Genomic DNA, 144,179 nt, shown 5'->3' with positions numbered 1-144,179 from the left:
TTTTATAGAAGGGGATTCATTTAAAAAAAAAAAAAATGGCCTGGGCAGACTACAAATCCACTTAAAACAAATGAAAATTAATAGATGTGCGTGTGCGTATATACATACATATGCCTATATATTCTCTGGAAGAATTTTAATTATACCAAAGTATAGGTAATATTGAAAGACTGTGTAGAAAAGCTAATATAGACAATTTTAGCTCTCTTTAAGTCTGTTAACCATTGTCTGGATATAAATTCATGGTAATACTTGCTCTGTTTGATAAATTTTATTTAATTGTGGAAATCTACTGATTCTTGCTGCTGTCTACCCCCCTCCATTTTGCAAATCAGTGTGATTTTAATTTTAATCATATAATTTAATAATTTTCATTCTCCTTTTCAGTTGGTTTTCCCTTTTTTTGCATATTTTTTTCTTCATTCATATTATAGTTTTTACAAAGAGGGGCTAAAAGTCTGTATGAATTATTTTAGAAGAGCTTATTGAAACTTAAATGATTGAGTGTTAGTTCCCCAAGGTCACATGAGAGGCAGTGCATATATTTATATATATATATATAGACATTGATAAAACAGATTTTAGAAGTTACTTTAGAATATTTTAGATCATCTGACTTTTTTTTTTTTTTTTGTTTCAAGTTTTTATTTAAATTCCAGTTAGTTAACATACAGTGTAATATTGGTTTCAGGACTAGAATTTAGTGATTCATCACTTACATATAATACCTAGTGCTTATCACAAGTGCCCTCCTTAATCCCCATTACCTACTTAGCCCATCTCCCTCAACTACCTCCCCTCCAGTACCCCTGAGTTTGTTCTCTATAGTTAAGACTTTGTTTTATGGTTTGCCTTTTTTCCCTATGTTCGTTTCATTTTTTAAATTCCAGATAATAAGTGAAATCATATGGTATTTGTCTTTCTCTGACTGACTTATTTCATTTAGCATAATACTCTCTAGCTCCATCCACATTATTGAACCTGGCAAAATTTCATTCTTTTGTAGGGCTGAGTAATATTCCATTGTGTATACATACCACTTCCTCTTTATCCATTCATCAGTCAATGGACACTTGGGCTCTTTCCATAATTTGGCTATGGTTGATAATGCTGCTATAAACATCAGGGTGCATATATCCCTTCAAATCAGTATTTTTGTATCCTTTGGGTAAATACCTAGTAGTACAATTGCTGGGCAGTAGGTAGTTAGTTCTATTTTTAACCTTTTGAGGAACTTCCATACTCTTTTCCAGAGTGGCTGTGACAGTTTGCATTCCCACCACCAGTGCAACAGGGTTCCCCTTTCTCCACATCCTCAGCAATATCTGTTGTTTCCTGTGTTGTTGATTTTAGCCATTCTCATAGGTGTGAGGTGATACCTCATTGTAGTTTTGATGTGTATTTCCCTGATGTTGTGATGTTGAGCATCTTTTCATGTGTCCATTAGCCATCTGTATGTCTTCTTTGGAAAGATGTCTATCCATGTCTTCTGCCCATATCTTAACTGGATTATTTGTTTTGGAGGGAGGGGGGTTAAGTTTTTTACTTTTTTAAAAATTTTAAGTGATATGAAATATCTAGGTATGGAAATTATTCAATTTTTTAAATAATATCATGTGAAGATGACAACAGCATGGCAATTTAAAATCCCTTCTTCAATTCTGTCTAAATCATACATAGGCACACACAGAAACACGAATACACTATCAGCGACAATAAAAAAATAAGTTATGATTATAAGGAATTAAATCTGATTTTGAACAGATATCAAATAAACTCTAAACCAAAAGCAATATTAAAATAAATATTATCAAAAATGTAAGCCAGTGTAGCACTACGTAACTATGCTTCCTATGGTAATTACTTTTCATGGTAGTACACATGAGTTTTTTCATTTACAAAATAAAAAAAAAATTATTTTAGCATACCTTATGTATTTACTCATTCCTAATACTGAATTGATTTCCCTGGATATTTAAAAAGAGTCTACTTAAAATCATTTTAATTATTATCTTAGGTAAATTGACCTTCTACCTCTGTTCCTCAATTTCAATCATGGCTAGCTGAGCTCAACTGGCTGTGGGACATTTAGCGTAACATCAGACATTAAATAAGATATTTTTAAGACACTGATGTGGCACAACTGACTGTCCCTTTGTATTAACATGCTCTGATTTCAAGTTTGTTATTTTAATATATATATATGGTAAACAAGAGATGATTTCAATTAATTCAGTGGTGTCTTAAGGAGGGTTGCCTGGTGTTTATTCTATAAAGAGAGGGATAGAGAGAGAGAAAAAGAGAGAATAGCTGAAGAAAGCCTGAAATATATAGAACACTTTCAGATTATAGAAGTCCTTAATTAAAGTTATACACAATCTGATTTAAAACACTTGCTGGTAGAGTAACTGAAGTAACAAGCTTCCTAATTTTTCTTGTAGCATATGAAATTTGGATACAGATCCCTTGTTTCTTCCTTTTTCTATAGTAGCATCACAAGCAACAGGCAAAATATTCCTTAACCACTCAAAGGAGATTTCTATTATATAACATCAAGTTGGAATTTTATGCAAGGTAAAATTAAATTAAATTTTACAGTATTAAGAGCACTCTAAAACTATAAAGAAACATAATATGTCATGCCCAAAGGCCTTCTGAAATAAAAGTGGACATAAAGACTGCATTAAAAAGACAAATCCTTTGAACATCATATCAGAAAGTAGGGTAGTCTATTCCTCTAGGTCCTCAAGGCTAAAATTTAAACATGACTGCTAGTGTTAAATGGCTCTAGCAATTATGACCAAGAACTACAAAGATACTAGACACTGACGAAAAAAAAAAAAAAATATTGCTCTCCCTCCCAAGGCAACTAGCAAATTGTATGTAAAATTATTTTTAAGAGATCACTGCCTAAGTTAATTTAGTATCTAATACATGTCAGGGATTGTGACAAACACAGGAGAGACAGAGATGAACAAGGCAATCAAAGAATTTTAAAAGAACCAGAAAGAGAGACAAATTAATTATGTGATGACAGGAAGCCTTTTGGAATATATAGATATATAGATGATGGAGGGCCCTAAACTGGTTTGCAAACGAGGTATGAAGAAATAGTGAATGAAGGCAAAGATTCTTTTCAGAAAAAAACAATAGCTCTTTTCAAGAAATGAAATATAATAAATATGATTGAAGTAAACAGAAAAGGGAAAAGTTATACAAAAAGGAGTTTCAGAATGACGTGGTCAGATCATATAGTGCTTAGGAAAGTTTGGTGGTTTTTTTCTTTATTCTAATGGTATTGACAAATCATTGAAGTATGTTTCAGCAGAGCATGATAACAAGATTTATCTCTAATGTAGGGCTCACTGTGGTTTGGGATTGAGATAAAAGTGGATGACCAAAGACCAGCTAGCATGTGCTTATTTTATAGTAATACAGGGAATTAATAAGGGTATCTTGGGAGTATCAAAAACACAAGAGGTAGAATTGGCAGGATTAGCAATTTGAATTGATTGTATTTAAATGACTACACAGAGGGAGGTTTTAAAGATGACTTACAGGTTTCTGACAAAAATAACTGAAGGTAATTACTGAGGTGGGATAAGATCATGAAATGATAAAATCTCACTTTCCGCTTACTTTTATTCACAACAAAATTATTATAGATTCTTCCCAACCAATAAGCATGAGACTAGCCCAACTATAAACATATTATCCAAGAACTAATAAAAGTCTTCGCTTTTTTCTGTAGTTAAAATTGTAAGATAGTCTCATGATTTTAAAATAGAAATCTTGGGGCGCCTGGGTGGCTCAGTCGTTAAGCGTCTGCCTTCGGCTCAGGTCATGATCCCAGGGTCCTGGGATCGAGTCCCACATCAGGCTCCTTGCTCATCAGGGAGACTGCTTCTCCCTCTGCCACTCCCCCTGCTTGTGTTCCCCCTCTCGCTGTGTCTCTCTCTCTCTGTCAAATAAATAAATAAAATCTTTTAAAAAAAATAAAAAATAAAATAAAATAGAAATCTTTTGGGTAAATTGTATATTAAGAAAGAGAGAAAAAAGAATTTCAAGATTTTCATTTTAAAAGATTTGGTTAGTTATTAACATACAAAAAGAATATAACAAGTGCTATTAAGAATTGTTTTGTAAATTTCTATTTTTACACATCCTACTAACAGCCAAGTGAAAATGTTGAGTCTGAAGTGTGATATATGTTCTGGAGCCTGCAGAACAGATTTAATTACGTCTTCTTCTAAGTGGTTTCCAAAAGCATGGATGTAGATGGTAAAACCCATAAGGAGAATGTAGTGTGAGAACAAAAGAGAAAGATGCAATTACCCTTAAAAAAAAAAAAAAAAAACACCACCAAACTGAAGAAGTGAGCAAATTAAGAGGAGCTCCAAGGAGAAAAGCCCTAGTTTGAAAGAGAAAATGAGTTAATGATATCTTCAAATACAGAGAAGAATTCCAGAAAGCAACACAGACAACTGTGTCATTGTGGTAGACTGTCTGCAAAAATGTCTGCAATTATTCCCTTTCCTATATCTGCAATCTTTTTCAAGATAATTTTTTCAACTCTTCCCAGTAAAAGTGGATTATTTTCCCCACTCCTTGAATCTGGACTAGGTCTGTGACTCGCTCTAATAAGAATGAAGGGAAAACACTACCATGCAGTTTTGTGTTCAAAGTACAGTTTTGTGCCTCAAGAGGTCTTATGTCCTTTAATCCTTCTCTTCTACCTTCACAATGTGAACAATCAAGTGAACAAAACCCTTCGAATGTCAGAGAGCCTAGACCCTGGACCACAAATTCATGTAAATGTATGTTTGAGTTGACTGTAGACAGAAAAAAAAAATGCCCAATTAACATAAAAAACTTGTGACAAATAGTAACTGTTCTACAATCTGGTTAATGATACAGTCATGTATTTCAATGAGCTTGAGTAAGATGGTAAGATGAGAAATAAAATTGACCACTTAAATCACAATGTTTATCATTTTTCTGTAATGGTAGTATAAACAGAAGTCAGACTACTAGTTTGGAAAGAAACGGAGGTTGGGAAAATGAATGTAGGGTAGAACCAGGGCTCCTAGAACATTCTTTAGATAATGAACTTCAATCAGTGGAGATTTGGAGAGGATTTCCCAATCTGCAGTGACTCTAGACTTGCCCTACTGATGAATGGCAGATGCTGGGATGGATGTGACAAACATGGTTTTATTTGGCTGAAGGATGAAAATGTAACCTTCTAACATAAAATGAAAAGTTATTCAGAGAATGGATTCAAAAGAAAGAATTTAGTTTAAAGGAAGGAAGGGAAGTGGATGTCTTGGATATCGATACAGTTAATAAATGAAAAAATAAACAGAATAAATAGGTCCTACTGTACATCAGCTAAATACTCGTGAAAATATTCTGAATCTGGTAACCACATAATTCTCTTAACTAGAGGAGGAAACTTGGATCAATTGTGTTATCTTTCCAAAGTTTATACAGCTAAGCAAAAATTAGGACCACATCCCATAAATTTGTTTTTACCTACTTCCATTTCCATCTAAGAGCCATGTCACTGATGTTTGTTCTTATAAAATATTTACTGAGGAGCTACAAAACTGAGTTCACAAATGTTTCTTCTCTGAATGTTTTTCATGTGTTAAGAAATATTTTTAAAGTGCATCGCCATATTTGTGACAATTAGGACTGAATAGCATTAATGTAAAGTATACTGAAGTTTATGTGTATTCTCAATAATGATATTCATATCCATGGCAATATAGTTACTGACATTAAATTTCAACTCAATTGGGGCGCCTGGGTGGCTCAGTCCGTTAAGCGGCTGCTTTCGGCTCAGGTCATGATCCTGGGGTCTTGGGATCGAGCCCCACATCCGGCTCCCTGCTCAGCGGAGAGCCTGTTTCTCCCTCTCCATCTGCCTGTCACTCTGCCTACTTGTGCTCTCTCTCTGTCAAATAAATAAATAAAATCTTTAAAAAAAAAAAAATTCAACTCAATTTAAAACTACATTTGATTGACTAGTATTTCAATTCACAAAAACCTGTTTATTAACATTAATTTTTTCAAAACTACACATATTAGAAAAGCCTTCACTTCCTTTTTCTTCATCAGAAATTTCAGCTCTCATTGTCTTGAGAGAACTCCACCACTGCATGAGTCTATCACCCTGAGGAGACATGAGGTGACAGCTGTGATTAGGGAAGAAATGATAGTGATGTTCCCCCTTTATTTGCATTTGACTCAGAAAACCTCAGGAGAGAGAAAAGACAACTCTGCTTCAGCAAAGAGTTCAGACTGACTGAATTGTTAGAATTAGTTTGTTCAACACATCCTCCAGAGACATAAGTTATGTCATGAACCTGATTCATAGAGTAACAAAGAGTACCCACTGTGCACTTCTAATGTGCAAGTTCAATGGTTGTTTATCTTAATAATGAGTCTCTGGTTTGCTAAAAGAGGCATATGTTAGGCAACATGATGTATCATCCACTCCTCAAATGCAACTGTGTAGAGAAAAATGGGTATAGAATTTGCAAATCTTGTCCTAATGTGAAAACAGAATGAAATTGGTTTTCAGTGGAAATATTTTGGGCCAAAGGTAAAGTACAGAATAGCACATAGCAAATACAAATATTAAATGATTACACAAGAAAAAATATTCTAAGAGAAATTAATATGTATATTACAATGTCTTCAATTCTAATCATAAGATTACTTGGCATATAAATCTTATATAGTTATTATACAACATACACATTTATTCTCTCCTATATGAACATTCCCAAAGCAGGTAATACTTCTCAAAATTATTAGCATTTCATAATTGTTTTATTATATTTTAATATATATTAAATATATATAAATATATTATATATAAATATATATAATATATTATATTTTATTATATTAATGTCTGGTATTTTCATTCAATTTTCTTGCTACCATTTAGCAAAATTTTGTCTCAGATTTAATTCCCTCTATCTCACTGATGTATTTAAATAACTAACAATAGATTACAGGCAAATTTTTAAAAAATTTTAGGTATTTTTAGGGATAACCAGTGGATGTTCTGTGAAAATCCCAATGTGCATATTACACACCTCTATCTGAGCAATATATAATGCATAATAGCTCTGAGAATGACTTCATCAAAGAAACCATTTAATTTGCTTAACCAATTTTTTTAATCAAATCATTTAGTCATGAAATACTATACCTCCATTCCCTTCTCCTTCCACAAGTTACCAATTAACATCCCGCTGAAAGATATTTGTCAGAATATTGTGGGAAAATCTAGTTTAAAGAATTATCACTCTTACAAATAATAGCTTCAAATGGGTATAATACTTCTAAATTAAATAAATAGAAAAGGAATTTATAATTACTGAGACTCTGCTATGCTCCAGATGTTGAGATGAGCACATTTTTTGCTATCATAGTTAAAGGAATGGTGCTTTAAAAAATCTGTCTTCGAGATACTGCAAGCAGAAAAGGGTGCTATTCCCACACTTATAACAAGAAAAAAAAATGGAAAAACTGAAAGCAACTTTTATTACACTCATCAGAGAAATGAAGTTGTAAGGCAAACAACTGACCCAAAATATTTTGTGAGGCATTCACCTGCAGGTAAGAAGCAGGACCAGGACATTTACTTATATGGAAAAGACATCATGGAGCGCCGTAAGAGCCAGTAAGAATTGCCAAAGTTCCATTATGGGCTAGTGTAAAAGAGTGAAGCATCTGGGACTATCGAGTGGGAGAGGGAAGTTTCACACTCTGGATGGATTTTCCTACAGGAACTCTACTAGATGATTAATAGGAAAAATGAGAGAGATTTCTGAAAATAATTTATGATACTGGCTGGACGAGAGGAATAGCAGCCGCTGCCAAAATCCTCCCAGAACTACCTCTGTGATTTCCTCTGTAGAACAAATCTAAAGGGGAAAGGATAATAAAATTACACTGAAAAGCTCTAGTAGAAACTCCCTGTATCTAGTAGAGAAAAGAAATTCAATAGATGGATGGATGGATGGATGGATGGATGGATGGATGGATAGATGATAGATAGATGATAGAGAGATAGATAGATAAATGATGGATGGATGGATAGATGATAGATAGATAGATAGATAAATGATAGATGGACGGATGGATGTTCTGTGGGAGAGGAGCAGAATCTCTACTTCTGAGGGAAAACAGGTTCAGCATTCTATCTATAGCAGATACAGAACACTGGGAAGGTCATGCCCCTGAGATTCAGGTTCACAGTGCCAGCCAAAGACTAAGGCTTCATCAAATCAACAGAGAAAATTCTACCCACACCCATCCACCACCACGCTAACAAGCTTCAAAGAAGAGAACAGTGGAACTCCACTGAGAGGACTGCAAAAGACATTCTCTTAGGAAACAGTACAAAGGGAAGACCAGAAGGCAAGTGGGCAGACTCAATGCCAACAGCAATTAGCCTCAGACAAACCCCTGAAAAACTAGCCCATACTGTAAATCCAAGGTATAACTACAGGAATTTGAAGATTCTTAGGCACTGACCCAATCGTCAGAGCTATAACAAACATCACACCCCAAAAACTTCTAATTAGATGAACACAAATCCCCCCACAATAAGCCTTGCAGCATGAAAAGATTTTGTGAATGTGCAGACAGGTGCATAAAAATGTGAAAAAACTGAAATGAAAATAGAAAAAGTAAAACACACACACACACACACACACACACACACACACACACAGAAACACCATTATTTATGTAGTAACTACCAACCTGATTTCAATACGGAGAAAACTATCAGAGAAATCTAGAACATGAAGTATTCTACAAGAAAATCTGACTCTAATTTAGACTCTTCCAAAATGTCTAAGGTATGAGACAGAAAAAATAGTTGGGGAACATTTCTAGATAAACAAATTAAACCATCAATAACAATAAATGAGCCTTGATGATTAGATCCTACTAAAAACACGTATGAGAGAGAGAACGAGAAGGAGGAAAAAGAAAAAGCAACAGCACCATAACTAACATAAAGAGGAAAAAAAAAGTGTTTTTCTTTTGCCTGGCCTTTCTATAGAACTTCAAGGACCATGTTAGTCTCATAGGAGGAAATCAAATAAATAATTGCTGAATGAATAAATGAATGGGTGAATAATATAAAATACAGTTTTCTTCTAGGCTCCTATGCTAAAGAAAACAAATGTATGTTGGATTAGTCTTTCTCTGTTATTAAGAAATGAAAGCACAATTTTCGAATATTCTTTGAAATCCATGCCCACATATCTCAAAATTCCAAAAACAGAATAATTTCAAATGACACAAATATACACTTGATGCGGTTTAAATCAAGTCAGCATTATTAATTTCTAAGTTGCTTTTCCAGTTTTCAGGACAGTTCTGAAGGATGGATAGTTATTAACTAATAATAATATTCAGGATATGTTTATACACACAAAATATATTGAATGTAAATCCACAGAAATTGAACAATTGAACAGTGGTTCAATAAATCCAGATTAGAGCTAAGAAACAACTATTTCCAGTAAAATTTATACACCAAAAAAAAAGAATTTTAGAGATAGTTATATGAATTTATTCTCTGGAAATGTAAACTAGTATTTCAGCAGAATCTGGATAGTTTTAAGTATTGGTTGGAAGCAAGCACAAACCAGAAGTCAAGAGGGAGGAAGGGCAAATTTGACATTCTTGAGTAGGGGATGAAGAAAAATGAGGGAACTCTTAAAGTGAGAAGAAGAAAGGACTGTCAAAAGTACTTGTCGCCCTGGAATATTCCTGTTCAAAGAAAACACCTTCTAACATAATTACATTGCTATGATTGTTACTACTTTCTAGAAAGTTACAAGAATTTTCAAAATGGTTATGTAACTTCACTGAACAGATGAGATAATTTGAAGAAATCTGATTGGACTCTACACGTTACACAGAAATTATACAAAGTTCAGCTTCTTACATATGTTCTTGTACATAAGAAAAAATGCTCCAACATTGTTACTTTTAATTCCTTTCTTCCCTTTTGGCAGAGGCTTTGGTTGTTGTTTTTGTTTTTTGTTTTTGTTTTTTTTTTGCTTTGTTCTTATCTGTGTTCACTGATGGTAGATCTTCATGTAATTAATTAGTTTCATAATCAATAAATGATTTATACAGTGATGTGTCATTCCATACTGTGTGTATAACTGACTGAAGTGTTAGGATGTTGGGATCAAATTTTTTCAATGTACTGAAAAGAAATGGCCTAGAGTATAATTTGTGTTTTCATATTCATTCTGAAAAAAAATATCATTCATTTTGAAATGATATTTTTATTCGTACCAGTATAAACACAGTAAGCATGTTTATTTTACTGGTTTTTGTTTTGTTTTGACCATTTGGAAGCAACTGATTCTGAGTGATCATCTGTGCCAACATCCTCCTAGCACTTAATAAATACATACGCTCTACCTGCAGCTTTTAATGAGGAATGATTCCATTCACAGCACCTACCTCAGAATATCAGTCCAAAGAATTGTGTCTGGCACACCACACTGTTAAATTTTCCTATCATTTATGTGTTTTTTAAGCACTGCTTGTGGCTTTACTGTTCACTATTAAAAGCAAAGCACCCTTAGAATTTCAACTGGCTTCTTCCACTTAAATACCAATTAAAACCTGTTTAATACAACAGTGGAAACACACTCTAATTCATCACTTTGTTTATAACAAAATATCTTGTTTCTAAAAAGTCCTGTTTTCATAAACTAAAATATATTACAGAGTATTACTCAATTCTGTAGAATTATATCTGATTAGGAAAGAAAAAGCAAGGTAGATATTACTTGTGTAACCATGAAAGAAGGAAGCTGGCATTAAGTCCATCCTTTGTCTCAACTAGAATTGTGTGAAGAAGCAGTGAGTCATGAACTTGAGTCTGAAGACATTGGGAAAACCCACTATTATGGGATTCTGTGCTCAATTAGGACGGTAACAGGAAAGGCCTGATAACAGAATTCCATGAAAACACAAAAAATGTGGCAATTACCTATGGAAAGTAATATGGAGAATCCTCAAATATTAAAATAGAACTACCATATGATCCAGCAATAGCACTTCTGGGAAAATATCCAAAGAAAATAAACACTAACTTGAAAAGATATTTGCATCCCCACATTCATACTACATTATTTATAATAGTCAAAATACAGAAACAACCGAGTGTCAAATGATGGATCAATGGATAAAAAGTTGTGGTATATATAAACAATGGAATATCATTTAGCCATTAAAAAAATGAGGAAATCCAACCAGTTCCAACAACATGAATGGATCTTAAAGGCATTTTTCAAGTAAAAAAGTCCGGCAGAGAAAGACATACACTGTATGATTTCACTTAAATGTGGTATCTAAAAAACAAAACAAAACAAAACAAACAAACAAACAAACCTCAGAAAAAGAGGTCAGACTTTGGTTAGCAGAGGCAGGGGTGGGAGGAGAGGGATAAAGTTGGTCAAAAGATACAAACCATATCTATATCTATCTATTTATACACACACACACACACACACACACACACACACACGCCTTCCATATAATAACTGTAAATATTTATGCACCCACCATGGGAGCACCCAAGTACATAAAATAACAACAAACACAAAGAAATTAATAATACAGTAATAGTAAGAAAACTTAACATCTCACTTACATCAATGTACAGATAATCTAAACAGAAAATCAACAAGAAAACAATGGCTTTGAAGGACACACTGGATCAGATGGACTTAACAAATATATTCACAACATTCCATCCTAAAACATGAGAATACACATTCTTTCAAGTGCACATGGAACAGTCTCCAGAATAGATCACATATTACAACAAATTCAAGAAGACCAAAGTCATACAATGACCACAATGCTAACTAGAAGTCAAACACAATACAACATCTGCGAAGGCCACAAATACATGGAGGTGAAACAACATGTTACTAAACAATGAATAGGTCGAGAAGGAAATCAAAGATTAAAAAAAAAAAATACATGGAAACAAATGAAAGTGAAAGTACAATGGTCCAAACATTGGAATGCAGCAAAAGTCGGCCTAACGGGGAATTATAAAGCAATACAGGTCTATCTCAAGAAGCAAGAAAAATCTCAAATATACAACTAACCTTACACCTAAAGGAGCTAGAAAAGGAACAACAAATGAAGCCTAAAGTCAGCAGAAGGAAGAGTAGAAGATTAGAGCAGAAACACATGATACAGAAACTAAAAAAAAAAAACAAAAACAAAAAACAAGAAAAACAGATTAATGAAAACAGGAGCTGGTTCTTTGAAAAAATTAATAAAATTGATAAACCTCTAGCCAGACTTATCAAAGAAAAAGGACCCAAATAAAATCACAAATGAGAAATAACAACCAACACCACAGAAATACAAATAATTATGAGAGAATAGTATAAAAATCTATATGCCTAAAAATTAGACAATCTAGAAAAAAATGCATAAATTCCCAGAAACATATAAATTACCAAAACTTAAAGAGGAGGAAATAGGAAACTTAAACAGATTTATAACCATCAAAGAAAATGAGTCAGTAATCAAAAATTTCTCAACAAACAGAAGTCCAGGACAAGAAGGCTTCCCAGGTGAATTCTACCAAACATTTAAAGAAGAGTTAATACCTATTCTTCTCAGACTATTCCAAAAAATAGAAAGGAAGGAAAACTTCTAAATTCATTCTATAAGGCCAGCATTACAGTGATACCAAAGCCAGGTAAAGACACCACTAAAAAGGACAATATCCTTGATGAACATAGATGCAAAAATTCTCAGTAAAATACTAGCAAGCCAAATCCAACAATACAGTAAAAAAAAAAAAAAAAAAAAAAAAAAAAAAAAATCATTCACTACAATCAAGTGGGATTTATTCCTGGGTTACAAGCGTTGTTCAATATTTGCAAATCAATAGGATACATCATATTAACAAAGGATAAGAACCATACGATCATTTCAATAGATGCAGAAAAAGCATTTGATAAAGTATAACATCCATTCATGATATAAACCCTTAACAAACTAGGTTTAGAGGGAACATACTTCAACATGATAAAGGCCATATATGAAAAAAAAAAAAACACCACTGGTATCATCCTCAATGGGGAAAAACAGAGCTTTTCCTCTACAGTCAGGAATAAGAGAGGGATGTCCACTTTCACCCCTGTTCAACACAGTACTGGAAGTCCTAGCCACAATAATCAGACAACAAAAAGAAATAAAAGTCATCCAAATCGGCAAGGAAGAAGTCAGACCTCCACTATTTGCAGATGACATGATACTATATATAGAAAACAGGGGCACCTGGGTGGCTCAGATGGTTAAGCGTCTGCCTTCAGCTCAGGTCATGATCTCCAGGTCCTCGGATGGAGCCCCATGTCTGGCTCCCAGCTCAGCTGGGAGTCTGCTTGTCCCTCTCCCTCTGCCTCTCCCCCTGCTTGTGCTCTCTCTCTCAAATGAATAAATACAATCTTAGGAAGGAAGGAAGGAAGGAGGGAAGGGAGGGAGGGAGGGAGGGAGGGAGGGAGGGAGGGAGGCTGGCTACAACAAAAAATTACTGGATCTGATAAATTCAGTAAAATCACAGAATACAAAATCAACATACAGAAATCTGTTGTATTTCTATACACTAATAATGAAGCAGGAGAAAGAGAAATCAAGGAATGAATCCCATTTATAACTGCACCAAAAATTAGAAGGTACCTAGGAATAAACCTAACTAAAGAGGTGAAAGATCTATACTCTGAAAACTATAAACTACTGATGAAAGAAATTGAAGAGGACACAAAGACATGGAAAGACATCCCATGCTCATGTTTTAGAAGAACAAATATTGTCAAAATGTCTGTACTACCCAACTTCCACTATTTGCAGATGACATGATACTCTATATAGAAAACAAGAATGACTCCACCAAAAGACTACTAGAACTGATAAATGAATTCAGTAAGGTCACAGTATATAGATTCAATATATGGAAATCAGCTTCATTTCTATACACTAAGAATGAAGTAGCAGAAAGAGAAATAAACAGTCTTATTTACAATTGCACCATAAAATACCTAGGAATAAATTTAACCAAGGAGGTGAAAGGCCTATTCTGGAAACTATAATATGCTGATGAAAGAAACTGAAGATGACGCAAACGGCAAGATATTCTATGCTCATGGATCGTAAGAACAAATAGTGTTAAAATTTCTATACTATCCAAAGCAATCTACACATTTAATGAACTCCCTATCAAAATACCACCAGCATTTTTCACAGAGCTAGAACAAACGATCCAATCTTTTGGAACCGCAAAAGACCCCAAATAGCCAAAGGCAACCTTGAAAAAGAAAAACAAAGCTGGAGGCCTCACAATTCCAATTTCAAGTTATACTACAAAGCTGTAGTAATCAGAACAGTATGGTACTGGCACAAAAACAAACACATAGATCAAAAGAACAGAATAGAGAATGCAGAAATGAACCCACAATTATATGGTCAGTTAATCTTCAACAAAGCAGGAAAGAATATACAATGGGAAAAATGGTGTTGGGCAAACTGGACAGCTACATGCAAAAGAATGAAACTGGACCACTTCCCTACACCATACACAAAAATAATTTCAAAATGGATTAAGGACCTGAAACCATAAAAATCCTGGAAGAGAATAGAGGCAGTAACTTCTTTGATATAGGCTGTAGCCACTTACTAGATATATCTCCTGAGGAAGGGCAACAAAATCAAAAATAAACTATTGGGACTACATCAATTAAAAAAAAAAAAAAAAAACCTCCTGTACAGTGAAACAATCAACAAAACTAAAAAGTAACCTTTGGAATGGGAGAAGATATTTTCAAATGACATATCTGATAAAGGGTTAGTATCCAAAATCTATAAAGAACTTATAAAACTCAACACCCAAAAAGAGAAATAATGTAATTTAAAAAGGGCAGAACACATGAATAGACATTTTTCCAAAGACGACATACGGATAGCTAACAGACACATGAAAAGATGCTTACCATCAGGGAAATGAAAATCAACATTACAACGAAATATCATCTCACACCTGTCAGAATAGCTAAAATCAACAATACAAGAAACAACAGGTGTTGTGAGGATGTGGAGAAAAAGGAACCCTCTTGCACTGTTGGTGGGAATGCAAACTTTCCACAGTGGAAAACAGTATGGAGATTCTGCAAAAGGTTAAAAATAAACCACCTTATGATCCAGTAATCATACTACTGGGTATTTACCCAAAGAATACAGAAACACTAATTCTAAGGGATACATGCAACCCTGTGTTTATAGCAGGCTTATCTACAATAGCCAAATTATGGAAACAGTCCAAGTGTCGATCAATTGATGAATGGATAAAGAAGAGGTTATGTGTGTGTGTTAATGTGCGTGTATATATATATATATATATATATATACACAAACACATATATATACATATACAAACACACACACACACAATGGAATGTTAGCCATAAAAAAGAATGAAATCTTGCCATTTGCAAGGACATGAATGGAGCTGGAGAGTATTCTGCTAAGCAAAATAAGTCAGAGAAAGACAAATACCATATGATTTCACTCATATATGGAATTTAAGAAATGAAACAAATGAGTGGAGCCTGGGTGGCTCAGTTGATTAAGCGTCTGCCTTTGGCTCATGAGGGTCATGATCCCGGGGTCCTGGCGTGGAGCCCTGTGTTGAGCTCCCTGCTCAGTGGGGAGCCTGCTTCTGCCATTCCCTCTCCTCTCCTCCCCCCTGCCCCTGCTTGTGCTCTCTAATAAATGAAATCTTAAAAAAAATGAAACAAATAAGCAAAAAAGAAAAAAGAAGAATATCAAGAGACTTTTTTTTTTTTTTTAAGATTTTTATTTATTTATTTGACAGAGGAGGTGAGAGAGAGGGAATATGAGTACAACCAGGGGGAAAGAAAGAGGCAGACTCTCCACTGAGCAGGTAGCCTGATGCAGGGCTCGATCCCAGGACCCTGGGATCAGGACCTGAACCGAAGGCAGACGCTTAACTGACTGAGTCACCCAGGCGCCCTGAGACTCTTAACTATAGAGAACAAACTGATGGTTACCAGAAGGGAGGTGGGTGGGTGGGATGGGTTAAATAGGTGATGGGAATTAAGGAATGCACTTATTGTGAAGAGCACCTGGTGATGTATGGAAGTGTTGAATCACTATACTGAAACTAATAATAAGTTTCAGTAGTTTCACACCTGAAACTAATATTACATTGTATGTTACCTAAATGGAATTTAAATTAAAAACTTGAAAAAAAAAAGATATAAACTTCCAGTTATAATTACGAGGCATACAGTGTACAACACAAGGACTATACTAACACTGCTGTATAATACACAGGGAAGTTGTTACGAGTAAAATCCTAAGAGTTCTCTTCACAAGGAGAAATTATTTTTTCCTTTTTCTTAATTGTATTTATATAAGATGGTTGTTAGCTGAACCTACTGTGGTACTCATTTCACAATACATGTTAACTAAACCATCACGCTCTATCCCTTAAATTTATATAGTGACATATGTCAATTATTTTTCAATAAAACCGGAAAAATGTGGCAATTAAAAGACAAAATAGAAACCAACCAATTTCAGAAAAATACTATTATCTCTGTCTTTAAAAGGCAAGATGGCTTCAGAACTACAAAAAAATAAAAATTAATGCCTGGCTTTTAATAGGATAACTAAAAAAATTTACTGACAACCTTAGATACTAGCTAACACAGTAGGAAAAACTGAAAAACATATCAAAGTGTAATAAATATATCAACAAGGGTGATATACCTGATATATATGGAGAAGATACAAACAAGTTTTAAATTCTTGGACAATATTTTTTTGTAAGTTTTAAAAGCCTCCAAAACAGTAATGCAAAGCACTTCTAGTTTTTCTGGACTCTTTTTTAAAAACTGCTAAAATTGGTCCACATAAAGGTTAAATTACCTTAAAAAAATCTAAAAGTGATTTTGGAATTCATATGTAAATGAGCATAACTGCTAAACAGCAAAGTCCATCCACGTACTAAGCAAAAACATTTACTCAGCAACTATAACTATTGGACATTTAGAGAAAAAGAGATGTTGCAGATACATATATATATGTAAAATATCTTATATTTATAAGATATATGTATAAATATATCATGATCAATGTAGAGATACAGAGATATAGATAAAATTCTGAATTAACTGGGAAAAATCTTTTAAGCACCGCTCTATCTGGATTTCAACTTAAGCAAATAACACTGGTTGCTGAGATCAGAAAACCGGGGAGAGAAACAGGTTTAGGAAAAGGCTTGAGGGGAATGAATATTATGTTTTAGCCATATTACATTTGATTGCCCTTTAAACATGAAATTGGACAGTCCAATAAGCCACTGGATAAAGAGAGCTCTGAGAAATGTTCAGCTTTGAAGATGTGTATGTGGGACTTAATAGGTAGTTGGAATTGAAAGTTATGAGACTGAACAAAATCTCCTAGGATGTAGAGAACAAGAATACAAAGAAACAAGAAGATGGCAGCCAAGGAATCAGCTTAGGGCTTTTCCATCATTTGCTGGGAAGCAGAGGAAGCACCAGCAAAGGATTTAGAACAAACTAGGGAAGAGACGAGTAATAAGCAAAATAAAACATAAAAAGCTTTTTTTTTTTTTTTTTAAAGGGTTACATTTGTCAAATCCTAAGAAGACTTTTCAGTAATGACAAAATAAGAGAACATCAGATATGGGAGCATGAAGTGGTGTTGACTTGACAGGAAGAGACTGCAGAGTTATGGGTACTGAAGCCGAACTGGAACTATGTGGAGATAGAATGATGAGAAAATGGAGACTGTGGGTATATAAAACTCATTTGAATCACTTGCTTTGAAGGACAGTAGTGGAAAAAAAAAAAAAAAGGCACAATAGCTGGGTAGTATTTTAACATAAATTGAGGATTTCATTTAAGAGATGAAATACTAGAGTAGGTTTTTGTGCTAACGAGAATGTTCGAAGTCCAAAGATGACAAGTTAGGACATAAAAGCAAATGGGAGAATTAATACAAAACTCATTTATTAAATATTCAGAGCCATGTAAAGATAGTGTTATCTTTATAAAATATCACCTAACAGATGGTTATCTCTTGCAACTAAACCAACTTTAACTGCAATACCATAGACTTAGACGATTAGGGTTCAGAAGCAAATTCTGACAATTCAAAGGCACAATGACCTATAACTGAATGGGGAAAGAAAATGATTATCTAACATGGTCAAGATAGGTGACACTCTAGCTATTCCTGGCCAACAGTTTTATCAAAACCTCAGGGAGAATTTGTAATAAACTATACTTTGTACTGTAGTGTGCATTATGTATATGCTACTTAGTAAAGTATGTATAATTAATCCTGAGTATATGTTCAGGGGGGCATCTCTATTATTGCCCTTTCTTCCTAAGTGAATGACAGTAAAGAAATTTTTTCAGGAATTTTTAAGGAAAGATAAATGAATTGGTAGTCACTGTTTTTTTAAGTCATTTATCTGTTGTTCCTATTTTTCCTGGTTCTAGAGTCCAGAGTACATTTATTACCTCATAAAGAGTTTATCTTTGAGTGTGTTAAAATAGGACCACAATGCTTGCTACACATCCCGGTAACTCCCTTTAAAAATACTTGGAACATGCTCCTATTACAATCCAGAAATATGAATATAAAATGTGCCTGGATACTTGAATCTTGATACAGAAATCATTTCAGAGAACTGTCCTAAACTTTGATTCATCAATCCCTTTTGTGTTCTATAGTGTTTATCTTTTGAAACTTCACTTCTTTTTGCCTATTTCTCCTCCACATAGCAACATGAATCCAGACATCTCTCTGATGGCTAATAGGTACTTCCTTAGGGCATTCAAAGGAGCTAATCCTAAAGTGAACAAGCAGGGAAAAAAAAGAAAAGAAAAAGCACAAAAAGTGAAGAGATGTTATTTTTTCTCTTTATTAGATCTTGCTTTCCTGACTCCCCCCCCTTTTTTAATATTTTGGGACAATGCTATGACTTTTCCCATCACCTTCAAATATTAAAAAACTTATTTTTCACTTATTAAATATTCAAGTCCAGTTTAATAAAAATTCAAGCCTTATTGACAACATCAAATGCTGGCAAAGATGTGGAGCAACAGGAACTCTCATCCATTACTGACAGGAATGCAAAATGGTACAGCCACTTTGGAAGACACTCTCACAGTTTCTTAAAAAAACTAAGCATAGTATCACTACATAATCCAGCAATTATGATCCTTGATATCTACCCAAATGAACTGAAATCTTAGTCCACACAAAAACCAGTACCCAGATATTTACAGAAGCTTTATTCATACCCAAGGATTGGAGGCATCCAGGATGTCCTTTGGTAAATGAATGGATAAATAAACTATGGTGCATTCAGACAACAAATTTTACTGAGCACTAAAAGAAAATGAGCTATCAAGCCATGAAAAGACATGAAGAATCTTAAATGCATTTACTAAGTGAAGGAGGACGGTCTGAAAGGTCAACATACTATATGCCTCCAACTCTGACATTCTGAAAAAGGCAAAACTATGGAGACAGTAAAAAGGATTAGTGGTTGCCAGCAGTCAAGGGCAACTGACAGATCACAGGATTATTAGGACAGTGAAACTTTTTGTATGCTACTATAATGATGAATGTATGTCATTATACAGGGGGTGGGAGGGATGGGGTGTCTGGGTGATGGACATTGGGGAGGGTATGTGCTATGGTGAGTGCTGTGAATTGTGTAAGACTGATGAATCACAGACCTGTACCCCTGAAGCAAATACATTATATGTTAATAAAAAAAAAAGGTATGTCATTATACATTGGTCAATTGCCAAGACTGAACCCTCATGTCAACTATTGACTTGGGGGTAATTATGGTATATCAAGGTAAGTTCATCAATTATAACAAATGTGCCACTCTGGTGGGGAATGCTGGCAGTGGGGGAAGCTGTGCATGGGTGGGGACAGGAATATATAGGAATCCTCTGTACTTCCTGCTCAATTTTGCTGTAAACCTAAAACTGTTTTTAAAATAGGTGATATATATGCATATATCATAAAAACTCATGCTTTGTAGGTATTATATACTGGTAACATGAAACATTTTTTATTACAATTTTGAGGTAACTGTAAATTCACATGCAGGTGTGAGCAATGATACAGAAAAATCCCATGTATCCTCCATCCAGTTTCTTCCAAGGATAACATATTATAAAACTACAGGTCAGTATCACAGCCAGGATACTGACATTGTTACAATAAATACACAGAATATTTCCATCATCAAAAATACCCCTCCCAGATTTTTAAACATTTGGAACTTTGTTCTTAGATTAGATGGAGGTTCTTTCCATACTCTTCAAGGATGCCAGTTTCCCTTTTAGAGTTACATCACCTCTTTAGCTGCTGGCAACGACTAATCTGTTCCCTGTTTCTAGAACTTTTTTCATTTCAAGAATGTTATACAGATGGAATCATACAGTATGTAGCCTTTTGAGATGATTTTTTTTTTCACTCAGCCCTTTAGAGCTATCCAAGTTGTTGTGTGCAAGAATCATCTATTTCTTTTTATTGCTGAGTAGTAGTAGAGTATAAATATTCTTTAGTTACTCACCTGTTGAGGGACAACTGAGTCATTTGCAGTTTGGGGCTATTAAGAATAAAGCTGCTATTATTTCTTTAATCAAGTTTTTATTCAATTTAAAGACTTGTGTCTTACAGCTCAACTCTGACCCAGGTCCAGAAACCTGTCGTGCACAGAGTGCCATGGTGAATTTTTACTCACTTTCCAGCTTCATTTCCTCTTCCACTTACTAGCCAGGATTCCTGGGTAGGAGCAATTGGAGAGGAAGTAATAGAGATTTTAGGATATATTCTTATAGATCACATCTTCTTGAAATCTGGTTTTGTATATTCTGTGCTTGGTTTCCCCGATATGGTGGGAACTATTAGAGGTTCTTCAGAAATTCTCTGACTGGGAGTGGACTTGAATTTTATTGACTCCAGATATTCACTCCCCAGGTGTTTGTCTTCAGATACCATACCCTACACAGATCATCAGTGTGAGGGTCACAGTCTCAAGGAATGTTGCCTCATAAGTAGTGGCCTTTCAAGATGATCGCAGGTCAACTAAATTATCAGCTATTTGCTGTGGGACATAGGAAAGAATAGTTTTTCCTTCAGGAAACTGAAAATAAATGTTTACCATGTCTGCATGGTAAACCACTCTTCCCTCTATTAACAAAAGCAGCTGCAACCAATCTGATTTTTTTTTTTTTTTTTTTTGGTGAGAAATGCCACAAAACAACATGTATCCCTAGCTCTATGGACACATGACAGGTTCTTCAAGTGATTTGTTTGGAAGTCGACTAATCATCACTTTGCCCAGTCAGACAGAAGAACTCCTGCCCTGGGAAAACAGAATTCTAAAAACTCCTTCAAAGGAATTCTTAAAGATTTGTTATTTTGCTCCCCTGCTTATCTCACATATAGGATGGTTTGAGTGATAGGCTGGTGTTAGCAGGAATAGATTTGGAAAACCCAATTTAGAAGCCCTAAATAGATCATCTGGAATCTCAATTTGCATGATACAGTGGGTAGAAACAATTATCCTCAGCTTTGAGCCTTCAGGTAAAGGCTTAGAGAGGAAAAGTTCCATTTAACACCAACTCTGTTAACATGCCTGATTTTGCTCCTTCACCATATAAACTAAAAATTATACGTAAATGCCATACTCAGAATAGAGCATCTTAAAGAGAAATTCAACATTTGCTATCTTATATACTAGATCATATACAGCTTGTTCAGTTTTTTTTTTTAATATTTCTCGCTGATTTCCCATTTATATAATTGGTTAGTAAAGTATTATTTTGTTCATGTTTTCCCTTGAGATTATACTCCAAAAATAGTTATTATATACATTTTGTCATACCAAAAATTCTGTGTAAAATACCTGAAACTTATAAATGGATTTGTTAGGAAATTGACTCACTTTGCACATGAAGTAGACGTTAACTATTTATAAATATATTTACATATTGACATGCTTACATTGCCAAAAAATACAGGCGTGCATATGCAAAGTATTCAATTTTATTTTTGAACACTTACATTGTGATAGAGAGTTCATTTTAAAACATGAAAAATTAAGTGACTTACTATCTGCACTTACTGCCTCAAAATCTGAGCATTCTGGTGAAACTAGGATTCACAGTATCACCTGAAATACTGGTATAGGATGTATAAAAATTTAGGAGGAGGTACTGAAATGTCAATAGATGTGTGGAAAATGATGTTAAGTAGTCATTTTTAAAACAGAGCTGGACCAGCCATTTCAAAGGAAGTGCATTGCACCAGACCTATTTTCTAAAACTTCAAACAGGATCAAACTGTCAACATTCCAAGAAGTCAGCAAGAACGAGAAAATTGTTTGAAAAGACTGATAAAAGTAAACTTCTACCTAATGACCACTTCACTTGACCAATCAATAAAGTACAAGTCTAGCCCTGCTTATTAGCACCAATGAACTCTTCTCAAAAACAATTTACCTAATCTTCCCCCTTTTTCATAAAAATGCTAAGTCTAATTCTGTAATCAGGACACTAATAGGTTTCTACCTAAATACATGTACTCCAAAGTGCATTTGTTTGGTCCCAAATAAATGCATGGTCTCTTGAATCAGTTTCTTGTTTTTCGGTTGACATTCCTGCTGTCAGAGGAGACATCAAGTTTTTCCTAATAGAGATTTTCTGAATTTAATGGAATACCAAATGCAGCGCAATACCTTCTTTTCTGAGTTACAGCCATACTATAAATAATTTTTGGTGTATGAGAAAGTAAACAGAACTTGACCACTGTCTCCAGCTATATACATTAATAATTAAGCTGGTTTAAAAAATGAGAAAGGAATTTTTTTAGCCTATTAGTTGTTCTAGAAAAAAAATGCATTTTTGTAAATGTAGACACATTTGTTTAGACCACAAATAACCTCAGATTTAAGACAGAGTGATAGTTCTCTGCATTACCGTGTTATAATGTTACGCTTGTCAAATCACCTGTGTTGAGAGTGATGCGGAAGTAAGAGAGGTCATGGGGATATAATTTTATTGTTATGTTTACGAGAGTTCATCTGTTGAAAAATCAACAATTCTTTTTCTATACTGTGTTTGTTTGTTCTATTCCTGTAAAAATCTTATCTTATACTGACAGACATGTTCCTTCCATTTTTCACTTGATTTGAAAACCTCTTCATCCTGTCTCTCTTTTATAATGGCTGAGTGCTTGAAAACAATGTAAGATTGAAAATCCTGAACTAAGTGTGGAAGTTGCACGAACACTGGGTAAGGCTTTGTCATAGTAAGCAAAAATGCTGACTGACTATATCACTGATTTTTCTATTTAGCAATTTATTTACCATTTGAAACATTAGGCAAATATTTTTAGAGATATTTCTTGAAAATATAGTATGGATATTTATAACTATATCTTACAAAATTTTTTACAACAGCAATATAAATCATTATTATATCTTTTAAAAGCCCTAAGGGCTGCCTGGGTGGCTCAGTTGGTTAAGCAGCTGCCTTTGGCTCCGGTACTGAGCCAGGGTCCGGGGATCAAGCCCCACATCAGGCTCCCTGCTCAGTGGGGAGCCTGCTTCTCCCTCTCCCTTTGCCGCTCCCCCTGCTTGTGTGCACTCTCTCTCTCAAATAAATTAAAACTTAAAAAATAAAATAAAATAAAATCCCTAAGGCATACACACACACAAACACACACATATACATACATACTAAATTGTGACATACTAAATTGTTTAAATGACAAGTAGAAATTTTTGTACAAGTTTAAATAATAAATCCAACCATGGATAAGTTCTCTAAAATGGAAAATTCATCATAAATATTATACAGCTGAAAGGAAGAATATTTGCCACTCCAAATGTGTTTCTTCGGCATGGGGCTTATTTTAAGATGAGTATTTTATAACAAACAACAAACAGGTGAAGCTCTGAAAACTAAATAGAGGCTACCCTTTTGTAAAAGACATTTACTTTTAATAAGGGAAATGTCCATTTGTAAGGGTCTCTCCCCCATGGTACAAGGAAGAGAGGGATGACTTAGTCTCTAGAAACACTCATCAATAAAAAGGCAGAGACAAATCTACATAACAACCTTACTCCTGCGTTGTGTATTGGTTTGATAGGATTTTAAACCCCTTTATGACTTAAGTTATTTCAGTCCACTTGCTATGACAAAAACAAAAAGCTGTTTTGATATAAAAATGAAGCTGCATTAGGATGTCATCATCTGTTCTCACCCATAAGAACTCAATAGATCACCTGTTGAGGGGCCCCCACTGGGGGTTTATCACTAAAATATATGAAGAAGCAACTGTGACAAGGAGATACTTTGACTATAAATACGAAAGTTTGTGAAGACAATCTGAGTGAGTTCAGTCTGGGCAAGGTGACACTTTGCAGATCTAGATAGTTTCCTAAAGATCTTGGGGGCAATTACGTCCTGCCAAGGAAAAGGCCACTCTCTTACTGGCAGTGGAGAAAGCCTTGCAGTTGCCCCACTAAGATCATCCTGCCCATCAACATCTTCTCTACTGTCCCCTAGCAGTGTGCCCCACCAATGGAGGACTTCTAGCTTTGTACTGGCAGCTGGACATCAGCTCTCAGTTGGCTAAGCCATCTCTCCTGAGTACCAACCCCTATAAAGGTACACCTCAACTAATTTGGACTTTATTCCTTTCATCTCCCCTTGCCTGGAAAAACAGTGTGATGAATCTAACATTGACTTGGAATATGTTATATCTTTATTGGCTTATTAAGAGACATCATCCTGTAGGACTCTGGCTTGTGAAATTCTCACAGTGAACCTGTGTTAAATAAATTGCTGGCAAAGACAAACTCAGTCTCTATTAATTTGCCCTCCCAAAACAGAACAATTGGCATAGTTGGCAACCTGGCCCAAAGTAATAATAATTAAAATTGGTTGGTGCTATGGGATATATCATAATCCATGCCAAATTTGAAATACATGCTGATAAATTATACTAAATTTATAATTGACCCAACTTTGACAAAGCCCACTACTAGATTAATAAACTTCAAACTTAATATACTATTTACCATCTATGGCATCCTACTGAAATTATAAATAGCCTATGAATAGACAATATCGATACAGCCATTATAGTCTGGATTCTAACACTGGCCACAATAATTATCTTAATGTTGCTCTACCATATTATAAACCACTTGGAATGTTCTATTAAATGTCTCTATAATAAAACATTTTGAACACTGTTGTGAAAGGCAGGAGGACAATAGCAAATATACCTTGCCCATTAACCCTACCAAAATTATTCAAGCAATGGTTTAGGGGTAGAGTGGATTATATATTAACTTCTGAGGATCCCTGGAGACCTACTGAAGATTCAGTCCTAACAAAACTTAAAATTAAGGAAATTTCAGATGTTGGCCTTATTACCTACCCCAGTTAGTTATATCCTATATTAAAAAGAGTAAATAAGGAAGAAATTCTTGCACTCTTATTAGAAGCATTAAGTAACAAAGATGCTAATAGGCAGAAAGGAAAAGTGCTAGTACAGAAAATAATCTCCAGAGTAGGAAGAAATCCAGATCTATTTGTTCCTAAAGGCACCAATCTACAACCTGAGGATGACAATTATTTTAATCTAACTGGCCCTGGAAACTTTAACTTACTAGAAGGTAGGCCCATGAAAATAGACAATATGGGCCCAATCAGAGTGACTAAAGAGAGCTTATATGAAATAAGAAATGACAAAAATTAGAACGGAATTCTAACAAACTGATATGGACTCAGATACCCAGTGGCTCTCAGATTTATGGCCCAAAGGAGGGCATAACCTGATCTTCACAGGAGGAGAGGTTATAAAACTTGGACCCATTACCACTGATGCTAAATTTAATCAACACCTTAGAGCATTTGGAGAAATGTTAATAAAAAAAAAGATATTTGTTTGACTGGGTACCAGCAACCCAGAGATTCAGATGGCCTGTAAGTATTATCCCTTAAAACATCTCTATGAAAAACAGCAGGAAAAGCTACTAATAATGAAATCAGGACTATTATCTATGATTTATGAGAGGGGACAGACACCTTAAGTGCTTCATAAGGAAGCAACAGAACAAATTCAAAAGGTCAGTCTAAAAGCTGTGCCCCCACAGGATAGAACAGTATTATTTACAGTACTTACAGACACCAGAAACATAGGAGAGTCACTGATTTGATAAGAGCAGCTGAGGATAACATAAAAAACTATAGCTTTAATGCTCATTTATTTGGACAAATAGGCCTATATCTAATGTAAATAGACCCAGTTGAAACACACCACACAGACCAAATCTGTAAAACCCTTTTGACTGCATAAGCAACTTAGACCACTAACCTTTAATCCAAATGATAAAAATAGAAACCCAAATAGAAAGCCCAGAAACTACTTACAGTGGCAGAGAAATAGAAACAACCAATCTGGGCGCCTGGGTGGCTCAGTTGGTTAAGCAACTGCCTTCGGCTCAGGTCATGATCCTGGAGTCCCGGGATCGAGTACCGCATCGGGCTCCCTGCTCAGCAGGGAGTCTGCTTCTCCCTCTGACCCTCCCCCCTCTCATGCTCTCTCTCTCTATCTCATTCTCTCAAATAAATAAATAAAATCTTAAAAAAAAAAAAAAAAAAACAACCAATCTTTTAGAGGAAACAGACCTACGGAAAATAAGCCCACATACACACCCACTAACCCAGTTACTGTAAATACTAACCCTCTTATAAAATTTCAATCCCAATAATAGATAAGCCCCTGATAGGCAAAGAAGAGAAAGCCCCATGAGCCTTCCACTGGGACTCCACAGTCTCTGCCTCTTGGCCCAAGCCAGAAACAGTTGCTCATTTATGTTCCACTGGCCATATCAACAGAAATCCCTTTTGTAATAAAATGACTACATACACTAATGTGTTGTAAGATACAGGGTTCCAAGTAACAATAATATAAACAGTAATTTATATTTATTACTTTACTACTAATTTAGAAAACTTTAATAATAAAAAGGGACTAACCGAAGGATTAGGAAGAAATTAACCCAGAGACATGAAGTACATAGATTCCAAAAAACTGAAAGACCATCAATTCAGACTACATGCCTTCTAGATCCCAACTCAGAAAACATTGTTCGAATGGATGTAGTAAGATGCCACATAACAAATAAGGATGTAACAATTCCTAAAACTAATTTGGCTGTGGCAAAATGGACTGCAATTAAACTGCCTGTCCCATCTAAAATAACAAACATACCCCAATAAAATATGAAGAGAGGACATACTCAAATTAAGGAAGAAACTCAGTAATTTGTAAAGGAACAAATTATTGTGCCTATTCTTTTACCATGTAATAACCCATGTGGCTTTTTAATAGAGTATTGGAATTTAAACACACATTCTCCCAAAATCAAGGAAGCATTCCCATACATAGGCACTATCATTAGCAATATCACCATTTGATATGGAACTTATTATATGGTGATAGACTTACATGACACATTCTTTGCTATTCCAGTTGATGAGGAGACCCAACCCATGACTACATTCACATGGGAAGGTCAAAAATATCCACTTACTAGGTTGCCACAAGGATATTTTAATAGCCCAGTAATAGCTCAAACCTTCAAACACAAGACAGCCAGGCCTTCCAGGAAAACACAGCATACATACAAACTATTATTTCCTATGTTGATGGTATCCTTATTTATGGTGATCACTTGGATGAACAGACTTACGGTTAAAATTAGTTAAGTGAATCCCTTACCCTCAGAGGACAGATAATCAACCCAAGGACCAAGAACCCCACACTACAGTAAAATTTCTAGATATAATTTGGTCCTCTGAAGGTAGAAAAATACCAAATCCAGTCAAAAACCAGATAGATTGCATACCATTCCTCCCACAAAAGCAGCAGCTGATAAAATGATAAAAATGTTTGATATTGGAAATAGTTCATACCACATATGGAGATTATATCAATAACTAGGAAGAAAAGGGAATTTAGGACAGAGACTCAAGAGGCAGCCTTTACTTACTTAAAAGGTGCCATCAGAACTCTTAATACATTGACATCAGCTAATGAGGACTCTAAATATAAACTAGAGTGTTTATACTCAAAAGGGTTTGCAGCATGGTCACTGTGGACTCAAATACCTAAGGACCCCAAATTCTACCCAATTGGGGAAAGAAAGAAAAGAAAGAAAGAAAAAAGTAATTTCCCATGGTCTGAGAACAGATACCAACCAACTGAAAAGCTCACCTGGGCACTCTGTGAGGACCTACAAAATAGAGCCACTAACAAAAAATAAACCAATTATATTTAAGTTCTAATAGCCTATTCTGAAGTGGGTAAAACAGACCCCTGACAGAGGGTAACAACCCTGACCATAAAGTCCTAATATGGAAATGGTATATTTCCTAGTGGGACAGGGATAGATGGTTGACCTGCAAAATGAACTAAGGAATCTCAGCAATGCCAATAGTGAATATGCTAGGATTTCAAAGGGGTGAGTCTTTCCAAGGGGTGAGTTTGAGCAGTTGGGCAACAAGAACCATTCTGGTCCACCTCATACAACCATGTGTGATTTACAGATGGATCAGACTTCATGACACCATCAGAGGGCACTGTCAGGCTATAGTCTTGAGGACTAATGATTGTCTAATCCTGACAGGATCAGGTTCAGGAAAATTAGCACAATATGCTGACCTAAGAGCCAAAAAAAAAAAAAAAAAGAAGAAATGGCAACTGAACAAGCTAAGAAAAATCACAATGAGGTATATCTTTTCTCAGACTCATGAGCATAGATAAGACAATAGCTTTTTGATCAAGAACATGGTAGGAAAATGACTGGAAAATAGGAAAGAAGGAAAATGGGGTAAGGAAATAATGGCAGAAAATAGCATTGGCTGTCATATGCATTTCACCACACATGTCTTTGCATATCAGAAGGACAACTCTGAAGTATCTGGATTTAAAGACGAGGTAGACAAACTCATTAGGAAAACCAAAGGGGCGATGATTCCTAAAATCTAACTTAAACACGATTCATGACTACAGAGGAAACCGATTCGAAACATAACCATAAACAAGAAGGACAATGGAACATAAAACCTGAACAAATATCACCACTCTCCTTGGTGGTATACATCAGGCTTCCATCTCATACAATACCTTATTACCTCAAAAATATGAGAACCCATGCTATAAAACCTCTTGTGGTCATTTGGAACCTACAATAGTAGTCTATCCGTGAAATTTTATATGCAGGACTTTAAAGTCAGATATAGATCCCCAAATTGCGCTCAGTTTTATCCATCTTTGTTTACGCCCAATCTGTAACCTATGCCAAAAACAGACTTACTAAAAGGAAGGAAACTCATATAGTTCCATGCTGGAATGGGAGGTTGTTTAATTGGAAGAGCAATGGTAGCCACTTTTTCTCAATACCAAATTTGTCAAATCACATTAAATTTTTAAAAAATTGAAATCAATTCAATCTTAATTTAACATTCATACAATGGCAGCTTTTTGGGGTACACAGATGGATAAAATTAGCAATATATTACAAAACATGAATAAATTTCATACAGAAGTAAATAGAGCAATGGAAATTCTACCTAAAGCCGTTGGATAAAATGCTAAAATAACAAAATACTAAAAAAAAAAATGACATAAAAATGTTCCTCCAGCATAGCTTATCAATTGTTGCAGTTACAATTGATATTTGGAACAGTCTTAGAATAGCTCTAATCTCAGGGGCAATATTGGCCACCTAAGATAATAGCCCAGTCAGAAGTAAAATAACACACATCCTAATGACTATGATTCTTCGGGTAAATGTGAAATTAGAACATTAGAACTTAAAGGACATGACACTGGGTTACCACACTTTTGTGGTTCCCCAAAATCAAAAGGGAAAATGGAGGCTTCAGGCCACAGGAAGTCCCCTTATGTTGCAAAGAAAACATGTTCTTAAGAATATGATAGTGGTGGGGCACCTGGGTGGCTCAGTAGGTTAAGCATCTGCCTTCAGCTCAGGTCATGATACCAGAGTCCCGGGATCAAGCCCCAGGTCAGGCTCCCTGTTCAGCGGGGTTTCTGTTTCTGCCTCTCCCTCTGCCCTTTCCCCTGTTTGTGCACGCTCTTGCTCTCTCTCTCTCTCTAATAAAATCTTTAAATAAAAAAAAAGAATATGTTAGTGAAATGGAAACAAAATACCACTCTTAGATCTTTGGATATAGCAATGATACAAGCACCAACAACTATGGCCTTGATACCTCCTCAACCAATTATATATATATAATTGGTTATATATATATATACACACACACATATATATGGTATGAGAAATTGGACCATGATAGTATGCTCTAAGCTAAACCTCACTCTAACCTACTGGAGTCCAGGGAAAAATAAGGAACACAATATGACGAGATATATAAAAATAGAACACATAATGTGACAACAGAAGACAGTAAAATATTTCACATTTAGCTTCCTCAAATTAATTTAATAAATGAAAATAATACATTAGAAAACTTAAGTAAAAGAACATCTGGAAGATGAGACTAACAAAGTCAAAATAACTTCGTAGAATCCAAAAGAGAACAAGAAACACGCATTCTCTAAAATAATGACAGTCTTGTATTCTGATGTTATGTCAACTGAAAGTGTGCTTAATAGTGTTATGCAAGCTTGTACCCCCTGGAGCTTTACAAAAATGGCTTTTACATGGAAACACAAATGTCAAAGAAGCTTAACTGAATGGTTTAAAAAGTTTAACTTCCGGTGGTTTGGCGATCAGATATGTATTATAGAAAAGAGTTCTTTGGTATTCTTTTGTTAACATTAGAAATACAGTTCCTTAAATTGGTCATTAAACGCTGCTGTAAAAAAAATATGTGGCAAAAAAAAACAAAAGAAAACAAAAACCTCCTAAAATACAATTGCATTTAAGATTGTAGATGATGTAGAATCACAGGGTAGGCTGACATTTATAAACTTAGATCTGTACAGGGAATTAGGACATTGGGATTAATTAGTGTGTGAATGATTTGAAATCACAAGGTCGATGATTCTGTATTCATTTGATAGTATCTCAAATCCACTTGTTTATGACTTAACTGAAGTTGTTTCAATCCACATGCTTATGACAAAGACAAAAAGCTGTTTTGATATAAAAATGAAACTGCATCAGGATGTCATCATTTCATCTGCTCTCACCCATAAGAACTCAATAGTTCATCTGTTGAGGGGCCCCCACTGGGGGCTTATCACTAAAATATATGAAGAAGCAACTGTGACAAGGAGACACTTTGACTATAAATACGAAAGTTTGTGAAGACAATCTGAGTGAGTTCAGTCTGGGCAAGGTGACACTTTGCAGATCTAGATAGTTTCCTAAAGATCTTGGGGGCAATTACGTCCTGCCAAGGAAAAGGCCACTCTCTTACTGGCAGTGGAGAAAGCCTTGCAGTTGTCCCACTAAGATCATCCTGCCCAACAACATCTTCTCTACTGTCCCCTAGCAGTGTGCCCCACCAATGGAGGACTTCTAGCTTTGTACTGGCAGCTGGACATCAGCTCTCAGTTGGCTAAGCCATCTCTCCTGAGTACCAACCCCTATAAAGGTACACCTCAACTAATTTGGACTTTATTCCTTTCATCTCCCCTTGCCTGGAAAAACAGTGTGATGAATCTAACATTGACTTGGAATATGTTATATCTTTATTGGCTTATTAAGAGACATCATCCTGTAGGACTCTGGCTTGTGAAATTCTCACAGTGAACCTGTGTTAAATTGTTGGCAAAGACCAACTCAGTCTCTATTATCCTGCCCCCCACCCCGGCAAAACAAAATGAAATAGCTTATTTAGCTACTTGTGCTTTTCCTGGTAACCTCCTATAATTGATTCCCCACCCCTAACATTTTTTTGTCTTCAGCCAAAAATGATATTTAAGGAGATGAGTTTGGCCATTTCAGAGAGTTACTCCATTTTCCTAGGTCTCTCCCATGTATGGAGGAGGTAAACTTGTTATTAAACTTGTTTTTCTCCTGTTAATCTGTCTTATGTCAATTTAATTATGAGGCCAACCAAAGAACCTAAAGGAAAGAAGGGAAAAAGTTTCTTCCCCTACACAAAGAGTTTACCTGTCTACATAGTGAACTAATGATGAAAGTAAAATTAATTGAGCTTGGTAACAGATCTTCCAAGAAAAAACTGAAGGCTCTCAAGGTTAGAACAAAGGAAAAGCTTAATAAAAGATAAAGAGGGTTATTACATAATAAGGTCAAAGGGCTCCTAGGTGGTGGAGTCGGTTAAGTCTCCAACTTTTGATTTTGGCTCAGGTCCTGATCTCAGGGTTATGAGATCAAGCCCCACATTGAGTTCCGGGCTCCGCATGGAGCTCTCCACCCCTTTCCCGCTCATGTGCTCATGCTCTTGCTCTCTCTCTCTTAAATAAATAAATCTTAAAAAAAAAAAAAGTCAAATCATCAGAAAGAAGCACTAGAAATGTGCGTGCGCTTACTAAACACAAGCTCAAAGTGTGTTTAACACAATGACTGACAGAAAATAAGGTAAAAAGACAAAACCACAATCCTTGTGAGAAAGTTTAACACATTTCTTTCAATAAAGGATAGATTAAAATATATGTATAGATTTAAGCAACACAATCAACAAGCTTTGTGTACATGTCATTTTTAGAAGACGGCATCAAAAGCAGCAGTATACATGAACTTTTCAAGCACACAGAAAAAACTTTAAAATGAACTCCACAGTAAGACGTATGTTAATGAAGGACAGTCAGAAGAGAGGCAGGCAAGGACAAGGGGCACCGCCATAAGAGGAAACCACCCTTAAAAGGATTTTACACCACCCTGGAAGGAGCCCTCCACCCTTTCCCATGTACAGGGAATTAGGTAGTGAACAACTACCTCATAGGTAGATGAGCCTATGGACAAAACCCTATTGGGTGACAGGAGCAGGGAAGGTTAATCAGATTAAAACAGTCCACCAACATTCTCATAAAAACCCCTAGATTTAGTAACTCCAGTGGCAACCCTCTCGGGTCCCCTCTCTCTTCAGTAGCTCTGCATATTGCCCCATAAATTTTGCTTTACTATCACTCAATAAACTTTGCTTTGTTGCCCACCACTTCTCCTCTGGTCTACCTCTCCATTTTTTGAAGCTGCATGACCAAGAACCTTGGGCACTAAAGGAAAAGAAATCCTGCAAAGATGTTATCTAATAAAGGTATACTTACCACCTGATAAAATATAATAGGACCCTTAATGGTGAAAAATGGAAAGTATTTCAAATAAGAACAAAAATGAAAGATGAGTGTCTGCTTCTCTTGAACATTTTACTGGAACTCTTAGCTAGAAGGCAAGTATAGATGAACAGAATTTGTTACCCCAAATTATGCCTCTTTTGCGTAAGGATTATTTAAGGCTGATTATTTTTAAGAAACATACAGAAGCATTGAAAAACCAAGAAGTTACCCTTTTGTAAGAGAAATTTGCATTTTCTAGGGTAATCTTCATTTGCAGAAGTATCTCCCTCTCTGTAGTGGTCTTGAAGAGGGGGATCATTCTAAATCTGTAGAAACTTATCAATGAAGAAGACAAAATCTGCCTAACAGCCTTATGCTTGTTTACTATGCTTTGTCTGCAAACCTCCTTTAAGGCTCCTCCTACCCAAATGTTTTTTTGTCTTTAGCTGGAGATGGTGTTTAAGGTGATGGCTTGGGCCATTTTAGGGAGTTACTCCATTTTTCCAGTTATCTTCCATGTATACAGGAAGTATACACATTATTAAACTCCAGTTTTGTTTTTCCATCTATTTAAACTTTGTTAAACTGCCATTTTATTACAGGGGGGTCCCAACTGAGAACCTGGAAGGGCAAAGGGACAATTATTGTTCCTCCTTTATACAAGTTATTAAAAGATAAGTACTGAGTGATGTGAAGAACAAAGGCAAAAGGAAAGGAAAAAAAAAAAATTCCTTACACCTTACAGCCCCTTGATGAGTCCTTAAGACAGGCAGGATGACCTTCCTCTAGGAACTCAACTGCCTCAATGTTCATACTTTGCTAACGGCAAGAGGCAATCTTAGCTTAACATTATCCCAACCTCCAGGATCTTAAGTCTCCTTAAACACATAAAAATTCCTCTGGAAACTTCCTTTATCTTTACCAGACACCCCACAAAGATATATGTTAGCAACCATCTTCCAAGCATATGGTCCCCTGATATACATCTGAAGGGTCTCGTGACTGAAGAAAAGGTAATTTACTACTGTTCAGTAAAACCTAACAGCTAGCCCCTCAAGGTCCTGGAAACCTTGCTTCCAAAATTTATCTTAGAGACTTACTCTATCCCTAAACTCCTCCCAACTTGAAAGTATATAATTAGCCACTCATCACAACCCCAGTGCAGCTCTTTCTGCCCATGGGGATCCTGTCCCCATGCTTTAAACAAAACAAAACAGAAGAAACATTTTTTTGCACCAAAGACACATCTAGAATTCTTTCTTGACTGTTTACTCCTAAACTCCAACATTTCCACATAATTAAGAAAAAACAGTTATTTATGCATGGAAATTTTCTACAGTCTACATAAAATCTAATAAAATATGAGTTTTGCTAAGCTAATTATAAAATACATAGAGGGAAATTAATTGTATTTCTATATAGCAACCAAAAAGATTTCAAAATTAGAATTTTAGAAAGACAACATTTATATTATATCAAAAAATAAGGGCCACCAGGGTGGCTCAGTCAGTTAATCATCTGACTCAATCTCAGGGTCATGAGTTCAAGCCCCACCTTGGGCTCCATGCTGGGTGTGGAGCCTGCTTAAAAGATATATAATATACATAATATTTACTATTTAATACTTAATATTATACATGTGTGTATAGTATACATTATATATAATTATTATTTACAACATATATTATTGTGTGTGTGTATATATATACACACACACACACACACAATATAAATGAATCAATTCAACAAAAAATGTTCAGTTCAACAAACATGTTTAAGTCCTGAAAAGAAAAAAAATAAATTGCTTTTAAGGACATTAATAAAAACTTAAAAGAAGAGATGTACAACATTCATGGTTTGGAAGTCTAAAAGTTAAAAATATGTATATTCCCAAAATTGATCAAATATTCTATGTAACTCTATTCAAATCCCCACCAGCTATTTATTCTTTTTTTTGTTTTTGTGTTTAGAAACATGACAGGTCTATCAGAAATTGTATATAAAAATATAAAAGTTCAAGAACAGACCTGACACACTCAAAGACCCAAAAGGGGAGAACTGTCCTATCATATAAAAAGATATAGTCAAAATTGAAGAATTTAACATAGTGTGATATTGTCATAAGTAGAACAAGGAAACAGAATAGAGTGCCCCCAAGCAGCCATGGATATATCAACACCAGATAAATGAGAATTTTTACAGGTTACTGTGCAAAGAGTTTAGATGGCATGACATGTGGTTTCTATAAAAAATATATTGAGCGTTTGGGGTGCCTGGGTGGCTCAGTCATTAAACGTCTGCCTTCAGCTCAGATCATGATCCCAGGGTCCTGGGGAGGGGGAAGGAGGAGGGGAGGGAGAAGGGGGAAGGGGGAGGGAAGGGGGAGGGGAAGGGACAAGAGAGAAAAGGGAAGGGAGAGAAAGGAGGAAAATATAGCTGCCGTTATGTAAAGTGCCTCAGAGATTCACAAAGCGCATGGCTCACCTGGATCCATAATATCTCTGCAGTTGTAGCAATGTCTCCATTGTGACACAGACCCTGACTGTCCTGGTTATAAGGAAAACCATCCATAGGATTCCTGTAGCACAACAATAAGGTTTATCTAAACTCAACTACTGTTTGGAGTCATTAAACTCTATAAAGCAACCATTTCTTGATATATTGATTTGATACTTTCTGCAGGACAGATATTTATAAACATGAGCACAACAGAGTTCCCTCCACCATGAAATATATCCAGTGACCCAAAATAAAATTAAAATTGAAAGGAAGGAAGAAAGGAAAGGAAGGGAAGGGAAACTGATTCTCAATATCCAAAATACCAACTGAAGAACTAAAAACTGTTAAATAGCTTTCTCTCGGATATTCTATGAATTAAAAAAGAAAACACTGTAGAAACTCCTTAAGAGTTCTTACACTACTTATTACAAACATCCAGTGATGATAGAAGTTTGAGAATAGAAGTTCATACTGAATTAGATAGTATAAATGGACAGGCAGCCAGCATTTGGGAAAAAATGGTAAACTCCCAGATTGCCTGCGACCTGTTAAAAAATAAATTAATATATCTAGTGATGAGTTAATATTAACTCTGTTACTTCCTAAATAGTAGTAAAGAACCTACAAATGATTTGTGTCTAGGTTGTTGATTTTTATCTGTTACATGCTCCCTATGTTTAGCCTGCTTATGAAAGACTCTTGAAAATAGTAACATTTAATTAAAATAGGATACACTTTAGGTCTCAATATAGCTGTATCTTTTTAACACATGATCCACTATAGAGAGTATTTTAGAAAGCATTTTTTAAAGTTTTAGGCATATTCCACATTTTAAAAATGATCTCTCTCCAAATGTCTTGAATTCATACTATGTTTGTAGAACTAAACTATCTTAAAGGTCACCTGAGAAATTCACTTGCCTAAAATTCACCAGAAAATACTGCAACCAAAAAGAAAGTACATGATGAAGTAAGACAAATACATTAGAAACATTAGCGTCAAGTCAAATTGCATGGTTTGGTCTTCTTACCAGCACCAAAGGTAAGACTGTCCAAGTTTTCTTCTCAGTTCTCCCAGGCTGGGACAGGAGCGAAAGTGGGAGTATTCCACCTCAAAAGTTATCAACAAACACCAAAAATGGCATCACATACTTCAATTTTCCCTTCCACCAGATAAAAATCTTTTTATCAGTCTCCTGAGTAGTCTGAGTGGTCTACAACTACTCAGTCTTTCGGATATGCACCACTCTACCACATTTAGAGATATTAAGTACTTGTTTGTTTTTACTTTTTTTCAAATTAAAACCAACTATTCCAACAGTATCGGAATTTCTTTAAACCTTGACTTTTCTTAAAATCAAATTCATTATTTTCTAATGGAAAAACATCCTGTGCTATGCTTTTCTTAGTAGCAGCTTTATTAGTTCAAAAATATGCACTTAACATTCAACTTCTGAGAAAAATTCTATAGGGCAATGCATGCATACATTTTCCTAGAGAAATAACATTCTGATGGAAAAGAAATTAAGGTTAAAAAAAATGAAATCTGAAGCAGTACCCTAGAATCCAATAGTTCAAAATAAATAACCTAAAGATTTATCTGACTTCAACACATTCATGCAAGAGAATGTCAGGGAATATCAGATTCAAAGAAGATATATTTCTGTGTATTGGTAGAGGACGATGAGTTTACCTCCAAGACATTAATTTTTTTGTATGAATCTATACATATGTGCCCAACCCAATTTAAAGTTCAACACACACAGCATGCAATTACCTTCTGAGAATCAGATTCCAAGTAACTTGAGTTTCATACCTGCCAGCACCCTTACTTAATACTTTGAGACATATTAGGATTTTACATTTGAAAAGTTCCTCACATAAGTGATTCTGAAGATGCTTTTATTTTGCAGCAAAAAAAAAGAAAATACATAAGCTTCCTATTTAGAACTTTTTAAAAAGTAATTATTGATTTATGACAGAGATTAATGTTTATTTGCAGCTTTGGAATTATCTCTCCAATTAAATTAACTCTGTATGACTAACAATAGTATCAGAAATAAAACTTAACTTGGTACCCTATGTCTACATGTTGTGAATTAAGGGTAATATCTTTCTATAAGTTATAACCCAAAGCATGTTATCTTAGTGAAGTGAAATAATCCATTTCAAAGCTAAGTGATTGATCCTAGTAAGATTTCCCTGAAAGCCAGGGAAAGAGAATGTTAAACACTCCAAAAGCATGTAAACTTCATGAAGATTTTTTTTTATTTTCCTTCTCTTCCTCAGTACCTATAATATTGCCTTAAATATAGTTGGTGTTCAATAAATATTAAATGGTTAATGGGAAATGGATGTTTCAAATATAAATTCATTATTTCCATTACTAGAGCCTGCAGAGGAATTTAGTATCCACATGAAATAAGAGAAGATAACATTTGATATTGCTTCATATTCAGAAATTACCCTTTGGTTATGATTTGGTTCAGAATATGTCTAAGTAGGTATTTGTGGAAAGGCGCTTAACATGAGTAAGGATTAAAATTAACCCATTCAGTATTTAAGAATGGTATAGTCAATTTGTGGATTAAACCATCTAGTATTGTGTGAAACTCAGAGGAGGGCAAGCTGGAAGTAGGAGACACACAGTGACTTCCCTGAATAGTTCAGGCCTTCTGTATATTCCTATATTATCTTATCATCTAACCTGTATTGAATATCCTGAGCATCTCCCAAGTCTGTGACCTTGCACTAGAAGCTCCAGTAGAGAAACACGAAAAAGGAAGCTGGGTAAACTCATATTCACTGGCTTAACCTAGTCTGAGATAAAATATGTGGATGATAATAACAAAAGGCTGAAAAAAAAGTTCTACCTGTAGTGAGAAATCAGGGTCCAAAATAAGTGTAGATCTATACTGAAATATTATTCATCTCAACAATAATCCAAATCAAACTGTTTAAGTTTTAATATGGGATGTTTTCCCAAAATACCCTTGTAATTCATATTTATAAAAAAGAATGCCTTCCTATAAAAGAATCCTATTAATAGTACTTAATTTCTCAAATTTACACATTAGTTTAAATAGTTTATAATGTAAAAAACAGAAGTCTTAATACTATTTGAACAAAAATAGTGAAATGATACATTTTCATCATTTATTATGAATATTAATTTTAAAAATCTGAGTTTAATCACAAATATTGGAAGTTTACTTATCTAAGAATAAATATTAATGGTACCATCAATTTATATACTTGATGTTATCTTTTGGAAAATAACTTAATTCTTTTATAAGATCAATTGCTGATCTCCACATGCCACATTTATCCACTCCTCTGCCCCTTTTTGCATCTGTACTTTTATATGATTAAAATATCCTATTTTCTATACAATTTGTAAAAATCTTAGTTATCCTTTACAAAGCCTAGCTCAGATGCCCTGTATTCAAAATATCAAGTTCTAAAACTTCATTAAAAAATTCTTCACTGCAGCAGTTCCCCCTTCTCTGTACGTGATAGGACTAAAACCCTCTGTGGATGCCTGAAACCATGAAGAGTACTGAACCATATAGTATTTTTTTTTTTTCTACACATACATACCTTTGATACAGTTTAATTTATAAGTTAGGCACAATAAGAAATAAATGATAAAAAATGAAACATTTATAACAATACATTGTAATAAAAGTTATAGGACATTGCTGCTATAAACATTGGGGTGTACGTACCCCTTCAGGTCACTACATTTGTATCTTTGGGGTAAATACCCAGTAGTGCAATTGCTGGGTCATAGGGTAGCTCTATTTTTAACTTTTTGAGGAACCTCCATACTGTTTTCCAGAGTGGCTGCACAAGCTTGCATTCCCACCAACAGTGTAGGAGGGTTCCCCTTTCTCCGCATCCCCGCCAACATGTCGTTTCCTGACTTGTTAATTTTAGCCATTCTGACTGGTGTGAGGTGATATCTCATTGAGGTTTTGATTTGGATTTCCCTGATGCCGAGCAATGTTGAGCACTTTTCCATGTGTCTGTTGGCCATTTGGATGTCTTCTTTGGAAAAATGTCTGTTCATGTCTTCTGCCCATTTCTTGATTGGATCGTTTGTTCTTTGGGTGTTGAGTCTGATAAGTTCTTTACAGATTTTGGATACTAGCCCTTTAACTGATATGTCATTTGCAAATATCTTCTCCCATTCTGTCAGTTGTCTTTTGGTTTTGTTGACTGTTTTCTTTGCTGTGCAAAAGCTTTTTATCTTGATGAAGTCCCAATAGTTCATTTTTGCCCTTGCTTCCCTTGCACTTGGCGATGATTCTAGGAAGAAGTTGCTGCGGCTGAGGTCGAAGAGGTTGCTGCCTGTGTTCTCCTCTAGGATTTTGATGGATTCCTGTCTCACATTTAGGTCTTTCATCCATTTTGAGTCTATTTTTGTGTGTGGTATAAGGAAATGGTCCAGTTTCATTCTTCTGCATGTGGCCGTCCAATTTTCCCAACACCATTTGTTGAAGAGACTGTCTTTTTTTTCAATTGGACATTCTTTTCTGCTTCATTGAAGATTAGTTTGCCATAGAGTTGAGGGTCCATTTCTGGGTTCCCTATTCTGTTCCACTGATCTATGTGTCTGTTTTTGTGCCAGTACCATACTGTCTTGATGATGACAGCTTTGTAATAGAGCTGGAAGTCCGGAATTGTGATGCCACCAGCTTTGCTTTTCTTTTTCAACATTCCTCTGGCTATTCGGGGTCTTTTCTGGTCGTTAAGCGTCATGAGATGATAAAATGTCTACGTGATAAGATGCAGTGAGGGGAATGAAATAGGCATTGTGACATAACTTAGGCTACTACTGACGTGAGGATTCATCAAAAGGAGGACCCATCTGCTTCCAGACCAGGCAGACCAGCAGATCATGGGTAACCAACTGTGGGATGCAAAACTAAGGATAAGTGGGGACTCCTCTACTCTTTTCTGTATGTGCTGTTAATTCTGCTAGCCTGGGCCTAAGTTTCCTGTATGATGGTGGGTTTATTATGTTCCCCCTAAGAGCATTGGGGGAACATAATAATCCATATAACTATGGATTATTATCCATAGTTATATTCTTAGACCCTTTCATTGAGCTCCACATATAGTTGTTTATCTGATTAAGTTTTTAAAATGAAGACAGCCCTTTATCCTCTTGGTAAAATATTGTGTCAGGAGGTCAGCTGAGCTGTGAGAAAATGCTGAGCTATCAGGCATTAGAGTAGCTGATTAAGGCAACAAGGTTAAAATGAAAGAGTTAAGTCTTTAATCACTTACTGAGATGGTATAAGCAGGAGATTCAACTGGAGAAAGCACCAATTCCCTTTGTTTCATTTTCCACCAAGGAATGGCATACTGGTCAAAGGTCAAGTGGATCATGGAAGATGTAAGGTTTGTCCAACTGTTGAAGGATCCCCAAACAGGTATGGCTGTTTTATGGACTATGAGATCAGGGAGAGTGTGACAGAGAAGGGTTCGGTGTGGAAAAGTTCTGGATTAGGAGTAGTGAAAAGTGCCTTCAGATTTTCCCTTCTTTCTCACTGCTCCCAATAAGGAGACCTCTGAAAAAGTCCTCTGCCCAATGCCCCCAGATAAAAAGGCCTAGAAATGAAGGCACCTGGGCTAGGAATGCAAGTATGAGAAGCATGACTGGCCAAGGGGGCAGAGAATTTGGACTACAATTCCCTGTGCAGCAATATCTGATGCAGGGAGCATGGCTATCCCCCATCAGGTCTGCCAGGTAAAGCCTTTATAATTGCCTATGGTCAAACCTGAAAAATTACATATAGGATTTCAACCAGGAGCCAAACTTCTCATACTGTTGTTAGAGGCTTGTGATAATACCCACGGTGACGCCAGGGATTTTCAGCTTTCCAAATGTGTCATGGATTTCAAAAACATATTTTTAAAAAGAATGACAATACTAAGTGCTGATGAGAATATATAGCAATAACAACTTATATACTACTGGCAGGAATACAAATGTTCACCATTTTGGAAAACTTTGACACTATTCATGGTTTAAAGGTTGAAAAAGAGCACACCATATAACAAAGCACTTTCTGGTGTGTCACAGAACTGCATGCACTTGTCCATCAAAAGATAGGCAATCAAGGTTTATGGCAGCATTATCTAGAACAACTCAAAACAAAAAAAATAAACAAAAAAAAGTCCAGATGTTTATAATTCGGGATGCATAAATTGTAGTCATGCAATGGAATATTTTGCAGTAATACAAATTAACGACCCACTATGACACATAAGGTTGTGTTTATAGATTAATCTCAAAATATTGAATCAAGGAAGCAAAACAAAAAACTCATTTTATGTAAGCCCATTCATAAAAAGTTTTTAAAGTTAAAACACTGGTATTTGGTGTTTAGCTTGGGAAAAGGGAGGATAATAATTGAGAGGGGCCATAAAAAGGTCTTGTGGTGCATTTACCTGAGTGGTGATTACACAGATGTGTTCATTATTTGATTATCCATAGAGTTTTAAATTTGTATTCTGCACATTTTTTTCTGCCTATGTTATATAGACTTGAGTGAAAAAATGTTTTAAAGCATATAATAAATTTCATCATGATCCTGATTATTTATTGTCTCCACCACTACAGAAAAAAGACTGAACTATCCAGGCAAGAGACCAACAATTTAAAGGTAATGAAATAGTAAGAGTACTCGGTGAAAATGATATTCTATGAGAAGAAACTTAATAAGTTATATACAACAAAGAATAGCATAAGTAGCTAGAGAAGAGGAAATTTGGAGTGAGATCAGAGATGGCAATCAGATTATTATCATTGTTGGGAATGGGACATATTGATTTAGAGTGAAAAGAAAAAGAAAAAAATCTGTCAAGTGATCATTTACACCTATATAATAATAGCATATGAGGATTTTATATCATACAAGTATCTTCTTTTAAAAATCATTTACTTGGGGCGCCTGGGTGGCTCAGTCGTTAAGCGTCTGCCTTCAGCTCAGGTCATGATCCCAGGGTCCTGGGATCGAGCCCCAAATCAGGATCCCTGCTCAGCGGGAAGTCTGCTTCTCCCTCTCCCGCTCCCCCTGCTTGTGTTCCCTCTCTTGCTGTGTCTCTCTCTGTCAAATACATAAATAAAATCTTTAAAAAAAAAAAATCATTTACTTTCCAGAATTAACAAAAATCACCCAATAAAAATTTTCTTAAAGTATAGTTAGAGGTATTTAAAATATAATTCTAATTATAATTTAGGCATATGTTATTTTTGGTGTGAGAAAAAGTTTTAAATAACCTAGATGAATATTTGCTAAATATTAAAAAATTAAAACATGTTTTTTCTTGAGATAGATGAATTCTAACATAATATTGTACAGTTGCTATTGATGAAATAGTACCTTATGCTTAACCTGCTACTGGTCATGTTGATTTAGGCATAATGTGATAGATAAGAAGAGACCAGAAACTAAAATTTATATACTCTTTGCCATGGTTTCTTGCAGATACTTCTCACAAATCCCGAAAGCAGAAAGACACTTTCACTGCAAAGACTAAAAGCATATTCTATCTTCTATTACGGAAATGTGGGCTCCACTACAATGTAGGGTGACTGTCACTTGAGAAAGAAACAGAAAGTTGCTCGTGAAAGAACAACCTAATGGCAGGTTAACTGATGGGCAAAAGTTTTCCAAGATAGAGATGCTTTGACTCTAAAGGCCTTGTCCTGGTCCTTACCTGACTCAGTCACTACAAGTATATAAAGTGTAATTTCTTCAACAACTACATTTCAACAGAGGGACTGACCTCGGGAATCATTCAAGTAAGGGATCATAAAATAGCAATGAAAGGATCAAAAACCTTCAGCTGTTTCTGGAATGTCTCATCCCACATCTCCTCATTAGCCATAAGGCCAATAAGGAAAGGCTATTAAATGGTGCAATATGGCTCTTCTCCCATGGATGAACTAGTAATCAAGCTGAAGTTTGGAGGTTCATAATGTGTTGGGGAAGAGGTATGGGAATAGTTATTTGTCACACATTTGTCATGGAAGAGTTATTCCTTTAAGAACCATTTAGTTTATAATTGCAACCACATTCAGCTAAATTCCTTCAGAGCAATCACTGATCACTGGAACTAAGTCAGCACTCCTGGAATAGCATTAACTCTTTGGTCATCATGGCTATTTAATGCATGAATATTAACAGTTCCCTAAATAGGACCCTAGTGTTCCAAAAAAACCAAAGTGGACTGCACTGGAAGGAAGTAGCTAGTTATAAATAACTTCATTTTTAAAAAAAATATACATTTGTCAATTTGTGAAATAAAAATATTTCTTTGAAGGAATGAAATGTAATTAAAAGTAGCATATTGTCACCATTTTATGAACATATTTGCTTGGTTCTTACAAATCATTTAAACACAACATTTTAGTAATTTTTATTTTCTACTTGCTTCGTTAAAATAAAAGTTACATTACATTTGAGCACAAATGAAAATCTAAAAACACTAAATACATGGAATCTGCACGGATTAACAGATTGTCTGGAATATGTGATAATCAAATACTTCATATACTTAATCCCACATTTTCATCGAAAACCTTTCTGTACGGGAGTACTCCGGGTAAGCAGATATCGCAGGCTTCCCAGGGCCAGTGCTTTTCATTTTTCCTGGCTCTCCACTGAAGAATTCAGTCCTAAGGACCTTGTAATGAATACCCACCCACTGAGGACAGGGAGCATGAGCACCTATGGATTATCAACTTCTGTTTTTCAAATTTCTATCTCAGTTTAGCAACTTTTAGATTTTGAACTGTTGTCTGTGGTTGACATCTCTACTCATCTTTCATTAAAAATCTGAGCTGATAATAAACATTATTCTGTTTCTTTAAACACTTTACCCTGCCTTGTTTCTTAAAAGTACCTTTAGTTTTGTGTTTGTCTTATCAAACCGCTTAAAATTTTCATCTTTCCATCATTTCATCTTCATTTTTGTGTTTTTGACATTTTTTATCTTGGTTAAAATTAGATAGTTAAGGCACCAGATATTTTATTCCTATTTGTATCTTTTTCATGTATTATTTGGAATAAAATTAACTTTATTCTTTTTTCCTTTGTATTTGGCATTCCTTCCCCCTTCTTAAGCCTGTGGCTTATATTAACTTTATTCTGATTACTATATTAATTTATTCAACCTTTTCTTCTAAACCAATTTAATGTCTCTATCTTATAGTTTTAATTATATATTCACTGTTAAAGGCCCTTTTTTAAATTTTTACCTTTTGCTTATTCTAAAATGAGTAGAACAAAGTACAGGCATCTGAGAATATAGTGGTGGCTCCTATCTAAAGTAGAGGGAAGACTTTTATACTCCTTTTATTCAACTCTGTATAGAACTTTTGGTATCCTATTCACATGGCAACAGAATCTTTGAGATAATATAATAAATTAATAGGATAGTATTTCTCCACAGGTATTTTTCAGGACGTTCAGCTTTCAATTCTGGATTTTTTTTTTCTATGGCAAATTCATTTAATTTTTTTGTAACCCAAAATCCATCATTACTATCTTACATAGATATACAATATGCTAAATCATAAAAAATGACATTTTACCAAAAAAATGGGAATTGGTAGAAGGATACCAGAGAGAAGCCCTCATTTCAATTTCCTATCTTTAATCTTAATAAAAAAGAAGGACATTATGGAAATTCACGCTTAGCAGACTTGCCCTGCAAGAACTATTTTTTTAAAGTTCCTCAGAGTTGTTATTATTAATCAAAAACTTAACTCTTTGTGGTGACAATGTATTAGATGATTAGAGCATGTGGATAAAATAAAATGAATGACTTCAATGTCAAAAGAGGCAGGAGGGTGATACTGGGAAAATAGTTATAAGATGTCTGCACTACACCTGAAGAAAAATAAGTTAAAGATAAATGATCAAAATAAATATACTTCAAACTCTAGGGCAACCTCTAACAATTTTTTAAAGAGAAGTATAAATAATATGCTAAAGGAGGACATAAAATGGTCATTTTATGGATACTCAAACCAGAGAAGACATAGAGAGGAAGAATGAATAACAAATGAAAACATACTAGAAACTCTTCAACAAATGGTATTGGCAAAACTAGATATCCACATGTAAAAGAATAAGGTTGAACCCGTACCTTATACTATATATAAAAATTACTCAAAATGGACCAAAAGTCTAAATTTAAGACCTAAAACTATAAAACTCTTAAAAGAGAATAAATGTAAAACCTTCATAACTTCAATTCTGGCAATGATTTCTTGAATGTGACACCAAAGGCATAAGCAACAAAAGAAATAAACTGAATATCAAAATTGAAAATTTTTGCAGAAAGGGCACTATAAACAAAGTAAAAGGAGAAAACACAGAATGGGAGAAAATATCTTCAAATCAGTTATCTGCTAAAGGATTAATATGTACAATATATAGAAAACTCCTAAAATTCAGAACACAACCCAATTCAAAAATGGGCAAAGGACTTGAATAGACATTCTTCAAAGATATACAAGTAGCCAACAAACATATAAACAAATGTTCAACATCACTAATCATTAGGGAAGTAAAAATCTATAATCGAAACTATCAAATGCCACCTCAAACCCAGTAGGATAGTTACTATCAAAAAATAATAAAATAACAAATGTTGGTAAGGATGCATAGAAATTGGAAGCCTTGTGCACTGTTAGTGGAAATGTAAAATAGTGAAGCCACTGTGGAAAACAGTATTGACAGTTCCTCAAAAAATTACAAATAGTATTGCCACATGATGCAGAGATTCCACTTCTAGGATATCACCATAGATCATGCAACATCTCAAAAAATCTTCTGTATTTTTATAATAAAATGAAATTTATTTTTTATTTTTTAAAGATTTATTTTAATATTATTTTAAGATTTTATTTATTTATTTGAGAGAGGCAGAGGGAGAGGAAGGAGCAGACTCTCCGCTGAGCATGGAAGCCCTATGCGGGGCTCCATCCCAGGACCCCAAGATCATGACTTGAGCAGAGAGCATGTGCGTGTGCAAGCAGGGGGGAGGGGGGAATCTCAAGCACATTCCCTGCTGACCAGAGGGCTCAACATGGGGCTCAATCTCACTACCATGAAATCATGACCTGAGCCAAAAATCAAGAGTCCTTAACTGACTGAGCCACCCAGGCACCCTGATAAAACAAAATTTAAAAAGTCAAATAATGTATTATAAACATCATTTTGACATTGCAAACCCTCCAAATAGTTTGGAAATCTGCAAAGGTCTCTAAATAACATTTGGAGAACCACTGGCCTAAAAATGTGCCAGATGCATACTAGCACTGAGTAAGTATTTGTTGGATAACTGAATGAATATTCCTCTTTATAAATTATAATTTTTAAAATATGTAGTTATCAAAAATGTATTCACAGAAGTGTATAATAAACCTTAATCTCAATTATATTCACTAAAGTGTTTTATAAACCTTTTCTTAAGATTTAACAAAGAATCTAAATGTATTTCTGCACATGTCTTCTATATGATACTGTTTTCTTTTGTATAAAATAAAGCAGTCATTAAGGATACAGATTCATTGTCATTTTACAAGTTTAAAGTAATGATATAAGAGCAAAGTAAGAAGTAGATATTAACAAATCTTTTAAATTCTTAACTGCTTTTACAGTAATGAGTACTTTATATATTTGGATTTTGGAAGCATTTGCACAAATCTCATGCATGTATGAATTCATACAGTCAAGTCATTTGCTTGGTGATTTAGTGCTTTTAACTCCTAGTAAGAGGCTTCCTATTCTGATTTACCATTCTGTGACAAGATGATCACAAAGGATCTGTCTACAAGGTCCAGCTTGACTGCTTTGACTACAGTGAAGGGTCTATTCCTTCAAATCATAAGATTCATGAGACTAAAGCCTTATCTACCTAATTCATCACTGTTCCTGCACTTAGTACAATTATAAGACATAGCACCCACAACAAGGTGTTTTTATTTTTTAATGAATGAATTTTCAAATTTATGAAACTGCAAACTAGTTTATTTTCCATAGAATGGGCCAAAACAAGGTATTCTTTTCCTTTCATGCACCCATCTCTTTTGATACAGCATCTTTGAGCTTTATAAGACATTTAATAAAAATAAAAGGATGTCATAGATTAATTACACGCAACATTTCTATTCACCACATTTAAACCAAAATGGTTATTATACCATTGTTACTCCAGAAAAGAATGCATATTTTTGAGAAAGATAAAATGCTTTTTTTCTAAAATTAAACAGTGGAAAAAATAAATCATTTGGTATTAGAACTGAAAATCTGTAATGTTATCGATTATATAAAAATAATTTTTTACTTTTTTTTTATTACACAAAAGTGATGATAGCCATGATAGTCTTTAAAATAGGAGGAAGTTAAAATAAAGAAAGTAGCATCAGTCAGATATGAAATTAGATATCTAGGACACAGATAATCTAGGGTTATCTTTTTGTGTATCAATAACTCTCTCTCTCACCTTGGGTATGTCTTTGCCACAAGTAATCTTCTGATCAATGACATTTTTGGCAGAGAGATAAGAAATATTTGTTTCCTCTCCACACAGATAATTGAATTTTACTTCAAGAAATTGCACAGCCCCTGAAATACCAGGGATTTAACTAAGAGTAAGGTTTTAGTTTTTTATTAAATAACAAAACTGCTTTTGAAGAGTTCTTCTGATACTCAAAATTTGTGTTTAAAAGCTTCCTCTCACTTAAAAATTTTAACATATGAATTATCCAGAAAATATATAAAGTACTATGTCATGTATCATTCACATGACCAAACTACTGACTCTGAAACATTTCAAACCCCAGATATCAGTTAATCTATTTGAAATAATCAGTTGAGGAAAAATCACTGTTAATTTCACATAACTGTTTGCTACGGGCTGAATATAAAGCATGTGAAATTATTACCTTGTAGTCATCCTTTGCACAAAAACAAAGCACTTATATTTAAAATGACATATTTAGACCTATGTATGGATTTTTTTTTTTTTTTAATAAAAACCAACCTAGAAACAAAGGAAAAAATATTCAGGAGATAATAAATTTTGCTAAAAAGAAGGATCACAATACCACAATAACCACAGAGAACACCCCACACACAAGCACATGTGACTTAAGATTTTGAATAATATTCCACTCAGATTATAAAGATACTTAATATCTAGAAATCCCTGAAGCTCATGATCTATATAGAACAATGCATGAATATTTTCCAAAGTAGGATGTAAAGGAAGAAGGTCAAGGACCTCTCTGTCACCCAGGATAATCAGCAGTCTCTGCTGAAATGAAGTAACATTTAATATCCTTTGCTTAGAATAGTCTTCCAGGTCCAAAAAGTGACTGGAATTCTATTTCTTTTTTCTTTTCCATATTCAATGAAAATATGGAATAATATGGAATAATTTCTGCTTAATATAGGACATTGGGAAACCATATAGTTCTAAATAAGGTCAAAGTTACACTTGAATTGGCATTTTACACACACACAATACAATAAACTACAAAAATATATCCAAAATCTATATCAATTACTTCCTATTTTAAGGAATGCTTGTTAAAGTATGGGAAAAATGATTGCTATTATTGGCAACTAGCTAACAAAGAGTTGCAAGAAAAACGTCAAACTTGCTCCACATCTTACCCAACACTTAGAAGTGCCAATCCATTTTAATTTTAGTCATTCTAGTGGGTGTTAATAGTATATAATCATGGATTAAATTTGTATTTCCCTATTTAATATTATGAGCAACTTTTCATGTGTATACTAGAATTTATATAGCTCATTCAGTGAAGTATCTATTCATATATTTTTCTATTATTGTGATATTTGACTTAACTGAGTTGTAAATGTTTTATATTCTGGACACAAGTCCTTTGTCAGATATTTATGTCAGATATGGGTGTTCTGCCTTATCCTTTTCTTACTAGTAAATCTTAAAAAGAAAGTTTACCTTATGAATTCTAAGCTATGTAATTTTTTATGATTAATCTTTTTGTGCCCTAGCACAAGGTCACAAATAATTTCTCCATTCTATAATCTGATTTGAATTTCATATATAATTTTATATTTTCTTGTAACAATTTGATGCTATAAATTTTCTTCAAAACACTTAGCCACATCAACACATGTTAATATAGTGTATATTCATTTTCACTCAGTTTAAAATATTTTTTGACTTGCTTACCTACTTTTATATTTCCTAAAAAATTAGCTTTCAGTTATCTGCTTCCATTTTACTTCTGTTGTAAGAGAAAATACTTTTACATTTCACTATTTTTCAATTTATTGAGAATTTATATATGATATACCATATGGTGTATCTTATTAAATATTTCACCAGCACTTGAAAATAATTACTATTCTATGGTTATTGGGAAGAGTGCCTTATAATCCATTAGGTGATGTTTTTGATAGTGTTATTCAAATAGTCTATCCTTATTTAGAATTATCCTTCATTTTCAAATCCCCTTATCACTTTATTACTATTTGCCATTTTGGGAAAATTTCCTCAAATACTTCAATTCATAATTCAGTTTTTTTACTTCATTCAACCTCATTTTAACATATAAAAACTTAACTTCCATAATTATTTCTCTGTTTTAAAATTTTATTTTCACAGCTGGTCATTATTTTCAACTATTGTGTTCTTTTTAGAGATTTAATCTGTATTTGAACATTTTGTTATTTAAAACGTTTTTTATTTACTTTGCAAATACAAAGGCATCTGGGGTGCCTGGCTGGTTCAGTGGGTGGAGTGTGTGACTCCTGATCTCCGGGTTGTGAGTTCAAGCCCCACACTGGGTGTAGAGATTACTTAAAAATGAAATCTTTAAATTGATAAATAAATAATAGGCATCTATTTCCAATATTTTTAGTGTCTGCTAAGTTTCACTGGAAAATCTGTGTATTTTGCAGTTTTTGGGGTTTTTTTGACATCACAAGAGTGTCTTTGTGAACCTTCACCCACTGAAGCATTAATTGAAGGATTTGTTTTACATTTATTTGCCCATAGCAATTCAGAGCAATTACCACCTGAGACCAATTTTATGGTAATTTGACAAGGTGATTCTATTTCACACAAAATTAACAAGACGTTAAAATCACAGTGACATTTTGTATTTTATACCTTGTAGGCTTTTTTTTTCTTTCCTACCCAGAACTATAGTGTTCCCATCCAGAACTATTTAGGTTTCATCATCTCTCCTTGGCCACATCTGCATTTATCAGTCTATTTTACCCTGGAATTACATTTTAACAGTGTTCTGGTTTTATAAAAATTTATTGTTTACCTCCCACCTTGTTCTGGCCTGAGGCCTCTCTCTGCTTTGGGATAAAACCCAAGTTCCAGCAGTTACCCTACCAATAGTCCCTGGGGCTGCCATAAGGAAAGATTGTAGCCCTCTTCCTTCCAACTCCTTTTGTGCTTAGGGAAACTTGCTATTCCCCTTTCTTCTCTTACCAGTTCAATAGTGCTTTTAAAACAATTGTGCCCCGGTTTATAAAGTACTTTTTGTTATTGTGGAAGTACTTCATACTAATAAAAATAAATATTCAAGAAGCCTTTCATTATAAAGTTTTCTTCCCAAACATGGATATACCATTTGAATAGGTTCTCAAATACTCCATAAAATTTCAGTTGGTAGAGGTGAAGAAAGTGCATCTTAAGTTTAGAGAATGACTTTAAAATATGGGTATAGTGAAGTGCAGTGTGTTCAGTAGGCAGACATATTTGCTGGAGAAGCAATTACTTGAAAAGAGTTTGATGGTGGATATAAAGGTGGAAATTAAGCCAAATTTGACCCAGAAAATGTACTTTTCAAACATCTGGCTCAGACCAGATGATACTAGCGGTATCAGAGGAAAAACTACAGTTTTTCTAACTGAGGGAAACTAGAAATGCTTAAGTAATCCTATTACTTACTAAAAAAAGTAACAGGCAAGTTATATGAAAATAATTAAAAGTATTTCTGGGGCGCCTGGGTGACTCAGTCGATTGACTGGCTGCCTTCCGCTCGGGTCATGATCCCGGGGTCCTGGGATTGAGCCCCAAGTCGGGCTCCCTGCTCAGCGGGAGGCCTGCTTCTCCCTCTCCTTCTGCCTGCCGCTCCCCCTGCTTGTGCTCTCTATCAAAAAAATAAATAAAATCTTAAAAAATAAAAAATAAAATAAAAAAATAAAAGTATTTATATAAGATGGTTTTACTAGCTTTAAGCAACAAATCATCTGAATCTTATTAAACTCTTCTGGACAAAAGGAAAAAAGCCTACTACATAATACATTCTAGGATGTCAGCATAGTTAATAGCAATGAAATAGAAAAAATTATAAGTCCATTTCATTTATTAAACATTTAAAAATGTTACACAAAGTATTAGCAAATAAAATGTAACATTGCAAAATATTAAAGATGAAATGAACTATTGAGAACACAAAATTTAAGAAAACACCTAAAGCCAATTTATGGCAATAAAATGTTAAGCTACAATATTTGAACCTCTCCATAGACATAAAATTTATAGAACTCATTATGTATTTATGATAAAATTAAGTAAACTGGGAATAAAAGATAGCTATCTTGTCCTGCCCAGTCATAGCTACTAGAAAATACTCTAGACACACCATCCAAACTGGGTTAAAAAGCATTCCTTAAAATCAAACAAGACAGGGACATCACTGCATTTACGCTTGTTGGTGCTAGCCTAATAAGGCAGAGTAACAAAATTAAAGAATTTCTAACTGGAATGCGGAAAGAAAAAACTTGCAACATGAATCTGCAAATTTAAAATGCATTTTAATAAAACAAAGCATTAGAAAATATAATTAAGGAGATACAACTTGGGGCGCCTGGGTGGCTCAGATGGTTAAACATCTGCCTTTGGCTCAGGTCATGATCTCAGGGTCCTGGGATCGAGCCCCGCATTGGGCTCCCCGCAGGGAGCCTCCTTCTCCCTCACCCTCTTCTGTTCCCCCTGCTTGTGCTCTCGCTTTCTCTGTCAAGTAAATAAATAAAATTAAAAAAAAAAAAAAGATACAACTTAACAATAGCATAAAAAAGCAGTACTGTACCTAAGAATAAATCTAGCAAAGGAGAGAATATTCTCTGTGAAAAATGTTAAAGCTTAATTCTGAGATATTTTTAAAAGGACAAACGTGAATATCCAACTTCACAGGAATGATAAAGTACACCAAACTCGCTATAGCGCAAGTATAGAACATAAATTTTTAGGTGTAAAACCTGAAATTTTCCTAGTTTTTCTAAGTTTTCTTTTTATTTGGTTGAATAAAACCTGCCTTCTGCATTGCTGAGATGATAAAGTGGTGGTATAGCAAAGCTCACAGTTCTCAAAACATAGTAAGTTCTTGTTCAGTCCAACTATTAACATTAAAAAGATGAATTATAAAGTTTGAGAAATAACATGAAAACATGTTTATGAAAAAAGTTCTAAGAAACCGGGCTTTTGGGAACACTAGAAAGCTGAGGGTCAAAGGTATTTGTGAAGGCTACTGACTTATTTATTTATTTATTTTTAGATTTTATTTATTTATTTGAGAGACAGAGAGAGAGAGAGAGCTAGAGAGCACAAGAGGGGGGAGAAGGAGAAGCAGGCTCTCTGCAGAGCAGGGAGCCCTACGCGGGACTGGATCCCAGGACCCTGGGATCATGACCTGAGCCTAAAGCAGATGTTTAACCAACTGAGCCATCCAGACTCCCCTGAAGGCCACTGATTTGATTTGAATTTCTAATTTAAAGTGAAGATGTGTCTCTTTGCTAAGGTCGAGGTTGTTTCAGGAAATAGGAGCACCAGGTGACTATAAGCATTTCTTTAATGGAAGATTTTTTTTGCAAATTCCTCAATTGTGAAGGTGCAGTGACTAATTGAGCTCCTACCCAGCAAGTCACTTCCCGGATCAATGTCATAGCAGCAACACACCTTCATTTGGAACCCTGAAAATGTGGGGGCGCATGACATGCCACATCTGTTCTTGCTCGGTGTGGCTACCTTGATTCCATTACTTTCTATACTCTTACCTAAAATATCAGTGACTTGATCTTATCTTAAAGAGGGTATGTGTATAATGTCAGTTCACTAGGATAAGACAATTCATATATGAAATAGTATTAGTGGACTACGAAATAATGTTTGCAAAATGATTGCAAACTATACAAAGAATGAGAACCTTTTAAAACTTAAACCATGTATGTTATTTGGTGGTATTATCAGTTATGTAATTATGATGTATAATCTTTAATTCAATTAAATTTTAATGAAAATATGAAAAATACATATTTGTTTCAACATAAACTTCAAAAGTCCTTCAAAGGAATCCCCTAAAAATATGTTGGGTAAACACATTCAAAACAATAGAAGTGACTGGTGCAATTTTATTCTTCACAGCTTTCTTGACAACTTGGATAGCAAACTATCCCTGCCAATAAGTTGCTGATTTTCATGCAAAAGCACTCCATCAAACCACAGAACTGAGGTTCTCCACAAGAATTCTTATTAAGAGCAATGACATGAACAAAAAGTACCATTAAAGAGGTTTGCCCAGGGGCGCCTGGGTGGCTCAGTTGGTTAAGCGACTGCCTTCGGCTCAGGTCATGATCCTGGAGTCCCGGGATCGAGTCCCGCATCGGGCTCCCTGCTCGGCAGGGAGTCTGCTTCTCCCTCTGACCCTCCTCCCTCTCATGCTCTCTGTCTCTCATTCTCTCTCAAATAAATAAATAAATAAATCTTTAAAAAAAAAAAAGAGGTTTGCCCAATTCCTTTTTAGAGTAGATAACATAAAGCAACATGATGACTTTAAGAAAGACATCTATATGTTGTCTTCAAGAATATAATTTACCTTCCACTTTTATGTGCCTTTTGAAGAAGTATACCAAAGGATTTTATTTATTCAGGTTAGGGCATGTGCACTTTGTCAGTTGTATTGGTGCTGGATATATAATCAAATGGTGGCAGGAAGCAACTCTTGATTCATTTTGTATCACAGACCAGTGGTCAGGACTTTTGAGACAAAGAACAAAAAATGGTTCCTAGTAATCTTCATGAATGTTGAATCAAGGGAGATGCCCCACTCATATTGATCTTGGCTTAAGTCATATAGCTAGCTCTAAGTATAGTAGGATGATGAATAAAAAGTCCATTAAATTTCAAAATGTGGTTTCTGCAACAACATGAAACTTTAACACGGTTGAGTATGTTGGGTTATGTAATAAAACCATTATCAAGAGATCAAACTAAAACTATTCTGATAATTATTTGAATTGTGTACCCTTCCATACCCAGCCACTTCACTCCCAAGTCTGGAAGAGATCCAATACTTGTATAATTGCCTAATGCTTTCATAGCTCCAATGTGGTAACATAAAGTATCTGTGCTTTTGACAGCATCCTTCTATAGATCTACAGATATAGAAATGATATGTAGCAGGACACTACATTTAAATATGTTAAACTCTTTCAGGGCATGTTTTTTATTAGGTTTCCATAATATTAGTCAATATAGAATGTCTTCAGTTTACAAATTATTTTTTAAAATAAAACAAAATCAAATAAACTGTAGATAATATATTTCTATATCAAGTTTATATTACCCTTTAAAAATATTAGTCTAAAGGGGCGCCTGGGTGGCTCAGTTGGTTAAGCGTCTGTCTTCTGCCCAGGTCAGGATCCCAGGGTCTGGGATCGAGCCCCATGTTGGGCTCTCTGCTCCGTGGGGAGCCTGTTTTTCCCTCTGCCTGCCGCTCCCCCTGCTTGTGCATGCTCACTCGCTCACTCTCTGTGTCAAATAAATGAAATCTTTAAAAAAAATTAGACTGAAAATTGTTTTACATTTTCCTAAATTGGGCTCTCATAATTATTCACAAGTTTAACTTTGGATAAAAATCAGACATAGTATATAAATTTAGAAGTATCTCATTCATGTATTCATTCAGTAAGACATTTACTGAGGTCCTATTATATGCCCAACATTAAGATGTTCTATATTTTACTCTCAAGATGGGTAACAAAAATAAATCCAGACGGTGGGGCTCAGACGGTTAAGCGCATCTGATTCTTGATTTTGGCTCAGGTCATGATCTCAGGGTTGTGAGATCGAGCCCCACAACAGGTTCCATTCTGGAGGTGGAGCCTGCTTAAGATTTTCTCTCTCTCCCTCTGCCCCTCCCCCTCTCTGCCTCTCTAAAATAAATAAATCAAAAAACCTGTAATAAAAGTTTTACTGTATATGTGTGTGTGTATATTATATCTATATAAGGGTATTATGAAGAAAGGAGGATACAGAGGCTTCAGACATGAACACAGGAGGCAGAGAACATTCCTAAAAGCTCTGATCTTTAACTACCTCAGCAGTACTCTAGCATAATTACTAGAAATGGAAGGGAGAGCTGAGAGTTACACTGTGGGCAGCAACCTGATCATGATCCTGTGTTGCACAATTCAATATTTATGACTGCTTTTTCTATGTAACAGTATACAAGTCAAACACACAACTCAATTTTGTCTTGGACAGGAGACTTTCAAAGGAGATTAGAGATCACAGACAAGTCGAAATACTCAGATTCATATGTAAATAAAAATACATAGGATATTGAAGGAGATGCACTGAAGCTGTGGAAACATCAAGTATTAGTGGCTATAACAATTTCAAAATAAACATTGACTCATGCCTTCAACAAGCATTTCTTCATATGCACATGGTCTAGGGTATGAGCAATACAGTGCCCTTTCTGCCTTTTGCAGTCTCCTTGGTGTGACATGTGTATATTCATCATACAAATACACTTACATTCCTACAACGGGAAACGCTTCATACACAAAAAATACAGGCTAAAATATAATATGAGCCCCTGATTTAGACTGGGAAAAAGGAAAGAATTCTTAGAGATAGTGGTGATCAAACTGAAAACTAAGGATAGGCAGCCAGCTGCTACAGAAAGAAAGTGGTAAAGCAAACTGTGTCTCAACCTGGGAAAAGCCATTATCAAATAGGTATCATTGATATGTTTCAAACTTTACAACTTTAAAAAATTAAATTGAAGTGGAGATTAATAAAGATCTTTTATAAAGACGACACATTTTCAGTCAATTTAATTTGAAACTGAATTTCACAAGTTCAACACTCTGTTACACAACTGAATTTGAGAATTTCTCCACTGGACAATCTGATAGTTCCCCTTCTGTTTTCTTTCATTAAAGATCTATTAAATTCCTGAAGAGTCAAGAATGCTAAGTGTGGAGGAAATGATCCCTGAATTTATAGACTTCACACTATAGCATGGGAGACAAACAGAAATATGTAAGGGTGTTAACACTGAAGTGCCAATTATATATGGTCAGTAAAATAAGCAGTTGCAAATTAAGTTCTAGGGTTAGCAAGAAAGTTTAGAGCTGAAGTTACAGTTCAGAATGGGCACTGCAGTTGAAGGTATGGAAATGAGTCCCATGCCCCTCCCCAAATTGTGTTAGGCAGAGGTGAAATACATAGCCATGTCTCAAATCTCCCTGTTCAGAATAAGAAGTCCAACTCCTGGTGAAAATTCTACATATAATCTTTAGACCCCCACTATAGATTATTAAAAAGGCTTTGTATCTGGGAACACTCATGGCAGAATGCTGTCCTCACCACATTAGACTCGGTGCACAGCCTCTAAGGGAGGTTGTAGTCAATAACTCCGGCCACCTTTTTTTTTTAAACAAAAGATTTTTATTTTCTTACATTTCTGGAAGTTCCTCAAAAAGTTGAAAATAGAGCTACCATACAACCCAGCAACTGCACTACTGGGTATTTACCACAAAGATACAAATGTAGGGATCCGAAGGGGTATGTGCACCCCGATGTTTATAGCAGCAACATCCACAATAGCCAAACTGTGGGAAGAGCCAAGATGTCCATCGACAGATGAATGGATAAAGAAGATGTGGTGTATATATATACAATGGAATATTATGCAGCCATCAAAAGGAATGAGATCTTGCCATTTGCAATGATGTGGATGGAACTGGAGGGTATTATGCTGAGTGAAATAAGTCAATCAGAGAAAGACATGTATCATATGACCTCACTGATATGAGGAATTCTTAATCTCAGGAAACAAACTGAGGGTTGCTGGAGTGGGAGGGGTGGGAGGGATGGGGTGACTGGGTGATAGACAGTGGGGAGGGTAAGTCCTATGATGAGCACTGTGAATTGTGCAAGACTGTTGAATCACAGACCTGTACCTCTGAAACAAATAATATATTATATGTTAAAAAAAAAAAAAAGAAGAAGAAGATAGCAGGAAGGGAAGAATGAAGGGAGGAAAATCAGAGGGGGAGACAAACCATGAGAGACGATGGACTCTGAGAAACAAACTGAGGGTTCTAGAGGGGAGGGGGGTGGGGGGATGGGTTAGCCTGGTGATGGGTATTAAAGAGGGCACGTCTGCATGGAGCACTGGGTGTTATACGCAAACAATCATGGAACACTACATCAAAAATTAATGATGTAATGTATGGTGATTAACATAACATAATAAAAAAAAAAGGAGAAAAAAAAAGAAAAGGTAGAGACTCCAGATATGAGCACAGAGAGAAGAGGTCATGTGAGGACCCAGGAAGAACACCATCATCTGCAAACCAAGGAGAGAAACCTCAGGAGAAATCAACCCTGTCACCACCTGGAAGCTGAATGTTCAGCCTCCAGAAATGTAAGAAAATAAAAATCTTTTGTTTTAACCTTGACCAGCCATGCCCTGATGTGTATCTGGATTCCTAGTACAAACCCATCCATTCGGAAACTTCCTTACCAAGGGGTCTTGGCCTTCCACAGAAACCCCTGCTGAGACCTCCTTACTGAAGGCAGGACACCCTGACTCAGTACTCAGTACTTGTCCTTTGCTAGCCTTACCCCTTTCCCTCCTCCAGGGCCCTCCAGGAGCCTTTTGTTTGATGTTCCATCAGCAGTGCGACAGTCCCCCTATCTATGCTGATACAGACATCTGAACCTCCCTAGGTGCATTCCTTTGGTGGGAGGAGGATCACTGAGGGAGCTGGTGCTTCCTCTTTTTGCTTAAACTAGCACAGTGATTGAAAGCTTCACTGTTACTTTTATTTTGGTTTGTTGTCTTAACCCACAACACAGAGCAGCTCTGCTCTTTCCAGGGCAGCTCTTCATACACAGCACATATTTACAGTTAATCATGGCACTCCTTCAAGTGTGCTCTGGATAAGGAAACAGCATGGGCCAAAGCAGGAATACTTCCTGAATGGTGGAACAGCAGCAATGTTAGAATGTTACTTTGCTTCAAGTGTTTCTTTTTTTTTCGTTTTTATAAAATGATGTAACTGCATATTGAAAAACTGTCACAATTTCACAAATAACTAAGTAAATATAAAGTGGAGTCCAATATGAACTGACTCACCAATAAATTAGATAAAGCAGTAATATAGAATACACATTCAAAGTGTTATAATTTGCATTGTTTTAGTTGCTGTGAAATTTAGATTTAAGGAGCATATGCTTTAAAAGATAATTTTGAGAAATTAAAAAATGGTGTGGATATCAATATTTAAGGAACATGAGTTTAAACATTCATTACAGAACTGATTATTAGATACCCACTTTGTTTCTTTGCTATACTTTTCCTTGTTTTTTTTTTTATTAACTTCACTTTTTACTTTATATACCAGTAGTGATTTATCATCTCATTTACTCAAGGTTGCTAGTAACTGTTATTTTAAAATGAAATAGGAAAGTGTTGAGGTTGTTTGTTTTTAATAAGAAACATTTCTATTCATCCAGTTTGAGAAAATCATAGTTATGTGTAAAATATTGATTTGTTGCTAAATTATTTTAAAAATGTCATTTCATGCTTAGATATAATAGCTTTCATTAGCATATACTTTATGCTGTAGCATACAACTTTAATATCTCAGGCAAATTATATGTTGACAAAATTGGCCGAGTTTCCTATTTGAAAAAATGAGCCACAGAATGTTGTTTTCAAAAGTCATTACCTTTTAGATGGGCTCCTTCCTTAAATGCATTGACAATAATCTCAGGGCGAAATATGTGGTAAAGCACATGGTTAAGCATTAGCTTTCTATTCAGAAAAAAAAAACAAAACAAACAAACAAAAAAAAACAAGCCTACATTTCCCAGAGATCCATATCATGTACAGTTTAGGTGGGACTATCAGATAGAAGTAAAATGATGGGAAATGAATGGAAAGGAAGTAACCATAGAACCAACATTTTGTTTTTACTCTTAAATTTAAGCAAGGTCATGGTGAGTTATGGGACTTGTGGCCATCCTTGGGGACAATGATTGTGGCACATTTCCCGTATCAGAAATCAAACAAAAATGCCCAGAGCTATCTTAGCAGAGAAAAGTCAGTTGTGATTATAAGACTTCAGATAAAGCATTTAAAAAATGGGGGATGGGAACCAGGGAGATGATTACAGGATTGCATGAAAGTAATGAAGATATTTTTAACTTTTTCTAGATATACGGGTATGTGTGTGTGCATGCACACGTGTGCACGCACACGTGTGCACTTGTGCATGCATGCATGCAAGTGTGTAAAACTAAACTAGACTCTTTTGCTGAATGACTGTCTCTCTCAATCTTCTTCCATGAAGATATTTTTAACTTTTTCTAGATATACGGGTATGTGTGTGTGCATGCACATGCGTGCACTTGTGCATGCATGCATGCAAGTGTGTAAAACTAAACTAGACTCTTTTTCTGAATGACTGTCTCTCTCTCAACTTTCTTCCCAGGTACTACTACTATTGGCTTTGGTTGTGCAATCTCCTCCATACCACTTTCCAACTTATCATCTTAATTCAGAGAACTCCAGGAAAATCTGGAGATTTCAAGGATGAAAGAAAGGAAGGTGTTAATTTTACTCTTATTCTGCCTCAGCATCTACTGATTGTTTTTCTAAGGAAGCTATTTCAAGTGACGTTGGTATAAGGTAAATGTCCTTACAACTATAAGACAAACAAATCTACAGCTTTGTTGAGGTTTCATAAGGTCCGCTTGCCATATTAGAACACCCAGTGTTCTCAGAATGTCAGATCAGCTACACTTAACTTCAGCCAAGTGCATTTATGCTTCTATGTTCTGGCACCTTGCCACAACCAAGTTGGTTTTCATTCATCAAACACTGCAGCACAGCACTCTAACTAGGCAACTGCTCCTCATTTCTGCCCAAATCTCTTTATCATGGAATTGGGTTCCTTTCAAAAAGTTTATCATGTCGAAAAGGGCCTGCAATGCAAAAACAATGCCATTTATCAGCTTAGGCAAGGGGAATGCTAGAAAATGATAAATTTTCCATACTTGGCTGTAGTTTATCACCAGTTTATTTTAACTTCCCCCTTGTACTTACTGGATACATTTGTATGACAGGTAAACTTTAAATGCCTCATGCCCCTTTTCCCTGATGAATGTGCTTCATAATGTAGATGTGCATTTATAAAGTTGTCTCCTACCACACAGTATATACAAGAAAGACAAACTGTAAGAATTATAAAATGTTTTAAAAACACATGATCTTAAGGATAATTCAGTCCAACCATCTAATATATAAATAACATCACAAAGTTCTTGATGCTCAAATAAGCAACATAAGATCACGGAGCCAATTCATGACAGAGCAAGGAACAGAACCCAGAAAAAGTTACTTTCCATTATCTCACATGAATAAATTAATATACTATGATAATTACTTCATTAAAAGATATTTGCTGAATCTTTACTTGGTATCATATCCTAGTTAGGCAATGAAGATATACATGGATAAGGAAAATATATTCATGTCCTATTGGGATTTTTAATGAGTGATACAGATGCTACGTAATTACAAAAGAAAATTGTGAGAAGTACTTGAGGAAGTGCAATGAGAAATAGGTAGCTTAAACTGTTGGAAAATGTGGAGAAATGAACATTGGTGGCAGATGGTCAAGGAAAGATATTTGACATGAGACCTAAATGATGTTTTCTGAAATAAAAGCTCTAACTTCTGTGTTCTTGACCATCTCACACTAATGTTCTTGTTCTCTGCCTAATCTCAGATACTTTCTCCCACGATAATACTCCACTTATGTTTCAATTAGCTGAACATTTTACAGAACATTGAGTTCTAGAATCTCATTTTCTGGCTGTGAACTCTCAGGGCTTCAGTTGACTTAGAGTGTCCTTTCTCAAACAATTCTTGGAAACCTCTGGGACCTCTCCCCAAACCCAAAATTCACATAGTCATTGCTTGCCATATATCTCTATTTCAAAATCTAATAGGTATCTTGACATTTAACATACCAATTAAAATACCAATACATTTAAACATTTCTGTTTAAAATACAGAAAGAAGACAAGAGATTTCTAAAGAAGTGGAATAACAGGGAGGAAATTCCATACCAGCTATTGGATTTACTATGAAGTTATAGAACTGGTACATATAGACATAAGGTGATCAGTGGAATAAAGTAACTCAGAAACAGACCAACAGCCACACCAAGTTTCACTCATGACAGAAGAGTAATGGAAGATCACTGAGGATAGGCAAGACTAGTCAATACATAAAATTAGAAAAAAAACTTACTACCTTTATAGCTAAAACTTAAACTTACATTTTTTGAAGATAATTAAGAGAAAATGCCAGACTGAAATGCAAAGGAAGAATAAGAAAGAGAACATAAGAACTACGGGGCCACCTGTGTGGCTCATGGGTTAAGTGTCCGACTTTTGATTTCCACTCAGGTCATGATCTCAGGGTTGTGAGATCAAGCCCCACATCTGACTCCACACTGGGTATGGAGCCTGCTTAAGATTCTCTCTCTCTCTCCCTCCCTCTGCCCTCCCCCCCGCGAAAAAAGAGTATATAAGAAGGCAATTTCAAAAGGTATAAGATACATGTAATTGGAAAACCAGAAGAAGAAACTAAGAAATATTTATAATAATGACACAGAACTTTCCTAAATTCACTACAGATGCCAAACCATGTTTCCAAGAAGCTCAAGGAACTTGGATTAAATTTAAAGACACCAAGAAAGGTACATCCATACATATAACATTCACACTTGTAAAAAAGCTTCTTATTCAACATTTTTTAAATGTTTACTGACAGCTCTTAAGCTGTGTTCTCCCTCTTCACATTCACAAATCAATGCGATACACCACATTAATAAAAGAATAAAAACCATATGATCCTCTCAATAGATGCAGGAAAAGCATTTGACAAAATACAGCATCCATTCTTGATAAAAACCCTCAATAAGACAGGGATAGAGGGAACATACCTCAACATCATAAAGGCTATATACAAAAGCCCACAGCTAATTTCATCTTCAATGGGGAAAAACTGAGAGCTTTTCCTCTATGGTCAGGAACAGGACAGGGATGTCCACTCTCACCACTGCTATTTCACACAGTACTGGAAGACCTTGCCTCAGCAATCAGACAACAAAAAGAAATAAAAGGCATCCAAATTGGCAAGGAAGAAGTCAAACTTGCACTCTTCACAGACAGCTTGATTATCTATGTAGAAAACCTGAAAGATTCCACCAAAAAACTGCTAGAACTGATACACACATTCAGTAAAGTCACAGGAAACAAAAATTAATGTACAGAATTCTGTTGCATTTCTATACACCAACAATGAAGCAGCAGAGAGAGAAACTAAGAAAACAATACCATTTACAATTGTTCCAAAAATGAGATATCTAGGAATAAATCTAATCAAAGAGGTGAAAGACCTATATTCTGAAAACTATAAAACATTAATGAAAGACATTAAAGATGACACAAAGAAATGTAAAGACATTCTATGCTCATGGATAAGAAGAACAAATATTGCCAAAATGTCTATGTTACCCAAAGCAATTAATACATTTAATATACTCCCTATCAAAATACCAGCAGCATTTTTCACAGAGCTAGAGCAAACAATCCTAAAATTCAGCGTCTTTTGTGGTTATGGAATAGCCAAAGCAATCTTGAAAAGCAAAGTTGGAGGCATCACAATTCAGACTTCAACCTATATTACAAAGCTGTAGTGATCGAGACATTATGGTACTGGCACCCAAACAGCTGTATAGATCAGTGGAACAGACTAGAAAATCCAGAAATGAATGCACAACTAAGTGGTCAATCTTCGATAAAGCAGGACAGAATATCCAGTGGAAAAAAATCTCTCCAACAAATGGTGTTGGTAAAACTGGACAGCAACATGTAAGAAGAATGAAACTGGGCCCTTTTCTTACACCATGCACAAAAATAAATTCAAAATGGATGATTAAAGACCTAATTGTGAGACAGGAGACCATCAAAATCCTAGAGGAGATCACAGGCAGCAACCTCTTTGACACTGGTCATAGTAACTTCTTATGAGATATGTCTCCTGAAGCAACGGATACAAAAGCAAAAATAAACTATTAGGACTTCATCAAAATAAAAATCTGCACAGTAAAGGAAATAATCAACAAAACTAAAAGCCAACCTATGGAATGGGAGAAGATATTTGCAAATGACATACCTGAAAAGAGTTCGTATCTAAAATCTATACAGAACTTACAGCATTCAACACCCAAAAACCAAATAATCCAGTTAAAAAATAGGCAGAAAACATGAAGAGACATTTCTCCAAAGAAAACATAGATGGCCAACAGACATATGAAAAGGCACTCAACATAACGCATCATCAGGGAAATACAAATCCAAACTACAATGAGATATAACCTCATACCAGTCAGAATGGCTAAAATTAACAACATAGGAAACAACCGGTTTTGGCGAGGATAGGGAGAAAGGGGAACCCCCTTACACTTTTGGGAAGACAAACTGGTGCAGCCACTCTGGAAAATAGTATGGAGGTTCCTCAAAATGTTAAAATAGAACTACCTTAAGACCCAGAAATTGCACTATTAGGTATTTACCTAAAGGATACAAAAGTACTAATTCAAAAGGATATATCTACCCTAATGTTTAATAGCCAAATCATTGAGAGACCAAATGTCCAATAACTGATGAATATATAAAGAAGAAGTGGCATATATATACAAGGGAATATTTTATAGCCATACAGAAGAATGAAGTCTTGCCATTTCCAATGATGTGGACAGAGCTAGAGGGTTTTGCTGAGTGAAGTCAGTCAAAGAAAGACAAATACCATATGATTTCACCCATATGTGGAATTTAAGAAACAAAACAAATGAACATGGGGGTTGGGAGGAAGAGAGAAAAGCCAAGAAATAGACTCTTAACTATAGAGAACAAACCAATGGTTACCAGAAGGGAGCTAGGTGGGAGGGAAGGGCTAAATAAATGACAGGGATTAAGAAAGGTACTTGTCAGGGGCGCCTAGGTGGCTCAGTCTGTTGAGCATCTGACTCGTGGTTTCAGCTCAGGTCATGATCACATGGGTCATGAGATCAAGCCCTGTATTGGGCTCCATGATCAGTGGGCAGTCTGCTTGAAGATTCTGTCCCTGCCCCACCCCCAACAACACACCACTCTTCACACATGCTCACTCTCTCTAGAATAGATAAATAGATCTTTAAAAAAAAAAAAAAGGACTTGTGATGAGCACAAGGTGTTATATGTAAGTGTTGAATCACTACATTCTATACCTGAAATATTACACTGTATGTTAATTAACTGGAATTTAAATAAACTTGGAAAAAATTATTTCAATTCTGTAATATCAAAAAAAATGATTTTTTATCTCTGTGGTCCTCCCTTCCAAAACTCATAAACACTAATTATGGAGAAAAAAATAGTAAGACAAATTTCAGTTGAGAGACATTCTAAAAATACCTGACTATGCCACCTCGAAACTGTCAGTCATTAAATACAATAATAAAGTCTGAGAAATTGTTGCAGCCAAGAGAAGCTTAAGAAGATATGACAATTAAATGTAACAAGGTGTCCTGAATGGGATCCTGGAACAAAAAGGGGAGATTATGTAAAAACTCAGGAACTCTGAATAAAGTATGGACTTTCATTAATAATATTATATCAATATTGGCTAAATTAACAGTAACAAATATATTACACTAACATAAGATATTAATAAAAAGGGAACCTGTATGGTGGTGGGGGTGGTATATGAAACTGTACTGTCTTCACAACTTTTCTGATTATCTAAAACTGTTCTAATAAATTCTGTACAAATCTGAATTTTCTTAAAAAAAGAATGGGTAAATATACTGTGGCAAATCTCACAAAGGACTATTGTATAAAGCAGTGAAAAAACAATGAACAAATGTCAGCTTCTTTCAACAAAATATGTGAATCCTACTCAAAAAATTCATAGAAGACTACTTTTTACAAAGTGTGGAAATAACTAAAAGCCAAATATGTATTTTAGACATATGTAAAAAAATATAACAATAATTATCAAGATAATAATATTCCCCAATTTTGGGATAGTGTTTATATCAGATGTAAGACTGTAAGCTAGTAATGTAAAAGAAGGAAAATACTTGCATGCAAGTGATTTTCAGTTTTCTTATGCTTGAATTTTGTTGTCCATTTGTGGGTATCATTTAATAAACACACATACATTATATATATTAAAATAAAAGGGGTTATACATAGACCAATACTGATAGCATGCAACAAACAAGCATTATCATTAATCAGTTCTGTGCAAGAAGTCAACAGCATCAAAACTGAGTCACACCTAAATGGATATTTAAAATATTTATCTCATACTCATTCTTTAGTTTACCTTTAAATGGTGATAGCAATACTGGTTGCAGTACATTTCTAGTGTTATAGTTATGCTCATTTTTATAGTTTCCGTGTATTGTGCCAGACCAAAAAAAGCAAAGAATATCAAAGGAAAAACTGCTTGAAAAAAATATTTTATATAACTGCATGAACTGAAATGTTAGAAAACATTAAATGTTAGCAGTATAGAGTAAAAATGCAGACAGTGTTTAGGCTTATCAGCGAGCTGTATTTGCAAACAGAAACCTACTCTGTTATTGAGAAAACATAACAATGTTATATAAAAAGATAACATATAAAAAAATAACATTGTTCCTAGGAAGCTTCCAGAAGTACTGGTAGAGCTGGAGATCCAGGCTGCTCCATCAGATTCAAGTACATTTCAGTAGTGGTTCTTGATTAAAAATCAGTGACACTCCCTCTAGGAATAGTCTCTCACTGTGACATTTAGCCTCCGAAAACCAGATGTCACTGAAAGTTGCATCTCTAGGAGGGATTCAGTGCAGTGCTTTCTTCTTTCTTTATCCTGTATCTCCAGCTTCTATACTGCAGCTCTGGGTAATTTTACTTGGTTTGTGGAACTCAGTTTGCCTGCATGGGCTCAAATACACTGAGGCTGGGAAACAATTTCTAGCTTCCGTTTTAGGAATACACAAACATTGGGGCACCTGGGTGGCTCAGTTGGTTAAGCAGCTGCCTTCAGCTCAGGTCATGATCCCAGGGTCCTGGGATCGAGCCCCGCATCGGGCTCCCTGCTCAGCGGAGAGCCTGCTTCTCCCTCTCCCTCTGCCTGCCACTCTGCCTACTTGTGCTATCTCTCTGTCAAATGGATAAATAAAAAAATATCTTTAAAAAAAAAAAGGAATACACAAACATTCACGTGATGAAAAATGCCTCAAAACAGTTTTTACAAGAGCCTTGCAAAACAACAAAGGTACATACCCATTAGAATGTCTCCGGCAAATTTGCTTTCTTCGTAATTGTTTACCTAAATACTGGCAACTCATAGCTGAAGACAGCTAAACTGTGGTATCTGTGTATTTGTTTATGTAATCTAGATGATATCAGATTATTAAGAAATAAATTCAATGGAATAGGACCAAGAAATATCCATTCCAATTTCATGCCATTAGATACTATACCATATGTTAAGAGATTTATCCTACTGATACCAACTCTGAATGAAATACCATGGTAATGAAGAAGAATGATTTATAATGAGCTTATACAATTCAGTTCATAATTGATTCCTGACAATAAGTCAAAGTTCAATGAAAGCTCAAAACAATTATGTTGCTCATAATAGAGTTCTCTACAGAATTGCTGCCTCTAAAGCTTCATTGCTTTTAGAATTTTACTTGATAACCCTTGCAACTAATCAAGTAATTAAATGGTATGAAGCATTTTACATAAAAGCTAGTGTGTAAATATATCTAAGATTGGAGAAAAAAACAGCTATTCTCTTTTAAAAACAAGACAAAAAGCACTTATGGCTTGTTGCAGAGAATGCCAGGACACAGAAGGTCACATTTGGGTCTGTGTTTTGACTAAAACCAAAATCTAAGACAGATATGGTAATTTGGATCTTTTGGCAGGAAGGAAGCAAAAAAAAAAAAGAGAGAGAGAGAGAGAGAGAGAGAAATAACAGGCTGTATGGCTGAAGTGGTACTTTGTTAAAATAACTGCCTGAGATAACTTGGAAGGCAAACCCAATTTCTCCAGGAATTTACATCTAAGTGAAGAGATGGAAAACAATGTTATTGGTGTATGTTCCTTTGCTATTATTGCCTTTGTTGACAAGATAGTTATAAAAACAAAGTGGCCATTAACAGGAAGAAATAGAGAAGAATAGAAAGGTTCTAGAAATCTGGGAGCTTGGCAGTTGGAAAAATCAGGTGCTTCCAAATTCCAAAGAATAATTACACAGTTTAAAAAAGATTTTAAGTGACAAAAATCAAACAAGAGTTTTAACTGAACAAAAATTCTTTCAAAGTTTAATTTACATATTTTTTATCTAATGCTTTTAAATGTCTTAAGATAAATATGACTGAGAAGGAGGAGGAAAAATGGTGTGGGGAGAGGAAGGAAAGGAGAGGACAGAGAAAGGAAAGAGGCATAGTGTATAAAAGTCAATCAGAAATATGTAAGAAAAACTTTGGATTTCTTAACAGAGCACATGGAACTAACCAAAATTCAATAAATATGAAGCCTAGTAATATTCTGAGAGAATTATGGTCCCCAAGAAATCATAAAACAGGATAAAAAATTATATGATGATAATTTGAACTTGAAAATTAAAAACTTCATCTCTTTTAAAAACACTGCTAAGAAATAAAAATTCAAGCCTCAATTGGGAGAAATATTTGTGATTCATATGTCTAAAGGAATGACAGCCATAATATAAAAAATTCACAACTCAGGAAAAGATAAACCTATGCCCTAATGGACATGAGACTTGAACAGAAACTTCACAAAATATGATGGTCAAACAGATAAAAGAATATTAGAGATGCTCAACATAATTAGTTTCCTAAGTTTAAACCACAATAGAATTCAGTTTATTAGAATGTCTCAAATTAAAAAGACTGACAAGATCAACTATTCCAAAGGATGAGGAATAACTTGGTGCTTATTCAGTTCTGGAGGGAATGTAAAATGGTATAACCACTTCAGAAAACAATTTGATAGGTTTTTAAAATAAAATGAAATATACACTTAACATATGACCAAGTATCAACTCTTAAACATTCCTCCCTATGAAAACACATAAAGACCTCTACAAATATTCATAGGAATTTTACTCATTGTAGTCAAATTGGAATTTATATAAACCAATTTTGGTCTATTCACACTACTCAGAAGTTGCTGTAAATCAATTTGGATCTATCCATACTACTCAGAAACAAAAAAACAAACTACTGATACAAATACTGATACAAGGATGAACATGAAAAACATACTGGAAGAATGAAGCCAGACATGAAAGATCACATTATATGACTCCATTTATAGTAAATTCTAGAAGTAACACAAAGTCTATCAGGGACTAACTATGGAAGGAGTGGGGGTGTGAGAATCTGGGCTACAAAACAAGTACAGGGAAATTTAGGAGGTGGTGGTAAAAAGACTATTCTATATCCTGAAGTATGGTGTTGGCCACATAGATATAACATTTGATAAAAAACATTCTCAAATCTTCGAAATTACTCAGGATGGAAGCATGCTATAATTACTTAGTAGCCCTGAGGCAAGGAAAATGTCTTAATCTCTTGAAACAAGGCCAACGGGGATGATGGAAGAAGAGAATCTCTCAGGGAATACAATCAGGGACGAAGAAAAAAAAAATAGAGTAATTCCTACAGAGACCAGAATCAAAGCCTACTCATGGAATTTCTGCTCCACCAAGGTAGGAACCTTCACAGGTCAACAGTTTTGGTTAAGTGAGGAGGAGTTAAGATTGTGGAGAAGAAGGAGGACCTTATGCTTGCCTTGTCCCTCGAAAGACAGCTAGATAAATATCAAATCATTCTGAACACCCAGGATATGGATCTGAGGACTGACAGAACAAATTGCACAACTAGAGGAAGAAAAGAGGCCACACTGTGGGAAGTAGGAAGTGCAAAGTTGTGATTTGGGAGAGAAAAGAACCACAAGTGCTGTGGAGGGGAGCGAGTCCTGATCAGAGAGAGAGGAGAGAAAAAGAGAGAGCAGAGTACAGGGCATTGCACAAGAAAAACACTTCCCCAAAACCACTGATGGAGAAAACAAGAGGGGCTGATTATCGCAAGTTCTTATAAGCAGCAGAGCTCAGATTTCGAAGTTTTACAGGTCCATGCCATGGCAAGATGGAGCCTGGCAGGCATAGAGGTGACTTTATGGAGAAGGAGGGCCAAGGGTGGGGAGCAGCAGCGTGGTGTGAGGACCCCATGGATTGCACTGGGAGAGACAGTTCCCCTTCTTGGAGTGCATTTGGGAGAGTTGGCATTGCCGCCCCAGGGACAAAAGAGCCAGCCTGCACCATTCTGCTGTCTTGTTCATTAGCATACAAGCAGAAATACTTGCTGAGTGCAGCTAACCTGGATGCTGCCTCTTGGCTGCACTTTTCCATAAACTCTATGCCCCTGCATGTTCCTGCAATTGCCCTTCCGGGACAAACCAGCACCAGCCACAACACAGTGAGACCCTCCCTCCAGATAATCAGCATGGGTCCAGGCCACACCAGGTCCCCTAAAATTTGGCGTTTTGAAACCCAGCCAGTGCACCTGAGATAAGATGCAGGAGCACTGTGCTGCCAGGTGGGCAGACAGCCCCAACACAGACAGAGTGAAGGCAGGGGTCCGAGGGAAGCCTAGGACACAGGAGGAGAGACTGTTTGCTCTTCTGTGAGGGCTTCTTGAACAGCAGCAGGCACGAACTACCTTCTCCAGAGTCAAGAGAGCCAGCTGACGCCAGTTTTCCCCCTGATCATCAGCACTAATGGACTTCAGTGAGCAGAATACCCACAGTGGAGGCTTGAGCCACCTTTACTAAGCCCTACTCTCCTGCACTCTGCAGGTGCTTCTGAACTAGTGCAAGTGTGCCTGACAGAGTAGCAGCAGGCCTCTCCCCAAAGACCAGCACAAACCTACCCCCCACACATGCACCCAGTCTACTGACCATAGAGGGCTACAAAGCTTCAGTTCTAGGGGAAATAGGATCTAGTCTCTTTCAACAAGCAGACCAAAACACACCTAGTTAAAACTATGGTCCTACTCCACAGTGAAAAAGGTCCAAACACTGTCCACTGCGGGCAAAGAGAAACTCTGCAAAGGACTGACATGAGAGAAAGAGGAGCCGAAACACAAAAGCAGAGTGCACCCAGGATATACCAGAAATACCTGAAGAGCCAGGCACTGGACAATATATGATCTCTTCTTAATATAGCCATTACTCTCAGGAGCAGGAAACATAACAGGCTTTCCTAACACACAAATGACATCTAGAAAAAAATGCCAAGGTGGAAGAATTCATCTCGAAAGAAAGAACAAGAAGAGATCATGGCCAGAGGTTTAATCAAAACACATATAAGTAATATGTATGAACCAGAATTTAAAATATCATAAGGATACTAGCTGGGCTTGAGAAAAGCGTAGAAGACACCAGGGTGTCCCTTAGTATAGAGATAAAAGACCTAAAAACTGGTCAAGTTGAAATGAAAAATGCTATAACTGAGATGCAAAACCGACTAGATATAATGACCAAAAGGATGCAAAAATCAGAGGAATGAATAAGTGATATAGAAGATAAAATTATGGAAAATAATGAGGCTGAAAAGAAGAGGGAAAGAAAAATATTAGATCATGAATGTAGATTTCAGGAACTCAGCTAATTCCATAAAGCATATTAACATTCATACACAGGAGTCCCAGAAGAAGAAGAGAGGGAAAAAGGGGAAGAAGGTCTATTTGAGCAAGTTATAGCTGAAAACTTCCCTAATCTGAGGAAGGAAACAGAAGTCCAACTCCAGGAGGCATAGAGAACTCCTATCAAAATCAACAAAAGCAGACCAACACCAAGACATATTGTAGTAAAATTTGCAAAATACAGAGATAAGGAAAGAAAATTGAAAGCAGTAAGGGAAAAGAAATCCCTAACCTACAAGGGAAGACAAATCAGGTTAACAGATTTCTCCACAAACACCTGGCAGGCAAGAAGACAGTGGCATGATATATTCAACATGCTAACTGGAAAAAAAAAATATGCAGCCAAGATTACTTTATCCAGCAATACTATCATTCAGAATAGAAGGAGAGATAGAGTTTCCAGACAAACAAAAACTAAAGAAGTTCATGACAACTAAACCAGCCCTTCAAGAAATATTAAAGGGGACTCTTTGAACGGGAAAGAAGGACCAAAAGCAACAAACACAATAAAGGAACAGAAAATCTCCAGAAACACTGACTTGACTTTGCAGGTAATACAATGACACTAAATTCATACCTATCAATAATCACTTTGAATGTAAATGGACTGACTAAATGTTTCAATCAAAAGACACAGGGCCTCAGAATGGATAAAAAAACAAGACGTATCTATATACTTCTTACAAGAGACTCATCTTAGACGTAAAGACACTTGCAGATTGTAAGTGAGGGGATGGAGAACCATTTATCATGCTATTGGACATCAAAAGAGGGAGTAGCCCTACCTATAGTAGACAAACTAGATTTTATAAAGACTGTAACAAGAGATGAAAAAAGGAACTATATCATAATAAAGGGGTCTATCCAACAATATGATTGTAAATATGCCCCCAACCTGGGAGCACCCAAATACATAAATCAATTAATAACAAACATAAACTCATTGATAATAATACAATAATAGTAAGGGACGTTAACACCCCACTCACTGCAACAGATAGATCATCTAAGCAGAAAATCAAAAAGGACACAATGTTTTTGAATGACACACTGGACCAGATGCACTTAACATATATATTCAGAATATTTCATCCTAAAGCAGAATACACATTCTTTTTGAGTGCCCATGAAACATTCTCTAGGATAGATCATATACTGGGTCATAAATCAGGCCTCAACCAGTAAAAGAAAAAAAGAAAGAAAGAAAAAAAAGATTGAGATCATACCATGCATATTTTTAGAGCACAACACTATGAAACTTAAAGTCAACCACAAGAAAAAATTTGGGAAGACCACAAATACATGGAGGTTAAAGAACATCCTACTAAAGAATGAAAGGGTCAACGAGGAAATTAAAAATAAATAAATAAATAAAAATACATGGAAGCAAATGAAAATGAAAACACGACAGTCCAAAACCTTTGGGATATAGCAACAGTGGTCCTAAGAGGGAATTACATAGCAATACAGGCCTTCCTTAAGAAGAAAAGTCTCAAATACACAACCTAACCTTACACCTAAAGGAGCTACAAAAGGAACAGCAAATAAAGCCTAAATCCAGTAGAAGAAGGAAATAATAAAGATTAGAGCAGAAATAAATCACACACACACACACACACACACACACACACAAACAGTAGAACAAATCAATGAAACTAGGAACTGGTTCTTTGAAAAAATTAATAAAATTGATAAACCCCTAGGCCAGACTTACCAAAAAGACAAGTAAGGACTGAATAACATCACAAATGAAAGAGAGATCAAAACCAACAATACAGAAATACAAACAATTATAAGAGAATGTTATGAAAAACTATATGCCAACAAATTGGCCAACCTAGAAGAAATGGATAAATTCCTGGAAACATATAAACTACCAAAACTGAAATAGGAAAAACTGAAAACTTAAACAGACCCATAACCAGCAATGAAATTGAAGCAGTAATCTAAAATCTCCCAACAAACAAAAGTCCAGGGCCAGATGGCTTCCCAAGAAAATTCTACCAAACGTTCAAAGAAGAGTTAATACCTATTTTTCTGAAACCATTCCAAAAGTAGAAATGGAAGGAAAACTCCCAAATTCATTCTACGATGCCAGCATTACCTTGATTCCAAAACCAAACAAAGATCCCACTATAAAGGAGAATTACAGGCCAATATCCCTGATGAACATGGATGCAAAAATTTTCAACAAGATACTAACAAAGTGAATCCAACAGTACATTAAAAGAATCATTCACCACGATCAAGTGGGATTTATTCCTGGGCTGCAAGAGTGGTTCAATATTTACAAATCAATCAATATGATACACCACATTAATAAAAGAATAAGAACCATATGATCCTCTCAATAGATGTAGGAAAAGCATTTGACAAAATACAGCATCCATTCTTGATAAAAGCCCTCAATAAAACAGGGGTAGAGGGAACATACCTCAACATCATAAAGGCTATATACAAAAGCCCACAGCTAATTTCATCCTCAATGAGGAAAAACTGAGAGCTTGTCCTCTATGGTCAGGAACAAGCAGGGATGTCCACTGTCACCATTGCTATTTCACACAGTACTGGAAGACCTTGCCTCAGCAATCAGACAACAAAAAGAAATAAAAGGCATCCAAATTGACAAGAAGTCAAACTTGCACTCTTCACAGACAGCTTGATTATCTATGTAGAAAACCTGAAAGACTTCACCAAAAAACTGCTAGAACTGATAAATTTGGTTAAGTCACAGGATACAAAAATCAATGTACAGAATTCTTTTGCATATCTATACATCAATAAGAAAGCAGGAGAAAGAGAAATTAAAAAATCCATCCCATTTATAATTGCAACAAGAACTATAAGATACCCAGTAATAAACCTAACCAGAGAGGTAAAAGATGTGTATTCTGAAAACTATAGATCACTGATGAAAGAAGTTGAAGATGACACAAAGAAATGGAAAGGCATTCTATTCTCATGGGTTAGAAGAACAATTATTGCTAAAATTCCTATATTACCTAAAGCAATCTACAAATTTAATACAATCCCTATCAAAATATCAATAGCATTTTTCACAGAGCTAGAACAATCCTAAAATTTGTATGGAACCACAAAAACCCTTACTACCAAACAGTCTTGAAAAAGAAATGCAAAGTTGGAGGCATCAGAATTCTGGACTTCAAACTATACTAAAAAGCTGTAGTCATCAAGACAGTATGGTACTGGCACAAAAACAGAGACATAGATCAATGGAACAGAATAGAAAACCCAAAAATAGACCCACAACTTTATGGTCAACTAATCTTCAACAAAGCAATTTGGAAAGAATATGCAATGGAAAACAGACATCTCTTCACCAAACGGTGTTGGGAAAACAGGACAGCAACATGCAGAAGAATGAAATTGGGTCTACTTTCTTACACTATACACAAAAATAAATCCAAAATAGATGAAAGACCTAAGTCTGAGATAGGAAACCATCAAAATCCTAGAGGAGAAAGTAAGCAGCAACCTCTTAGACCTCGGCCACAGCAAATTCTTACTGGACACATTGCTGGAGGCAAGAGAAACAAAAGCAAAAATGAACTATTGGGACTTCATCAAGGTAAAAAGCTTCTGCACAATGAAGGAAACAATCAGCAAACTAAAAGACAACCTTTGGAATAGGAGAAGATATTTGCAAATGGCATATCTGAAAAGGGTTAGTATCCAAAATCTATAAAAGAAATTACTAACTCAACACCCAAAAAATGAATAATCCAGTTAAGAAATGGGAAGAAGACGTGTATAGACATTTTTCCAAAGATGATGTATAAGTGGCTAACAGACACATGAAAAGATGCTTAACATCACTCTTCATCAGCAAAATGTAAATCAAAACTTCAATGAGATATCAACTCATACCTGTCTGAATGGCTAAAATCAACAATACAAGAAACAAGAGATCTTGGCGAGGATGTGGAGAAAAAGGAACCCTCTTGCACTCTTGGTGGGAATGCAAACTGGTGCAGCCACTCTGGAAATCAGTATGGAGATTCCTCAAAAAGTTAAAAATAGAATAACCATATGACCCAGCAATTGCACTACTAGGTATTTACCCAAAGGATACTAAAATACTGATATGAAGGAGTACATGCACTCCAATGTTATAGCAGCATTATCAACAATAGCCAAATTATGGAAAGAGACCAAATGACCACTGACTGAATACACACACACACACACACACACAGGTATATTACTAAGCCATCAAAAAGAATGAAATCTTGCCATTTCCAATGATATGGACAGAGCTAGAGTATATTATGCTAAGTGAAATAAGTCAGAGAAAGATAAATACCACATGATTTCACTCATATGTGCAATTTAAGAAACAAAACAGATGAACATAGGCGAAGCGGGGGAAAGAAAGAGAGGGGAGCAAACCATAAGAGACCCTTAACTATAGAGAACAAACAAGGTTGCTGGAGGGGAAGTGAGCAGGTTATGGGCTAAATGGTTGATGGGTATTAAGCAAGGCAGTTGTGATGAGCATTGGGTGTTATATATAAGTGATCAATCACCGAATTCTCCTCCTGAAACCAATATTGCACTAAATGTTAACTAACTAGAATTTAAATAAAAACTTGAAACAAGAAAAAAAAAATAGTTTTGGGTTAAGTAACTCTTCTGGGTCTTCCATTCTTCCATTTTGGAATGTTACACTTTTGTTTACTCTGCGTGTGTGGTGTAAAAAGGGTTAGTGTCTGATAGAGATATCTTACTATTATTAGTTCTAAATGTTAGATCTGTGCCTAATGCAGATGAGAACACAATAGCCAGAGCTTTTAGCCTTTGAGGAGAATCCAAGAACTGGGTGAGCCTTTGGTATGCCTCTTTTGAGGAGGAAGAGGATATACTTTGTGAAGAAGAGAACAAAGGAGTAAATAGTGAAAAAAGGGTAGTCTTGACCAAAAAGAAGAAAAGAAAAAATCATGTTCATCATCCTCTATCTCCTTTCCCTTTCATTGGCATACAGCTAAAATATATTTCTCAGTCTACTTTTATTAAGTGGAGTCTTAACACTGGGTTCTGGCCAATGGAATGTTGGCAGAAGAGATATATGCAAATCTCAGGCCAACTTGAAAATGACCCATGCAATCTTCTATGAATTTTCTTGAATCCTGTCTGTTAATGGCAACCCCATGATGACCCTGAGAGTCACTTATTGAAGGAAGTACCAAAAAGTGGAAAAGTAAATGTCCTTGATTGTATACAGCAGAGCTCTCCTAGTAGTCTGCACTGGACCATGATATGGGTGAGAAATAAACTTTTATTTTGTTAGGCAGTGAAAAATTTTCTTTGGTACAGCACTTAGCATTATTCATTCTGACAATTTCAGTGTTAAATCAGACAGAATTATACCAGAAAATTTACAAAAAATATAAAATATCATGATATTTGAAATCTACCATTCAAAATCCTTGAGAAACTGTTAGGACAAAATATATATATATTTTTTATCTTTCAAATAAATTGCATTACATGAAAGAATTTCCTGGAACTACTCAAAAACCATTTGAAGTACAGTTAACCTTGGGTTGTAAAGCTGAGAAAGATAAGTATCATTGAAAATCTGAATTACTGCAATCGCATTCACTAAATTCATCCTCTAAAATGTTGATCTCAGAATCTTTCCTTACTATGGCTCTATTAGGCAAACCCAGGCCCTCACATTGAAGAGGAAGTCTAGTTTTATTTCATTCAAGATTTTGAAGCAAAAAACATTTTAAGTAAGATTCAATCATAGCATAAGGAGTTCCTCTTCTGATTTTTGTTTTTCATGTTTTTAAATTAATATTTTCAGTGTTTGGTTATTTGTTTTACTGCCAGAATGTTTTCTAAACCACAAGACCTTTCCTAACATCAAATTTTCTGAGGCAAAGATGGATAGAAGAGGCTTTTCAAGGATGAACAGCCCAACAGAGGAGAAACTCTGCCTTGACACACTTGGATTAAAAAAAAAAAAAAAACATAGAAAATTTGTTTTAAAATAACTTACTCTTCACAAAGCATAATTTTCCAGTCAATCATGAAGACAGAGTGCTTCAACTATACTCCAAGAGTTAAAATAAAGCAGCATTAACAATTTATTACAAGTAAAAAATAACCTTAAGAATGGCAATGAAGCAGACAGACTCGAATAATGATAGACTATATACTATAGCTGTCTAGTAAAGAAACCATCTCTGACAGAGAATTTCACTCTGGGTCTTGAGAAAACATGGGTAGGTTTTCCTTAGGGAAACAGACTCACTCAAAGGATGAGCAGCATCTAAGGATCCAATAATTCATTCAAGTAAGACATAAATATAAATTATTTGTGAGCCTGGTTGGGAGTTACTATAGTTTCAGTCACACAGGTTCATTCAAGGGTAGCATTCACCCATTTGGTTGAGTCCCTGAAAAACAGAAATATAATGGCAGAGAACTTAAATTGAAAGCAAAATTTTTATCAGTACTGAATCAGTCACACAGTGAGTAGAACCATGGTCTCTGGTGAACAACTATGTTTATAAGGCACTCTACAAGCTCTGGCATTTCCTCAGTGAGTAATTTTGATCACATTATTTAATATTTGTTTTTATCAACATTCTATATCCAAGTAAGAAATAATGATAATACTCATCTCATAGGAATTTGTGAAATTAAATGAGTTAATACATGTACATTTTTTATAAAATGACTTCTATTAGATCATTTGCTCAAAATATAATTTATTTTTGTATTTGTCTCTTATTTGATGAATCCTTATTGAGCACCAATATTTTTAGGTGCTGGTCTACATGTTGGAGATGTAATAGTAATGACCCACATACAAATTTATGTTCTCATTCATATCATATTGTACTGGCAAAAAAAAAAATAAGTAAAATATGTACCCCATTAGAACTATGATAAATGCTACAGAATAAAATAAAGGAGCAAAGTTAGGACGTGATGGAAGACACCAGAATTTCAAATAGAAGAGTGTATTACTTAGCTCAGGCTGCCCTAACATTAATACCATAGACTAGGTAGCTTGAAGAACAGAAATTTATTTTCTCACAACTCTGAAGCTCCAAGTCCAGGATTAGGGTACTGGAATGGTTGGATTTGGGGAAGGGCTGTCTTTCTGACTGTAGGTGGCTGCCTTCCTGTTGTGTCTTCACATGGTAGAGTGCACACACTGGTGTCCCTACCTGTACTTATTAAGGGCACCAGTACTATGAGATTGAGGCTCCACCTTTATGATTTCATTTAGCTTCAATCACCTCCTTAAAGGTCTTATCTTCAGCATAATCACAGAAGGATTAGTGCTTCAATATATCTAAAGGGACATAATTCAGCCAATAGCAGGGAGTTTGGGAAGTCCTTTCTGAAGAGATAGCATTTCAGGGAATATCTGGAAGTACATAGCAGAATGACCAGGGGATTATGTGGGGAAGACTAATTCAAGGAAGAATAAACTACAAGAGCAAAGATTCTGAGTGGGGGGGTGCCTGGGTGGCTCAGTCGTTAAGCGTCTGCCTTCGGCTTGGGTCGTGATCCCAGGGTCCTGGGATTGAGTCCCACATCAGGCCGCCTGCTCGGCGGGAAGCCTGCTTCTCCCTCTCCCACTCCCCCTGTGTGGCTTCCTGCTCTCGCTATCTCTGTCTCTGTCAAATAAATAAATAAATTCTTTAAAAAAAAAAAAAAAAAAAAGATTCTGGGTGGGGAAGCATGCTGGGCAGTTAGCTATAGCAAATGAAGGAAAGAATAGCCAGAAATGAGGTAAGAGGTAGATTAGATTCAACTGTTGTACCATTATAAAGATGTTGATTTTTAATTATGAAATGGGAAGCCATGGTAGCAAGTAAGTGACTAAACTTTAATAAGATCATTCTGATTATTACATTGAGAATATACTAAAGGGGGAAGATGGGAAGTAAGCAGACTAGATAAAAAGTGATTAAAATAATCCAGGGATTACGGTGGCTTGGGCCAAAGTGGTAGCAGTGGAGAAAGTGTCAAAAAATTAAATTTTTAGGGAATACAGTATAGCCACTGTGGAAAAGACTATGGAAGTTCCTCAAAAAGAAGTAGAATTATTTCTATTGATAGTTGAAATATCCAACTATCTTGAGAAGCTTTTCTTTCACTACCATTGTGAGAAATATGTGGACAGTAACCCCCCAACCAAATTATTCTCCCCTGACTCTGAAAGAAGGCAAAAAAATAAGTCAGAAATACACACATTATATGGGAAAGAAGTTCATTTGCATGAAGTTCAAGAACCTAACCATGAGTTCTCCTGTGGCTTCTTCCACAAACAGCTAGTGGACTTGACAGGATTTGGTTTCTCAAATTTTATACTAAGGATGTTGCCTGATAGGCCCCTCCATGGGAGTGCCTAGCCTACTCCCCTTCTTTATTTTCTTGACTTTCACATATGACGTCCTGAAATTCCAAGTTATGTAATCCATACCATATATTCCAAAAAGAGAAGATCCTCATCTAAGTAAGAAATAATGGTTTTGAATGTTGGAAAGCAATGCCATTTCAGTAATCAACTGGGAGTTTACAATATATATATTAACTGAGTGTAGTTACCACATTGATCTGATCACCTAAGTCACCTGGAGTTTAAGAGAACAAAACTAGTATCTGTATAATTAAACCACTGGGGGGCACGAAGTAGTGGTTGCAAGAAACATCTGTAGCAGCAAGACTAAATTTCTCCCACCTGTATTCAAAACTTTATAGCTAAACTTACTGACAGAAGTTATAAAAGGGGGCAGGGGGAGATTAAGCGACACACACACAAAAGGTAACAGAAGATTTAAAATAAGAAATGTAAACTTAGAGGGGTGCCTGGGTGGCTAGATGGTTAAGCGTCTGCCTTCAGCTCAGGTCATGATCCCAGGGTCCTGGGATTGAGCCCCGCATCGGGCTCCCTGCTCGGCAGGAAGCCTGCTTCTCCCCCTCCCTCCGCTTCTCCCCCTGCTCATGTTCTCTTTCTCTATCTCTGTGTCTTGAATGAAGAAATAAAAAAAAAAATCTAAACAAAAAAAAAAAAAAGAAATGTAAACTTAGATATTAAATATAAGAAAAAAAGGTAGGGAATCTTTAAATGAAAATAAAACTAAAAAAATTAAGATGAAATATATATAGTTTAATATTCTTAAAAATTTATTAAAGATATAAAATAAGTTATACTGAAAAATAAATGATCATAGAGTATGCACAATGAGAAAATATGTTAAAAACAAGAAAATAAAAGGATTGAATCTACCTGTACAAGAATGGTGCTAAAACTCATGAAAATTTCCACTATAAAAATAAATGAAATTATAGATTGAGAATGACTGAAAGATATATAAACACTTTGTAATAGATTAAAGATGACTAAGAGCAGAAAGCACAGAGATTAGAGAAAGATGCATAACAAATATGCCAATAGAACAAGGCAATAAATACAAAAAGTTATCAAAGTAAAAAAAATTAAATTTTGTAAAAGTATTCCAAGATATTCCCTTGCTTATCAACATGTGGTCTGTTATGAATCACAAACTCCTAGATTACACTAAAGATGCCTATTGTCTCTACCTCCAGACTCCCTTTTAAAGAGTCCACCTGGGGGGCACCTGAGTGGCTCAGTTGGTTAAGCAACTTCCTTCGGCTCAGGTCATGATCCCGGAGGAGTCCCAGGTTCGAGTCCCAGGATCAAGTCCCACATCGGGCTCCCTGCTGAGCAGGGAGTCTGCTTCTCCCTCTAACCCTCCCCCATCTCATGCTCTCTCTCTCTCATTCTCTCTCTCAAATATATAAATAAAACCTTTAAAAAGCAACAAAGAGTCCACCTAATGAGACCAGGGACCCAAAGGATGATCTCTCCTAGGATTAACGCCAAGTCATGGATTAATGACCTTAATTACATCTGAAAAACTCCTTGCTCTTTGGCATGTAATATAACCTGACCATGGGAGTGAAATCCATCATATTCATGTTAAGTCCCACCAACACTAAAGGAAAAGGGATTATATAGGTCCTGCATACTATGGAGCAGGAATCTTAGGGGTCATTTAAAATTCTGCCTAACATACTAAACCTTTCCCTTTACAAAAAACTTAGTGAATACTGAGAATATTTTTTTGTGCTTTCACATAGGACTTCAACTCTAAGAAGACACCCAGAATGAGTCTGAATAGGGTTAATTAAACCAAAAATATATAAGGAAGAATTGGGCGGTCACATGAATCTTTTAAAACTACTCTGAGTATTTAAAAAAAAATGCTTCCTGCTTTCCTCTCGCTTACACACACACACACACGTTTTCAAAGTAAACAAAGGATGGGCTCCCCAACAATAAAGACTTGAGAAGAAATGTCAGGAAAACTTCTAATTTCGTTCATCATCAGTATAAATTTAGACTGTTTAAAAATAAGTACATTAAGATTTATCATATAATCAGTTAAGCATATAATATAGCACAGATTATCAACAAAAAATTTCAATAGAAAGTAATTCATAATAACTTCTTGGTTTTTAATAGATGGCTATATAAAAATATAAAGTTATATAATAAATTATACTGTAAATATACTCTTATCATGTCTATATAACAAATTATTCTTTTTGGTATTGGTATTCTGCTAGATGTTTAAATTCTAACCTCGATTAATAAAAACACAAGAAAATCCGTGAATCATTTCAGAGTATTTTCAAATCTTCATGGCTTCTATAAGAACAGAGGTGAAGACCATATCATACTTCCTATTTTCTTAGTCTAGCAAGTATACATTGTTTTGTAAGCATAGGCAACATGCTCCGTTGATGGAAAATAAAGTGGGTAACTGTCTCGCACAAGCTTAGCATTAATTTACAATCTAGTTTAACATTGCCCTTAAGAATTGCAGTGTAAGATGCTTCTAATAACATAAGCAGAAAAAAACATGTTAGGAAGCCCTGTGAAATTCATATTGTATTTTTGACCCAGTTAAAGTCATAGCATGCTGAAAATCTCACAGAATTTACAGTGGTTTGGTAGTCTTTGAGCTTGTATATAAAACTAAATTCTTTCACTATTTGTTTTATTTAGATTTCACCAAATATACATTTTTAAAGATTTGTATAATTGCCAAAGTATTAAAAATAGCAAGATAGTTTATACTGACTTTATGTTCTGATGAGTAAATGATTTTTAAAATGTTTTATATCTAGATTTTAATTGCCACATAAATAAAAAAGATATATGAAATTTTAACATAACAAAATATTAACAATTCAAGACGTCCAAAGCAGAATCCTGTTTTTAAGAACAACAAGGAATAAATTTAAAGAGGATATAGATTCATTATAAAATATTTTAGCTAATATTTGTTTAGCACTTAAAGAGTAATTGGCACTGTGGTGTTTTATATTCGATATTTCATTTCTACTTCACAACTACCCTAGGATGTAGGTATTCTTCAGATTTAGAAATAACTATAGGAGATCAAGTAATTAGTCATAGGAGGTAGCAAGTGATGATTGTGAGATTTCACCCTATTCCTCTGATTCTAAAGCCTGAACCATGAACCATCATGTATTATTGCAGTCTTTTAAAAATATTTTTTGGTATCCTATAATGTTAGAATCCTCAAAAAATCTAAAGTCCCTAATTAACTTGTTGTAAAAGCACTTTATGTGAATCTAATTCAATCATTTAGAATTTTTGTTTTATGTTTAAACCACATTTAGGGGGAAAGTCAGTGCTTTATTTAGCTTTTTTATAACATAATAAATATATGTATATATATTTAATCACAAATTTTCTTTAAATCGTACAGGGTTCTTCCTGGTTATACTTCAGTATATATTACAGCCATGACTAAACTCCTAGATAGCAAGATATGAGGAAGAGTTGGCTGAAGATGTATCTCCACATTAATCACTAGAGCTGATTTGTCTGTGTATGCAAGTGCCCTGTTCTTCTATACTCCATGGAGGTACTTCCTTAACTAATGTGCTTTTTTGAGAAGTATTACCTTCCAGTCAGGAGTGGAATATCCTTCAATCAAGGATATTTGATTGCACTATCCATGCCTTGTTTCTATTTGCATTCTCCGCCAGTCTCAAAGAAATAAATATGTAGGTCTTTAAATAACAAATGGGAATCTACTCTTATCCTAAATATAATGCTCTATCATCAGTCCTCATTAAACTTGAGTTATGAGCTGCATTGATGCAGCTGATCAGTCTCCTCTCTTGGGATTATTTTCTCCCCTCGTCTTTGAGGCTACAACATTCTGTTCAGAATGAAGACTCAGTTCCCTCCTCTTTGTCCATTCTTCCAACATCTCATTTGCTACTTCCCGTCCAAAAAATTTTGACTGCTCCAAGGCTCGACCTTCGTACCTTTTCTCTTTTACTATTTATCGTCACTTTCTAAGTCAGTTCATTCAGTCTCATTACATTAAATGCCCTAAATATGCTGATGAATTAAATTTGTGTATCTAATCTGGACTCCTATGAAACACAGACTCATGTCCCAGTGCCTATATTACCACTTCAATGTATACTCGGCATCTCAAATTTAAAATTGTCACCAGGAGATGAGGGGAGTAAAGAAGAACAGATTTTTGTTTTTGTTACAATTATCCCATTGCCATTAATGGAAATTCTTCCAGTCGCTCATGATTAAAATCTTGGGTTCATCTTTACTTTTCATTTTTCGTTCAAACCTTACATCTAATCTACTGGCTAATCCTGCTAGTTCTATCTTCAGGATGCATCCAAAGTAAGAAAAGTTATCATTTCATCCACTGCTACCTCTGTGCTCCTAGTTACCAGCATAGATCACTTGAATTGTTAAAATACCCACCTCTTGATCTTCCGACATTTGTTTTATTTTTTTCTGCTTTGCTAGTTTTTTAATTTTATTTTATTATATTATGTTAATCACCATACATTACATCATTAGTTTTTGATGTAGTGTTCCATGATTCATTGTTTGTGTATAACACCCAGTGCTCCATGCAGAACGTGCTCTCTTTAATACCCATCACCAGGCTAACCCATCCCCCCACCCCCTCCCCTCTAGAACCCTGTTTGTTCTCTTTTCTACTCATTTGCTAGAGTTGTGAAAATACAAGTTAGATTGTGTCACTCCTCTACTCCCAAGTTTTCACCAGCTTCACAGTTCATGAATAGTAAAAGAAAAATTCTTAATAGCCTAATTATCTTAATTTTTTATGTTCTTTTCCCCTAAGACCTCATCTCCTTCCACTAAACCCGGCTCCCTCTAGGTTGCAGCCTTACTGGCTAGCTTCCATGCCCTTCCTCAGACATTCCAAGTACACTTCCACCTCAAAGCCTTGTCACTTGTTTTTCCCTTGAAAATACTAACATATTCTCCATCTTGCTCCCCTACTTAAAGTGTGTGCTCAAATACCCCTTTCTTATGAAATCTTTCCCAGGCCACTTTTTAATAAATTGCTATCCTACAATACTCTCTTTTATGTCTCTTTGACTTTTCTTAACACCTATCACTATCTAATGTAGTATATTTTTTGCTAATTTACCTTGTTTATTCTGTCTCCACCTACTAGAAAGTATTTTCCATTGGCATAAACATGCTTATCTCCTTTTTATTGTTCAATCACAACTGAAAATTCGTTAGAGCATAATACTTTAGCATATTTGCTGAAAGAAACCAAAAGATAACAATGTAAAGAAAAACATCTTTCCTAACCTTTAGGATTTTCATATATATTTATTCATTCAACGGTATTTATTGAACTCCTACACTGTGATATAGTTCATTGTACAGATAAAGTAGTGTAGGAGCTGACAAAGCCCACACTCTTCAGGGGCTTACAATTCAGTCAGGGAAAAGGTAAAAAAAAAAAAAAAAAAAAAAAAAGCCAAATAAAGAATTTTTAAAATATGTTCAAATGGTAGTAATTACTATAAAAAAAATTAAATAGAATGTTGTGTAAGAATGAGGCTGGGCTATCGGAAGCTGTGTTAGATAGCAGGGTAAGGAATAGCCTCTTTGCTACTTCAAGAAATACATTTAAATTGAGACTTAAAAGATGTAAATGAGACAGCCAAGGAGAGATGTGTAAATGTCATTTCGTATCAAGGATAAAGCAAGAACAAAACAGAACTGCAGGATAGGGTAACATATGTCTAGGAACCAAAGGAATTGAGTGTGAAAAGACCTTCATGACCAAGGGGAAAGCAGTAAAGGGTTTAGGCAGGAAAGTAACAAATTTGGATATTTTAAAAGTTCATTCAGTATGTCTCTTGGAAAATGAATTGTAGTAGAACAGAAGTGGGAGCCAGAAGGTGACTAGGAGGCAACTCTCTTATTCAAGGCTATCGATGCTAGTTTTGGGGATTAAGGTGGTAGTAAAGAAAACTAAGAAAAATGTATAAATTTGAGATACATTTTAGAAATAGAGTCTATAGTATTTGGTGGTAGATTGTATGGGAATAAAGAAAGGAGGCAAATAAATAATAAATGTTCAGTTTTTAGGCTGGAGCAACTCTGAATTTTAGTATCCCCTTTGGGGAAAAATTCAAGAATTATGTTTAGTATACATCATGTTTGAAACATCTATTAAACATCCTAGTGGAGATGTAAGTGGGCAATTACAGGCGTCTGGAACTAAGATGACTGTAGAACTGTACCTGCTGGAAATATTTGCTACTCCATCCCCACTGGCTAGATCAGTGCCTTACACATAGCTGAAGAACAATAAATGTGTAGAATCAAAGACTATTCCTCGTTCTTTCAAATGTGCATGTGGAAAATCTTATCTTTGTTCATAATTCCTAATATTTAGACTTTTAGTGTTTTTTCTTTACTACTGGTAATAATATGTTTAAAATCTAAACCATTAGTTCTCAAATTATTTTCTCAAGTAACTGAAAACTATTTCTCTAAACATGATGAAATTATGCTAATGCAGGTCTAAACTGTTTTCAAAGCAGACCATTTGCAAGCTCCAAAACTATTTTAATTAATGCATATTCTAAAATTTTAATAATCAAATACCTTGTTTGAAACTCTTCTTCTGGAACAAATATTTATATTTTTCTCTTTGAGGTTTCTGGGGGTTTTGCTAGAGGTTTTATTCTTAAATATGATAAAATCTTAGTATAAATGACAACAACACAACACAAAACTATTTTGTTTCAGGGTCTAAAATCCAATTATACTGAATTGTGAGAGTTGGAATAAAGTAAAAAAAAAAAAAAAAGTAAAAAGCACCAATATATCTTATAAGTGAAGCAATTTCCCTAGAGACAAAAATAACACATATCTTCCAACCTCATCTATCTTAGCCACAGAGAAATATCACCAGATCCTTAAGAGCTTAAACATATAAAAAATTAAAAACTCAGTTCTCATTTAAGAACTTAGAAAGTTGGGCCTCAGGTAAAGATCTAGGTTAATAACCCTTGAAGGGGAATCTCAGAGAAAGCTGAGAAACATGTAATTTTCACAAAATATGGGGTCACACAAACCAGAGAGTCATCCATGTTAGACTGTTGTCCGACTTCAAAAACATCTCTCTTGTGCTGTTTACAAAACTGCACAAAATCCTTAAAGTTCTTAATTCCCTAACTAGTATTTCCCTAATTGATTTTTTGTCTTTCTTTTTAAAGCTTAAGAGCTGTGTTTTATGAATTTTAATTTTAATACAGATCTAGCAGTAATGTAATTGCCAGAGATCATCTCAGATCTTAACTTCTTCTTCTGAAGTGTTTATTAACCCTCCAAATAATTGATTAACACTTCAGTTTTTTTAAGCTATTGCTTTAAAAAAATGAATTACTAAGCAAGTTAGCAACTTACTGGTGAGTGCTCCTACCAGAATAAAACACATATGCTGATTCACACATCTTGGGAATAGCAATTCAGTTACACAAGCACCTGACTCCATTATCATCCTGTCTTTATCCCAAAGAGATCGGGAAAAACTGTCAAATACCTTGCCAAAATCTGGATCAGTGCATCCATGTAATTCCCTGATTTACTTGTATAATAACTGTATTCAGAAAGTGTATAGCATCGTAAGAAATGTTCACTGAAATTTCCTCCTCTTTTGGGAACTAGAGCCAATCTCTAAATTTGGGGGGGGAGGGGAGACTGAGATACTGATAGCATAACAGAACTAAATGTGGCAAGAAGGAAAAAAAAAATTACTCATATCTGGCTCTCTGGCCCTTGGAGAATGGGTACCTTGGTCTTAAAAGTTTATCACTAAATAATCCAGATCAAAGATTGAGATGTTGTGGGGGATTATTCTATTTTAGCTTGAGGAGAAGTATTGCTAGGTGTATTCACTACGTAAAATACCAATGCTTCAAGGTTTCTAAACCCACCTGAAATGTTCAAGAATCTGTGCGTATGGAAAATCTCCTGGATTTACATTAGATCCAATATTTTTTATGGCTACACTCTTGAGATTTATTAAGAAAGTAAAAATCAAGAGTATCATGGGGGGATGCAAGTACTGAATGAACATGGGTGCAAAATCATTCCTACATAGTTCTTTTTCCATTCATTTATTCAAACACACATTTAATAATATGCTTAAAAACCAGGGTCTCTTCATATCCTGTGGCTCAGATGAAAGATTTATGATAAGAGTTTGAAGGTTATAGTATCCTAATTTTATTCCTCCATGATGCTTTCAGTTATGATACCTTACTATTAAAGATTTGGTTCCCTACCAAATTAATTCCATTTACAGGACTTGATCTGGTCATCTTATTTTTCACTCTTTGTGACGTTATGAAAGAAGTGTCTTCTGTTTTTGAAAATAATTAAACTTAACATGTAATCTATCACACTAGAACAGGTTCTTTGCCATTATTCTAAGACAATTAGTTACTAAATACAATTTTCTTATTTTTTTTTTTTCATCTTAGGAAAGTGTGAAGTGCAAGACAGTTGTTTTTAATTTTCTTTCCAGGGATAAGATCATTGTCAGTAAATGAGCAGCTCTAGGGAAAAATTAACTCATTCAAACCAATGCTGGGTTATGAAACTTTTGTTCCCAAGTCAGAAATTAGGAACTGGAAAGGAAGTAAGTCTCCCTCCTTAAAGTATTTATTCTTGGGAGTGACCTATGGAGTGAGAAACTTTGAATTGTTGTCTTTCAATATGAAACTTTCCTTTGAAAAGGTCACCCAAATTAGTGGCTATTAATTTGAAGTAATTTCATAGTGGGTTAGTGACCTATTCTCAATAAATCTCTGAAACCTAGTTTCTAGTCCTAAAAAGTTTGAGGAGGTAAGAAAATATCAATTAACAAATTAGAAGTTTTTGAAATATCTGCTTCCAATTTACCATGACTTAACTGATACTAATCTGAAACCATGAGGTTGTATAATAGATGTTGACTTGGAATTTAGCAAATTTTAGAGGAGGAACAGAGTACAGTAAACTGTTATGAATAAGTCAGTAAAGGTCAATTCCAAATATCAGTTTTAAAGATCTTAGAGTCTGTGTCAAGTTCTATTCCCCCCACCTTTTTTTGTGAAAATCAGTAAGTCATTGTTGGTGATTTAAATTGTGTGTGGGTATGTATAAATATGTAAAATATTTCAATCCTAGACATAGGCTTACATATTCAATTACTCAGAATTATGTGTACATTTTAATTTCTATCACAAAAAATATTTGGACTAATAAAAATAATTTTATAAAATAATACTGAAATGTTTTTTAAGAATCAAACATTCTCCTATAAATCATTGTGTTCTGGATTGAAAAGTCTAAGTTTCTGGAGCTAGCATGTTTCTACTGTTTTGGTTGGGTCAGTGAGATTAAAGAAATTAAATGTTTTATTTTTTTTTTTTATTTTTTATTTTTTTAAAGATTTTATTTATTTATTTGAGACAGAGAGAATGAGAGAGAGAGAGAGCACATGAGAGGGGGGGAGGGTCAGAGGGAGAAGCAGGCTCCCTGCCGAGCAGGGAGCCCGATGCGGGACTCGATCCAGGGACTCCAGGATCATGACCTGAGCCGAAGGCAGTCGCTTAACCAACTGAGCCACCCAGGCGCCCAAGAAATTAAATGTTTTAAAATATTCTTCTAGTTTGGGTGTTTGGGTTATAATTTAAGTTAGGACTAGATTTCACACCTGCCATTAGGGTGAAAAAAAAAAAAAGTATTCTCAGACACAAAATAAGAAATTTTGTTTCAATAAAAGTCCTGATTTTCTATCAAATTTATATTCTATCACAGGACACAGATACTCATTTAAAAATTACCTGCAAAATGATGAGGCTGACCAGAAAATGCTAGAATTTGACTCTATATAAAAGCCTGTTTGGGTGTTTCAAGCACTGTGTGGCAGGGTCTGGACATGGAATAGGCAAATCCAACTGCAAGGGAGAGTCCAGTAGATGGGGGAAATCATCCTGGACTCTGAGTCTGGAAATCACAGTGACCACTGATACATAAGTAGTTGTCAGGAAGGTCTAGAAATAATTAAATAGGATTCCCAATAGCCAAAAAATCAGAGCCAAGAAATAAGAAACCTAGGCATAGCAAAATATAAAGAAACAGACCCATATTAGGCATCAGAAATGTCTATCCTGAAAACTCAAGGACTGAACATAGAAAAATTTCAAAAAGAACATTTCTCTCACACCATTTACTAAGTAATACACCTATCAGATCTGAATAATTAAATTCAACTATTAAAGTGTCTGTTTCAAGCTAGTCATCTGTGCTCTAAGAAACACTGGATGACCAGGAATAACAAAACCAACAAAGCCTTCATACCCACAGGAACCTGTGCACTAAGATGATAATCAGAAAAGGCATTCAGGCATCAAGGAATAAAACTGGAAGAGAAATACGGGATAAATTCTGGCCTTTGGAGTAAAGCAGAAGTCTCTCTCTGGAAGGACTGAAGGGCAGATCAAGTTAACAGCAGAACTATCCTGGGTAGCAGACTAGGAAAACTGATCCCTGGTAAAGGCAAGATTGTTTTCAAATCCAGTGATCAGATTGAGCTTGGAGGGTGTGGATGAATCACATGACCACAGCCTTCAGAACAAAAGGTCTAGGGAGGTAGGAAACCAGATGGATTATGAAATTTAAAGTGGATTTTAGTATATATTTTCCTAGCATACATTTTTGGCTCATTAAGAACTGAAATTTTTGATAGATTTTAACTATATACACATCCAATATCCCTGTATATCTTCCAGTTTTTGATGTTAACCTGCAGAGGAAGAGAAGCTTTTCTTAAAGGGATTTCCATCTTCATTCAAAGGGTGCCTCTAAATCCACATAGAATATAATTCCACCTATCCCTTATTTCGGTATTTCAGTATTGCAAACTGGATTGAACATGGAGGATGAGTAAAGAAAACAAAGATAAAAAGGCATTGTAGGGGCACCTAGGTGGCTCAGTAGGTTAAGCTTCTGACTCTTGATTTCTGCTTGGGTCATGAATTCAGGGTCCTGAGATTGAGCACCGCATGGGGCTGCATGCTCAGTGGGGAGTCTGCTTAAGATATTCTCTCTTTCCCCCTCTGACTCCACACCCCACTCATGCTCGCTCGCTCTAAAATAAATAAATCTGGGGCGCCTGGGTGGCTCAGTCATTAAGCGTCTGCCTTCGGCTCAGGTCATGATCCCAGGGTCCTGGGATCGAGCCCCGCATTGGGCTCCCTGCTCAGCGGGAAGCCTGCTCCTCCCTCTCCCACTCCCCCTGCTTGTGTTCCCTCTCTCGCTGTATCTCCCTCTGTCAAATAAATAAAATCTTAAAAAAAAATAAAATAAAATAAAAAATAAAATAAAATAAATAAATCTTTTTAAAAAGGCATTATAAGTGCCCATTTTCTCCACAAATTTAAGTTGGAACTACAAGAATATTTAATTATACTGCCTGCTTGCTGCAAAAGCACATCAATTAAGTTTACTGCAATGGTTATTGATTGCATGTCTATTATAAGGGCATTCTGAAATAACTGAGGAAAAGGCAAAGACAGACATTTCCCCTAATGCCATTTTGCATATATCTAGAGGAGAATTTTGATGTATTAATCTTTATCATAACAAAAATTATAAATGCTATAATAGGATGAAACAGGTGCACAGAGGAGAGGAATCAGCAAACTTTATCCCTGTTGGTCTTTTACTTATAACGAATAATATTTCAATTATGTTAGATAGAGAAAACAAACTATGTAAAGAAAATAAGCACTGTCAGTAAATACACAAGAAGGCAGTTTAAATCAATCATGATTAATGTGGTTATCTGTGTTGGAGAGATCAATAAATAGCAGGAGGTGTAACTTTGGAAGTATTTAGAGACCTTAGAGCTTGAATGTCCTGTTAGTGTAAGAGAATTGGACAAAGGAAATACTTGAAAAGATAATAGCTAAAAAAGGTTTTGAGAACTGCTGACATACAATTCATAGACCCATGAAGCTCTAATGATCTCTAGCAGGGTAGAAAACCACCACCAAAAACTATGGTAAAAACTTCTAGAATAGTCATAGTGAAACTGTCCTACAGCAAAAGAAAAAAAATCTTAAAATCAACTAGAGGAAAATCAGATTGTCTTCAAAGGAGAGTTAATTAGTCTAACAATGAATTCTCTATCTCAACAATAAAAAGAAAGTAGAATACCCTCAATATGCTAAAAGAAGGTTCCTAGGTAGGAACCCAGAATTCTATTACTTGTGAAAGTGTCTTTAAGGCACCATTATAAAAGAAATAAACAGACAGCAATTTCATCACCAGATTACACTAAAAGAAAATTAAAAAGCATATACTTTAAGTTGAAAGGAATTGATCCAGTATGGTAAATTAAGATAAAAAATAAGATTCAAGAATTTAGAAGATAATAAATATGAAACAAATACACATTGATTATAAAGAGTAATAATGTCTACTGATATTAAAATTAGATATATGACAACAATAATATAATTTCAAACAGTATGTGGAGTTAAAATTTTCAAAGGCAATTGCATATTCTTGAGAGGATATAAAGAGGATGGACTCTGGTAGATTATCTATAATTTTTATGGTAACTTGAGAACAGAGAACATATAACTCATCAGTTGGTATCCTATTCCTCCAGGAATCAACACTTCTTTTCATACTAGTAGTTTCTTATTTAAATCTCCACCTGAGTCTTCCTCTGGCTAAAGAACATTACTCATCAACAATAAATAGGACAATCAATAAATAAACTAGTTTTTTTGACTTTTGGGTGATAAAACCCATTTTTCTACAGCATTTCAAAGAGGCTAGTTCCACTAGAACTAAGACCCATTAGCTCTCAGGACTATCTTGTTCAGCAGTAACTCACCTATCTTGACTTTCTTCTTTTCCTGTGTCATTTTTCCACAATCTACTGGTTTTCCTATATAACCTCTCATATAAAATATTAATTCATCTTACTCTCAGGGAATGATTCTAAAAGAACCCAATCTATAACAAATTTAATCAAGGGAAAAATAGAATAAGAAATACTCAAACATCAAAAGGTGGCAGAGTAATAGTAAAAAAAGAACACAGACTTGATACAAAGAAGAATGTAATAACATGGTATATTTTACTCAAATATATTGATTAAACATATTTGATGGAAATTGACTGAATACTCCAATCTGAAGAAATGTTACTGACAAGTAGACAAATCAATCAGTAGGTATATAGAAAATTTAAAGAACACTATTTTTTTCCTTTTGTTTGCCTTTTATTTTATTTTATTTTATTATGTTATGTTAATCACCATACATTACATCATTAGTTTTTGATGTAGTGTTCCATGATTCATTGTTTGCATATAACACCCAGTGCACCATTCAGTACGTGCCCTCTTTAATACCCAACACCAGGCTAACCCATCCCCCCACCCCCCTCCCCTCTAGAACCCTCAGTTTGTTTCTCAGAGTCCATAGTCTCTCATGGGTCGTCTGCCCCTCCGATTCCCCCCCCTTCACTATTAACCAATATATGCTAATTAACATTTATGGAAAATTATGCTCCCAACAGATGATAGGCCATATGTTGGGCCATAAAATAAGTCTTGATCGATTTCAAAGGATTTAAAAACTTGAGTATATTCTGTGACACAAATACAATCAATTAGAAATAAAAATGAGATTCTAGGAAAATTTCAAATATTTGGAATGGAAAAAAACATATTTAAATAACCTATGGCTCAAAGATGAGTTAGTGAAAGGAATTAGAAAATATTTTGAAAAGAATGAAAACATAATACATCAGTTACTTTAGATGCTTACATAATAAAAGATTTAAAAGAATGACCAACACAAAAGACCACATATCATATTATTCCATTTATGTGACATATCCAAATCAGGCAAATCTGTAGAGATTGCAAGTAGATTAGTGCTTGCTTGGGGCTGGAGTGGATGGATGACTGGGTAGAGGGTGCAGCTAAAGTATAAGAGGTTTCTTTCTGAGGTGATGAAATGATCTCAAATTGTCCCGATGGACAAATATATCTGTGAATATTTTTGAACCCTTGTTTTTTTTTTTTTTTCTTTAAAAAGGATGGATTGCACAGTGTGTGAATTTTATTCTCAATAAAGATATAATTTAAAAGAATGATCAAAATACCTAATTTAAGAAGCTAAGGGGGTGGGAGGAAATTAAATACAAGAAGCAATGGGATAATAAAAGGGGAGAATAATAAAAATAAATCCATAAAGAAATGTTACAAACCCAAAAGTTGTTTAAAATTGATAAATGAAACAGGAGAGAGATAGAGAACATAAATTACAAACATTGGGAATGGATATTTCTACAAATTCTACAAATGTTGAAGGTATAATGAAGGAATATTAAGAACTTCATGCCAACAAAACTGGTAATTTAGATGAATGAAATAAGCAAACCCTTTAAAAAATATAGTTTACCAAATATGACATGGAATTAAGTAGAAAATACAAATAGCACTCTTAAATACCTAATTAAAATCATTTCCAGGAAGAAAACTAGAAGTTCAGATGGCTTCATTGGTAAATATGTAGGTAAGAAATAGTACCAATGTTTAAAAATTCCCACAGAGGAATTCCTATAAGAAAAAACACTTTCCAATTCACTTTAAGAGAACCACATAATATAGGTATCAAAAGCTGATAAAAATACTACCGAGAAAATTATAAAATAATAAAGCTCTTAAAATTAGAAATAAAAATCCTCCCATATTGGCAAATCAAATCCAGTAATATATTAAAAGTATAATATACATAATGAAATGTGAATAATTCCAAGGTTACTGTAACAATCAAGCATCAATGTAATTTACCAATATTGGATAAAAGAAAAAAATGATAACTTCAATAAATTCAGAAAAATGATTAAAATTCAGTAACTATAACCATTTATGATAAACATAAAAATAAACTTTTAAGCAAATTAAAAATGAAAGAAGTTTGTCCATGCCCCATGAGAAGGCAAGGAAGTCCTCTCTCAGCATTTATGTCCAGCATAATGGAAATTTTAGAAAGAATAAGGCAAGCAAATAAAATCAAAAGTAAAATATTAGAAAAGATTCAAAGTTATTATTCATAGCAGACTTGACTGTCTATAAAGAAAATCCTAATAAGACCTACTAAATTTAAAAAAGGTTACAGGATATAAGTTCAATACACACATCAATTATATATCCTAGCACTAAAACTACAGAAAAGAAAAATACTGTTTATATTAGTCAATAATAAAATATGTAAGGATAATTTAACCAAAGATGTTTAATTTAATATTATTTTAAAATAATAACAATAATTAGCTGAGAAAAAATATAAATAAGTGAAGATATATTTTTAGTTCATGGACAAGACGACTCAATATTAAGATATAAATTCTCCCAAAGACTGATCTATACAGTCCAATTTTTAAAAAAACTCCAAGTTTTTAGTTAAGCAGCTGATTCTGAAACTTACATCTTAAGCACACAGAATAGCCAAACAATCTTTAAAAAGAACAAATTTGGAGAACTCCCTCATCCTGATTTCAAAACCTACTCTAAAGCTACAGTATTGATGAGAGTGGTCCTGAAGAAAAAATGTCAAGTCTATGGAAGGGATTATAGGCACAGAATAGACTAAACTGATTTTTGACAAAGCCACTAAGACTACTTATTGGTAGAAATAAAATTTTGCTTTGTTTTTCAGTAAATGGTGGTAATTAAACAGGACAAATGCATGGGGAAAAAATCCTTGACCTCATACTATACACAATTATTAATTTAGATAAAATCATGGACCTCTATAGAAAAACATGAGATGTATAAAGATTATAATTTTTCTTTGGGATATACAAATTTTTCTTAAGATAGAAAAATAATCATAAATTGAAATACAGATAATTTTCCCTTACCAAAATTAAGTACTTCTGCATGTCAAAACACCATAAGGAAAATGAAAAAATCAAGACTTAGAAAAAATGTCATTTCTATATATTGATATACCATCTCTCTACCTATTATCTATCAATCTATAGGCTGACAACAGCGTGTATATGGAGCACATAAAATCCTACATATCAATAACAACCCAATAAACTGAGCAACAAACTTGAAATGTTCTTAACATCACCAATAAGGTATATAAATTGCCAAGTAGCTCATGAAAAGGTGCTATCTTTGGTAATCAGGGAAATGCAAATCAAAATCAAAGCTGGGTTGCACTTCACATTGCTATCATAAAGATAAAATGACTGTCAGGATTAAATACTGGCAAGGGGCGCCTGGGTGGCTCAGTCGTTAAGCGTCTGCCTTCAGCTCAGGTCATGATCCCCAGGGTCCTGGGATTGAGTCCCACATCGGGCTCCTTGCTCAGCGGGGAGCCTGCTTCTCCCTCTGCCACTCCCTGCCACTCTGCCTACTTGTGATTCCTCTCTCTCTATGTCAAATAAATAAATAAAACCTTTAAAAAAAATAAATACTGGCAAGCATGTAGATGTAAAAAAATAGCATAACTAACTTTAGCAGTTTCTTATATACTAAATATTGAGCATCCTATGACCCACCAATTTCACTCCTAGATATTTACTCAAGAAAAATGTAACATTTATTTATAAAATTATACAGTAATATTTATTACAACATCATTCCTAATATAAGAAGTACATATTCTACAAATCCAAGAGTTCAAGAATAAGATAAACTAATCTACGTTTATGTAAATCAGGAAGTGGTTGCATATGACAGATGGATGTCAAAAAGGTGGTTTAGAATACTATTTGAGGAGACAAATGCTGTATCTTGATTCAGGTGCTGATTACATGGATGTATGCATTTGCCAATACTCACTAAATTGTATCTTGAGATCTGAGTATTTCACTGAATGAAATTTTACCGTAATTTAAAATATTTTGTCAAGATACTTGATTCAGCAACATTACCTATTTGTGACTACTGAGTTTGAACAAAGAATGTTTCCCATGCCCACAATGACATAATTTGCTGGCATTAATTTATGATACTACCCTAGTTATTTTATAAGCTTTGAGGAAATATAAAAGATATAGTCTCTGAAAAAAAAGTGTTGCTAAATAACTATATACACACACTCTGTTCTGGCTTGGATTCAAAGAGCTGCCCAACGCAGTGCCATCTTCTCAAGAGTTATGTCTTGGTATTCCTCAGTGTTTGGCAATATTAGGCACTCAACCATAAACAGAAATAATTTGATGCTATGCTCAGAATTCTGGTACTATTTTATATAATTAGAATTACTTGAGCACCAAAATCTAAACCCCTCTGTATTTCAAAATAATTGAATGTGTAAAATTTTAAAATTTGACTTACAGGATTATTTAGTATGAATTAAGTCCTATGCCTTAGGCCCATGTAATTATGACTTTAATATTTTTTTCTTTTCTGTTGAGGCTATATTTTTGTATTCAAGAGATTATGGCAGTGGGAAAAAATAGAGTAATATTGGTAAATGCAAATAAAAACCCCATGAATAATTAAAAAGTAGAAGAATTATAAGTTACACTCCTCTCTTCCATTTACCATCAACACTAAAAAAATTACTCTGAAATAGGCCAAGTTTGGTAGCATGTCCTTCATTGTCACACTGAGTCACTGTTTAGTAAGTTCACACAAGAATTAAGTTGTTTAGTAGAATATACCTGTGTTGTGCTATTCACTCTTAAGAGTTTAGAATCTGTTGGAGAAGGTAATTGATTGAGAGGATGTGCACTGCTGATCCTCAAGATGGACCTAGGCAATCAGAGGCTCCTCACTCCCTGCCCTGTTCTTGGAATGTGCATTTGCCTACTCTTCCAACAGTGGGAGCTGTTTTTAAAAAATGCACCCTTCAGGGTGGGTGCCTGGATGGCTCAGTCAGTAGAGAGTGAGACTCTTGATCTCAGGGTCATGAGTTCAAGCCCCAGGTTGGGCATGGAGCCTATTAAAAAAAAAAAAAAAAAAAGGAGCAGCCTTGAAAGATTAAGGTTTTTTTTGTTTGTTTTTGTTTTTTAAGATTAAGGTGTTGCTGAAATCATCTGGTCTGTATAGATCAGTAAACTCCATTAAGGCCTCTATACAAACTTTTAAGATTCTGGTGGGCAGGTGTGTAAATCTACTCAACTTAACAGCTGCCATGACAAACCTTTATGTAATTCCCCTTATTTAACTTGCCACCAAACTCATCTGGAGTGATTAGCATCTTTCTTCAATCTCCCCTTACCCTCTGCAAATGGGAGCCAGTTTCAGAGTTCACCTGGGAGCTCTTGAGGTTGTGAGCCAACAGAATCTATTATAAAGTTACATCTTAACATGTAGATTTCTCTCGGTTAGAAAAATTTATCTCTAAGGTTACATTTATAATGTCTTCTATATCAATCCATTTTTATTTATAATTCAGCAAACATTTTAAAATTGCTTTCCTGGGGCGCCTGGGTGGCTCAGTCATTAAGCGTCTGCCTTCGGCTCAGGTCATGATCCCAGGGTCCTGGGATCGAGCCCCGCATCGGGCTCCCTGCTCTGCGGGAAGCCTGCTTCTCCCTCTCCCACTCCCCCTGCTGTGTTCCCTCTCTGGCTGTCTTTCTCTCTGTCAAATAAATAAAACCTTTAAAAAAAAAAAAAATTGCTTTCCTGGTGAACTATACCTACCCTATTACACAAAAAGATCTTGAAATAAGTTTTACCAATTAAGCTTTGAATGAACTTTACCCTCATTAATAACTTCACTAAATTCTTTGACTTTTGCTAATTCTATATAAACATCAAAGTCATTTTTTTAAATTTTTAAAATTATACTTTAAGAACATTCATATAGAAATGTGGTTTTTAATATATTTATTCTACATTTGAGGAATTTATTTTACTAAATTTTCTGTAAAATTTATACATCAATGTGTACTTTCCATTTAAGGAGTAAAATAATCTGTCTTTAAAATTTTTCCGTGTGATGCTCTTTTTACTCCCTGAACTTTGCTCTTGAAACCTTTCTTCAATGCCTCCAAAAACCAATTAGAATAGGACTTTCATAAATGGCAATATAGCAACCCAAGAATATTTCAAAGTATCAAAATAATTTTATTAATATGTATAACCTAGAAGTCAGGTGGGCAAGTGTGGGGAAAAAGGGTACAGTGCCCAGAAATAACAGATGATAGTTTAACTAGAAGTATGGTTTTTCCTCAGACACTAAAGCTTCAGTAAGGTTAAACCCATTAAATACCTGAAGTCACTGGAATTACGAGGAAACTGGTAAAAGGGCTGTATATCAAGTTCAAATTCATGTAGACAAATGTAACTGCCATTTGTATTCAAGAATGTGGGTTCAGAGAAGCAGAACATAGAATGCACAAACTCACTGGAAATACTTTTTTTTTTTTTTTTTTAACTTTTCCTGGAAATGCTTATAAAATTTTGGCTCCAGATGTTGTTTAGATCAAAAAAGTCAGTTTGTGTGTTGGAGAAAATAAAACTATTTACATATCAAACTATTTAAAAATTCAATATTAAACTTACCAATTACTAGAGAATCTTAGGCCATTTCTACAACTTGGGGTTCAGTCAATTATTCTGTTCTTCTCAGATCCATCACTTATTTTTCCTTCTCTCATTTCTCCCTATCTTAGGGTCTTCTCCACTTTAGTAAGACATGTCAGGACACACACACCCCTCTCCCTTCCCCTCCCTACCCTCCTTCCTCTCAATGCCTCTCACTCAGCCTCTTACTATTAAACTATAAGACAGTACTCTGGGGAAACTTAAATTTCTTTTGTGTGGCAGTTCTTTTAAAGGATTACCTTGTATTCCTAGAGGGAAAATGGTTCTGAATTTTCAGTTATATTCATTTACAATCTGGCCTCCACCATCCTACCAATGGCCTCCCTTCTCTCAATTTCCAATTATAACTCCCCTGAAGGCAAGGACAGTGTTTTATTCACCTCAATATATACATGATGAGCTAGTTCACTTAATGGCTTACCACTAGTCATCATTTTTTAAATGAATATATGGGGACTTAGAGGGATTAAGTAATTTCCTTAATATCAGACTCTAAATACACTGTTGAACTGTTACTGAACTAAAGCAATGTGGGGCACCTGGGTGGCTCAGTCTGTTAAGCGTCTGCCTTTGGCTCAGTTCATGATCCCAAGAGTCCTGGGATCAACCCCACATTGGACTCTCTGCTCAGTGGAGAGCTGGCTTCTCCCTCTCCCTCACACTCTGCCTACTTGTGTGTGCTTGCTCACACTATGTCAAACAAATAAAACCTTAAAAAAAAAAAAAAAAAGAACTAAGGCAATGTGATTCCAGAACTTGTTCCTATGTTCTCTATGCATTTTGCCTACTGTAACTATTGAGTGAAAAACATTTTCCATCCTAATACATATCTTTTCCCTTTTTCCTCAACCCAACCAAATCTTGTCTTGAAGTCTTCATTCTTGTGATTAGATTCTTCCACACTCTTCCAACTCATTATGACTTCCTCCTTTTCTGATGTTCCATACTGCTTTTACACACAATTGTGATATTCTATTGCCACCTATATTATCTCCACTGATTCATACAATGCTAAAACTTACTGATGTAGGAAAGATATTAGGGTTCGAAGCTGATGGCCAAGAAAGAATTCTTGAGACGTCTTTGATGAAAAAAGGTGATTTTATTAAAGCACGGGGACAGGACCCGTGGGAAGAAAGAGCTGCACTAGGGTCATGCACAGTGACCCATTATATACTTTCAAGTTGGGAGGGGATTAGGGATAGCGTAAGTCTCTAAGGAATTTTGGAAGCAAGGTTTCCAGGACCCTGAGGGGGCTAGCTATTGTTGGGAAAAAGTCATTTATTACCATCTAATAAAACCTTAGTCATGAGACCTTTTAGATGTATATTGGTGGGTCGTATGCTTGGGGGATGATTGCCAACACATATATTGGGGGGAGGTTTAGAGATAAAGGAAGTTTTCAAAGGAATTTTTATACATTAAAGTAGACTTACAGGATCCTGTTGGTGGTGGGGGGGGGCCTCAGGCTAGGATTGCCTTTTGCCCTTAGCAAAGTATTAACTATTAACATCGAGGCAGTCCCTAGAGGATTGTCACTGTGCCTGTTTCAAAGACTTGTCAATGGGCTGTAGGTAGTAAGAAAATCTGCTTTTGTTTCCCACATCATTTATATTTATGTAGTACTTAGAACATTTTTTTTTTAAAGATTTTTATTTGAGAGAGAGCTCAGGGACAAGCAGACTCCCCACTGGGCTGGATCCAGGACCCTGAAATCATGACCTGAGCTAATGTTAGATGCTTAACCAACTAATCCACCTAGGCACCCCAGAAATTTTCTAATATCTATACACATTACTATACTGATACTCCAACTAAATTATAATATTGAAAATATATATATTATTATATTATTATATCCTGTAGCATGCAGCAGGGTTAAGATACATAGAAATTACTAAGTATTTCTATAGTAAAATGTAAAAAAAACTACCAAAAATTACTTCAAATAATGATTTATTTGAACAAATTATGTATAAAATATGTAGATCTTTTATTTCCAACTTTACATAAACAACCAATATTTAATTGGGCATACTGCCAACATTTACTACTTCAGAATTTATGGCTGTAATAAATCTAAGAGCAAAGTATTTTTTGGTTACAAGAGTGAAACAGATCAACTCATATTATTTTTCTTCATTCCATCTATATGCTTTGCTATATAAGCAAAAAACATCCTATTTGGAAGTCAGAGAGAGAACATGAATAAAAAGCCATTAGCTATAGCTGTTCCAAATGTAGGCTGGGATTATGAAACCAACAAAACATCTGTTTTTCCTGTGAGGTTCTGACAACTTAAACTCTAGTTGTGGTGGACTGCTATTAGATACCATTAAAGCCTGTACTGAATGCACACGCCATCTGTCATCATGAAGCTGCATTAACTCATCATTTAATTCCATGCCCTTTTCAAATTGTGCCTTTTAATGTTAACTTCACAAAACCGTTCTAACAGTTTTTAAAATACCATATACCCTCTATGTAACAATGAAAAGTATTTGAGGCAAAAAGTCTTTTCCATATATGGAATAAATGTAGCTTTGTCTCTATTGACTTAATCTTCCCTTTTTAATCCCCACCCCCCACCAAAAGAGAAAAATATTTATTTGCTGTAAGAATCTAATCACAATTATTCACATGCTCATCACTAGAGAATTCCTAGAGAAGCAGCGTATTTGCTTCACAATCTACCCATTTTCTCTTTGATCATACCACTTGTACAGTAACTTCTTTCTTCTTACACTATTACACTTATCATTACGCATCTCATTTACTTATGATAGTTACAATACCATTCCTTTTAGATTTTATGAACTTCATGTTTTGTTTCTATATGAAAACTTAAGCCACTTGAAGTCAAGACTCAAACACAGTGTCTTGTTCTAAGTATGTGGCGAATAAGGAAGAGTGATTTATAGATGAAATCCAATTAATCCTGGGTAGCTATAATAAATTATAAAGAAATAAATTGACCAGATGTAAACATATTTTATGGAAATTAATAAATGAACATAAAGACTAAGAGCATAGCAATTTACAAGAACACAGATTTTCTCAATAAAATCTCACAGAATGCACATTCTGAATTATTTTTTAAATAAGCTCTGTTCTGCCTAACAATACTGTAAGATTCTAGATTTATTATTATGATGCCTGGAAGTGCTCTAGAAAAGGAAAGAATGCCAATAAAAGACAGAATGGGTATCTGCACATATTTTGCATCTTAAATTTATTGAAAGCTTCACTGCTTTAGTGATGTATAGAATTAATATCCATATTTAAATCACTGTTTCTTGCTATGCTGTATACTAAAAATAGTGGGAGGTAAATTTATGTTGTTTTCATAGTATGCCAGACACAAGTGTTTATAGCATTTTATCCATAAAATTATGTATCTGTCACATAAATTTGACAAAGAAAATAAACAGTAGACTGACCTGATAGCTAGTGATTTTACATGACTTAGCTTATGTCACCTCCTGAGCTAAATAATGGGATTCTAGCTCCTCTTCATTGTACTACCTCATCTTAAGTGGTTAATATATTTATAAATATATCATGTTCATAGTTATTGTTAAAATTATCAAGTTAATATTTTAAATTATACATTTTAATTGTTTTCTCTTACTAGAAATAATACAAAGCAGAAAACTCTTTTAAGTGACAACTGTTTTAACTGATCAATCAAATCAACATATTGAACATTAATCAGTAACTAAAAGGTCAAAAATAATGCTCTGACAGAATAAAAAAGCCTATTAAAATGAATATTGTCTTCTCTTCCTAATATCCTTTGCTATTAAATCATTATTAACTTGTTTGAAAACATCTATATAAAGAATTATAACGCCCTTCAACTTTTATCACAAGTAGTGAGCCTTAAAGTAAGGCATTTGTTCATTACAGAGATTTTAAAAATTAATGGCATAATAAAATCTTTAAAAAAAAAAAAAATTAATGGCATATACTTAAGATGTTACCAAATTTTTTCATGGTTTTCAGATTTTAACACTAACACATATAATGTTCAAGTTATTTGGTTCTAAGACTCCTGGAAGTCTCTCTAGTATCCAAAATTAAAATTGCATTAATATGACAAAAAAATAACATAGTGAAGTGTTATGGGTGGAATCTCCAATTTTCATTAATAACTACTTACAAAAATTACTTTTGAAAACTTGGAATTAGATATGATTTCATGTTTTACTAATTTCTTTACAATTCATCTTTCTTGTATATAACCTTGATTTATTCCTCATCCACTTCAGCTTTATCAGTTAAAATTAAGTATTCATTATTTCCAGGCTCACATATTTCCATTCCCCTTGACCTTTGGCTCTAAATAAAAAGGAAAGCAATGTCCCCTCCCCAAACACACATACTAAGCCAAAGCCCAACACCATGTATGTATCAAACAAAATACAAAGATGACATTCTATGAAAACTTATGGAATATATTATAGTATTATTTCAAACATGAAACACAAATTGAGAAAAATGTTCTTTAAAAACATCTGCACTTGTGTATAAAAAATTCACCTTACAATAAAATTATTTATCACCTTATCATTACTTAACACCTTGCCTCATCACCATATAACTTAGGTATGTTGGATATCTTGACATAAGAAAAAAAGTTAAAGACTATTCAAAGAGCTGAAACACCACCACCTATTAAAACAGACGTGTTTTCTCACCTAGCTATGCATATCACTAAGAACAATTTCTACAAACTTATTCATTAAAACTTGATTCACTTATTTTTCTTTCTTTTAAGAATGCACATTTTTTCATTTTGAGACTATATTTGTATGTGTGCATATATACACATGGTTTTTATTGACATTTTCCCTAATATTATATATAAGTAATTTGGGTTCTAAAAGCCCTATATAATAAAATAAATAATTATTCAATGTGTAAAATTTTTTAACTTTATCGAAAACTGTAATTTCATGTAATCTTCTAAAAACATTTAGGAACTTGGAGTTTATAGCTAACATACTATAATTTAATGTGCAAAAAGCTTATAAAAGCCTTATAAATAGAAATAACTTGGATTGGGGGAAAGATGGCAGAGGAGTAGGGGACCCTATTTCAAGCAGTCCCCTGAATTGAGCTGGATATCTACCAGACCACTCTGAACACCCATGAAATCAGCCTGAGATGTAAGAAGATAGATCTGCATCTCTACAAACAGAATATCCCAGCAGTTGGTTTTAAGGTATGAAGCAGGGAACCGTGATTCTGCAGGCAGATATTGGAAGATAAATGGAAGCAGGAGGGAGCCTCTGGGATCCTGCACTGCCAGAGCCCAAAAGCCTCCTGTGCTGGGGACTGAGCACAGACTTGCACACTGGCAGTGGTGGGGAAAGGACTGTAGGGCAGCCCCCTCCAGACTAAAACCTGGAGCTGCAGAGACGTGCACGGGAAATGGGGGCAGCTGGCGGTTTTAGAAGCACAAAATAGAGAGACGTGCCTGGACCTGGAGGCGAGGACTGGGAGTGCTTCTGAGGGGAGCACAAACCAGGACGCTGCAGTTTCAGCAGCACAGACAGAAACGGAGACAGTGTGGCCTGGAGAGCTCACTGAAGAACAGACTGTGATCTCTCTGGTCTGAGGCAGAGGTTTGGAAACAGTCACTCCTGCTCTGACTCTCAGAGGAGACACGGAAAGCCACCAGGGAAAGCGGCCAGAGAACAAAATCCACCAAAAACCGGTTTTACTGAGCCCATTCCCCCCCCCACAGGGGGCAGGACAACTCTGCCCAAACAGGGTTGACTAAGTAACAGCGCAGCAGGCCCCTCCCCCAGAAGACAGGCTGAAAGAACAAGACGTCGACAACCCTAAGGTCCCTATAAGACAGGTGCATCTTGCTTGGGTTCTGGTCAATAATTTGGACTTTACATTCCCTCAACCAGCCCTCAACAGAATGACTAAGAGGAGGAACCCCCAAAATAGAAAAGATCAGAGACTGTGACCTATGCCACAGAACAAATGGATATGGATACAAATAAGCAAAATGCCAGAAATAGACGTCAGGATAACAGTTATGAAGACAATTGCTAGGATGGAGAAAACGATTAATGGCAACATAGAGCCTCTAAGGGCAGAAATGAGAGCTGATCTGGCAGAACTTAAAAGTGCTATCAATGAGATCCAATCTAATCTAGATACTCTAATAGCTAGGGTAAACAAGCAGAAGAATGAATTGGTGATCTAGAAGACAAATTGATAGAAAAGAAGAAACAGGAGGCGGCCTGGAACAAACAGCTTAAAATCCATGAAAACAGAATTAGAGAAATAAGGGACACCATGAAACGTCCCAATGTCAGAATTATTGGGATCCTTGAGGGGGTGGAGAGAGAGAGAGAGAGAGGACTAGAAAATATATTTGAGCAAATTGTAGCTGAGAACTTCCCTAATGTGGGGAATGAAACAAACATTCATGTCCTAGAGGCAGAAAGGACCCCTCCCAAGATCAAGGAGACCAACGCCCCAGCATGAAACAGTAAAACTCGCAAATCTTAGAACAAAGAAAACCATCTTAGGGGCAGATGGGGGAAGAGATTCCTTACATACAGAGGGAGGAACATCAGAATAATGTCAGACCTATCCACAGAGACCTGGCAAGCCAGAAAGGCCTGGCAAGACATATTCAGGGTACTAAATGAAAAGAACATGCAGCCAAGAATACCTTATCTGGCAAGGCTGTCATTTAGAATGGATGGAGCAATGCAGAGCTTCTAGGACCAGCAGAAACTGAAAGAATATGGGACCACGAAGCTGGCCCTACAAGAAATATTAAGGGGGGTTCTATAAAAGGAGAAGGACCCCAAGAGTGATATACAACAGAAATTTTCAGAGACAATCTATAGAAACAAGGACTTCACAGGCAACATGATGACAATAAAATCATCTTTCAATAATCACTCTCAACGCTAATGGCCTAAATGCTCCCATAAAATGGCACAAGGTAGCAGACTGGATAAAAAGACAGGACCCATCCATATGCTGTCTACAAGAGACTCATTTAGAACCTAAAGATACATCCAGACTGAAATTGAAGAGATGGAGAACCATCTTTCAGGCCAACAGACCTCAAAAGAAAGCTAGGGTAGCAATTCTTACATCAGACAAATTAGATTTTAAACTAAAGACTGTAATTAGAGACACAGAAGGACACTATATCATTCTTAAAGGGTCTATTCAACAAGAAGATCTAACAATTGTAAATATCTATGCCCTCAACATGGGAGCAACCAACTACATAAGCCAACTGTTAACCAAAAGAGAGAGACATATTGATAATAATATGTTAGTTGTAGATCTCAACACTCCACTCTCAGCAATAGACAGATCATCTAAGCAGAAAATCAACAAAGAAACAAGAACTTTGAATGACACACTGGACCAGATGGACCCCATAGATATATACAGAACATTCCACCCTAAAACAAAAGAATACTCATTCTTCTTGAGTGCACATGGAACTTTCTCCAGAATAGACCACATATGGGTCACAAATCAGGTCTCAACCAATACCAAAAGACTGAGATTATTCCCTGCATACTCTCAGACCATAATGCTTTAAAACTGGAATTCAATCACAAGAAAAAATTTGGAAGCAATTCAAATACTTGGAAACTAAAGACCACTCTGCTTAAGAATGTTTGGGTCAACCAAGAAATCAAAGAAGAACTTAAACAATTCATGGAAACCAATGAGAATGAAAACACATCGGCCCAAAACCAATGGGATACTGCAAAGGCGGTCCTAAGGGGGAACTACATTGCCACCCAAGCCTCACTCAAAAAAAAATAGAAAAAATCCCGAATTCACCAACTACCTTTACACGTTAAACAACTGGAGAAAAAAAAAACAACAAATGATGCCTAAGCCTCACATTAGAAGAGAAATAAGATTAGAGCAGAGATCAATGAATTAGAAACCAGAAATACAGCAGAGCAGATCAAAACTAGAAGCTGGTTCTTTGAAAGAATTAATAAGATAGATCAACCACTGGCAGACTTATCCAAAAGAAAAGAGAAAGGACCCAAACTAATAAAATTATGAATGAAAGGGGAGAGATCGATTAACATCAAGGAAATAGAAACAATTATTAGAAATTATTATCAACTATATGCCAATAAATTAAGCAGCCTGGAAGAAATGGATGCCTTTCTGGAAGCCTATAAACTCCCAAGACTGAAACAGGAAGAAACTGACAACCTGAACAGACCAATAACCAGTAATGAGATTGAAGCAGTGATCAAAAGCCTCCCAAAAAACAAGAGTCCAGGGCTGATGGATTCCCTGGGGAATTCTACCAAACATTCAAAGAAGAAAAGATACCTATTCTCCTGAAGCTGTTTCAAAAAATAGAAACAGAAGGAAAGTTTCCAGACTCATTCTATGAGGCCAGCATTACCTTGATCCCCAAACCAGGCAAAGACCCCATCAAAAAGGAGAATTTCAGACCGATATCCCTGATGAATATGGATTCCAAAATTCTCAACAGGATCCTAGCTAATAGGATCCAACAGTACATTAAAAGGATCATCCACCACGACTAAGTGGGATTTATTCCTCAGATGTAAGGGTGGTTCAACCTTTGCCAATCAATCAATGTGATAGAACACATTTTAAGAGGAGAGAGAACCATATGGTCCTCTCAACTGATGTCAAAAAAAATTTGACAAAATACAACATCCTTTCCTGATTAAAACTCTTCAGAGTATAGGGATAGAGGCAACAATCCTCAATTTCATAAAATCCATCTATGAAAAACCCACAGCAAATATCATCCTCAATGGGGAAAAGCTGAGAGCCTTTCCCTTAAGATCAGGAACATGATAAGGATGCCCACTCTCACCACTATCGTTCAACATGGTACTAGAAGTCCTAGCAACAGCAAACAGACAACAAAAAGAAATAAAAGGTATTCAAATTGGCAAAGAAGAAGTCAGATTCTCTTTCTTCGCAGAGACATGATACTTTATGTGGAAAACCCAAAAGACTCCACCCCCCAAATTACTAGAACTCATACAGCAATTCAGTAATGTGGCAGGATACAAAATCAATGCACAGAACTCAGTTGCTTTCTTATACACTAACAATGTAACTGTAGAAAGAGAAATTAGAGAATCTATTCCATTTACAATAGCATCAAAAACCATAAGATACCTCGGAATAAACCTAACCAAAGAGGTAAAGGATCTATACTCTAGGAACTACTGAACACTCATGAAAGAAATTGAAGAAGACACAAAAAGATGGAAAAACATTCCATGCTCATGGATAGGAAGAATAAATATTGTTAAAATGTCTATGCTACCTAGAGCAATCTATACCTTCAATGCCAACAAATGTTGGAGAGGTTGTGGAGAAATAGGAACCCTCTTACACTGCTAGTAGGAATGCAAGTTGGTACAGCTACTTTGGAAAACAGTGTGAAGGTTCCTCAAAAAATTAAAAATAGAGCTACCCTATGACCCAGCAATTGCACTACTGGATATTTACCCCAAAGACATGATGTAGTGTAAAGAAGGACCATATGCACCCCAATGTTCATAGCAGCAATGTCCACAACAGCCAAACTGTGGACAGAGCCGAGGTGCACTTCAACAGACAAATGGATAAAGAAGATGTGATCCATATATACGATGGAGTATTACTCAGCCATCAGAAAGGATGAATACCCAACTTTTGCATCAACATGGATGGGACCAGAGGAGATTATGCTAAGTGAAATAAGTCAAGCAGAGAAAGTCAATTATCATATGGTTTCACTTATTTGTGGAACATAAGGAATAGCATGGAGGACACTAGGAGAAGGAAGGGAAAAATGAAGGGGGGGAATCGGAGCGAGAGACAAACCATGAGAGACTAAGGACTCCAAGAAACAAACTGAGGGTTTTATAGGGGACGGGGATGGGGGTATGTGTTAGCCTAGTGATGGGTATTAGGGAGGGCATGCATTGCATGGAGCAGTGTCTGCTATATGTATAAACAATGTATCAAGGAACATCAAAAACTAATGATGTACTGTATGGTGACTAACATAAAAAAAAAAAGAAAGAATTTTCATGATATTTTGGGTTTTTTTACATATAGGAAGGGACTCAGAAAATACAATTTACTGTATGCCTAACACCTTTACTGAATCAAATACATCCAACAGTAAATGTTGGAAACAACTGGATACAGTCTTATGCCCATTCAGTTAGCTAAAAGGGAGATATAACAAATTGTCATATGTCATTCAGAATAATTTCAATACATTATAACTAATCCTAATAAATATATTTATCCTTACAGATTTATAAAATGATTTTTTATCTTTCCATTTTAAAGAAAAAATTGCATTATAATTCATTATTCTGTGTTCTTTACTTGCCATAACTAAATACTGACCATTTTAAAAATATTTTGTAAATATTTAATATAGTTATCAGAAATCAGAAATGGAGTCAGAAATTTTATTTCTTCCTTCTTATAATACAAGTTTAGATTAAGTCTACTTTTTTTCAATTCCAATATAGAAATATCACTAGGGAATGGGAAAAACAACTTTATAATCAAATTCATTCATTTGAAACTAAATTACAATTGATGTCAACTTCAGTTCAACACCCAAACTTTGGAGGAAAAAATGATCTTAAATCTGATCTCACACAGGAAAATTTATTTGTGAACCATCCAATTTTATACCTAAGATATTTCTATTGTCTGATTTTCAATATTAAAAATTCACACCAAAAAATAATCATACCTCTGTAATTACATTTAGCCTAGTAATTGAAGGATAATCCCCTAATACCAGAAGTAGAATTGGCCCTACGGGCATTTGGGAGCATGCCAAGTGACTAGACTGGAGTATGGTTTAATTGTTCCCCAAATTGATGATGAACAAGCTCAGAATGTATGTCTTATTGTTTTTCTATTTCCCAATAACTGGGCTCATCAGCATGTTAAGAGTAAAATATTTATTTGCAGTGTGGTTCATCAGACAAATAAATTAGGCCCTTTGCTACCTCAGTTCAGATTTGCTAACTTCTTGAAATGTGACAATTTAAAAGATCCAAAAAAAAAAAAAAGTTTGTAGGTACCTTGTTAATGGTGGTCACTCCAAAAGTCTGCTAACTCTGTGGCCATCTTTTATCTCCAGTAGTCCATTCCCATTGAGTTCCCACTTTTTTTTTTTTTTTTTTTTTTTTTTTTTTTTTAGAGAGAGAGAGAGCACATGAGAGGGGGGAGGGTCAGAGGGAGAAGGAGGCTCCCTGCCGAGCAAGGAGCCCGATGCGGGACTCGATCCAGGGACTCCAGGATCATGACCTGAGCTGAAGGCAGTCGCTTAACCAACTGAGCCACCCAGGCGCCCGAGTTCCCACATCCTTAATTATCTCTTTTATTCCATTAGTTTCCAAGTCCTACAATTCACTTACAGTTATCTATCACCAAAATGTTGTTATAATCTCTTTTCTGAAGCTTCCCTTCATGTTTTTGGTCTATCTCTAATGAGGATCACCCTTGAATCTTTACTGTTTTCTTCTACCTTTCTCCTAGTAGTAGCAAACATGGTGATGGGCAAGTGTCCCTCTACATTATAGTCGCTTACAGATCCACACATCAATTCTTTCAAGTAGCTTGAAAGTTTTATCTCCAGTGTCACTGCCATTAATAACACTCATACCTTGGTTTTTGGTCACTGAAATATTCTGTATATGATCTTTTCAATACTCTGGTTTCTCAAACTTTTGAATTCTATTCTGCCAATAAACTTGTCAATCTCTCTGCCTCTACTCATGCTTCTGGCATTCCATAGGTCTTATTGTAAATGCAAATCTTCCTTTAATCCAGTTAAAAGCATCTCATGCTGAGCATCATCTCCCATCCTTAATGCAACTCTTTCTAGTACTAAACTTCTGTACAAATTTTTGTGTGGATGTTCTCATATCTCTTGGATTTATACCTAGGAGTGGAATTGCTGTGTCATCATCTCCCATCCTTAATGCTAACTCTTTCTAGTACAAATGGAGTACTAGAGTTATGAGTTACATAACTCAAGAGTTATGTCTTGAGTTGACATAACCTCCAACCAATTTAACTGTCCCTCACCCTTCTGTTTTTATTTTCCGGTGGTCAATTTCTCTTTTGTCCATATCCTAACTCCTTGCTCCTCTTTCTTCATCTTACTTCCTTTAACTTAAATACAAGACATCTAACAAACACTTTGAAAGAATTTTTTAAGCCCTTCTAAGATGTCCAGGTATCAAACAATTCCAGAGCAGCTTTTGAGATTTATTTAATGTCTCCCCATCTGACTGTAATACTCTCCAAAGATAAGGAGATATGTAAGTCACTTACTTATCCAGACCTTGACCTCTGCCTAAACAGCTCAGGCTTGGTCTCCTGAATTTCAAGTGAATCTTGTAATGTCTAGATTTCCATTCATTCAAGTAATATGTAATGATACCTTTCATTTAACCAGGCCCTCTTTATGGTACTGGAAATACAACAAAGCCATTAAGTTTAAATGTCTTTTGAAGTTTAAGCCCTGCTACAAAAATAAAATAAATGTATGATAATTTAGGATGGTGATAAATACCACAAAGAAAAAAATCAAGATGATGTGAATATGAAGTGGTTGGGAATTCTAACAGACAGGGAAAACTTTTGTGAGTAGGTCAGAGTTTTTGGTGATACCAAAAGATATGAAGGAGCTAGACATACAGGTTTTGTCAGCAATGCTCCTGGGTAAGGGAGCAACCATAGCTGAAGTACTGAGATTGGAGAATAATCCACATGTTCAAGTAGCAAAAAGGCGGCCAGCCTGAAACCAGATGAAACCAGGAAAGAATGACAATGATCATAAGCCTGCATGTTGTCATTATTACTATATGACAAAGTCAGAGAAGAAAATATTTCTCAAGATATACATATATTCATACAAATATGATTTTCTTTCCATTCAAATGAGATTTGTCTATTTAAGCCTGTCCTAAAATTGTTTTCATTGAAAAAACCATTTAATGAAGTATCTGATTCCCTTCATTTTAAGCAATTTACCAAGCTTTTTGCCTGGTTTTCAAGTTCTTATATGAACTTTCATTATTCTCCTGAGCTTATACATGGGATTTCCCAGATATTGACAACATACTTTCAACTTATTTTCTTTTGATTAAAATTTCTCTTTACACTTCTAATTGAGTTCTACCACTTCAAATATTGAATCTTTCTAACAAACTTTATCTTTTATTACTTTTTCCTAGGAAATACCATATAATCCATATGATTTTATGGCACTTTATTTGAAAGTACTGACTGAAATATGACAGAAATTATCATATCTATCTTGTAAATCCAGGAATTTTCAATATTTTTCTTATTGAAAGTAATCTTTTTCTTGATTATACAGGTAAGCTATCATAATATAAAAAGAAATTCCAGTCATACAGAGAAACATAAGAAAACAATCATTATCCCAAATCAAATTACAATGTAGTAACACGATTCTCACTAGTTATGTGTATTTACAAAACGAGAACATCCTTTGTAGGATGTACTTTTATTCAACATATATAGTGGACATCTTTTAAAATCATTAAATATAGAGTACCATAATCATTTTAACAGCTCTGTAATAATTCTTTTTGATTGATTGATTTAACCAGCCCTCTATGTACATATTCTCAAATTTTCTATAATATGGATAAACTATAATTGTAGTGATTAAACTCCATGTGTATAATATATTGTACATAACACTGTATTAGGTTCCTAGAAGTTGTTTGGGATAGTCAAACATATCTAGTCATATTTATGGTACATATTCACTTACTGTGACCACTAGAATACTTGGATTAATTTTCACACTCCATAAATAGAACATATTTGCACTCTTTTCAAAGGTTAGCTTATTTAATCTCTTAAGTACCTGTATTACTTGCCAATTTAAAACAAATTATATATTAATTTTGCTAGGCATGCTTTTAATTGCTAATAAAATTGAACAATTTTCCATGCATTTTATTTATATAAATGCTTAAAATTTTTATCCTATTTTTCAGTTTTAATATTTTTATACATTCATTTAGATTAGCAGGATGCTCTTTGTCATGTGATTCCAATATTTTGTTAGTATTTAGTGTGTCATAAATTTTTACAATTTTACAATTTGCTATACAATTTTATTATTTATGTTTAATCAAAACTTATCACATACAGTGTTATAGAATTTTGAAATTTACAAATAATCTAAATGGTTTGTCTAATAAATTTTTATTTTTTGCATTCCAACTAAATGGACTGACTTATTTTGATCAAAAAAAGATGTATAGTACAACAGAAGCTGGGGGGACTATGGCTATTGTGCAGAAAATAGAAGCCTTTATTTTCATTTGATAAAGTTGTGTTCTTTATTTCAAGTTACCTTTGTTTATTTTGGTTTTGCAGAAGATAGGAGGATGCTTATAAATATACTTTTACAAAATCATCATCTTAATAGTCCTTATATATAGGATGACATTCATAATATTTAATAAGCACTAACCAGTTGAAATGATGTTGGCTGGCCTAGAGGAATAGTCCTGGAGGAACACTGCTGGGAAAGGGATCAAATTTTAAATTTTTAATCATTTTTTATTGAGATATAATTGACATGTAACATTGCATTAGAACAGGTTTTTATTTGATTGTAAAAGGGCCTGAGGAGCCCATAGGAAAAACCATATGGCTAGTATGGTCTGAGGTGAGGAGAGGGATGCACTTGGGGGTCAGTATGAAAGTGATTCAATCAAAGTATTTCAGTGTTCACCAAGAATGTAAGTATCAAACTTACTGAAACACATCAATTATTAACATGAGTTGTTCTTTCTCAATTTCATCATTTCATGGAGATACAAAGCAAAAGTACTGAATTTATTTCAGCTCAGAATTTAGCCCTCCTACTTTTCATACCAAATTTATGATTTCTATTTCACTCAAGTATTCCTATTATCTTATAAGGAATAACTACCTGCTTTGTCTACTTTAAGGATACTAATTAATTAGTTGAAAGTGTTAACATCATTTTTGGTAGTGAAGAAAGTTAACATCCTTTTGTTGTTCCCATGTGTAAATATTGATAACTTTTTATCAAAAAAATAAAAATTTTAAAAAAAGACTGTCATCCCTAGTAAGGAAACCACTGGATTTAGGAGGAGAACAAATGATTTTTTTTTAAAGTCCACGGTAACAAAATATTAAGATACATAAACCATAATAACCTATTTTATTTCAAACATCATGTGAATCAACCAAAAATAAATATATGACTATTTTATGTGACTGATGTAAGAGAATAAATTAATGGTCATTAAATAATCTAATAGGTATCGATTTTGTGACCAGGTACATATTATCTTTGCCTCAACAACACACCCAAATATAGACAAATGTTTTCTTCCAAACAGGTTATTGGGGAGCAAACAAAAAGTTCACATGTCTCAAAGTAAAAATTTTGTCTGAGTTAGAGAAAAATAAAATCTGTGCTAACACCTAAAATAACCAAAGAAGCAATAAATTCTATTTTAAAAAAATTAGAGTTTCCTTTGTATTTTCCATCTAATATAAAATTGGATCTTCAAAATAACCCTGAGGTAAGTAGGGCTGTTTTATATCACCTGTTTTCAAATCAAATCATCTCCCAAATCAGTCCTGGTAAACCACAGATGAAGAGCTGAAACAATGTATTCTATCTTCTTTCCCTGTGTTCTGTTAAGTTCTTTTTAAAATATTCCTTATCTATAGTAAAACGGAAATCAACTGAATTTTTAAATGAAATTTCTTAATATCTAATTCTGACATTCTCTCTGGTATTTCACATAATGTAGAATTAAGTCCAAATCAGCAACATGAAGATTATGGGTTCAAGTAAAGCTAAATAATCTTTGTAAATCTCACTTTATTGATTTATAAAATAGGGATTATCTCACAATGCCACTAAGTGGTTATTAAATTGTACAGATTTACCTCATTACACCTATGCATAGTATTTGGAATAGGACCTAGTGCAAATTAATATAATTGCAAAATAAAAATGGTTCGAGTAAGAGTAACTTCCAAGACTATTATGTAACGCCAAGGATCTGTTGATCAAAGGGTTAAAATATTCTTTCAGTTGGCATATACATGTAACACCTGCTCAAATTGCTATTACACAGATACCACTTGAGATTCAGGATTTGAAATTGCCAGGTCAGTTTTTCAACCTCTAAATCCTAAACTTTGATGGCCACTTTTCTTCAGGAAAAAATTACATAGGTTTATTGAATGTGAGGCAGCTTGTAAATGAGCCAGGGCTATTTCTTGCAACTTTCTTTGATTTGATTTTACTTGTCAACTTTGTCACTCTTATCCTTCTGGCATTCCTATTAATAGTACAGGCCAGTGAGTTCTACTTTCAAAATCTTTGAGGTCAACTTTTGAAATAGTAAAACAGAATTTTAATTAAGTGAATATATTTAAAGCCTCCGACAGATATCACTAATCAAAAGGTTTTGGTCTACTTTTTCCAAAAACAGAGCATTTCATTGGCCTTCAAATTTATGTCCTAATGTCCTACCTATGATTTAAATGATAATTACCTACACTATTTACACATTTGTATTTAGCATAGTATTAGCTAAAATAAACTTTGTCTGCATTCATGTGCTATTTCTCAGATGATCTCATTCAGTTGGCAATCAACCAACATGGAATTAAGTGGAGTTTGACGTCTCTGACCTCCATTGCCTGTAAGCCTGTCTGGAAGTGCGGTAAGACATACTCGACAGATAGCCATATAACTACTAGAAACTGGAGCAAGGCACCTCCTCCCAAAAAAAATGGAAGTTTTTAAACAGAAAACAGCTAGAGTGACAGCACAATAAAACAAAGTGTCATTTGGCTGCCATCCACTAAACAGTGAGCAAAACCCATTAAGAGAGTAAGTAAATGGATCATTCCTCATTTAGCTGGCCCAGACGGGCAACAACTCCAGCTATTTGCCTATGTTTTCTAAGGATTTGTTTCCTCTGTGATCTGTTTTGTTTTAGAGTGGCTGGTATCCCAAAACTACATTTCCAAAGCTATCTTTCCAGCTGCCTTCTGGTTGTTTATGAATGGGATGCACTGGAGGAAAGTGAGAGCAGAAAGAGGTAGGCAGCTCTTCTGCTGCTTCTGCTGGCTGCTCATCTAGCTGGACACAGACTTTCAGACTGAGGGGAATCTCCCCCCTCCCCCCATTTTACACATTAAACCTCTTTCTTGGTCTTCTGGCCTCCATTTCTGCTGAGAAGTCATCTTTTGTCCTTATCACTGTTCTCCATGTAATGTGCCTATTTTCTCTGGCAACTTTTAATATTTTCTGTTCTCACCAATTTAGACATGATGTGTTCAGGTGTAGTTTTCTTTATATTTATCCTGCTTTAGGTTCACAGATTTTCTTGGATTAGCAAGTTGAAATTTTCATCCATTTTCCAAAATTCTCAGCCAGTTATCACTTCAGATATTTTTCTCTGCCCCACATACTGTCTTCTTCTCCTGGAACTCCAGTTATATGCTTATTAGATTAGCTGGCACTGTCCTACAGAAGCCATATGCTCTTTCATTTCATTTCTGTTTTTTCCTATCTGTGATTCAGTTTGGCTCCTTTCTGTTGACCTTTTATCAATTTCATAAATTGTACTCAGTCTTTTAGTATACCTAATGGATTCTCCATTTCTGATATTGTATTCTTCCCTTTTAGCATTCCTTTTTTTATATTTCAATCTCACTCTAATGAAATTCCCTATGTGCTAATCACTGTCCACCTTTTCAACTAGATCAGAATTTTCTTTTCAGGTCTCTATCTTGAAACAGCATCTCAACCTTCTGTACCTTTTCTTGGTACCTTGATAAACTTATTTATTGTTTCTCATCTTTCCCAAGAGTCACATTTTCTTGATTCTCAAAATATCCTGTATTTAAAATTTTATATCAGACATAATATATTAAACAGTGTGACCAGTATTTGGAAAACTTTCTGTAAATGATCCAATAATAAATACTTCAGGCTTTACAAGCCATATTAGTCTTTATCACTACTACTCAACAGCAATTTTAGCACAAAAGCAGCCAAAAAATATGCAAATAAATAAGAGTGGCTAAATTTTAATAAGTATTTATAAATGCTCAACTTAGAGCTTTACATAATTTGTCCTATAAAACTTTTTTTTTTTATGGGGCGCCTGGGTGGCTCAGTCGTTACGCGTCTGCCTTCGGCTCAGGACATGATCCCAGGGTCCTGGGATTGAGCCCCGCATCGGGCTCCCTGCTCCGCGGGAAGCCTGCTTCTCCCTCTCCCACTCCCCCTGCTTGTGTTCCCTCTCTCGCTGTGTCTCTCTCTGTCAAATAAATAAATAAAATCTTTAAAAAATAAAAAAATAAAAAAAATAAAACTTTTTTTTTAGTATGTAATTATGTAAAAACAATTCTTAGCCAATAGGCAATACTAAAATTTTCCCCATAAGTCACAGTTTGTTGATTTCTGGTAAAGATTAATGGAAATATTTACCCATACAAGAAGGCATGCTCTTTCTTTCCTTAGTTCAAATATACATTGGATTGATTCAATGTATATTTACGGGATCTTGGCCTTCTGGCAATTTTTATAAGCTTACAAGTGAACTAAAGGTTTCAAATATTTTGAAGATGGGATCAGGACTGATCCCTAAGAAATTTAGAATTTTAATATCCATGAGACTTCAGAAATTCCAAACACTTTTCAGTTTACCTGTAGCTTTCCAATCTATGAAACATTCTCTCTTTATAGCTTGCCTGCCAGGTTTTTGGTTGTTGGTGCATTCTCCTTGCACTCCATTTTCCAATCCACAATCTTACTCCCAGATTATGGAGGACCACTACAATACACTTGAAGGCCCAGAGTACCTTGAAGGGAGCTCATCTCCCGTGAACAAAATCCAGCTTCTGGTTTACTATACTACCAACTCAGTGAAGGACTCCTGAGAAGAGATGATGAGCACTGCACACTGACTCTGTGGTTGGAGATCTTTGGTACTGTAATACATCATACAAGACCACATGCATCCATAAAAAAACTTCAAGTCACAACAGTAAGTTTCTTCTTAACTCCATATAGGGTGTTCATGTCTATTTTTGCATGCTGCCAGGATGAAAGCAGTTATCTTTTATTCTGAAAAGTTTGCTGCTTACCAGAATTTTGTTAATTCTTAAATCTGACAGGTTGTTTAAAGCTATAATTTTATTTTAGTTGATCCAATTTCTCATATAGAGTGGGAGCAATGACATTTTGCAACTTATACTCTTCTGATTAAAACTATTAAGTATGGACTTCTTATTAGGATGTAAGAATCAGACTTTTATTTTTAGTCAATAAGAGTGTAAGGAAAGAAGCAGGAACTGTATTAAACAGAGGACATTTAAGATATAGTTTGAGGCTGTGGCAAGAGGGATGAAGTATATAGATCAGAGATGTATTTATGATTCTTTTATTCCAATTACCCAATGCATCATGTTCTTTCAACAAAGATTTGTGACGCATGTTAGAAAAAAAAAAAACAAACACCACCACCAGTCTCATGAAAGCAAGCATCAGAACCAGGTTCACATACGACAGACATATGTTTTGACGGTATCTGATAGGGAATTTTACATAATTGTGGTTAAAATGTTAAAGGCTCTTATGAAAAAAAATTAGACTTTACACAAAAAGATGAAAACTGAAAAAAGAGTATTAGAAATCAAAACACTAACATAAATGAAGAATGCCTTTGATTGGGCTTTATTAGAGTGCACATGGCCAAGTAAAGAATCAGAGCTTGCAGACAAGCCAAAAGAAACTTCCAAAATTGAAATGCAAAGGGAAAAAAAATGAAATAATATCAAGAACTGTGATACTACATCAAAAACTAATGATGTACTGTATGGTGACTAACATAATAAAATTAAATTAAATTTAAAAAAACTGTGATACAAAAGGTATAATGTATGCATAATGGAAATATCAAATAAAGAAAAATATTTGACATAATGGCCAAGCATAATTAACAACCACAGAGGTAGAAATCTCAGGGCACACCTAGTAGACAAATACCAAAACAACTACATGTAGGCATATATTTAAATCACAGAAAAATAAAAACAAAATCTTGAAAGAAGCTAGGAGAATGAGGAACAAAGATCAGACTTCTCATCAGAGACCATAAAGCAGCAAGAGTGGAATGAAATATTTAACATGTTGAATGAAAAAAATCTCACCAACTTAGAATTCTATATCCAGCAAAATTAACCTTCAAAAATAAAGGGAAAATACAGAATTTCTCAAACAAAAACTCTGGAAATTTGTCACCAATAGCTCTGCCTTGCAAGAAATGTTAAAAGAAGTTCTGCAGAGGGGTGCCTGGGTAGCTCAGTTGGTTAAATGTCTGACTCTTGATTTTAGTTCAGGTCATGATCTCAGGGTTGTGAGATCAGGCTTAACACTTCAGGCTCAGCACTGAGCATGGAGCCCACTTAAGATTCTTGCTCTCCCTCTCCCCCTCCACACCACCAGCTTGTGCATGCTCTCTAAAAAATAAATTTTTATTTTTTTATTTTATTTTTTTCACATTTTTTTAATTTTATTATGTTATGTTAATCATCATACATTACATCATTAGTTTTTGATGTAGTGTTCCATGATTCATTGTTTGCATATAACACCCAGTTCTCCATGCAATACGTGCCCTTTTTAATACCCAACACCAGGCTAACCCATCCCCCCACCCCCCTCCCCTCTAGAACCCTCAGTTTGTTTCTCAGAGTCCATAGTCTCTCATGGGTCATCTCCCCCTCCGATTCCCCCCCTTCATTTTTTCCTTCCTGCTATCTTTTTTTTTTTTTTTAACATATAATGTATTATTTGTTTCAGAGGTACATTTATTTATTAAGATTTTATTTATTTATTTGACACAGAGAGAGTGAAAGAGAGAGAGACAGAGACAGCAAGCACAAACAGGGGGAGCTGAGCAAGGAGTCCAATGTGGGGTTTGATCCCAGAACCTTGGGATCATGACCTGAGCCAAAGGCAGCCGCTTAACTGACTGAGCCACCCAGGTGCCCCAAAAATAAATTAATTTAAAAAAAATAAATTTTAAAAAATTTAAAATTTAAAAAAGTTCTGCAGAGAGAAGGAAAATGATAAAGTTCAGAAACTCAGTTCTTTTATATGAAAGTCTGGAAAAGGCAAAATTTTAGGGACAGAGAACAATCAATGGTTTCCAGTAGCTGAATGCCAAGGAGGTAATGAGGGGATTGACTACACAGGGGCCTTAGGGAACTTTTGGGAGAGATGGAAATATTCTGTGAGTTGACTGTTGTGGTGATTATAGGACTATATGCATTTATCAAAATATATGTAATGTGTACCTGAAAAGGCTGAATATTGCATCTCTAAATATTATCTCACACCTTATTTTAAAATGGTTGACTGATATTAAACTTGAGTTTTCTAGTGCCTTAAGATAACTAATTATCTAAATATTAGGTAATAGCAAAAAACTCCAAAATAAAAACAAGACAGTCTTGGGGCGCCTGGGTGGCTCAGCTGTTTAGCGTCTGCCTTCGGCTCAGGTCATGATCCCAGGGTCCTGGGATCGAGCCCCGCATCGGGCTCCTTGTTCAGCAGGGAAGCCTGCTTCTCCCTCTCCCACTCCCCCTGCTTGTGTTCCCTCTCTCGCTGTCTCTCTCTCTCTGTCAAAAAATAAATAAAAATTAAAAAAAAAACAAAAAAAAAAACAAGACAGTCTTAACTGGTGTCCAAATGTATATATATTAATGGTTAATGCCTATTGATGAATAACTCTTATTTACCTAAAGAATTAAATATAGGAAGTTAAAATTTTTCAGAAACTTAGATACCTTAACATTTAAGGATCAGATAGATTATACACATTTTTAAACTTATTTGTAAAATTGTTTTTTTGAACATGTTTTAAGCTTGCTTGGAAATATAATCAAATAGTATGTCATACCACATTTTTCCCCATAAAGTCATTAAGTTACAATAGTCTATGTCTTAATGCTTCACAAGTATTGATTTTTATTCCTGATTCTTTAGATTTAGGTTGAGTCAGGCCCTAAAAGACCAGTGTTCTTATTTTTAAACATATTGATTAAACTGAAATTGCTCTTGCAATGGGACTATAGAGAATTTATTATTTACTTCAAAATACTAAATATTTGGTCTAATATCTTAAGCCACTGATACCAAATAGCTCGATAAATTGAAGACATTATAAAAAACACTAGAAAGAAAAAATAATCAGTTACATTTTTGTCCTGAATATCCAGTGTTTATGCTATGGATTACCAAAGGTTTAATTTTGCTTCTAAACACCTTCTACTTGATAATGAACATTATAATATAAAATTATTTCATAAACAGTTTTGTTAGTAGCTATTCAGAAAAACCCCAAGGCAAGTCAGACTTACTATTCCATTTTATGGATTAGGAAATTTACCAAAAGCAGGAAAATGGCTTGCCTTAATTTGAATATTGATTCAATGGCAGAATAAACTACTAAACTCAAGCCCTCAGGCATTGCTTATTTCATTATGCAACAAAACCTCTTATATTTTGCATGGAATAAATTTAAGTAATATATCCTTCTAGGTATGTATTAGTTTTAGGAAATATTGTCAGAATAAACACTAATCTGTTTTTAAAAAATGAATAAATCTCTGTATTCAAATAGTTTATCAAGAAATAGATTCTTACAGAGTTTGAGAAATTAGAGCTTCTCTTTTAGTTTTTTTAAAAGAGAAGATATGCTACTCCAAAAGACCAAAAGCACTAATGAAAAGCAGTACCAAGACTGCAATCCCAAGAGAATCTTTGGTATAGCAGTTAACATAACCTACTTTAAAAATTACTAGATTTGTGGTAGATAAAAGTAATACTAAGAACTGTAGCGAGAGAGGTAATTAACACACTGTAACTGTCATAATCATTGTGAAAAAAAATTTAAATCCACTTTAAAGCCAATATTTAAGTGAACTGAAAATCAGTAAAGTTACCATAAAAGAAAATCAGAGGCCAGTACGTAAAGCTTATTTTTGTCCATGTACTGTTAAATGTCTATAAAGTTAAAGACTGACACATAATGTACTCTGTGGCCCAAACCAAGTCTCTATTTGTAATTTTGCAGGCTCTCAAAGTTCTTTAGCAATCTGGGTTCTTGTCTCTAGTATCTTCCTTACTGATTCTCCACATAGTCTCTTTAGAACTTTCAATCCTTCCTTAAGCCACACCCCCTCTCTCAATCACGCACACAAAAAAAAGAATCTTAGGGGTCTTAGTTCTCCAACACGGAAAACCTAAGGATTAGCCATCACCGTTTAGAGCTTTTGTTCTCCAGTTTTAATGTCAATACTACAAATCTTTTTTTCCACTTAAAGCTTAATTCTTCTACCAGTGCTTTCCATAGACTCTGCTGCATCACCATAAAGAGTATAATTCTTCATTATCACATGTTCTATGTGAACACAATTTCCTTTCATAATTAGAAACAAAAATAAAATGTTCCACCACTTTGATTTCTCAGTATATAATCATTATCCCTCTTTCCTTCCCTGAAACTTCCAGTAAGAAGGGCTGCTGAAAAAGTCAAAGTTTTTGACTGCAAGCAAGAGAGACAAATTCCTGCTTTTTTATGCAATACCAAGAACTCCTGGAAAGAAACAGGGAGCGTTCAGAATTGAGAAAAGCTAAGGTCCTGAAAAATAAGTAGTACACAGACCCAACATTATAGCTGATTCTTTACAGCTTTAATCTGTGTGGCTTTAGTTTTTCTCCTTTGAGATAAGCGCTTGATGGCTTCTGTTTTCAATACACATCACTTCTATCAAAATTGAAAATTTAATCTAGGATGTACACATTTATAAAACTTTTTAATACAGAAGACTTATACCTTCGTTATCTGGACTCTAAATCAACTCTACAAGCCACTATCTACATTAAGGTAAAGAACTTCTATAGAATTTTAAGTCATTTTCTTCAGGCTTCCTCTTCAACTGTGAAAAAGCTTGCCTTTGGTCACTTCAAAACAGTATGTTGTATGCCGGGGAACGTGTGTAAGTAAGACTTTACATAATACTGATATCATTCAACTGTATTCCAATCACACATGATCTAAAAGCATTAAAGGAACACATTTCCTATAGAACAGCCTAGGTTGTCTTATCTTTCCCATTTGTTTATAATCCTCACACAAGTCAAAATGAGTCTCTTCCTTTCTAGTATTTAGTAAGTTTATACAGTGCTTGTACCACTGGAAATATTGGGTTTAATACCATATGAATCAAGTGAATAAATGAGCCTTATATTCTATTTCAGATAATGATTTCCGTCTTTCTAGCCATACTTTGCACAAATGAATGTCCTCATAATTTCTAGGACTCCAACTTTGTCAGTAATCCCAATGATTCCAGTCTAGTTCTTTTAGAACCATATTCCCTTTAGCTGCCATCATTCTTTCAAAACTGCAAATCAGACAGTTAAACTTGTTTAAAACTTCTTTGAGGCTCCCTGTTTACCTACTGGGTGAAATAGAGGTTTTCTTACTACAAGGATGCCCATCATCTGCATGGTATTTATTTCATGAAACTTCATCACATGCCACTCTTTGTTTTATAGTTAACCCTCTGATAAAACTACATTGAGATTAGATTTGTACAAACACCCTGCCATTCCCCTCTTATCTCCTAGACTCCATCCCTACTCATCCATCTAAGATCTTGACCAGGAAGCCTCCCTTGACTATGCCTGTCCTAGTTGTCCCTCAACTGCCTCAAAACTTCTGTGCATATACCTATTAACATGATTCATACTTTGTCTTATAGATAGTATTTATCTATTTGGGAGTCTTGCCATCAGACTGTAGGAGTCTTATTTTGTGCGCTCATATGCAAATTAAAGACTCTCATAGAGCCAGTGAACTGTATTTCCCAACTTACGTGAATTCAGAATATTATTTAGGCAGTCCTGATGCTAAATCTATGTGTTGCTCTTCTTTCAAATTCCAAGTTCATATTTTTAATTGTCTTAAAGGAATATTTATCAGTAATTCTGTCACTTCTGAATGAAATGATTTTCCCCAAGTTACTCATATAACTCCCTTGCTTCCTTCCAAACTCTGCTCAAAATTCTCTTTAGCACATAGGCCTTTGAATAACTACATAAAATACCATCCTTCACCTCCCTCTATCCCCTTCATCTAGATTTTCTTAATAATTACCACCTCTATTTTTTGTTTATTGTCTCTCTCTTCTCACCCCAGTATAAGCTCCATGTAAATAAAGAATTCACTATGGGGGCATCTTATGTATCCTGCTTTGTTAACCATGTTTGTGAAAGCATATTATTAAATATTAAAGCAGTAGAAAGTGAAAGACCTTCCTTAGTTTTCTTTTATACCAGACTATCACTATCACAATTGTGAAAAGTGATGTTCCCCAATAACTAACACCCAATAACTGTAGAATGCATCCATCAGTGTGCCAAAAGGATCTCAAACCTATGCAGGTCCAGAATTTAACTCATCTACATTTACTCTTCACTGTCAAATGGACCTCTCCTCTTACCATCCCTCTTTGTCAATGGCAACATTATTCTCTAAGACATCCAGATGGAAACCTTGGAGAATGTTCATGGTAGCTGTTTCTTTTTTTTTTTTGCTTTTTTTTTTATTGTTATGTTAATCCATGGTAGCTGTTTCTGATTAGCCCACATCCTAAGTAGGATTACTTGCTGATGAAATATACCCTAAAACATCCCTAGTCAAGTGGAAAACAAAGTATAAATATTTGATACTGCAAACTGTGCAAGAAGGCAACCCTGCAATTAAAAATCCTGATAGAAAAGGAGATGGAGTGTGGCATATAAAAGGAAATGTAAGATGAGCATCTTAATTTTTAATTCTTTAAATTTGTGTCCATTTTCCCAAGCATGGCCATCAGAGATGAAGCCAAGAGAACAGCCAGTCTATCTTTCTGCCAGCTGCAGGCCAAATGGAGAGTACACCATTGAATGGGCATTATCTCTCAATGAAGCAATGTCACCCTCTAGTGATACGCAGCTGAAAGATGTTCTTCAAGATCTTTTCATAATATAGGTCAATATAGAAGTGTGAGGAGAGAGGGACACGTGGATGGCTCAGTCGGTTAAGCATCTGCCTTCAACTCAGGTCATGATCCCAGGGGTCCTAGGATCAAGGCTAGCATTGGGCTCATCCTGCTCAGTGGGGAGTCTGCTTCCCCCTCCTCCTTGCTCACTCTCTCTCAAATAAATAAAATCTTAAAAAATAAATAAAAAGAAGTGTAAGGAGAGAAAGTGCCTATACCCAAACAAATATTGTGTTTCCCAGGTTTTAATTTTCCTTTAATCCACTGCTCTGAATAGACAAACTTAAGGTCAACCTGTATATAAACTCTTTTAAAAGAAAGAGGCTATCAGGTTATTCATGTAGTCATGATCTACCTAAAATAGAAGATTAACTTTATAAGAACTATCACTGTTCCTTTACTTTTATTTCTGGAAGCAGTAAAAATGGCTATTCTGTTTTAGTTTTCCTAAGTCTCTGAAATAGAACAGGAAATTAATGAACCTTAAAGACATACTGCTACCTAGACCAAAAAGGAAAGTATCTCCTATTCTCTGCCAGATTATCTAACAACAACATTCATCAAAATGTATATAATGAATTCTAATTAAAACAAAAAGGATGACCCAGATTTAAACACAAACTCTTTCCCATTATATCCCCCAATGGATTTAACGTTTAAAAATCCAAAAAAATAGGGGCGCCTGGGTGGCTCAGTCGTTAAGCGTCTGCCTTTCACTCAGGTCATGATCCCAGGGTCCTGGGATCGAGCCCCACATCCGGCTCCCTGCTCCACGGGAAGCCTGCTTCTCCCTCTCCCACTCCCCCTGCTTGTGTTCCCTCTCTCGCTGTGTCTTTCTCTGTCAAATAAATAAATAAAATCTTTAAAAAAAATCCAAAAAAATAATTGCTCCTTAAATTTTGTAATTCATGCATAGTTAGCTAAATGGTTCCCAATTAGATGCCAGACAAAAATGGAAACTAACTTCAGCAGATGTAAATATATGCAAAGGGCATAGAATAGTGTCTGGCACATGTTATGCCATCATTACTAGACCATATTAAGTACCATATTAGTAGTAGAGATTTTGTTTTTTCAAAGTTCTAAAGGTCCCTAAGGAATATAATGCAGTGGTCGTATCAGTCAGAATGGCCTAGGTTGGACTATAATGATAAGTAACCCTTGGACTATAATGATAAATACACTCACAAAGTATTACATTATACTATTACATGTCCAACCCATGCAACTCTGCTCTATGTCGTTTTCATATCCTTTGCACAGGAGTGGATTACTATAAATACAATCTAATAGCTCTAACCATGAAAATTTGAAACTTCAAAAATTCACGTATTTATTAATGTAAGACAAAAATGGGAGAAAGGAAATGTAAAAAAAAAAAAAAAAACGGGAGAAAGGAAGATATACTGTCATGCATCAGCCTCAGTACTAGGTAGTTGATATTTAATACACTGGAGTAGCTAATATTTATCTATTTGATAGATGAGGAAACTGAAGCCAAATATTATAAACAGTATTTGTAACCTTACATAGTATAAGGTACTTAAATTTATTTAAACTTAAGTGGCAAAATGATACCAACTGAAGATTGGTGGCTTTCCAAATCCACCTATAAAAATGATAAATATACACAGATTTGTATTTAGATATACTGGCATCCTAAGGTTCAACAAACAGTATTTAAGTATTTCAATGAGATGTTTTACATTTTTAAAAAATCTGGTTATATACTACTCTTTCTTTCCTGCCCCACTTCCTGCTCCTTTCCTTCCTCCTCATAACCGTGTCTGTTGAACTGAATCAGAAGATTAGCAAAAACAAGGAATCTCTGGTTATGAGCTAACATGCAGCAGAGAAGACAGCCTGAGAAACCATTAATCTGGGAAACAGTTTAGAGTTTCAGGGCACAAAACTACTCTGAAGAGAGGGAGCAAAGATGCCAGGAATGGAAACCACAAAATTTCAACCATACTGGCACACAGATTTTAGCAATGCAGAATATTCAGCATCAGCCAAAAGGCAATCCCTTGGGAAAAGGTTTGAATAGTTATTTCACTGTAAGTTGGCTTTACATTTGGGCTCAGGTAAAATTATCCAGCAAAGGTAAATCAGATCTTCAAAAACAAAAACAAGAAGTGGGCCCTGGGTAGGGCTCAGTCAGTTAAGCATCTGCCTTCAGCTCAGGTCATGATCCTGGGATCAAGCCCTGCATTGGGCTCTCTGCTCAGTGGGGGGTCTGCTTCTCCCTCTCTTCTTCCTCTCCCCACTTCCCACTTGTGATCTCTTTCAAATAAATAAAAATCTTAAAAAAAAAAAAAGCTAACATAAAAACAAGAAGACTCTGCCCTGAATTCTCACATCTTCTGGTCTTCAGATATTGTCTTTAGTTTTGTTTTCTTCGTGTTTTGTTTTTTTTGTTTTGTTTTGTTTTTTTACACACAATTCTACATATATATTTCAAATAATGTATTAATTTGTCTTGTAGATTTTTATACATTTTATGTAGATTACCACAGACTTTATCCAATTTGTATAAAATAAGGAAACTATCAATCATAGTAATAATGCCAGAAAAATCAAGGTCACTGTTTAGAACTTAAGTGTATCTGATGCCTAGAGTTCCATTTGCTTTTCCAAGATTTCCATTGAATCTTTTGTTGGTTAAAAAAAAAAAATCAAAATTTAAACAGCTTATCATTCTCTAAAGTTAGATATCTGCTTAGGTTTTACTAAACTTCAAAAATGAATATCAATAATGACAAAACTACTATTCTAATCAATGTCACTTTCAAAGCTATAAATTTAGTCTAACATTTTTGAACTTACTCATGAAGTTATATAGTATAATTCTTGATATTGTACATTTTGCTCTCTACAGTATAAGTATATGTGGCATACAGAATCATGATTTTGATCCCATGGTAATGAAATTCTATCTATTGACTGCTTGGTTTTATACAGGTTTTTTCCCATATTCCATTAAGGATTTATTTCCTTAAAAGAATTACTTTTATGCATTTGTTTTTTCTTGTTTTTTGTTACTTCTATACCAGGGTTTCTCTTTATAAAATGAAAGTGAGGGGTGCCTGAGTGGCTCAGTTGGTTAAGCATCTGCCTTCAGCTCAAGTCAGGATCTCAGGGTCCTGGGATCAAGCCCCATGTTGGGCTCCAGGCTCAGTGAGGAGTTTCCTTCTCCCTCTCCTTTTGCTCCTCTCCCCCTCTCATTCTCTCTCTTTCTCTCAAATAAATAAATAAAATCCTTTAAAAAATAAGTAAAATAAATGTGATTCTTCTATGGAACTTGGTAAAGAATTTTGTTCTATAAACAAGTGGGGATATTTTTGTTGTCAATTCCATGGACTTTGAGTAGTACATATGCTTTCATGCCATAAATCCTAAGACTAAATTGCAGTTTCCTCCCAAGTGAGATGAAATGGATTTGAATTGGACACCGGAAATGTAAACTGCTGTGCTATTTGTTACAGCTGGCCAATTTCGTTCAATTGAAGCAACAGGAATGTGTTGAAAACCAGGCTGTTTCCACAAGGTCATTAGGAAACTCATGGAGTTGCCAGTGGAAAATTTCAAAGAATTATCCCATGGAGCATGGATGCTTCATTTCAACTAAGGTAGCAATCTTCTATATATCCACAGCTAGCACAGCTACTTTTGTTATCCGAGGAATTTAAGACTTTCACACAAGTTACACTGGCTATAAATTTTGGATTTTCTTTTAATTTTATTGCTTGTTGTCAAATATAAAGAGAACTTTATTATTATAAGCATTATAAGAGCATATGTGCCTGCAAATAGGTTTTTTGTTTGTTTTTTGTTTTTTTACACCAGTTGTTGGGAAAGTGTAAGGAAAGAAAATAGGAGTCACTACAAAAAAAAAAAGAATTAGGTGTTTAAAAAGTTTTGAAGAATTTTCATTATGGCACCAGAAAAATAAACATTTTCTCCATACTCTGTGATATGTATTCTGTCCCAAAGACTAAAGTGATCAAAATGTAAATTCACAATATAAACAGAGTTTAGAAATTTACAGTAAAATTATAGGCTGCTAATTTGGTTGTATAAACTTGTATCATTGTTTCATTGTAGACTAGAAAATCTAACCATAACATTCATTTAAATGTTTTATGGTTTTAACTATATTCCAAGCTAGACAACATGAAGACCTACTATGTAAACCAACAGTCACATTTTTGAGAACTTCAATAGGTGAACATCTAAAATATTAATGGATATAATTAAATGAGCACTCTTTTATAAAGCTCTAACTACAAAATTATAGGCAGAGTTGTTTAGCTGTTGTATTTTTTTTTTTTTTTTTTTTTTGTAAATCCTTCCCAGCACATCACTGTTTGCCTTTCCATTGCCTTTTAGGTCACTGTTTATAGTAACTGAGCAAGTAGGAAAATATGGCAACTAGAACAGTGAGCAGATGGCTAACACAGTCCCCTCCACGCGACTCCTGCTAACACAGAAGTCTGCTCAAGACTACATGGTAAATAGTGTTTATCATAGGTGGGATCATTAGCCCTTTAGCCCCTTCATTAACTCTGACCCCTACAGTTCAGCATTAATGAAACCGTAACTTCCCATTCCTGAGGCCTCTGTACTATTCCTATAGTTCCCTAGTAATGGTGTGTGTGTTTACTAAAGCTACATTACAGAGCTTTGTACTGCACGCCCCTAGCACCAGCCACACACACACTTGTGGGTCTTTGACACACACTGGTAAAGTTCTGCAATGAACTGTGCTTATTAGAGCCCACCAGGAAGGCGAGCTTCTTAGTATAATTAGCTCCCCTGAGAACAACGGCTGTCTTCACAGCTGGAAAGCTAGAAGAAATTTATTCTCAAGTATGGGAAGCACTGAAAAGGCACCTGTAATTAAATTTCTTTCTCTCTTTCTTTCGTATTTGTAGTTCAGTTTTGTTTTTTTTTGTTTTGGTTTTTGCTTTTCATCTTCACCTTGATTAGCAAAGTATAACTACATAATTTGGCAATTAGAAATACAAGCTGCTGAAGGTCATTTCTTTAAGTGCTATATTACTAACCTTGCTTCTATCTTTTAGTGCAAATTCAGTAGATAAATATTATAGACATATACACACAAGACATGAAAAAAGCATAGCTGTTTAGAATCTTCACTATGTAGACAAAATGCTTAAATGGATTAATTTTTATATAGGACATATCTCCACCAAAGCATGGTTTTGATTTTGGTCTGAGGCCTTCCTCCTATTACTTCTCATTTCCCTTTGATATTTTCCTTTTCTTTCCCTGCCTGCTGTTTTTCACTCTATCATCCCACTACAGCCTTCCTGTTGATAGCTGACAGTCTGTTGACTTTTGTTATGAATATACCAATTATCGTTTTAACGGGTTTCAACTTCTCTCAAGTGGTACAGTAAGCAGTGTAAGAAATGGATAGCGGGTTCTGGAAACAGCATATTATCACAAATGTGAGAAACTACAACTCCGTTGACGTGATGGCCTCAGATTACATTTCACATTCATATGGGAGAATGAGATGGGGTCTTATACCATCCATTCTAATGCACAAATATTTATCTAGTAAATGGCCATCTCTTGAGGCATAACACTGGTTTATATATGGACCTGGGATTGTAATGAAGATCTAAGCAGTCCTTAGTTCATTTGTCTAGACTTGAGAAAAGCTTGTTTTGAAGGTAACTGGGGAACGGAAATGCTAATAACTATGGTAATTAAAATTATCTTGCAGTTGGAGTTCTTTCATAAACATCTTACTGAGTCAACTACGAAAACAATAGAAGGCAGTCTGTTCAAATAGCTGACACTATAGCCTCAGAATCTCTGAATCTGGGATTTTTAAAAAATCTACAATAAAGTCAAGATTTTTTACTCCCTAATTTTCCTGCTCCGAGGCTATATTTGCACAACACAATCAACCCTGCTGTTTCAATCAAGTCAGTGAGGGGAAAAAAAAGTCAGGAGAACCAGATGTTTGGCATTTTGTATATGAAACAGCTGGTTGATTGTCTGAACTTTTCATTTTTGAACTAATCTTGCTGTCATAATATAGAAACATCCTGAAAACTGATTTCTTTGCTTGTGAAATGTAAATAGCTCCCTTTAGAGGCATGGTATGGGGTTAGCTACCTTAGAATTAATAGGAAATGGTTTAAATTGAGTAAAATTCTGCTTACAGATATATAGTAAGGAAGAAAACACAAATGATGTTCAAGGAAAATTAAGTTTCAACAGCCCTGCTACAAATTTTATCTTAAATTCTCTTCAGCTGCACAATGTCTTACTGCAATAAAGAATTAACTACTAATTTTTATTTTTAAAAGATTATGAAAGATTTTTCCAGTTATGGAATTATTTGAATCTTTGTCATATTAAAATTTAGGTCTAATTTTAAAGTACTTATCCCTCTTACTATTACAGTTTTGTATTTAAGTAGGATTTTATATATCTCAAGTAAAATGATTTTTTTTAAAAAACACTGTGCATTTAGCCCCTTAAATAAAGCAATTTCAACATCAGAGAGTCTTATGTTAGCAGATTATACTACTATACACAACTGTGTGCATGGCAAAAACACAGTAAAGGTAAGTAAATGTTATCACTAGTTTTTCTAATAGACTTTTCTGGTCTATAAACACAGAATGCATTCTATTTTCTGAGTCTCTGCTCTAATTTTAAGCTTTATATTTACATATATATTTACCTATCCAGTATGTACCTGTGCCAAGTGAACTAGTGAAATAAGTATCTAGATATTTCCATGCAATATTTTGCCTCCATCATTCAATGATATAACAAAAAAATATTTATTGAAAAATTGTTATACAAAAGTTATTGTGCACTTTTAGAATGCAAAAGTATGAGCATAACACCTGTTTAATAACAGTATAAGACATTCAATAAATAAAATTTGCAATGCAAATAACAAATGCTTGCAACTTTTAGGGGATGATTATTTTATGCTAGAGGCAAGTAGGAAAGTGCATACTGAATAAGCTAGTTATTAACAATGAGTATAATTTGGAAAAGTAGCAATGAGATGACATTCCTGGTAGACTGAACACAGGCACATTGGAGAGAGCATGATCAGAAGTGACTGTTAGATCTGTTGTAGCACGAGTAGCACCAATAACAAAGAACATAGGTCACTGATAATTCTCGAAGCATAGAATGCATCTAGTAAGCAGATGGAATTCAGTGCAATATGTATTTTGTATGATAGAGAATATATTACAACTCTTAATGTAAAACCCATTCTTTCCTTGTTGGCTGTTATAGCTTGAATTGTGTTCCCTCCCAACACCACCCCCCCAAAAAAAAAGTTATGTTGAAGTCCTAACCCTGAGTAGCACAGACCATAACCTTATTTGAAAATAAGGTCATTGTAGATGTAATAATTAAATTAGAATGAGATCATACTAGAGTAGGATTGGCCCTAATTCAGTATGACTAGATGGTCTTGTGAAAAAAGACACCTAGGAAGAACGCCATGTAGAAAACAGATTGGAATTATGCAGCTGAAAGCCAAAGATTGCTGGACAACCATTAGAAGCTAGGAAGAGGCGGGGAAGAGTTGTCCTACAGGTTTCGTGGGAGCATGGATCTGCCAACACCTGATCTCAGGCTTCTAGACTCCAAAGATAATGAATTCTTGTTGTTTTAAGCAACTCAGTTTGCAATACATTATGGCAACCCTACCAAACTAATACACTGCCTATACAATACCATACCACAGGCTGTTTCCCTTGCATATGACTACAGGGGCTTAAGAAATTACAATTAATTTTCTTGGTTGTTTTCACTTAGTGATCTTTTAATTCAATTCTACTTTGGGAAATCAAGAGACATAACTTGATAAATTATCAAAATGTTATAGGATCATTCAAAAGATATTGGCTGACTATAAATAACATATGTGTATTATACTACCTAAAGTACCTGTATCTAAACATAAATGTATGTTTAGATACATGGATAAAGGTAAATTGGTATTTGAATTTAGGCTTATTATGATACTATGGCAAAACAACCAAGAAAATATTGAGGTTGATTTATGGAGACTAATTTTAGTAACATTTTTATTAATAAGCAAAGATGTAAATACTTAATTGCTACTCCAGATGTAAATACTTCGTTTAATTGCTACTCCCTCAAAAAAAAAAAAAAGTGGGACCATAACCCATAAAACACACATTAAAAACAACAATGGGTTAGAAAAGAAGTCTTGGGAGAAATAAGATACAGATCTGTAAAATTAAGCACTAATGTTTTTTTTTACTTTCTTTCAAGATTTTATTTAAATTCAAGTTAGTTTACATATAGTATAGTATAATATTAGTTTCAGGGGTAGAATTTAGTGATTCATCACTGCATATAACACCCAGTGCTCATTACATCAAGTGCTCATCACCCAATTACCCCATTCCTCTACCCACCACTCCTCCAGCAACCCTCCATTCATTCCCTATATTTAGGAGTATTATGATTTGCCTCCCTGTCTTTATCTTATTTTTCCTTCCCTTCCCCTATGTTCATCTGTTTTGTTTCTAATATTCCACATGAGTGAAATCATATGGTATTTGTCTTTCTCTGACAGACTTATTTTACTTAGCATAATACACTCTAGTTCCATCCAGGTAGTTGCAAATGGCAAGACTTCATTATTTTTGATGACTGAGTAATATTCGTGTGTGTGTGTGTGTGTGTGTGTGTGTGTACCACATCATCTTTATCCATTTATCAGTTGCTGGACATTTGGGCTCTTTCCATGTTTTGGCAATTATGGATATTGCTGTTATAAACATTGGGGTGCAGATGCCCCTTCAAATCACTATTTTTTTTCCCTTTACATAAATACCTAGGGCAACTGCTGGGTTGTAAGGGTAGTTCTATTTTTAGCTTTTTGAGGAACTTCCATACTGAACACTAATTTTTTTAAAGCATTCATTTCAAATACAGAAAGAACTGGGTGAAAAGGAAATACTGGTATTGGTGATGCATGTTTAGGACAAATCAAAGCTGCAAAGTGGTTTTTATGTAACAAACATTCACTGGTTAAAAAGTGTATAAATGATATAGAATAATAAAAACCTTAAGAAAATCTGAATTATAGTAAGATTAAAAGTTTTTAAATGTTTTCAGACTGAAAGTAGTAAGTTCTGGTATATGCAACAGAACATTACTTGGCTTTATAAAAGAACAAAATTTTGCCATTTTGGACAATATGGATGGACCTCAAGGACATGATGGTGAGTGAAATAATTCAAAGAAATATTGTATGATTCCTCTTATATGTATGGCCCAAAACAAAAAAATAATCTAACTTTATTTATAAAAAAACAGATCTTTTCCTTTAAGATCTGGAACACCACAAGTGTGTCCACTGTCATGACTTCTACTCAAAATAGTACTGAAGTCCTAGCTGCAGCAATCAGACAAGAAAAATAAAAGTTTCAGGATACAAAATTAATACAAAAATCTATTGCATTTCTATGCATGAATAATGAAGTAGCAAAAAGAGTCTAAGAAAATAATCCCATTTATAATGGCATCAAAAAAAATAAATAAACACCTAAGAACAATTTTAACAAAGGAGGTGAAAAAGACCTGTACTCTTAAAACTGTAAGACATGGATGAAAGAAACTGATGTCACAAATGGAAAGATATAGCATACTCATGGACTGGAAGAATATTCTTAAAGTGTCCATATGACCCAAAATAATCTACACAGTCAATGTAATTCCTAGCCAAATACCAACAGCATTTTTCACAAAACTACAAAAAATAATCCTAAAATGTATGGGATCCCAGAAGATCCTAAATAGTCAAAGCAGTCTTAAAAGAAACAAAGCTGAAGGTATTATAATCCCAGATTTCAAGCTATACTACAAAACTGTAGTAATCAAAACAATATGGCACTGTCACAAAAACAGACACATTGGTCACTGGAACAGGGTAGAGAGCCCAGACATAAGCCCACACTTAGATGGTCAATTAATCTACAACAAAGGAGGCTAGAATATACAAGGGGGGAAAGATAGTCTCTTCCATAAATGGTCTTAAGAAAACTAAACAGCTACATACAAAAACAATGAATCTGGACCACTTTCATGGACCATACACAAAAATTTAAAAATGGATTAAATAGATAAATATAAGACCTGAAACCATAAAAATCCTAAAAGAAAATACAGGCAGTAATCTTTTGGACATTGATTCTAGCAACATTTTTTCTAGATCTATCTCCTCAGACAAGGACAACAAAGCAAAAAGAAACTACTGGGACTACATCAAAATACGTTTTTGCATAGCAAAGGAAATCATCAACAAAATAAAAAGAAACTACTGAATAAGAGAAGATATTTGCAAATGATATATCTGATAAAGGGTTAATACCCAAAATATATAAAGAACTCCTACAACTCAATACAAAAAAAAAAAAAAAAAAAAATGAAAAAAATGGGCAGAGGACAAAATTTTTGCAATAAAGACATAGATGGCCAACATACATGAAAAGATGCTCAACATCACTAATCATTAGGGGAAAGCAAATCAAAATCACAATGAGGTATTACCAGTCAGAATGGCTAGTATCAAACAGATAAGAAATAACAATGTTTTTAAGTAAGTAGAGAAAAGGGAACCCTTGTGCACTCTTGGTGGTAATGTTAATTGGTGCACCACTCTGGAAAACAGTGTGAAGTTTCCTCAAAAAATTAATACTAGAAACATCTTAAGATCAAGTAATTCTACTGCTGGTTATTTACCCGAAAAAGAAAAAAAAAAGAAGAAAGAAAACACTAATTAGAAAAGAAATGTGCACCGCTATATTTATTACAGCATTATTTATAATAGCCAAGACATGGAGGCAACCTAAATGTTCATTGATAAAGACATGGTAAACACACACACACACACACACACACACACACACACACACTGGAATATTACTCAGCCATAAGAATGAGATCTTGCCATCTGCAACAACATAGATGGATGTAGAAGGTATAATGCTAAGTGAAATAAGTCAGAAAAATTCCACATGATTTCACTTATATGTGGACTCCAAAAACAAACAGACTCATAGATACAGAGGAAAAACTGGTGGTTGCCAGAGAAGAGGACATGGCAGGGAGTGGTCAAAATAGGTGAAGGGATATAAACTCCTAGCTATGAATAAGTCACAGGGATGAAAAGCACAGCATAGTCAATAATATTGTAATAACTTTGGTGACAGATGGTAGCTACAGTTACGATGAGCATTGCATAATGTACAGAATTTTTGAATCACTATGTTGTACACCTTAAAGTAACATAACATTGTATATCAACTATACTCCAGTAAACAAAAACAAAAGAAAGGCTAGACATCAGAAAAAACAACAAAAATAACAAACCCATAAATACAGAAATAGATTGATGGTTAACAGAGGCAGGGAGATGGGGGGTGGGGGAATGAGCGAAGAAGGTCAAAACATATTGAGAGAAAATCAGTTCATGTAAGTAATTAAACATGAGCAAAGCCACAAAGGGAAAAAGGAAGTCATCATGTCCAGGAAGGTATAAGGAGGAGTTTCCTGCTTTGTTTGCTTTTCTACACTGGATAGGTCCTAGCATTAACCTTCCATTATTCCACTAGCAATTGGATGGCCATTTTACATTGTTAATTTTTGAGAGTAAATTCTAGAAGGGATAAACTATACATGATAACTTCATTATTGCCCAGAAATATGGATAACATGCACTTTTTTTTTCTGTCAAGAAACTAAAGGTTTTTCCTTCATCACATAATAAATAGAAGACACTGTTAGACAAATAAGTAAGCAGTGCTTTTGATTTTAAGATCAAAATCTAATGAGAGAAAACCACCTGCCTTTTCTTCTTGCTTTGTCTCCCAACCTTACCACTAGGGAATTGTGTTGTTAATTTCTGTGTGATTTATATGGGCATCTGTGCGCCATAATCATGTGCATATTTTATGATTTCATTTGCTGTCATGACATCCTTAGGATTTCATATAGACTTTATTAGAAAGAAGTCACTGTTGGCAAAGCATTATTTTAAATAAACAAAATAGTTGTGTGCATATTTATAATCAAAATCACTGAGCTAGAGGTATGAACTGAACTGATGTTCAAGTTGGGTATCCATTTACTTAGGTACTATACCTCCCACTTGATGCAAATCAAGTTTTCTAATTACAAGAAATTATTTAAGGTGCATGGTTATGTGTGTTCATATTTCTACTTTCATAATGTTTATTTTTTAAACTCTTTAATGCTTTTACGTGTTCCCTATTCTTTAGTGATCCTCTAAGACTGTCATCCCTAGCCGAGATGCAAGGACATGACCTCTATTGTTTGCTACTGATTCCTTCTCTGATAACTCTAGGATGGAAGTAAAGGAAGCAGTCTCTATAATCACTTGATAAATGACTTCTGTTTTTGAGGATCCCTCTGCACAATACTGAGGATCCTGTAAGAGACTGTTATGGTACATTGTTCCCTTGCTATCATTTTCAACAACCTAAAATTATAGTATTAAGAGAGATTCTAGGATGTAAAATACATTTTTCAGCCCCTGAATTATATGCCACATCACTTGTCTGCTTAATGAGAAACAGGTGGCTCATTTTCAATTGCTACCATTTATTCCTTTGACATAAACTTGTTTTCCTTACTTTCATGGTTCTTTAATTTGCTTGTTATAATATTACTCTCTGAAGGTAAAACTAGAAATTTCAAGAATGGTTGGTGTGTATTGCTTGTTGTACATCTGTGATAAAGTGTTCTCAATGCCACAGAAAGTTTCATAAGGAAAAATAGAAATGGGTAGGAAAAGTAGAAAAACGAATTTCTAAGATAGCAAGGTGAAACTTAAACAGAGAAAATTAATTTCACATATTTTAATCTGAAAAGTAGAATTCAGAACTAATTCCTAATTCAATTTATCACAAATTGATACGAATGTTACCATGCTAAATATATTTTTTTAAAGATTTTATTTATTTATTTGACAGAGAGAGAGATAGCGAGAGCAGGAACACAAGCAGGGGGAGAGGGAGAGGGAGAAGCAGGCTTCTTGCCAAGCAGGGAGCCCAATGTGGGACTCGATCCCAGGACCCTGGGATCATGACCTGAGCCGAAGGCAGACGCTTAATGACTGAGCCACCCAGGCGCCCAATGCTAAATATTTTTAAAAGCACATCTAGGAAATTAAAATATGCAATGCTCACATAAAGATAAACCAAAATTTAAAATACCTACTTAACATAATTAATCACTATCAATTTCAGGGTGGAGTTTTAATGTACAGAATATGCCATAATCAATCATGAAGCCCTTCAATAAAATAAGCAAAATGAAACATATTAATTGCAGAAATTGTTTGGCTGATTCAAATTAAGTTAAGGGCAAAAGTCACATTATAGGCAAGCTAATTGCTTAAACTGAAACAAGGCTGGTTTTTCTTTTACTTTCATCAATAGCTTTTTTTTTTTTTTTTTTTTAAAGATTTTATTTATTTATTTGACAGAGAGAGGCACAGCGAGAGAGGGAACACAAGCAGGGGGAGTGGGAGAGGGAGAAGCAGGCTTCCCGCCAAGCAGGGAGCCCGATGTGGGGCTCGATCCCAGGACCCTGAGATCATGACCTGAGCCGAAGGCAGACGCTTAACGACTGAGCCACCCAGGCGCCCCTTCATCAATAGCTTTTATTCCTTGAGAATACCATATCTTACTTATTTCTGAATTACAAATGCCTTTTATTTATTGGGGCAAACCTTTTATCGACTCCCTCGTATGCTAGGTATATAGGCATAAAAACAAATCAGTACCTGCCAAAGGTCTCACATTATTCACAAGAGATTCACATTAATTTTCTTAAATATTTATTGTTAATTATGATAACTTTTATTTCATTGAAAAGGCCTTAACAGACTTTAGACCAACTTTTACCTACTGTAAGAAGTTTATACTTATTGCAGATTTTTCATAATTGCTTCAAAAATAATTTTGAGCGAAGATCAACTTTAGAGCAAGTTTCACTTTGTTTTTATTTAATTCTAATTTTTCTTAATCTTTGTCATCTTGAACTAGGTATACAATTTTAGGTCTCACTGTGTCTTCCAAAAATGAGGGCAATAACATCTGAAGGGTTGTGGTATGGATCTAGGTAAAGTCCGGGAGAATTGCATCTTACATAGAGGTTAGGTTCTAATGTTAGTCCTTATGAAAAAAGCAAGTCTAATAAAACCTACCTTTGGGAATAAACCCTTAAATTTCTCATAAGATTATATATGGTTCTGGGTATATAATCCTTGTACAGGAATACAATTCCCATCTGTAACCTTTTAGATCAAAATGTGTTTCAGAGTTCAGAATAGCTTGTATTTCAGAAAGCTAAAATGTTCACGTACCTTTCAAAGTAATACTTTAAGCTCGTCTCTCCCAGCATCTTGTGATCAGGCATATTAATAATTCTGAAATGTAATTGTGTGTTGGAGTCATGCAGGTATCTGTGGGAGAGCTATCAAGGTTGACATGAAGCAGGGAATATTTTGGTGTTCAAGGAAAAATCAGAGACAAGGTGTGCTCGTGTCAGTGTAATCAGATAGTAGCCTGAGAGGAGAGGTGGTCATGAAGCTGACAGTGGGCCTGAACTGGATGGCCATGTCGGCCACTGAACAAACTGTGCCTATGACTCAGTGTAATAGGGAATCACTGTGAGCTCTGAGCATAGACGGATCTGACATATTTTAAAATAACTCTGGCTCCTATACTGAGAAAAGACTAACATATGGGTGGCAATAATAGAAACAGGGAGATCATTTAGGTGGCCTTCACAAAAATTAAAGTGAGAACTATGATTGCTCAGATTATGTTAGTGGCCATGGAGTTTTGGGGAAAAAAATTTAGGGTAAAATTGATAGAATTTGCTGATAGATTAGATGTAGACTGGGGGGGGGGGTAAGAGTTTCACTAAGGATTTTTACTTGAATAACTCAAAGGATAAGATTTCCATTTACTGATATGGGGAATACTATAAGTGCAGCTGATTTGTAATTTAAAAAAAAGTCAAGACTGGTTTTGGCCATATGTAGCTTTATGTTTACTAGATATATAAGAGATGATGTCAAATAGGGTGCAGAGTACAGAGTTGTACACTGGGGATATACATTTGGGAGTCTTCAGTGAGCTGGTAGCATATAAAAATCACAAGATGGAATGATGTTATAGAGAAAATGGATGATGACATAGAACAGAGCGAGGAATAGGTCTGAACACTCGATCTAGGTCTAACTTTTGGATATCTTTGAGAATACCAGAATCTGACAAAGACGACTGAGAAAAAATAAGATAGAAAACAAGATAGAGGGTTGTTCCAGGACCTAGTGAAGAAGGGGTTTCGAGAAAGAGTGAAAATAATTGTATGAGAAATCAAGTAAAATGAGGACTAGAAGTGACCTAAAGCAAAACAGAAGGCATTAGCGCCCATCATGAAAGTTATTTTACTGTTAAATGGTAGATGTGAAAGTCTGAGTTCAAGGAAATAAGACAATATGAAAACTGGAGAATACAAACAGATAAAACTTTAAAGATGATTGGTTAGATCACAATAATGGAATGGTAGTTGGAGGAAAACATGTGCGGGGGAGAACTGCCCTCCCATATAGATGAAACAGTATACCAGGGAGTATGATCATGATGGGCATGACTCAGCAGAGGGGGCAATTTATAATATAGGACAGAGATGAGAGAATTGCCGCATCTATTTCCCTGAGATAGGTGGGGGGATATAGGATCTAGTACACAAGTAAAGGAACTGACCTTGCTAGGAATATAAACAGCTCATCTATGGTAACAGAAGGTGAGGTAGGCAGGTAGGTAGAGGATGTTAAGATGGCAATTTATGGAATATGATTGAATCCATTTTCCCAGTGAATTAATAAGGAAAGTTAGCTCAGGATTGGGGAGGGGATTTTGAAGACTGGTAGGGAGAGGAAAAGATAGGAGTCACCCAATAGAGTGGGAAGGTAGACAGCCTCAGGATGTGTGGAGAAGCTGAGACTAGTAGCAATTAAAGTAAGAATTGTGGGCATCCTAATGCACTTCTCCAGTAAGGTTAGGTGCCCAAGTTGATACAGAGAGTAGGTAGAGAGTCAAATTTAACAACCATTTAATTTTAACAGGTAAAAAAGCAAGAGACACAAAGTTGAGTGTTTATAAAACAGAATGATGGTGTGATGGACCTTTGACCAAACATGGATAAAGAATATTTTAAAAGACAGAAGAACCATGTAAAAGTGATATATTCAATGGATTGTACATAGCAAAGTGGAGAGAAAATTATGGTCATTCTACTAGCAGGAATGGTCCTGAAAGATATGAAATGGTCGGAAGAAAATGCTTAAAAATGGAACCAGAAAAGACCCTGAATCGCCAAACTGTGGAAGGAGCTGAGATGCCCTTCAACAGATAAATGGATAAAGAAGATGTGGTATATATACACAATGGAATATCATTCAGCCACCAGAAACGATGAATACCCACCATTTGCATCGACATGGATAGAACTGGAGGGGACTATGTTAAGTGAAGTTAGTCAACAGAGAAAGACAATCAACATATGGTTTCACTCATATGTGGAACAGAAGTAATAGCACGGAGGACCATAGAGGAAGGGAGGGAAATCCGAAGGGGGAAAAATCAGAGAGGGAGTTGAACCACGAGAGACTATGGACCCTGAGAAACAATCTGGGGGTTTCAGAGGGGAGGAGGATTGGGGGGAGGGGGTAACAGGGTGGTGGGTACTGGGGAGGGCACGTGCTTTGATGAGCACTGGGTGTTACACTTAACTAATGAATCACTGAATGCTGCATCAAGGACTAATTATGTACTATACAGTGGCTAACTGAACATAATAAAAAAATACATTTATGAACAGCTATGATTAGAAATAAAAACGTCCAGGCTATGCCTTTCATAGACTGCTGAATTCAAATGTGTGAATTCAAGTATCTTGAGGGCAGGAATTTAAGCGAGTCAAGCAGTCATTCATCTTAGCATTTAACACTTAGAGAAAGGGTATTAGAAATTCTCTATGTAACAAAAATTTTTGAGTCATAGCCATAAAAAACATTGAAATGAGTAGGCAAAAAAAAAAAAAAAAAAAAAAAAAACCACACACACATGGGGCACCTGGGTGGAGCGTCTGCCTTCGGCTCAGGTCATGATCCCAGGGTCCTGCTCAGCGGGAAGCCGGCTTCTCCCTCTCCTACTCCCCCTGCTTGTGTTCCTTCTCTCGCTATGTCTCTGTCAAATAAATAAAATCTTAAAAAAACAAACACATAGTCACTTAAGTTTTTCTTTCATTGACTCTTCATTTATCACCACTGAATGCTTTAACACTGGTATCATGTAGTACCAAGGACAGCAGAAACAATTCCCAACAATTACAAACCATTATGAACTTCATTTACAATGAGTACATGTAGCCAAGTCTAAATGTGTGGGGGCCGACTATATAGAAATGGGAGCTCTCTTAATTAGCTCCCATATGAATTAAAATATTAAAGAAAATTAGCAAAACTGCTAATTTGAAGCTAAATATAGATTAGAATGTAGCCAATTAAAAGATCTTTTGAGGAAGCAGTATATTCTTACCGACATTGTCTAGAAATGCTGCCTGATGGTAATAACATGCAGACCAAACTTAGTGTTATTTTTAAATCCTCCACAGACAATTCATCCCTT

This window comes from Halichoerus grypus, chromosome 7 (genome assembly GCF_964656455.1).
Source record: "Halichoerus grypus chromosome 7, mHalGry1.hap1.1, whole genome shotgun sequence".
Taxonomy (NCBI): Eukaryota; Metazoa; Chordata; class Mammalia; order Carnivora; family Phocidae; genus Halichoerus; species Halichoerus grypus.
The sequence above is the reverse complement of the archived record's forward strand: the minus strand, read 5'-3'. Positions refer to the sequence as shown.